The 144,179-nt window shown below is 43.3% G+C and overlaps 2 protein-coding genes across 3 annotated transcripts; both read left to right on the top strand.

Annotated features, from left to right (window-relative positions):
• Positions 1-58,938: 58,938 nt before the first annotated feature.
• LOC115135439 (collagen alpha-1(XXIII) chain-like) lies at positions 58,939-108,461 on the top strand. 2 transcript variants are annotated; one of them, XM_029670125.2, is made up of 23 exons: positions 58,939-59,044; positions 71,781-71,807; positions 71,999-72,025; positions 73,570-73,596; positions 78,143-78,250; positions 89,360-89,386; positions 94,031-94,084; positions 94,165-94,227; positions 94,377-94,421; positions 94,565-94,627; positions 94,842-94,877; positions 95,231-95,275; positions 95,360-95,449; positions 95,570-95,623; positions 95,764-95,829; positions 96,069-96,095; positions 96,337-96,405; positions 100,043-100,105; positions 100,228-100,254; positions 100,343-100,396; positions 100,699-100,785; positions 105,617-105,655; positions 107,073-108,461. In XM_029670125.2, exons 2-23 carry the CDS (start codon positions 71,793-71,795, stop codon positions 107,073-107,075), a joined length of 1,089 nt encoding a protein of 362 aa, XP_029525985.2. In that variant the 5' UTR covers positions 58,939-59,044; positions 71,781-71,792; the 3' UTR covers positions 107,076-108,461. The 2 variants fall into 2 exon arrangements, with proteins under 2 accessions (XP_029525985.2, XP_029525986.2); XM_029670126.2 differs by lacking the exon at positions 73,570-73,596.
• A 9,051-nt stretch (positions 108,462-117,512) lies between these two features.
• Positions 117,513-140,223, top strand: LOC115135438 (RAC-beta serine/threonine-protein kinase-like). The gene is made up of 14 exons (XM_029670124.2): positions 117,513-117,843; positions 120,375-120,539; positions 120,739-120,867; positions 121,114-121,225; positions 121,439-121,586; positions 129,659-129,790; positions 130,291-130,356; positions 130,486-130,554; positions 131,756-131,878; positions 132,248-132,376; positions 135,329-135,543; positions 135,750-135,837; positions 137,582-137,684; positions 138,463-140,223. Exons 2-14 carry the CDS (start codon positions 120,494-120,496, stop codon positions 138,540-138,542), a joined length of 1,440 nt encoding a protein of 479 aa, XP_029525984.1. The 5' UTR covers positions 117,513-117,843; positions 120,375-120,493; the 3' UTR covers positions 138,543-140,223.
• The last annotated feature ends 3,956 nt before the right edge of the window (positions 140,224-144,179 follow it).

Here is a 144,179-nt window from a genome sequence, read left to right as displayed (position 1 = left end):
TGGATAAGTTACAGAGGCCAGAGCTAACCGTACGAATGTCACCATGCCACACATGAGTGATGCATGTTTTCCTGAGCTAGATTCCTCCCAAGTGATACAGAGTCCTGAAGAAACAGGTGGCAGTAGTGAGAGAGGGGATGGTACAATTAGAAATAAACACTAGCTGGGTCATATGTTTATGATTGTGTTATTGGAAAGAAAGTTCTTTATTAGGGCTGACCCCATTTAGTCGACTGGTCGATTGTTTGGTCAATAGGCTGTTGGTCAACTGACTTTTTTTTAGTCAAGCAGTGGCAAATATATTGAAAAAAAAAATGTATGGCACACGAGACACTTGTCTGATTCATGCCTGTTTGAGTGGACTAATCCATTGCAGAGGTGCGGGTATTGCACACCAGTATCACTAGCAGAACCTTTACCGTTAATTACCATCATTTCTATTCTATAATGTTTGTTTGGTTATGATCATTTATATTAAATGCATTCAATATATTATCATTACAGTCTTACCTGCCATAGTACAGGTGTCTTCAAGAGTGGACCCATTGTTTGCAGAGCGCACAACCTAGGCTACATTTCATTCCATTTACGAGTTGTCAATTTATTAATTGTTGTCAATTTATTCATCATTTGGGGCTCTGCTGTCAATCTTGAGTAAAGAAACGCACATGATTACGCCCCAAAAGTGCCCATTTGGGGGATCTGATCATTTTTCTGATGGTCTTAATTCCCCATCACTGTGGAGCTTCTCAAAATAGTTTTTTCTTCACCTCATCAAGCAAGAAGAACAAAGTCTGTTTTTACAGCCATTGAGAAGGACAATAGTTCGCAACGTAGCCTATTTGAAAAATCTTTCTAGCTCTCTCCTTTTTGATAACCACTCAGCATGAAAGGGAAAACAAATCTCATTATTGGATCCAGTGGAAATGTCATAAAAAAGGCCTACCTGATTACTTCTTATCCCTTCCACAAATAGCCTACAGCTGTGTCTGTCTGTACGGAGCTCACTGGCATGGGAAACTCTGAGGGCCCAGAATATTTTATACAATGTTTGCTAGCACAAGCTTCAGGCAAGACCCAAATTAATAGTTGATAATACAATGTTTCAAGTTCCTTGCAGACATGCCATGCAGAGACAATGTAATGTATAGGATATTTATTTTTATCAGGATAGTTTCTATCTGCGGGCTGCTATGTTTTTCTTTTTTGGCTTTATGACAGCTATTTTTACATATTGGCGATAGCAATAGAAGTTACTTTTAGATTTGAATCATTTTCATTTAGATATACTTTTTTATTAACCACATGACATTGATTTTGAGATATGAATACTTAATTATAAATTAAATTAAATTGTTCCACGAAAATGTGCATATTAAAATCCTAACTGGCAAACAGATCAATAGAAATGGTACGATAACTTGGCATTCCAAATGGAAAAGGTTGCCGACCGCTGATGTAGCCTAATACTGGCATCTTCAGGGGTGTAATGGTAGAATATGCAGCAGCAGGCAGTGGGAGGAGGAGGGTCTGGTTGTGAACAGGTTTTTTCCTTCTGGTTAGGCTATATGGATCTCTGGCTCCCTCTAGTAATGTGTGTGTCTTGATTTTTAATTGCAGTGCTTAAAGCATCAGGAAAAGTAGACTACATATAGTTGATTTTATTCAAACATAGGGTTATGTCTATATATGGAAAAAATACACGTTTAAAAATTTAGGGGTAGGCCAGGGTTGGCCATCATTGTAAATAAGAATTTGTTCTTAACTGTCTTGCCTAGTTAAATGAAGGTTAAATAAATAAAAAGGGGTTAAGGATAGGTAACATGCTAGCTAAGGGTTAAGGTTAGGGTTAGGAAACCTGCTAGCTAAGGGTTATGGAACATGCTAGCTAAGGGTTAGGGTTAGCTACAGTGGAGGCTGCTGAGGGTTGAACGGCTCATAATAATGGCTGGAATGGCATCAAACACCTGGAAGTCTAGCTAAATCTGGTGCAATGGTATGTTGTACATGGTCCTTGACAAATAAATACATTCTTAAACACTTTAATATCTGAGGAGAACTTAACTGTCCCAATTCAGCAAACGGAAAATGCTATTTAGGAGCAGTTATGGCTTAAAATACACCTTTAAACACAACTCTGCCATTATAAGTGATTTTTAAAGGTTATTTGTTTATTATTTCCTGACAATGAACGTTGGTGTGTTTTTTCAGAGGTGCACATTGTCACGTTGGTATGAATGATTCGGGAGACAGGCGCAGGAATGTGTAATAGTTTATTTTATTACACCCAATGTCACGATCGTCGACAGGAACGGAACAAGGCGCAGCGTGAGTTGAATTCCACATACTTTATTACACAGTGAAACTACCAAAAAACAATAAACATAACACGAACGTTAAAGCCGTAGTGCTCAAAACACTAACAAAAACAATATCCCACAGAACAAAGGACAACTTAAGTATGATCCCCAATTAGAGACAATGATAATCAGCTGCCTCTAATTGGGAACCATACTAAAACACTAACATAGAAAAATAACGACTAGAACACCCCCGAGTCACGCCCTGACCTAAAGCACCATAGAGAACCCCGAGGGCTCTCTGTGGTCAGGGCGTGACACCCAAATTATGGCGTGCCGTGCAAAGGCACGGGGTCGAAGACCAAACAAACATAATACTAAACACAGAGTAGAAACCCAAACAAAAGAGTGAGTAGTACCTCGAATAAATAACACAAGCTCACAATGATTAACACACGGGACGAGACCCGTAATCATCTGTGCAATCCACAATGCCACGAAAGCCAAAACACACAGCACAGGTACTCACACGCACTAACGGACATTGTAACAATAATGGACAGCCCAATGGAAACCAAAGGGCACATATATACAAATATCTATATTTTTTTTGCAGTTTGTCTGGGAATTAGGAACGATAGTACTGCATACAAAGTTGCGGTTTTTAATGCTTTTGGAGCAAGAATTTTATGGAACCCCATACATGTATTTGATTTGATTATTGAATGTGTTTAAGTGTTATGAATAGCCTTTGAAACATTTATGTTCTTACAATTGGTACATTGGTTGATCCACTTTGGATGTAGAATGGTGGTTACATGTTCTTTATGAGAAAGAATTTGGGTTTTTGAATGGCTAGTTTAAGTGTACCATGCCACAGCCTCAGGTATCATCACTAGTAGAGAATTTCAGACTTACAGGAGAAGTTTACCCAAAATACAGAAACTCCCAAGTGATTCCGTACATTGAAAATAGTTCAGTGGAGTTTTCCCTCTCCCCCAAACTCTCCCCTGTAGTGCTGTATTGTAACAGCTGCAAAAACAGGTCATGTGACTTGTGACATTGCTGGATGCAGGCCTCACTCTGCTCCATTGCAAGTCAATTCATGATTCAGAAATCTGCAAAGTGTGGACAAATTCATTGTTTTATTGAATGCGTACGGCCAAATGAGATATTTTTGTCGAAAGTACTATTAGTTTTGAGTAAGGAAATGTGTACAGTGCCCAACAGGCGGGGGAGTAAGGACACTGTCTACTGTTGTTGCCCTCACTTCTTCTCCTTCTGTGGGATTTATCAGCGGTTGGCATTCAACGTTATGGTACCTACTGTACTGGAGAGCCCCCACCTGTCGCCTGTCCTAGCTTAACAATTGCCCAATAGAAATATAAAGAGGGGTTCCTGCAGATGCAGGAATGCCCACATGCAGGAACGCCCCAATCTGCGGGCCGCATTTGCACCCTTGTCGTAGTCTCCCAGCTCCGCTAAAACCATTGACAACTACGTGCCATTTTCAAGGGATTGTTAAGTAAATGTTATAACTATTTGGTTTAAATAGCATAGTCAGAACTACACATTTTTGATTATTACACATTTAGCTCTATCATCAGAGATTTGCAGCGAGTAACTGCATGCTTTTCATGACCAGTAAACATCCAATTGATCATGTATTTTCAGATAAATGAGAGTAGCCTATCCATTTGGCATGTAGCTAGCTAGCTGGCCTGCTAAGCAAACAACATGTAATTTATCTTATTTCATGAGACGCTAGGCTTTTGGGAAGAGCTTGACATCGGCAAGTCCTCATTCTGGTAAAGTTCTCAGTTGGAGTACTGTCATCACCACTATATATTGCAAGCAAATCAAACAATATTTGGATATAGCCATATAGTTTATCCCCTGAAATGTAGCCTCTTAACTAGCTAACCATAATGACTTGATCTGTTATTAGCTAGCTAGCCAATATATGTGGTCCATCAATCAATGTAGCTTATCTTTTCTGTCAGCAGCAATTGTGATTCAACACATAAAAACAATGTTGATAAGTGGATGTTAGCTAACTTCACTAGGTAGGCCTACGTTGGTTGGAGAAAAAGTACATTAGGTCTAGTTACCACTATGTGTCGCCAATTGTACTGAATTTCTACCGGTAGCTTGCAAAGTGAACATTATCAACTAACAGTACATCAGCAAATGCGCCATTCTGTTGCTTAACAGGCAGAGCCCAGAAAGGATGGGAAATTAACCTAAACTTGTCATGTATAGTTCAATTTTATATCACTCAAATATCCAATTAAGGGTGGCCAATATTGAGAGAGATTGTGAGGCTACCCTCACATATCTGAAATTACATTGATGTTGATGTCAATTGATGTTTACTGATCATGAAAAGCATGCATGTATTACTCTAACGATAGAGCTAAATGTGTGCAGTTATTTTGCATGGAACAATCAAAAATGTGTATTTTTTACTATGCTCTTCTGTTGATACTGTAATACAACCAAATAGTCCAATTTCATTTGTCATAAAAAAATTGACATTGTAAAAAAATATGTTCACATGACCCTCCCCTTGTACTGTAAAAAAGTTATGTTTACAACCACAAATAATAATAACTGTAGGGACTCTGGGTTTATAAATGTGGATATCGACTTTGCCACTTGCGTATGCTTTTGTGACACAGTCGACGCCACGTAGGGCTACGGGCCAGAAGTTTGAGGGTTCGCAAAGCTTTGGCGGTATCCAGATTGTCATACCGACCTTTTGCCATACCGGGATATTCGGTAATACCGGCACTGAACCCAAGGGGCGCTATTTTCAAACCCCACTGAGCCTCAGTAATCTGAAGGTTAGCAATGCTAACAAGTATATATCATTTCCTATATGGAATGCTAACGAAATGCTAACAAGCACATAGTGGACATTTTATACAGTCTCTGGCCTAAAGTATTTGCAGGACAGACATCCCAGCTATACAAGTAACTATATTAAAAATATTAGACAGCAAGGCTCTTAATCCAGGAGGGGGTTATCTGCTTTTGGAAGAAGCTAACCACTTAGCTAGATAGCTAACTAGATACTAAATTACACTGAACAAAAATATAAACGCAAGTGTTGGTCCAATGTTTCATGAGCTGAAATAAACGATCCCAGAAATGTTCCATAAGTGCAAAAAGCTTATTTCTCTGAAATGTTGTTTACATCCCTGTTAGTGAGCACTTCTTATTTGCCAAGAGAATCCATCCACGTGACAGGTGTTGTCAAGGTTGTGCGCTACTGGTAAGAAATCAGGTGCAGGAGAGCAAAGAGTTGTGACGCTACTGCGTCAAAAAACTTCCAGCCAATGGCAAAAGTGAATAAGCAATAAACACTCACAATAATGCAAATGTATGACAATAAACATACTACGGGTCAAAACACGTTACCTGGGGAAAACCAGTCTGACGCGTAACACTAAACACGTAACAAAACAATTCCACAAAAAGACATGGGGGGGAACAGAGGAATATATATATGCAGTGTGATTAGGGAATGTAAACCAAGTGTGCGGGGAACAAGACAAAACAAATGGAACAATGAAAAATGGAGCGGCGATGGCTAGAAAGCCAGCGACGTCGACCGCCGAGCAACGCCCGAACAGGGAGGGGAGCCGACTTTGCAGAAGTCTTGACAGGTGTGGCATATCAAGAAGCTGATTAAACAGCAGGATCATTATACAGGTGCACCTTGTGCTGGGGACAATAAAAGGCCACTCAAAATATGCAGTTTTGTCATACAACACAATCCCACAGATGTCTCAAGTTTTGAGGGAGTGTGCAATTGGCATGCTGACTGCAGGAATGTCCACGAGAGCTGTTGCAAGAGAACTGAATGTTTATTTGTCTACCATAAGCTTTCTCCAATGTTGTTTTAGAGAATTTGGCAGTATGTCCAACCGGCCTCAAAACCGCAGACCATGTGTAACGACGGGAGCCCTTTTGTGGGGAAAAACTCATTCTGATTGGTTGAGTGGGCCTATGTCCTCCAAAGCCCACTCATGGCTGCACTCCTGCATGTTGCGTTTACATTTTTGTTCAGCATTGCAAACCAAATGTGAGTTACTCACAAGGCTCTGGTCTCTCAAACACCATGTTTTTGAGAGACCGGACTACCGGTAAGCTTCATAATAAAAAATTATGAGTAAACGAGGTAGAAGGGCCTTGGTCAAGGAGGTGACCAAGAACCCGATGGTCACTCGGACAGAGCTCCAGAGTTCCTCTGTGGAGATGGGAGAACCTTTCAAAAGAACAGCCATCTCTACAGCACTACCTTTGTGGTAGATTAGCCAGACGGAACCACTCAGTAAAATGCACATGACAGCCCGCTTGGAGTTTGCCAAAAGGCACCTAAAGGACTCTCAGACCATGAGAAACAAGATTCTCTGGTCTGATGAAACCAAGATTGAACTCTTTAGCCTGAATGCAAAGTGTCAGGAAACCTGGCACCATCCCTACGGTGAAGCACGGTGGTGGCAGCATCATGCTGCGGGGATGTTTTTCAGCGGCAGGGACTGGAAGAGTAGTCAGGGTCGAGGGAAAGATGAACGGAGCAAAGTACAGAGAGATCCTTGATGAAAACCTGCTCCATAGCACTCAGGACCTCAGGCTGGGGTGAAGGTTCACTTTCCAACAGGACAATGACCCTAAGCGCAATTTAATCCATTTCAAAATAAGGCTGAAATGTAACAAAATGTGGAAAAAATCAAGGGGTCTGAATACTTTCCGAATGCACTGTATGCAAATAAGGTATTTCTGTATTTTATTTGCAATAAGCTTGTAAAATGGTGAATGTAAACCCGGGAAAAAACACACTGCCCTCCCCTGTTCCCAATAAAAAAACAACACACAACACCCCAAATCAACAAAAAAAAGTTAGACAACCGTCCCCTATTTTGGACCCGCCCACATCCACCCCAGTACATTTCTAACTGAAGTGCTTATTTTATTTTAGAATATCCTCATACATTGGCCTTAAGCACAATGTCCCATTCCCAATAAGTAATGATGAAGCCAAAGACAATCATTCTCAGGGACCAGTCATTTTTCAACATGGATGGAGCAGTCCCTGTTTGGATCTTGTCATAAGTTTTCTTGAATGCAGTGGTACAGCACAGTACAATACCTCTGTGCCATATTCCTGTGCAGTATCTTTGTGGTCCCTCACTACCATCAACTCTCTCAGGTCTCTTTAGGTCAACCATGTTAAGAGTTGGCCCCACCACAGCCCAGAGGCACACCGCAGTAGGAAAATTATGCAAGGAGGCTTTCTCTTATAGTATGTGGAGGGAGGGAGATGGGGGGGGAGACAGTCTCTGGCAAGGTCACCTTGCTGAGTTGTATTTGGATCCCAGGCCACAATGTAAGAGAAGGAGAGAGAGTGCAGGACTCCTTCATGCCTGGGGTCCAATAATCTCCTTCACAATCCCAACAAACAAGGTTTCACCACCACTGTTCTGCACACTCTCTCCCTGATCACCAGGCTGATTACTGCGTTTAGGATACTGTCTCAGATGATTTATGAGAGTTTACGTATGCAGTACTTCACTTTAAAAAATGTTTTTTTTAAATGAAATGATACATTAAATGTTGTATCATTATGTTCTATGATAATTGCAATACCGCAAAGTGGGTCTGTAGAGAGAGCAGAATTAGCCAAAGGATTTCCTCCGTGTCCAATAGGGTTTCACTGGTTGGGGATCGCAGCGGAGTGGATTGTGTTATTGGTGTTGCGAGGTCTCGAAAAGTGGTCTGATGGTTTGGTTTGGCTGTGTAGCTGGAGTGTGGTCCCACTGTTGTCGTTACCTCGTGATGTGGTTTATTTGGCTCGCTGCATGAGATTGTGGCGAGTTAGTGCCACCACACCACTTCATCATGTTGGTGGATGTCCAGAATGGAGCAACTCAAAATAAACTCAATACAATATTGGTACCATTCTGATCACAACGCTGATGCTCAGGGTGGACCCATGGCCTTCCATCTCTTCTCCTGCAGTGCTTACATATAACTACTATGCTTTATTAGTCAATTGGGGCGACAGGGTAGCCTCGTGGTTAGAGTGTTGGACTAGTAACCGAAAGGTTGCAAGTTCGAATCCCCGAGCTGACAAGGTACAAATCTGTCGTTCTGCCCCTGAACAGGCAGTTAACCCACTGTTCCTAGGCCGTCATTGAAAATAAGAATTTGTTCCTTTCGGGTTAATTCAGGAGCCCTAATCTCTCTCTGTTTCTTTCTCTGTGTCTCTCTCTTTCCCAAACTCACCATCTGTCTGCATCCCATTAGCACTGTGCTCAACCACAGCCACCACAGAGGAACTGCTGGCGTGCAGTTAAGAGACCTGAGGCAGAATGAACATTAACACCAACCATGGTTTCTCTGCCGTCCAAGAGAAAAGGAACAAACAACCAGCGCCATATGGCCTTCCCTGTTCCCCTCCACTAGTCCTGCTGCTGTAGCTGATTTATGTAGTCACATGGCACTAAAACGCAGCTGCATATTAAGAGACACAAACAAAAAAACATCCCATAATCCGCATGTCTGATGGGCTGTGTTTGTCTTGTGATTTCAGGTGAGCAAAGATGTCTTCATGTGCATAAAAGTGTTAGAGAATTGATGAATGGGTGAAAGAAACCAGATAAAAATGCATTATTGTACACAGCACATCAATCTGTATCATCACCAGGTCTCGTCTACTGATGGTCAATAATCTCTGTATCACAAACATGTACATTCTCTTAAAGGATATAAACTTCTACAAAACACTTCTCTCACACAAAGATAGCGAAATACCGATAATATGAACACATTCACATTTGCACTCGTATTCGAGGTCCCAGATGGCCTATTTCCTATCTCACAATGACTCAATACCTAGCATGGCACTTGGTTAGTATTAAACACTGCAGTATTTCTGCACAGTATATCTGCTGAACTTTTACATCAGCATCACTTATTTCCCTGATACCCTTACTTGTGTAAGTAAGTTTTTATCTGGTTTCTATCGCCCATTCATCAATTCTCTCATTCTCATTCAGTGAGGAGAGAGACATTAGCGCCTGTGGACCAACGCTTTACACCGAGCCCAAAAGCATAATCAGCATTCTAACTCCCCCCTTGCAATGTACCATACGATATCCCAATCTACCTCAATGTGCTGTGGCATAAACTCAAAACTTTGAATTGAGGAACAACTGTACATCTTGTGATTTCAGAAAATGAAAGTAAACGTTCTAAACTTCTACACGCTTCAAAAGTCGTCGTCACAGCAGCACGACCAGGTGGACTGGGGACAGCAAGGAGTCATCATGCCAGGTAGTCCTGAGGCATGGTCCTAGGGCTCAGGTCCTCCGAGAGAGAGAGAAAAAGAAAGAGAGAAATAGAGAGAGCATACTTAAATTCACACAGGACACCGGATAAGATAGGAGAAGTACTCCAGATATAACAAACTGACCCTACACATAAAACTACTAGCCCCCCGACACATAAAATACTGCAGCATAAATACTGGAGGCTGAGACAGGAGGGGACAGGAGACACTGTGGCCCCATCCGATGATACCCCCGGACAGGGCCAAACCGGAAGGATATAACCCCACCCACTTTGCCAATACAGCCCCCACACCACTAGAGGGATATCTTCAACTACCAACTTACTATCCTGAGACAAGTATAGCCCACAAAGATCTCCGCCATGGCCCAAGGGGGGGGCGCCAACCCAGACAGTTAGATCACATCAGTGACTCAACCCACTCAAGTGATGCACCCCTCCTAGGGACGGCACGAAAGAGCACCAGTAAGCCAGTGACTCAGCCCCTTTAATAGGGATAGAGGCAGAGAAACCCAGTGGAGAGAGGGGAACCGGCCAGGCAGAGACAGCAAGGGCGGTTCGTTGCTCCAGAGCCTTTCCGTTCACCTTCACACTCCTGGGCCAGACTACACTCAATCATATGACCCACTGAAGAGATGAGTCTTCAGTAAAGACTTAAAGGTTGAGACCGAGTTTGCGTCTCTCACATGGGTAGGCAGACCATTCCATAAAAATGGAGCTCTATAGGAGAAAGCTATGCCTCCAGCTGTTTGCTTAGAAATTCTAGGGACAATTAGGAGGCCTGCGTCTTGTGACAGTAGCGTACGTGTAGGTATGTACGGCAGGGCCAAATCAGAGAGATGGGTAGGAGCAAGCCCATGTAATGCTTTGTAGGTTAGCAGTAAAACCTTCAAATCAGCTCTTGCCTTGACAGGAAGCCAGTGTAGGGAGGCTAGCACTGGAGTAATTTGATCAAATTTTTAGGTTCTAGTCAGGATTCTAGCAGCCGTATTTAGCACTAACTGAAGTTTATTTAGTGCTTTATCCGGGTAGCCGGAAAGTAGAGCATTGCAGTAGTCTAACCTAGAAGTAACAAAAGCATATATTCATTTTTCTGCATCATTTTTGGACAGAAAGTTTCTGATTTTTGCAATGTTACATATATGGAAAAAAGCTGTCCTTGAAACAGTCTTGATATGTTCGTCAAAAGAGAGATCAGGGTCCAGTGTAACGCCGAGGTCCTTCACAGTTTTATTTCAGACGACTGTACAACCATTAAGATTAATTGTCAGATTCAACAGAATATATCTTTGTTTCTTGGGACCTAGAACAAGCATCTCTGTTTTGTCCGAGTTTAAAAGTAGAAAGTTTGCAGCCAGTAATTTCTGTGTTGTCTTCACACTTAACTTCTCTTTTAACGACTGTCGGCCTCACACAATAGCTGAAAGGTAAACTTCTTGAATATGAAAAAGACATGTGTCACACATGTGAAACACATGCTTCTAGCGAGGGAAATTTTGGGGCTTCACCATGTTTCATTGAAATGTACAGCTTTGTGTCATCCGCATAGCAGTGAAAGTTAACATTATGTTTTCGAATGACATCCCCAAGAGGTAAAATATATAGCGAAAACAATAGTGGTCCTAAAACGGAACCTTGAGGAACACCGAAATGTACAGTTGATTTGTCAGAGGACAAACCATTCACAGAGACAAACTGATATCTTTCCGACAGATAAGATCTAAACCAGGCCAGAACTTGTCCGTGTAGACCAATTTGGGTTTCCAATCTCTCCAAAAGAATGTGGTGATCGATGGTATCAAAAGCAGCACTAAGGTCTAGGAGCACGAGGACAGATTCAGAGCCTCGGTCTGATGCCCTTAAAAGGTAATTTACCACCTTCACAAGTGCAGTCTCAGTTCTATGATGGGGTCTAAAACCAGACAAGCATTTCGTATACATTGTTTGTCTTCAGGAAGGCAGTGAGTTGCTGCGCAACAGCCTTTTCTAAAAATTTTGAGAGGAATGGAAGATTCGATATTGGCCGATTTAGTTTTTTAATATTTTCTGGGTCAAGGTTTGGCTCTTTCAAGAGAGGCTTTATTACTGCCACTTTTAGTGAGTTTGGTACACATCCGGTGGATAGAGAGACGTTTATTATGTTCAACATAGGCGGGCCAAGCACAGGAAGCAGCTCTTTCAGTAGTTTAGTTGGAATAGGGTCCAGTATGCAGCTTTAATGTTTAGAGGCCATGATTATTTTCATCATTGTGTCAAGGGATATAGTACTAAAACACTTGAGTGTCTCTCTTGATCCAAGGTCCAGGCAGAGTTGTGCAGACTCAGGACAATTGAGCTTTGAAGGAATACACAGATTTAAAGAGGAGTCCGTAATTTGCTTTCTAATAATCATGATCTTTTCCTCAAAGAAGTTCATGAATTTATTACTGCTGAAGTGAAAGCCATCCTCACTTGGGGAATGCTGCTTTTTAGTTAGCTTTGCGACAGTATTAAAAGGAATTTCGGATTGTTCTTATTTTCCTCAATTAAATTGGAAAAATAGGATGATCGAGCAGCAGTAAGGGCTCTTCGATACTACACGGTACTGTCTTTCCAAGCTAGTCGGAAGACTTCCAGTTTGGTGTGGTGCCATTTCCGTTCCAATTTTCTGGAAGCTTGCTTCAGAGCTCGGGTATTTTCTGTATACCAGGGAGCTAGTTTCTTATGAGAAATGTTTTTCGTTTTTAGGGTTGCAACTGAATCTAGGGTATTGCGCAAGGTTAAATTGAGTTCCGCAGTTAGTGGTTAACTGATTTTTGTCCTCTGACATCCTTGGGTAGGCAGAGGGAGTCTGGAAGGGCATCAAGGAATCTTTGTGTTGTCTGTGAATTTATAGCACGACTTTTGATGCTCCTTGGTTGGGGTCTGAGCAGATTATTTGTTGCAATTGCAAACGTAATAAAATGGTGGTCCGATAGTCCAGGATTATGAGGAAAAACATTAAGATCCACAACATTTATTCCATGGGACAAAACTAGGTCCAGAGTATGACTGTGACAGTGAGTAGGTCCAGAGACATGTGGGACAAAACCCACTGAGTCGATGATGGCTCCGAAAGCCTTTTGGAGTGGGTCTGTGGACTTTTCCATGTGAATATTAAAGTCACCAAAAATTTGAATATTATCTGCTATGACTACAAGGTCCGATAGGAATTCAGGGAACTCAATGAGGAATGCTGTATATGGCCCAGGAGGCCTGTAAACAGTAGCTATAAAAAGTGATTGAGTAGGCTGCATAGATTTCATGACTAGAAGTTCAAAAGACGAAAACATCTTTTTTTTTGTAAACTGAAATTTGCTATCGTAAATGTTAGCAAAACCTCCGACTTTGCGGGATGCACGGGGGATATGGTCACTAGTGTAACCAGGAGGTGAGGCCTCATTTAACACAGTAAATTCATCAGGCTCAAGCCATGTTTCAGTCAGGCCAATCACATCAAGATTATGATCAGTGATTAGTTCATTGACTATAATTGCCTTTGAAGTAAGGGGTCTAACATTAAGTAGCCCTATTTTGAGATGTGAGGTATCACGATCTCTTTCAATAATGACAGGAATGGAGGAGGTCTTTATCCTAGTGAGATTGCTAAGGCGAACACCGCCATGTTTAGTTTTGCCCAACCCAGGTCGAGGCACAGACACAGTCTCAATGGGGATAGCTGAGCTGATGTCACGTTCTGACCTTAGTTCCTTTGTGATGTCTTTGTTTTAGTATGGTCAGGGCGTGAGTTGGGTGGGCAGTCTATGTTCTTTTTTTTCTATGATTTGGTATTTCTGTGTTTGGCCTGGTATGGTTCTCAATCAGAGGCAGCTGTCAATCGTTGTCCCTGATTGAGAACCATACTTAACCATACTTAGGCAGCCTGTTTTCACCCTTGAGTTGTGGGTGATTATATTTGGACCTGATGGACCTGTTTCGGTTGTGTTTTTGTTTCTTTGTTTGATAATGTTCAGTTTGAATAAATAACATGAACAGATACCACGCTGCGCTTTGGTCCTCACCTTCCTCCACCAACGGCCGTTACAGCTGACTACACTGACTGTGCTAGTGGCAGACTCCAAGAAGCTGGCAGGCTGGCTAACAGCCTGCTGCCTGGCCTGCACCCTATTTCATTGTGGAGCTAGAGGAGTTCGAGCCCTGTCTATGTTGGTAGATAAGATGAGAGCACCCCTCCAGCTAGGATGGAGTCCGTCACTCCTTAGCAGGCCAGGCTTGGTCCTGTTTGTGTGTGAGTCCCAGAAAGAGGGCCAATTATCTACAAATTCTATCTTTTGAGAGGGGCAAGAAACAGTTTTCAACCAGACTCTGCTGTAGAGCTCATCACTCCCCCTAACTGGGAGGGGGCCAAAGACAATTACTCGATGACGACACATCTATCTAGCTGATTTACACACCGAAGCTATGTTGCACTTTGTGACCTCTGACTGTTTCATCCTAACATCGTTGGTGCCGACGTGGATAACAATATCTCTATACTCTCTACACTCGCCAGAATGCTGAAATGAAATAGTCCTATTGGCAAGTTTCTCTCCTGGCAAACAACATTATGTGACATATTAAAGAAAATATGAGCACAATAAATTATTTGCTGTGATTTTTGTTACTTATGTCTTATGTTAGAGGAAAACAATAGATGACTCACGAGGGAATAAAATAGTGAAAAAAACATTTTTTTCTCTTCAAGTAAAAATAGTATTTGAACTATTTTTGTCATATATATTTAGTTGAGTAGTAAGATGATATTATATGTATTATGTTTGACTCACGTCTAAGCAGGATATGTCTCATCAGGTCAGCCCTGCTCAGAAATTGACACTTTCTTAGCGCCATAATCTCTGCCCTATAATTGCATGTTTTATTGTAAAAAATGTATTGTAAAAATAAACATTTTTTTATTCGGAACATAGGACACAAGACCTCGAGAAAGTTTCCATTACCAGTCATTCTAATAGTCCCCGGTAGTCTTAATTTGAGTCTAAATCTCAATCTTAATCTAGTCCCTGCACACCTGCCAGTGTTAGGTAGGAGACTGAGAGGTGAGAAAGTTCTTCACAGAAGCGACTATGTCTCACAGCGGTTCCAAATGAGCACATCTCCAGGTGCCTGACTCATATACTGTATGTAGTGTAAACCATGGTTTAGCTCAGCTCCAAGTGTGGATAAAATAGTAACGATACATACCACTTTTTTCTCTGTACAGTATCAAAAAGGGAGCAGCTAGTGCCTAAAACGGCTAAATCTCTCCTTAAATGCACGCCCCTTGTTTGCATTCTATACCAAACTGTATATGATTTGACCTGAGTGGAATAGAACCATAGGGAGGATTGGAGCAGAACAGAAATGAGTGCTGCTGCTGCTGACATGTGTATGCAACATCTGTTTTGTGACTCACTGCTTACTTTTATTTTCTCGAGCACACACAGTAGCCTACGCCATTAAAATGTCTCTGCTTTTTCAGTTAGGTTCAGGAGGGAAGCTCTATTCGGAGGGCTTGTGGTTATGGTTTTTGTAAATTCACCGTAAACGTTGCTCCGTTGCCAAGTAAAGGTGCAGGAAGGAATTCCCCAGGCCAGGTATAGAAGGTAGATGCAGGGTGGCCCCCAGGGGGCTGGGGAGGCCTGCTGTGTCAGTATGTGTGGTGTGTGAGACCCCAGTCTGGCTCCCCTCTGGCCTCAGTACTAGGCCATGCAGTGGGCCAGACTCCTGGGACTGAAGCTGGGACTGAGGCTGAGTTGGAATCAATCTCTCTCTAAACATTACATTTTGCACTTGGGATAAGCTATGTCTTCACTTCTCTCCTCGTGATTCTGTACAGGTTTGGTGAGTAAATAGTTACACTGTTCAGGGAAATTTGGAGAAAGAGTACAAACGTTCAAGAAAGCAAAGTTTTGATGTCCATTAGCTGTCGTCTAGACCCTTTGGTAAGAATAGATGAGTAGGCATGAGAAGGATTATACAGAAGTTGATTCAGTGATGAGATGTTGTTGCCTGCCAAAGCTACACTGAACACCTTCCTAAAATTGAGTTGCACCCCCCCTTTTTCCCTCAGACCATCCTTAATTTGTTGGGGCTTGGACTCTACAAGGTGTCGAAAGCGTTCCACAGAGATGCTGGCCCATGTTGACTCCAATGCTTCCCACAGTTGTGTCAAGTTGGCTAGATGTCATTTGGGTGGTGCACCATTCTAGACAAACCTGTGTAACTGTTGAGCGTGCAAAACCCAGCAGCGTTGCAGTTCTTGACACACTCAAACCGGTGTGCCTAGCACCTACTACCATTCACCCTCTGAATGGCACACGAACACAATCCATGTCTCAATTGTCCCAAGGCTTAAAAATCCTTCTTTAACCTGTCTCCTTCCCTTCACCTATACTGATTGAAGTGGATTTAACAAGTGCCATCAATAAGGGATCATAGCTTTCACCTGGATTCACCTGGTCAGTCTATGTCAGTGTTTCCCAAACTTTTTATAGTCCCGTACCCCTTCAAACATTCAACCTCCAGCTGCGTACCCCCTCTAGCACCAGGGTCAGCGCACTCACAAATGTTGTTTTTTGCCATCATTGTAGGCCTGACACACACACACTATAAGATACATTTATTAAACATAAGAATGAATGTGAGTTTTTGTCACAACCCGGCTCATGGGAAGTGACAAAGAGCTCTTATAGGACCAGGGCACAAATAATAATAATAATAATAATAATAATTTTGATTATAATGAGAACATAACCCTGCAATGTTGGGTTGTATTGGAGAGAGTCTCAGTCTTAAATAATTTCCCACACACAGTCTGACTGTATTTAGTTTTCATGCTATTGAGGACTGAGAATCCACTCTCACATAGGTATGTGGTTGCAAAGGGCATCAGTCTTAATAGCTTTTGCGCCATCAGTACAGATACCAACATGAGCAGCAGCTACGTCTGGCTACATACAGACCGTTAGTGGAATTCCTGCGAGAGAGTAACGGTTATTGTGATTGGATGTTCGTTAATTGACTAGGCTACCTGTATTTGACAAACTGGATGGTTTAATTTTGTTTTTGGTAGTGGAACGAGGCTACTCAGGCGATAAAAAAGCCGCACCCAAATGTATAGCCCCGTTGGAAAATGCAAATGGACTGTTTGAAAATGTGAAGGAGAAAAAAATATTTAAAAAATATAAACTGTATATATGTATATATATAAAAAACATTTTTATTTTGCATACCCCGGACCTGGTCTCTGTCATGGAAAGAGCAGGTGTTCCTAATGTTTTGTACACTCAGTGTACCTCCCTTAGTTAGATTTATGGTGCTGATATAATTGCTAACATATTGTGAACAGCCTGCATGGTGACCTTCATTGCTTGCTCTGACACTTGTCTGCCCTTGGTTTCGCGGTCACAGGAAATGAGCGCTCAGTGATTCCCATGGAGTCTGTCTGTGTTGTCGGGGGCAGGCGTCACTCCCTCGCTCCTGTCCCTGGCTCTAATGGGAACCAGGGCTGTGATACTGTTCTCTCTCCTATGCGCTGTCTGTATATGTTTCTGTGGGACTTGTCCTGTGGTCAGACCTGTCACCAGTGAGAGACAGCAGTTGGTTGTGACTGGCTAACTGGTTTGTTATTTTCTATTTATTCCCCATTAGGTTAAGATTACTAGCCTGGAGACGCAGGGAACTGAGACGCAGGGAACTGAACCCCAGAGGTATAGAGATGGAGATGAGGTCTTGGTGTTTTTTTTGGGAAGGATGTGCAATTAAGTCCAAGCTTAATTATCATTTAACGTTTTAGTCATTTAGCAGACAATCTTATTCAGAGAAAGACTTACAGTTAGTGCATTCATCTTAAGAAAGCTAGGGGGGACATCCACATATCACAGTCATAGAAAGTACATTTTACCTCAATAAAGTACAGTAGCTATCGCAAAAGTCTGGGGGGGGGGGGTGATGGGCAGGGACTCTGCAGTCCTAGCTTTAGGGGGAAGCTGGTTTCACCATTGGGGTGCCAGGACAGAGATGGGACTAGGCTGAGCGGGGGCTGCCCTCTCGTAGGGGTGCTCGGGTTGGGGTTTAGGGTTTGAGCATAGCTTAAAGGTAGGGCAGGGCAGTTCCTCTTGCTGCTCTGTAGGCAAGTACCATGATCATGTAGTGGATGCGAGCTTCGACTGGAAGCCAGTGGAGCGTGTGGAGAAGCGTGGTGACATGGGAGAACTTGGGAAGTTTGAACACCAGTTGGGCTGCAGCGTTCTGGATAAGTGGCAGGGGTTTGATGACACAAGCGGGAGCACAGCAAAGAGTGAGTTGCAGTAATCCAGGTGGGAGATGACAAGTGCCTGGATTAGGACCTGCGCCGCTTCCTGTGTGAGGTAGGGTCGTACTCTACTGATGTTTTAGAGCATGAACCTGCAGGAGCGAGTCACTGCTTTGATGTTTGCAGAGAATGACATCAACTCTTCAATAATCAACATGAAATGCAAGTGTTGGTTGGCTTAGTATGAGTTTGATCTTTCCCCTGGGATCGTCGGCGGATGATATGATATTTTGAATTGTATCTGTTGGACTAGGCCTACATTCTGCATTCCCATGATACTGTGAGCCTGTATCCATTCTCTCCAAGCTTCAGCCCTCCAGTTCAGTTCCTTGACCTTTTATTTGGAATGCTCATGACACAGAATAATAAATAAGGATGCATCTATAATGGCTACTCCAAAATGTTTTACTGCCTTACCCCCGAGCTCTGAGTGTGTGAAGTTGATCTAACTTCACAGGATGCTCCAAGATAAATATGTGGTTTATTATGGAGCGAAGCAGGTAACTTTGCTTGGACTTTGGTTCCAGATTAGTGTTTGCCTGATCAAAAGCCACTGAGAACCATCCAGCCTACCTTAGGACCTCATGTTGCTATTGGGTTTGACACATTGCCATGAGATCCTATTATCCAGAAGATCTGACTATGTTCCCGTTAACTGTCTCAGGGAACATCAAGAGATGTATGACATTTTTGTCCAAGCAATGAAATGGATTCTGCCTTTCAATAGAAATGTCTCATATCCTTGGCCATTCTTATTGTTCGACCCAACCTAGCGTTTTTATTTTTGTTCTGGACGGTTGTGTTCCTTCATCCTGTTGTGTCTTACTTTTCTTTTACGAGCCATTTCCCAACAATGCAGAGTTAAAAAGTATGAACATTTGCAAAAAAATTAAAAGGAAATAGTAGCACAATAAAATAACAATAACGAGCCTACATACAATGAGTACCGGTACCGAGTCAATGTGCAGGGGTACGAGGTAGTTTAGGTAATAAAATGTACATATAGGCTACCCTTGGGGCGGCAGGGTAGCCTATTGGTTAGAGTGTTGGATTATTAACTGAAAGGTTGCAAGATTGAATCCCCGAGCTGACAAGGTAAAGATCTGTCGCTCTGCCCCTGAACAAGGTCGTTAACCCACTTGTTCATTGGCCGTCATTGAAAATAAGAATTTGTTCTTAACTGACCTGCCTAGTTAAATAAAGGTAAAATATAAAATAAAATATAGGTAGGGGTTAAATTGACTAGGCAATCGGGATAGATAATGCGTGTGTCAGTGTAGTATGTGTGAGTGTCTGGGGGGGGGTCCAGTTAGTGTGCATAGAGCCGGTGCAAGAGAGTCAGTGCAAATATACTGAAGACAAATATATAAAAGCAACATGTAAAGTGTTGGTCCCATGTTTCATGAGCTGAAATAAAAGATCCCAGAAATGTTCTTAACACACCAAAAGCGTATTTCTCTCACATTTTGTGCACACATTTGTTTACATCCCTGTTATAGAGCAACTCTCCTTTGCCAAGACAATCCATCCCCCTGACAGGTGTGGATATCAATAAGCTGCTTAAAAGGCCTGGTCATTACACAGGTGCACCTTGTGCTGTGGACTAAAAATGGCCACTCTAAAATGTGCACTTTTGTCACACAACACAATGCAACAGATGTCTCAAGTTTTGAGGGAGCATGCAATTGGCATGCTGACTGCAGGAATGTCCACCAGAGCTGTTGCCATAGAATTGAATGTTCATTTCTCTACCATAAGCCAGCTCCAATGTTGTTTTAGAGAATTTGGCAGTAAGTGCAACCGACCGCGCCAGCTCAGGACCTCCACATCCATCTTCTTCACCTGCAAGATCGTCTGAGACCAGCCACTCAGACAGCTGATGAAGGGGATGAATATTTCTGCCTGTAATACAGCCCTTTTGTAGGGAAAAGCTCCTTCTGATTGGCTGTGCCTGGCTCCACAGTGGGTGGGCCTATACCCTCCCAGGCGCTCCTGCCCAGTCATGTGAAATCCACAGATAAGAGCCTAATGAATATATTTCAATATACTGATTTCCTTAAATGAGCTGTAACTCAGTAAAATCTTTGAAATTGTTGCATTTATGTTGCATTTATAATTTTGTTCAGTATAAAACGGGTCAATGCAAATAGTCAGGTTAGTCATTTGAACTGTTCAGCAGTCTTATGGCTTGGGGGTAGAAGCTGTTCAGAGACCTTTTGACCCAGATCAGGTTGTATCCAAGCTAGGAGTGTGGTGATTCTTCTGACAGTGGACTGTGGGTGGCCATAGGTGGCCATACCACAGTGTCCTTTGAATTAATCTTACTATAGTATAAAGATTCAAACTATATGGCACAGGCTGGCAGTCTTGTCAAATAAATGAAAGATGTTTTAAACTATATTTATTTTACTATGGTAGAATAGCATTATACAAGCATTAGTGTCAACATAATTATGCCATTGTCTGTAAGGATATACCTGTGGGATTCATGTTTCCACACACAATCATCCTATTTTCTGGAAGGCTAATTGCAGTCTCCTTTCTGTAGGTCAAATGTACATCAATGTTGCTACCTCAGTGGTACAATGTGACCTGTAGGCTAAACAAACGGTTACCTGTCTGCCTGTGTTTAATAGCAGAGTGAGGGGGTATATCTGACTGTCAGTAAGGACAGTCCCGTGTTGGGTGTTCACTCTAGGTGAAGACAGGACCTGTGTTGGGTGTTCCCTCTAGGTGAAGACAGGACCTGTGTTGGGTGTTCACTCTAGGTGAAGACAGGACCTGTGTTGGGTGTTCTCTCTAGGTGAAGACAGGACCTGTGTTGGGTGTTCACTCTAGGTGAAGACAGGACCTGTGTTGGGTGTTCACTCTAGGTGAAGACAGGACCTGTGTTGGGTGTTCACTCTAGGTGAAGACAGGACCTGTGTTGGGTGTTCACTCTAGGTGAAACAAAATCAAAGTCTAATTGTATTCGTTACATGCGTCGTAAACAACAGGTGTGAACTAACAGTGAAATTGTCAGACTAACAGTGAGTCTGACTATTTTTAGGGACTTCCTCTGACACCGCCTGGTATTGAGGTCCTGGATGGCAGGGAGCTCTGCACCAGTGATGTACTGGGACGTACGCATTACCATCTGTAGCGCCTTGCGGTTGGATGCCAAGCAGGTGCCATACCAAGCGCTGATGCAGCCAGTCAAGATGCTCTCAATGGTGATGCTGTATAACTTTTTGAGGATCTGAGGGACTAGGCAAAATCTTTCAGCCTCCTGAGGGGGAAGAAGAGTTGTTGTGCATTCTTCATGACTGTGTTAGTGTGTTTGAACCATAATAGATCCTTAGTGATATGGACACCAAGGAACTTGAAGCTCTCGACCTGCTCCACAACAGCCCCATTGTGAATGGAGGTGTGGTCAGCCCTCCGTTCCCTGTAGTCCACGATCAGTAATTTGTTTTGCTGACATTGAGGGAGACGTTGTTGTCCTGGTACAACACTGCCAGGTCTCTGACCTCCTCCCTGTAGGCTGTCTCATTGTCATCGGTGATCAGGCCTACAGCACCACCAAATGCAAACTTAATGGTGGTGTTGGGGTCGTGCGCAGCCACGCAGTCCTGGGTGAACAGGGAGTAGAGGAGGGAACTAAGCACGCACCAGTGAGTGGCCTCCGCGTTGAAGGTCAGTGTGGTGGATGTGTTGTTGCCTACCTGGGGTCGTCCTGTCAGGAAGTCCAGGATCCAGTTGCAGAGGGAGGTGTTTAGTCCCAGGGTCCTTAGCTTATTGATGAGCTTTGAGGGCACTATGGTGTGGAACGCTGAGCTGTAGTCAATGACTAGTATTCTCACATAGGTGTTACTTTTGTCCACGTGGGAAAGGGCAGTGTGGAGTGCAATAGAGACTGTGTCATCTGTGGATCTGTTGGGGCGGTATGCAAATAGGAGTGGGTCTAGGGTTTCTGGGATGATGGTGTTGATGTGAGCCATGACCAGCTTTTGAAAGCATTTAATGGGTACAGATATATGTGCTACAGGGCGATAGTCATTTAGACAGGTTACCTTAGCGTTCTTGGGCACAGGAACTATGGTGGTTTGCTTAAAACATGTAGGTATTACAGGCTGATTAAGGGAGAGGTTGAATATGTCAGTGAAGACTCTTTGCCAGCTGGTCAGCGCATGGTCTGAGTTCGCATCCTGGTAATCCGTCTGGCCCTGCAGCCTTTTGAATGTTAACCTGTCTTACTCACATCGCCTATGGAGAACAGGATCACACAGTCATCCAGAACAGCTGGTGCTCTCACACATGGTTCAGTGTTGCTTGTCTCGAAGTGAGCATAGAAGGCATTTAGCTTGTCTGGAAGGCTCACGTCACTGGGCAGCTCACGGCTGGATTTCCCTTTGTAATCCATGATAGTTTGCAAGCCGGTGTAGTAGGATTCGATCTTAGTCCTTTGTTGACGCTGTGCCTGTTTGATGGTTCGTCGGAGGGCGTAGCAGGATTTCTTATACGCATCCAGGTTAGTGTCCCGCTCCTTGAAAGCAGCAGCTTTTAGCTCAGTGCGGATGTTGCCTGTAATCCATGCCTTCTGGTTGGGATATGTACGTATGGTCACTGGGGGAACGACTTCGTTGATACACTTATTAATGGATGAGTCCCGAAACATATTCTAGTCTGTGGTAGCGAAACAGTGCTATAGCTTAGCATCTGCTTCATCGGATCACTTTGGTATTGAGCGTGTCACTGGTACTTCCTGTATGAGTTTTTGAAGACAGAACCTGTGTTGACGGTTCCGTCTGGGTGAAGACAGGACCTGTGTTGGGTATTCCCTCTGCGTGAAGACAGCAGGACCTGTGTTGGTTCTTCCCTCTGGGTGGAGACAGAACCCATGTGGTGATAGTATGGCTGATAACTCCTTCATGGGGTTTCCCCAGGGCAAATGTAATGTACTTGTCAGGCAGCTGAAAAGCTTGAGTTTCAGTCTCTATACAGTACATGACTGGGTGCCGGGTGGATTCTGGTCTTTTTCAAGTGTGGAGATCAGAGGTCAGCCAGGAGAGTGAAAAGCTGAAAACTACATGAGAAGTCCTCTTTAAATACGCAGTTTATGGAGTCCAGTGTATGTAGTTTGAGCACGGAAACACTCAAATGTCCACCATTTTTTTATTACATATATTTTCATTTCAGCTTATTTTATTACATGCAAATGTCCACATTTAGAACAACAGTCTCTGTGAGTGCCATGCAGTACAGAGTAGCTGGCCAGTGTCTGTTGCCTTGGCTTGAACAGAGTGAAGGCTCCCTCTTGTGTTGAAAGTTATGGATGTTCAAATGCATGCCTCAAAACACAGTACGCTGGCCACTGATACAGGTATCCCAATTTGTGCCTTATGTAATCACTACACATAAACATATCATTTTTACTTGAGTTAGATACTATACTCTATGAATAGTTAAAGGTTGCCAGAACAATTCACACAAGGGTATTTCAGACACATTTCTTAACTGTTCCTCCAGGGTGGGTGGATGACTGACATTACATACTATGTGTGGTCTCTTCTCTTCTCTGATTGTGATCCAAATCTCTCCTGGTATTAGGCATCCTTGTGGTCCCGGAATCAGTGGTGGAAAAAGTACCTAATTGTCTTAATTGAGTAAAAGTAAAGATGTTTTAAAAGAAAATGACTCAAGTAAGAGCTAAAGTCACACAGTAAAATACTACTTGAGTAAAAGTCTAAAAGTATTTGGCTTAAAATGTACTTAACTATCAAAAGTAAATGTAATTGCTCAAATATGTTATATGTTGATCCTGTGAGGAAAATGCATTCATTGTCTCTGTCTTTGTGTGTTATCTTTACTGAACGCTGCTTTTGTTTTCAAAAAACAAATCTCCTCAGTATGAACACTGACCTGAAGTCCTCTGTTGAATATGACCCATAGGCAGTTCCATTTCTTGGACATGTGGATAGAGGTTGCTAACCACTCTGTATCAGAAAGAGAGACACACTTTCCTTCTAGCAAGTAGCGCTCATCCTAGTGCCCTTAAAATAGGCATACCCAAGAGCCAGTTCTATAAGCTCAGACGTGTGTGTCATTCAACAGAGGACTATTGATAAAGCTGTGAACATGAAACAATGTTTTCTGGACAGGGGGTACTCCAGCCTGGTATGGAAGTGGCATACCAAATTGCGCGCTCTAAACCTCGCTAAAAAAACTGTTAAAACCTCTAAGGAGTTCTGTTACTTGCATCACTACATTCAAGCCCCAAAAGCCTTTCCACTGAGCTCAGATGTCAGTTCAAAGTCTAGTTTTGATTTACATTTGGTTGAATTGTCATATAATGTGAATTCAACGTGAAATCAACAAAACATGTCACCATGTTATTGGATTTAGGTTGGGTGGAAAGGTGGTTCCACCATTGGGGTGCCAGGACAGGGAAGCTTTGACTAGGCTGTGCGGGAGCTGCCCTCCCGTAGGGGTGGGATGGCCAAGATCAAATCAAATCAAATGTATTTATATAGCCCTTCGTACATCAGCTGATATCTCAAAGTGCTGTACAGAAACCCAGCCTAAAACCCCAAACAGCAAACAATGCAGGTGTAAAAGCACGGTGGCTAGGAAAAACTCCCTAGAAAGGCCAAAACCTAGGAAGAAACCTAGAGAGGAACCAGGCTATGTGGGGTGGCCAGTCCTCTTCTGGCTGTGCCGGGTAGAGATTATAACAGAACATGACCAAGATGTTCAAATGTTCATAAATGACCAGCATGGTCGAATAATAATAAGGCAGAACAGTTGAAACTGGAGCAGCAGCACAGTCAGGTGGACTGGGGACAGCAAGGAGTCATCATGTCAGGTAGTCCTGGGGCACGGTCCTAGGGCTCAGGTCCTCCGAGAGAGAGAAAGAAAGAGAGAATTAGAGAGAGCATATGTGGGGTGGCCAGTCCTCTTCTGGCTGTGCCGGGTGGAGATTATAACAGAACGTGGCCAAGATGTTCAAAGGTTCATAAATGACCAGCATGGTTGAATAAGAGAGACCAGAGGTGGCAGAACGGAGTCCTTAGGTTGAGGTATAAGGTTTGAGCATAGCCTGAAGGTAGGGAGGGGCAGTTCTTATTGCTGCTACGTAGGCAAGTGCCATGGTCACTGGTTTGATGTTTGCAGAGAATGACAGTGTGTTCTCCAGGGTCGCACCAAGGTTCTTTGCACTCTGGGAGGGTTACGCTGTGGAGTTGTGATGGAGAGGTCTTGGACCGGGCAGGCCTTCCCCGGGAGGAAGAGCAGCTCCGTCTTGTCGAGCTTGAGGTGGTGGGCCGACATCCAAGCTGAGATATCTGCTAGGCATGCAGAGATGCGTGTCGCCACCTGGGTGTCAGAATGGGGGAAGGTGAAAAGTAGTCGAGTATCATCCGAATTGCAATGATAGGAGAGACCATGTGAGGACATGACGGAGCTGAGTGACTTGGTGTATTAAGAGAAGAGGAGAAGGCCTAGAACCGAGCCCTGGAGGACACCAGTAGTAAAAGTTAATGGTGCAGACACAGATCATCTCCCTGTCACCTGGTAGGAGCGGCTTGCCAGGTAGGATGCGATCCAAGAGAGTGCAGAGCCTGAGACGGTTTCACAACATTTTCACGACTCTGACGAGCCAGAGGCAGAGGATATATGACTCCCTTGGGAACAGGCCCCAACCCCAGTGATCTGCGTGAAGAGGAGGCGGAGAAAGAGAGGCCGGAGAGCGGGCTGCCTTCTGAGAAGTCGGAGGCGATCGAATAAACCCCCACTTCCCTCAATTCTTCTGGCAAACATGTAATCTTTGGACAATAAAATGCAAATTAGTTATTGGGAAGATTAAACTACCAATGGGACATTAATAACTGTATCTCAACTAACTGGTGCCCCCACACATTGACTCTGTACCGGCACCCCCCTGTATGTATTGTTCATTTGTCATTTAATCACTCGTTACTTATATCTCTTATTCTTATCCATATTTTTTGAAACGGCAATGTTGGTTAGGGGCTCGAATGTAAGCATTTCACTGTAAGGTCTACACCGGTTGTATTCGGTGCATGTGACTAATAAAATTTGATTTGAATCTGCCAAAAAACGCATTTTGATTAAAAAAATACATGTTTACGTTGAAATACCTCTCCTGTGAGGTAGTGATGTGCAACATATGCCTAGTTTCCTCTTTTTGAGTCAGATTGAGGGAGAAAATAGAAAATCTCCTACTTTGGAGAAATGAGAAGCCCTGTGCCACCACCGCGACGACCAGATGCTCTCGGACTATGAGAGAGCACTCAATCAGATGAAGAGAGAGCAGCTGGAGTAGCAGTGTTCTCCAGGGTGATCCATGTCTCTGTCAGGGCCAAAAAGTATTGGGCAGAGATGGGAAACTTGCGGCCCAGGGCCCTTAGATCAATTCCCCACCCACCCCAGTCACTGATCGTCAGTCAATTAATCCCTGACAGCTAAAATAGTTTAGATTGCTAAATTAGTTTAGCAGCCAGCTTCTTAAGCTTGTTATCATGGTCAAATTACCGCAGAAATTTAAAACAACCCTCTGGCGAAATGTCACGCCCTAGCCATAGAGAGGATTTTATTCTCTATTTTGGTTAGGCCAGGGTGTGACTAGGGTGGGCATTCTAGTTTATTTCTATGTTTTCTATTTCTTTGTTTTTGGCCAAGTGTGGTTCTCTATCAGAGGCAGCTGTCGTTGTCTCTGATTGGGAATCATACTTAGGCAGCCTTTACCCACCTGTGTTTTGTGGGTAGTTGTTTTCTGTACAGTTTATTTGCCTTACAGAACTGTTTGTGTTTTTCTTTGATATTTTGTTAGTGTTTTGATAAATAAAAATCATGAACACTTACCACGCTGTGCTTTGGTCCGATCCTCATTCTGATGAGAGACGTTACACGAAAAAGTCAACCATTTGTGGGCTACAGATCATTCTGTGACTTTTGTGTGTTGATTTGAGCCAGAACACTGCCTGCTAATAGCATGATTTTCAAGGTCAAGCATAAAGCTAAGGGAACTTGTCATCACTGACCTCGGTTGGGTTTAACAGTGGATAAAGAGGATCAAAATCAAATCAAATCAAATGTATTTATATAGCCCAGCAGCACGGTCAGGTGGACTGGGGACAGCAAGGAGTCATCATGTCAGGTAGTCCTGGGGCATGGTCCTAGGGCTCAGGTCCTCCGAGAGAGAGAAAGAAAGAGAGAAGGAGAGAATTAGAGAACGCACACTTAGATTCACACAGGACACCGAATAGGACAGGAGAAGTACTCCAGATATAACAAACTGACCCTAGCCCCCCGACACATAAACTACTCCAGCATAAATACTGGAGGCTGAGACAGGAGGGGTCAGGAGACACTGTGGCCCCATCCGAGGACACCCCCCGGACAGGGCCAAACAGGAAGGATATAACCCCACCCACTTTGCCAAAGCACAGCCTCCACACCACTAGAGGGATATCTTCAACCACCAACTTACCATCCTGAGACAAGGCTGAGTATAGCCCACAAAGATCTCCGCCATGGCACAACCCAAGGGGGGGTGCCAACCCAGACAGGATGGCCACATCAGTGAATCAACCCACTCAGGTGACGCACGCCTTCCAGGGACAGTATGAGAGAGCCCCAGTAAGCCAGTGACTCAGCCCCTGTAATAGGGTTAGAGGCAGAGAATCCCAGTGGAAAGAGGGGAACCGGCCAGGCAGAGACAGCAAGGGCGGTTCGTTGCTACACTGTACTTTTGTTTAAAGTGAGTTTTTCCCCTAGCTTGTGGTTAGAAGTATATTAAACAATACTCTGTGATACTGGGTTGGTCAATCAAAACTCAAAATGCGATTTCACCTCCTTTCATTTTACCTGTTGGCAATAGACCTATTATTAAGAACATTTGTATGATGCCTGTTACCAATTAGCATGAAGGAAGTCCACTATATGCTCTATGAAAGTTCACCCAACTCACAAACTCAAACCAGGGTGGGAAAGACCTCCTCTGGTCAGCCCCTCTACTTTAGGAGCTGACACCGATATTTCCTCTCAGTATCAGACCCATAGCAGTCATTCATGTGAACTGTAAATCACACTGCCAGAGTAATCTCACCTTGAGTTCAGTACATTCGTCACTAGTCTGAGGGAGTACCACTGAGACCACTGTGGGTTTAACCTCACTTCTGAATGTTATAACAAGACCACTGATAAGAATGGACATTGATGTACATTTAGGTATTGAGCTAGCTTCTGAATCAGCTAAACACTGTTGAAGTAAATGGTCTTGAGAAGGTTAAGGCAATAGCCTTTACCGGCACCCTGAAAACGGCCTGAATCTGAGAGGCCTCTGAGAATCCATTTTGTTCTAGCATAATGGAATTTAGGGGCATCAGCAAACTATATCCTGTTCACAAATATTTTATCTTAGATCACTATTTGAATGTTTATTCTGGCTCATTCAGTATATACACTGTGAAAGAAAACAGATCAGGAATGAATATGGGCAAATGCAAGTCACGCACACATACGCAGGCACACTGACACAGTCATAGCTTTCACAGTCTTCTGTGGAAGTCTATTTCAGTGCAACCATGTTCCTGTAATGAGGTTGTTACAACCCAGTCAATGAATGAAAGCTTCCAGTAATCAAGGTGACAGACATTGACACATTCAATACCGCCTTGCACAATCTTGCCTGCATCTAGCTGATCTGATCTAGGGTAATCATTCGTCTAGCAGTTGCAAACAAGAGTTTCTATTAGACAAATTAAAGTATGTTTATCCCCATTTCATTCCGTTTACTTCCGTTTAAGAAATGTTTTTCAACAGAATCACTGGAATGAATACACCCCTGATCACACGCAAACACATTTCACTTTCATTGCAGCTACATACAAACAGCATGATCCCTTAGATCATTGGATAATTCAATTTCTCACATCTACGTGCTCTACTCCTCTTATATTTTCCCTTCGCTTGTAGACTTTAGTGCACAACACATCGGCTGTCTGTGCCAAGGTGAAAAAATATTTCCAAGCCAAACCTTAATATCATAACCACTAAACGCTACACACAGCCTACATCGTTGTCACCATATTAGCTAATGTCAAGTCAACATACTGTAGCTACTAGAACTAACATGTTAGTAAACCCACTACAATCATGTAGTACAGTGTACAGTTATCAGTTTAGCAGTTACACCGACGGGCCCGGTGGTAGTAAATGTATAAAACCAAAAGCTTGCCTTGACTATGAGGAGTTCCAGTGTTGGATAACCATAGCCAGCTAGGTAACATAGCATCCTTCTCTGCTTGAGCCGGGTGTTTGAGTAGGCGAGTAGTAGCTAGCTGCATTCCCTAGCTAAATAACTGAAAGTGAAGAAAATACAAAATAAACAGTTGAAGTCGGAAGTTTACATACACCTTAGCTAAATACATTTAAACTCAGTTTTTCACCATTTCTGACATTTAAAGTAAAAATTCCCTGTCTTAGGTCAGTTAGGATAACCACTTTATTTTAAGAATGTGAAATGTCAGAATAATGGTAAAGAGAATGATTTATTTCAGCTTTTATTTCTTTCATCACATTCCCAGTGGGTCACAAGTTTACATACACTCAATTAGTATTTGGTAGCATTGCCTTTAAATTGTTTAACTTGGGTCAAGCCTTTCGGGTAGCCTTCCACAAGCTTCCCACAATAAGTTGGGTGAATTTTGACCCATTCCTCCTGACAGAGCTGGTGTAACTGAGTCAGGTTTGTAGGTCTCCTTGCTCGCACACGCTTTGTCAGTTCTACCCACAAATTTTCTATGGGATTGAGGTCAGGGCTTTGTGATGGCCACTCCAATACCTTGACTTTGATGTCCTTAAGCCATTTTGCCACAACTTTGTAAGTATGCTTGGGGTCATTGTCCATTTGGAAGACCCATTTGCGATCAAGCTTTAACTTCCTGACTGATGTCTTGACATGTTGCTTCAATATATCCACATCATTTTTCTCCCTCATGATTCCATATATTTTGTGAAGTGCACCAGGCCCTCCTGCAGCAAAGCACCCCCACAACATGATGCTGCCACCCTCGTGCTTGACGGTTGGGATGGTGATCTTCGGCTTCCTCCAAACATAACAATGGTCATTTTGGCCAAACAGTTCTATTTTTGTTTCATCAGACCAGAGGACATTTCTCCAAAAAGTACGATCTTTGTCCCCATGTGCAGTTGCAAACCGTAGTCTGGCTTTTTTATGGCAGTTTTGGAGTAGTGGTTTCTTCCTTGCTGAGCGGCCTTTCAGGTTATGTCGATATAGGACTCGTTTTACTGTGGATATAGATACTTTTGTACCCGTTTCCTCCAGCATCTTCACAAGGTCCTTTGCTGTTGTTCTGGGATTGATTTGCACTTTTCGCTCCAAAGTACGTTCATCTCTAGGAGACAGAACGCGTCTCCTTCCTGAGCGGTATGACAGCTGCGTGGTCCCATGGTGTTTATACTTGCTCACTATTTTTTGTACAGATCAACATGGTACCCTCAGGCATTTGTAAATTGCTTCCAATGATGAACTAGACTTATGGAGATCTACAATTTGTTTTCTGAGGTCTTGGCTGATTTCTTTGGATTTTCCCATGATGTCAAGCAAAGAGGCACTGAAATTATTATGTAAATTATTCTATCAGAAGCTTCTAAAGCCATGACATAATTTTCTGGAATTTTCCTAGCTGTTTAAAGTCACAGTCAACTTAGTGCATGTAAACTTCTGACCCACTAGAATTGTGATACAGTGAATTATAAGTGAAATAATCTGTCTGTAAACAATTGTTGGAAAAATTACTTGTGTCATGCACAAAGTAGATGTCTTAACCGACTTGTCAAAACTATAGTTTGTTAATTCTTGACGCACCCATCCCGGTAGCGGGATCATTTTCATCAATACCCGCTGAAGTGCAGCGCGCCAAATTCAAATTAAATTACTAAACATATTTAATTTTCATGATATCACAAGTGCAATATAGAAAAACACAGCTTAGCTTGTTGTTAATCCACCTGGTGTGTCAGATTTCAATAAAGCTTTTCGGCGAAAGCATAACAAGCTTTTATGTAAGAACATCTCTCTCAGTAGACAAAATATTACAAACACCTAGCAGCCAAGTAGATTGGTCACGAAAGTCAGAAAAGCAATAGATTAAATCGCTTACCTTTGATGATCTTCGGATGTTTTCACTCACGAGACTCCTGGTTACACAATAAATGTTCCTCTTGTTCCATAAAGATTATTTTTATATCCAAAATACCTCCATTTGTATGGCGCGTTATGTTCAGTAATCCACAGGCTCGAGCAGTCACGACATCGCAGACGAAAATTGCAAATAGTATCCGTAATGTCCACAGAAACATGTCAAATGTTTTTTATAATAAATTCTCAGGTTGTTTTTAAAATATATAATCGATAATATATCAACCGGTACTGTCGCTTTTTCAATAGGAGAGGGAGAGACAATGGCTGCCCCACTCTGTTGCGCAAGCAAAACTCATGCGAACACCCAGCTATCCACTGACGCAAAGTTATCTTTCTCCCTCATTTTTCAAAATAAAAGCCTGAAACTATGTCTAAAGACTGTTGATACCTTGAGGAAGAGATCAGAAAAGGAATCTGGTTAATATCCCTTTAAATGGAGCAACGGCAGGCTATGGAACATAGAGCTTTCAAAATAGAAGCCACTTCCTGGTTTGATTTTCCTCAGGGTTTTGCCTGCAATATCAGTTCTGTTATACTCACAGACAATATTTTGACAGTTTTGGAAACTTTCTTTCCTAATCTAATTATATGCATATTCTAGTTTCTGGGCATGAGAAATAGGCAGTTTCAAATGGGTACGTTTTTTAGCCAAAAACGAAAATCCTGCCCCCTACACTCAAGAAGTTTTAATGAGAAATTTGTGGCGTGGTTGAAAAATGTGTTTTAATTACTCCAGCCTAAGTGTTTGTAAACTTCCTACTTCAACTGTAACTAGCTGTCTCTCACTCTCTCTCCCTCGCTTCTCCTTAATTTTGTAAGAAACATTTGCTGTACTGGTCCACATGAATGAGGTCAAGATGCATTCCAGGTTTCTTTACAGAGCCCATCTGGTGCAGAGTGGGGGGCAGGCAACTGGCTCTGGGGGCCCCCTTCCCCCTCCCCAGATAGAATCTGAACATGTCATAAGCCACGACAAAGGTGTTTCGAATTACAAGAAATTAGCTGTAAAACTGCAACATTTCCTCTCATGGCAAAATGTGTAGAATAGCCGGAAATGAGCTTTAAAGATGTAAAATTCGCTCAGCATCATTGCAAAATGTGTATAATAGCATGAGCTTAGCTATGAAATGGCACATTTTTCTCTCAGCCTCATGGCAATACAGCATGTATACGCGTCCTGATGTGTGACTTCTGAATCTTCAATCTTGAAAAAGATGCAACTTTTTGAGAAAAGAATGCCTCACATTTATAGTCTCTCCCAAATATGTTTCAGGGAACAGAACATGTTGTAAAGAAAGATAAACATACCTCTAAAGCTTCATTATGCCTAGGCATTTGAGTTGGGTTCGAGTCAAAAACACAAATACATCAGCTGAATGGATAAAACTGCCATCGCCCATGGCTTCAATTATGGCCAAGGTTTAGTGTTTGATTCTGCTGACTGGTTTTATTCAACAGACACACAAATCTTCATCTTTGGTTTGATGTCAAATGTAATATGCAGTGGTGAATGATGGAGACCGTCATCTCTCACTATGTGGGAATAGTTTTTGGTTCTGGATGCTGTTGTCTCTCATCTGTACACCATCCAGATGTAGTCTGCTAATAATACCATAGGTCTTTTGGTCCTTCTAATGTGTTAGGCATCACATACCCCCCAATCTAACAGACTGTACATATACTATAATCCTATTATTACCTTTATGTCCTTTTCTTAACTGTAACAAAAATAAATTCACTCTTTGCAGACCTCATAAAGTATGCCTTGAAAAACATAGTAATGTAAAGTGATCATTATCTTAAAATCTGAATTGTAGTCTCTTTTGGTGTCTGTGCTTGCCAGGTAGAAGACCCCTGCTGTATTCCTGCCTCATGCTTGTGATTCATTTTTAAACCTTTATGTCTGATCATGCCAGAGAATACACTCCAGCCATCACTCTGCCATTCATGGAGCTAAGGAGCTGAGTGAATGTAGACCACTCTTGTCGGTGGGTAGAACGGTTTTAAACCTTAAACCTTCAAGTTGTTGATGAAGGGTGAAATATCAAAGTCCTTTTTCATTTGTGTGAGAAGTACAGAATGGACTTACATTGGCACTCAAAAGGAATATTTGCCTGTGAAGCTAGCAGGGAAATGTTACTGATTAAAAAGCCACAGATCAAATATGAAAGGAAATCTATTTAGGAATATCTTTCCCCTGGTAAATAATCCAAAACACATTTTGAGGGGCGGTTGAGGAGGGTGTGGGGGTAATTCGCCTTATAGTACAGTGCAGGTTTTAAAACCTAGATGACCAGAGGTTTAGCCAAGTTCTGAAACCCATTAAGTGATGGAGCATGTTACAACTGCCTTGAAAGCATGGCAGACCAGCTGTACAGAACAGCAGATACCAGATGCACCTTCAACACATGGATCCTGACAGACGACAGCAAGGCCTTTGATCTTGTGGATGACACCATTGCAGTGAAACATCTTTTTTTTCAGTTATCTGTCCAACCAGAGTTCACGCCATGGATTTGCAACTTTCATTCCGGCCATACCCAGGTGACAAGATACCATGAGACTCTATCCCATGCCCAAGAACTCTCCTGTGGCCTCCCCCAGGGCACACGGCTTGGTCCAATTGTATTCGTGGCTCACGTCAATGGTGAATCAGAAGGAACCCTATCCAACTCCTGGGCCTTGGTGGATGACCTGAACCTAATTGAATCAAGACATATATGCGACACTTCCACCATACAGCAGGACCTCAACCAACTAGCCGACTAGTCAGAACAAAACCAGATTAAGCTCAACCCAGCAAAGTGCAAAGTCATGTGCACCTGTTTCAGCCACAATCCTGACCCACCTCTGACATTATCTGTCTCCAGCCACACATTTGAGGTGCTGTCCAGTGCCAAAGCACTCTGTGTGACATTTCAAGCCAACATAAAATGGGACACAAACATCTCCGACATTACCACCACAGGGGAACCGAAGGCTCTTTATGAGGAACTATTTTTGCCACTTAAAACTTCCCCCGTAAGACCAGTCTACACCTGCTTTATCTGTCCAGTGCTCGAGTATGCCGCTCTAGTATGGCACTCAGGTCTCACAGCCCACCAACACAAACAGCTTGAGAAGATCCAACAATGTGCAACCAAAATCATCATGGGCCTCACCTACACCTCCTATGACTCTGCATGCAATGACCTGGGCTTGCAGTCCTTGGAGGCCCTCCGTGCCCACGTCTGCAGATCCTTTGCCCAGAAGCTCACATAATCCCAGGATAACAACAAACGGCTGCCTCAGACGAGAAACGAAGTCAGTGGCAGATCTACCCGGTTCAGTCACAAACTGAACCTTGCTCGGACTGACAGATACTACAACAAACATATGCCTTACTTTGTGAGACTACTTAATGCTGCTCAACTGTAATATTGTAAACTACATCTCATATGTTTCATTACATTTTATTGAATTACTTACAGTGCATTCAGATAGGATTCAGACCCCTTTAACTTTATCCACATTTTGTTATGTTACAGCCTTCTTCTAAAATTGATTAAATTGTTTTCCCCCCTCATCAATCTACACACAATAACCCATAACGACAAAGCAAAAACAGGTTTATAGACATTTTTGCAAAAATAAATATGAAATATCACATTTACATAAGTATTCAGACCCATTACTCAGTTGTCGAAGCACCTTTAAGTCTTCTTGGGTATGATGCTTCAAGCTTGGCACACCTGTATTTGGGGAGTTTCTCCCATTCTTCTCTGCAGATACTCTCAAGATCTGAGAGGATCTGGTTGGATGGGGAGTGTCACTGCACTGCTATTTTCAGGTCTCTCCAGAGATGTTAGTTCGGGTTCAAATCCGGTCTCTGGCTGGGCCACTCAAAGCCATTCGGAGACTTGTCCCGAAGTCACTCCTGCATTGTCTTGGTTGTGTGCTTAGGGTCATTTTCAAGTTGGAAGGTGAACATTCGCCCCAGCCTGAGGTCCTGAGTGCTCCAGAGAATGATTTCATCAAGGATCTCTCTGTACTTTGCTCCTATCATCTTTTCCTCGATCCTGACTAGTCTCCCAGTCCCTGCCGCTGAAAACATCCCCACAGCATGATGCCGCCACCAACATGATTAACCATAGGGATGGTGCCAGGTTTCCTCCAGATGTGACACTTGGCATTCAGGCAAAAGAGTTCAAATTTGGTTTCATCAGACCAGAGAATCTTGTTTCTCATGGTCTGAGAGTCCTTTATGTGCCCTTTGGCAAACTCCAAGTTGGATGTGCTGCGCATTTTACTGAGAAGTGTCTTCCGTCTGGCCACTCTAAAGGCCTGATTGTTGGAGTGCTGCAGAGATTGTTGTTCACCTGGAAGGAAGAAACTCTGGAGATCTGTCATAGTGACCATCGGGTTCCTGGTCACCTTCCTGGCCAAGGCCCTTCTCCCCCAGTTGCTCAGTTTGGCCAGGCAGCCAGCTCTAAGAACAGTGTTGGTGGTTCCAAACTTCTTCATTTAAGAATTATGGAATCCACTGTGTTTTTGGGGGCGTTCACTGCTGCAGAAATGTTTTGGTATGGGTATTGGTACCCTTCCCCAGATCTGTGACTCAACACAATCCTGTCTCGGAGCTCTACGGATAATTCATTTGACCTCATGGCTTAATTTTGCTCTGAAATGCACTGTCAACTGTGGGACCTATTATAGACAGATGTGTGCCTTTCCAAATCATGTCCAATCAATTTAATTTACCACAGGTGGACTCCAGTCAAGTTGTAGAAACTTCTCAAGGATGATCAATGGAAACAGGATGCAACTGAGCTCAATTTTGATTCTCATAGCAAAGGGTCTGAATACTTATGTAAAAAAGGGATTTCTGTTTTTGCTAAAATTTCTATTAAAAAAAAAGTTTTTATTTCATCATTATGGGGTATTGTGTGTAGATTGATGAGGGAAAAAAATATTTAATACATTTTAGAATAAGGTTGCAACGTAACAGAATGTGAAAAACAGAGAGGGGTCAGAATACTTTCCGAATGCACTGTATGGTGTAATTTGGCTGTTAGCTGCAAATGTCTACAATTCCAAATAAACCTTAATATACAGTTAAAGGCAGTGCTCCTAGTGGCTAGTGACATTGATGTAGGAAAACTAATATCCATCTTTCCTCATGTGTACCAGCATGTCACCTCTGTAACTAGAGGCAAATAAACTCTAGATCACCTTTACTCCACACACAGAGATGCATACAAAGCTCTCCCTCGCCTTCCATTTTGCATATCTGACCATAACTATATCCTGTGATGGCATTGAGGAGTTTACCACATCAGTCACCGGCTTCATTAATAAGTGCATCAATGACGTCGTCCCCACAGTGAGCGTACGTATCATATCCCAACCAGAAGCATGGTTTACAAGCAACATCCACACTGATCTAAAGGCTAGAGCTGCCGCTTTCAAGGAGCGGGACACTAATCCGGACACATAAGAAATCCCGCCACGCCCTCTAACGAACCATTAAACAGGCAAAGTATCAATACAGGATTTGGCAGGGCTTGCAAACTATCATTGATTATAAAGGGAAACCTAGTCGCGAGCTATCCAGTGACGTGAGCCTACCAGATGAGCCAAAAGACAAATGCCTTTTATGCTCGCTTCGAGGCTAGCAACACTGAACCACACATGAGAGCACCAGCTGTTCCAGATAACTGTGTGATCACTACGTAGCCGATGTGAGCAAGACCTTCAAACATGTCAACCTTCCTAAGGTCGCAGGGCCAGATGGATTACCCGGACGCGTACTCAGAGCATATGCTGACCAGCTGACAAGTGTCTTCACTGGTATGTTCAACCTCTCCCTGACCCAGTCTGTAATACCTACATGTTTCAAGCAGACCACCATAGTCCCTGTGCCCCAAGAACGCCAAGGTAACCTGTCTAAATTACTATCGCACCGTAGTACTCACATACACTACCATTCAAAAGTTTGGGGTCACTTAGAAAAACACATTTCTTTGTCCATTAAAATAACATCAAATTGATCAGAAATACAGTGTAGACATCGTTAATGTTGTAAATGACTATTGTAGATGGAAACGGCTGATTTTTTTATGGAATATCTTAATAGGCGTACAGAGGCCCATTATCAGCAACCATCACTCCTGTGTTCCAATGGCACATTGTGTTAGCTAATCCAAGTTTATCATTTTAAAAGGTGGCACGGATTTCATCTGAGATTACTGGACTTTGTTGTTGTTGTCGTCGTCCTCGTCCTCATCCTCTGTAGTCTTGCAACTTCGGCATTGTTAGGATCCATTGTCCCAAAGCACATGGACATGCCTCTAGACCCTATTTATTGATCTTGCCATTCTGATTGGTGTGTTAATAATTTTGAGGCTTAGTGTTTTCACCTGGAGGAAGGTGTGCTCTTTGAGTTTAGGTTGTGATGACTTAAGTTAATTACATTGAAAGAATGTGTTTCCTGAATGAATGATTTATTTGGCCACTTTTGTGTAAGGTTTAGCAGAAAGATTTTTGAATAATGAAACGTGTGGAAACAGGTGAATAGTGTTTATGGTTATGGGAAATGTGTGTGAGTTTTTGGGAATGACAAAAAGGTGCTACTGGAATCAGTTTCTATGTTTAAGCAATTGAGAAAAACTGTAAGCAGAGCTTTTGCTGGGAATAGGCTGTTGTTGACATTACAATAGTGTCGGATGCTGCTCAGTAGCATGTGTTTGGTAGTGTCTATAGCATTATGCGCTTTTTATGATTGAGTGGTCCTCCTCATCAGACCTACAGTACCAGTCAAAAGTTTGGACACACCTACTCATTCCAGGGTTTTTCTTTATTTTGACTATTTTCTACAGTGTAGAATAATAGTGAAGACATCACTATTATGAAATAACACATACGGAATCATGTGGTAGCAAAAAAAGTGTTAAACAAATCAAAATATATGTTATATTTGAGATTCTACAAAGTAGCCACCCTTTGCCTTAATGACAGCTTTGCACACTCTTGGCATTCTCTCAATCAGCTTCATGAGGTAGTCACCTGGAATGTATTTCAATTAACAGGTATGCCTTGTTAAAAGTTCATTTGTGGAATTTATTTCCTTCCTTGTGTTTGAGCCAATCAGTTGTGTTGTGACAAGGTACGGGTGGTACACAAAAGATATCCCTATTTGGTAAAAGACAAAGTCCATATTATGGCGCATCATTACTGTAAGACAATGTATCAATGTGGAAAATTTCAAGAACTTTGAAAGTTTCTTCAAGTGCAGTCGCATCAACCATCAAGCGCTATGATGAAACTGGATCTCACGAGGACCGCCACAGGAAAGGAAGACCCAGAGTTACCTCTGCTGCAGAGGATACTACTGAAGGACACCAGTAATACGAGGAGACTTGCTTGGGCCAAGAAACATGAGCAATGGACATTAGATCAGTGGAAATCTGATTTTTGGTACCAACAGCCGTGTCTTTGTGAGATGTAGAATAGGTGAACAGATGATCTCTGCATGTGTGGTTCCCACTGTGAAGCATGGAAGAGGAGGTGTGATGGTGCATTGCTGGTGACACTGTCTTTGATTTATTTAGAATCCAACACTAACTGATGGTGCTGCATCAGATAACCTGGCCTCCACAATCACCCGACCTCAACCCAATTGAGATGGTTTGGGATGAGTTAGACCGCAGATGGAAGGAAAAGCAGCCAACAAGTGCTCAGAATATGTGGGAACTCCTTCAAGACTGTTGGAAAAGCATTCCTCATGAAACTGGGTGAGAGTATGCCAAGAGTGTGCAAAGCTGTCATCAGGGAAAAGGGTGGCTACTTTGAAGAATCAAAAATCTTAAATATATTTTGATTTGTTTAACACTTTTTTGGTTACCACATGAATACATATGTGCTATTTCATAGTTTTGATGTCTTCACTATTATTCTACAATGTAGAAAAATAGTAATGATAAAGAAAAGCCTTTGAATGAGTAGGTGTGCCCAAACATTTGACTGGTACTGTGTGTCATCACTAGATTAGTATCATTTGGGCAAGGATCTGTTCATTCCACCCATGGTTCCATACTTTATGCTAGCTACCTGGAGAGCTTTGCTTTGAAGTGCTGTGAGCTATTTGTAACAATACAGAGGCGGATGCAAGATGCAAGCAACAATGGTTTAATGAATACAGGTTACAGCAGCAACAGGACAGACAGACTGTACTCAGACGGAATCCGACCCAGGGACTAGGGCGCATCCTCCTATGTGAGCGTGCTGAGAAACCCAGGGGAGAGTGTCCGGATGGGTAGGAAGGAGCACAGCAGATAATCCACACAAGGGCGGCGAGAGATGAGCACGGACACACGACACAACCTCAGGGAAGTAACAACGATCTGACAACAAGAAACACTGGTTACAGAACATATAAAGGGAAGATAAGTGATTCCAGCTGGCGCAGACAATCAGGCCGAGATTGGGAACCACGCCCACACAAACACGGGAGAGAAAAGGAAAAGGAAGCAGTGGATTCATGAACCGTGACAATACCCCCCCCCCTAGGAACGCCTCTTGGTGTTCCCAGGCGAATTTACCTGTCGATTGAAATCATCGATAAGGGAGTGATCCAGAATGTCCCTAGCAGGTACCCAACTTCTCTCCTCCGGGCCGTAACCCTCCCAGTCCACCAGGTACTGGAATCCGCGTCCCCTCCTTCTAGAGTCCAAAATACGATTGACAGAAAAGGTGGGTTCCCCATCAACAAGTCGTGGCGGCGGGGGAACCGGGACCGGTGGGTTAATGCGTGCCTGAAACACAGGTTTTTATTTTAGACACATGAAAGGTAGGATGAATTCTCCTATACGCCGGAGGAAGCTGGAGCCGGACCGCCACCGGACTAATGATCCTGGTGACTTTGAACGGGCCGATAAATTTGGGGGCAAGCTTGTTCGAAACGGATCGGAGTGGAATGTTCTTAGTAGAAAGCCACACTCTTTGGCCAACGACGTATACCGGAGGCTTCGACCGGTGGCGATCGGCCTTAGTCTTGGTGCGCGCCCCCACCCGCAGAGAGGAGTCTCACGGGCTCTGCTCCATGCGCGACGGCACCTCTGGATGAAAGCGTGAGCGGAGGGAACAGACACCTCGGACTCCGTACTGGGAAAGATAGGTGGCTGGTAACCTAAACTACACTCAAACGGAGAGAGACCCGTGGCTGCCACTGGCAACGTGGCGTACTCAACCATAGAGAGTTGTTGACTCCAGGAAGAGGGATTCTTAGAAACCAAACATCGCAACACTCTCCAAATCTTGGTTGGCCCTCCGCTTGATCGTTGCTCTGGGGATGAAACCCTGAAGACAGGCTGACACTCGCTCCCAGTAACCTACAAAACTCTTGCCAAAACTTGGACACAAATTGGGGCCCCCTGTCAGAAACTACGTCCATCGGCAGACCATGTAAGCGAAGACGTGATCCACGACAGTTACCGCTGTCTCCTTGGCAGATGGTAATTTAGGCAAGGGAATAAAATGAGCCGCCTTCGAGAACCGGTCCACCACGGTCAAAACAACAGTCTTGCCCTGGGAGGGCGGTAACAAAATCTAGCGCGATGTGGGACCAGGGTCTCGAAGGGACCGACAGCGGTTGGAGTAACCCATCTGGGGGTCGATTAGAAGTCTTCCCAGTGGCACAAACCGAGCAAGCCAAGACAAAACTGTGAATGTCACGAGCCATCAGTGGCCACCAAAAGCGTTGCAACCAAAAGCTAGTGCGACTGACTCCTGGATGACACGCTACGTTGGAGCAATGCCCCCACCGAATAACATCGGACCGACACCCCTCCGGCACAAACAACCGATTAGGCGGGCAACCGGGTGGAGGCGTTACCCCTTCTATGGCCGTTTTGACCCTCGATTCAACCTCCCATGTGAGTGTGGAGACCACTAGGGTCCCGGGTAGGATGCACTCGGGAGTGGATGGGCGTTCGGAATGGTCAAAAATGCGAGAAAGGGAATCGGGTTTGACATTCTTGGAACCCGGGCGATACGAGAGAGAGAGAAGTCAAAACGTCCGAAAAAGAGTGCCCACCGCGCCTGCCTGGAGTTGAGTCGCTTGGCGGTTCTGATATATTCCAAATTTTTGTGATCGGTCCAAACTATAAAAGGTACCCCCGAACCCTCTAACCAATGGCGCCACTCCTCCAGTGCTAACTTCACTGCCAACAACTCTCTGTTGCCAATGTAGTAGTTGCGTTCCGCAGGTGATAACCGATGGGAAAGGAACGCGCAGGGTGCATCTTGTCGTCAGAAGAGGAACGTTGGGAAAGTACCGCACCTACCCCCACCTCTGAAGCGTCCACCTCCACCACGAACTGGCGAGGATCGGGAGCTATGAGGATGGGAGCCGAAACAAAAGCGGCTCTTGAGTTTGACGAATGCAGCCTCGGCTGTATCGGACCACCTGAACGTCAGTCTGGGGGAGGTTAAGGCGGTAAGAGGAGCGACTATCTGGCTAAAGTTGCGAACGAAACGCCGGTAGAAATTGGCGAATCCCAGAAACCTCTGTAGGGCCTTACGGGAATCTGGGCTTGGCCAATCCACCACAGCCTTAACCTTGTCAGGATCCATGTGAATACCTTCAGTCGAGACGATGTAACCTAGGAATGGAACGGATTGTGCATGAAAATGCATTTCTCCGCCTTGACAAAAGTCCATTCTCCAACAACCTCTGAAGCACTCGTCTGACGTGCTGAACGTGTTCCTGGAGAGAAGAAGAAAAAATCAGTATGTCATCCAGGTAAACATATATGAACTGATCAATCATATCTCTCAGCACGTCATTTACGAGTGCCTGGAAAACCGCTGGGGAGTTGGATAGCCCAAAAGGCATGACCAAATATTCGAAGTGCCCTCTGGGGGTGTTAAACGCGGTCTTCCATTCCTTCCCCCCCCCTTATGCGAACCAAATGATATGCATTACGTAAATCCAACTTAGTGAACACGGATGCTCCTGTAACCTTTCAAAGGCTGAGGACATCAACGGTAAGGGATAGGTATTCTTCACTGTGATGTTATTCAACCCATGGTAATCAATGCAAGGACGCAGAGATCCGTCCTTCTTCTCCACAAAGAAGAACCCCGCCCCCGCTGGAGAAGAGGAAGGACGAATTAATCCAGATGCCAGAGAACCAGAGATGTATCTCTCCATAGCCTCCCTCTCAGGAACAGAGAGTGAATATAACTTGCCTTTAGGCGGAGACTCACCTGGCAATAATTCTATTGCACAGTCATAGGGACGATGCGGAGGAAGAGAAGCAGCACGGGACTTACTGAACACCTCCTTCAGGTCGAGGTATTCAACGGGCACGTTAGACAAATCCACTGCCTCCTCTAGAAACACAGAATCAGACACAGACGAACAAGCAGACACTAAACAGGACTCAAGACATTTGTTACTCCACATGGATATAGAGTTATGACCCCAGTCAACTCTGGGGTTGTGTTGGGTGAGCCAAGGGTGGCCGAGAACTAATGGTGCAAGGGGTGAGTCCATGAGTAGAAATGATAGTGTCTCAGTGTGATTGCCAGAAGTGATGAGTGTGATAGGTTCAGTGGTGTGAGAAATGTTGGGTAGTTCTTGACCATTGAGAGCGTTGACGGATATCTTGTGCGTGAGTGAGGTGATAGGAATCTGGAGTTTGTGAGCGAGCTTGAAGTCCATGAAATTACCCTCTGCTCCTGAGTCCAGTAAGGCTTGGGTGTCGTGCGTGTGGTTGGCCCATCTTAGTCTTACCGGGAGGAGAGTAGATGATGAGGTCTTCTCTGTGGTGACACCACCCGATAGTAGCCTCATTCTTACTACCGGGCCTAATCTTTTACCGGGCAGGAGTGGATAAAGTGGCCGCTCTACCACAGTAGAGACAGAGCCCTTGGGATCTCCGCCTCTCCCTCTCTCCCGGGAGAGGCGAGCTCTCCCAGCTGCATGGGTTCGTGAGCGGAGGCTGAACTGGCCGTGTTCCCGCCGCTGGCATGCCAGCCCTCCGTGTCGTTATACGGTCTGTTAGGGCATGCTCGGCGGCCAACACGACTCAGACGAGCGTCGACCCTCAAGGCTAGTTCCACTAGTCCATTTAAACTCCTGGGAAGGTCCAGAACATAAATCTCCTTCTGGATCCGGTCCTCCAGCCCATGCAGGAACATGTCCCACTGCGCCTCCTCGTTCCACTGACACTCTGCGGCCAGAGTGCGGAATTGGATGGAGTATTCCGATACTGAACGGTCTCCTTGGCGAAGGTCAGCGAGTAGTCTGGCCGCCTCCCTACCCGCCACGGCCCGATCGAAGACCCTTCTCATCTCCTCGGAGAGTGTCTGGAAAGAGGTGCAGCATGGGTCCTGGTTCGCCCACACCGCCGTTCCCCAAAGAGCCGCTTTGCCTGATAGCAGTGTGAGTACGAATGCTACCTTAGACTGTTCACGGTTGAAGGTCCGTGGCTGCAACGAGAAATGCATGGAACATCTCGTAAGAAAAGCTCTGCAATAGTCAGGATCACCTGAATAACCCTCTGGTGTCGGTAGCCGTGGCTCTAGCTGGGAATCCGGCTCTGGCGGGCGGGTTGAACTGCCGGTGTAGGTGGCGCAGCGAGACCCCTCAGATGTTGTAATTGTTGGGTCAGCTGGGATACCTGCGTCGCAATGGCTTGTACTGCCCGACCTGTGCTGGAGATGTTCTCCTCTTGTTGATCCATTCTCGTGATACTGCGGGAAATGACCGGTCAGACTCGTTGAACTCGCTGCATCCATGGTCTGGTCAGATCGTTCTGTAACAATACAGAGGCGGATGCAAGATGCAAGCAACGATGGTTTAATGAATACAGGTTACAGCAGCAACAGGACAGACAGACTGTACTCAGACGGAATCCGACCCAGGGACTAGGGCGCATCCTCCTATGTGAGCGTGCTGAGAAACCCAGGGGAGAGTGTCCGGATGGGTAGGAAGGAGCACAGCAGATAATCCACACAAGGGCGGCGAGAGATGAGCACGGACACACGACACAACCTCAGGGAAGTAACAACGATCTGACAACAAGAAACACTGGTTACAGAACATATAAAGGGAAGATAAGTGATTCCAGCTGGCGCAGACAATCAGGCCGAGATTGGGAACCACGTCCACACAAACACGGGAGAGAGAGAGAGAGAGAGAGAGAGAGAGAGAGAGAGAGAGAGAGAAAAGGAAAAGGAGGCAGTGGATTCATGAACCGTGACACTATTAGTCTTACTATTGGTAGAGACTGCCTGTAGTGTGTAGACTTCAACTTCCATCACATTGTAGAAGGAAAATGTGTAGCCTAATGCATAAAATTAGCATAGAACATTTTAGATTTTTTTCCAGTAGTGAATAATGACCAAACGTATGACACTGATGTCTTCATATGAAACTTTCTGAGCATTAGGGCTGGCAGGGAGTGTAATACATTTTCTGGTGACATCAGCTAAAGATCATAATCACAAGATGGATTTGCAATTTAAAACAGTTTTTGCACCATAGGGAGCTGCTCAACAATATCGTCTTCTGCTGTATTAAGGATGAAAGAAAAGTGATATTGAGGAAGTAAATAATTTCGGTCCACCATTCACCCCAAAAGAAAGATTGTAACGAGCATAGAATTATAGGTTTTGTCTCAATTCCACTCTTGAAAGTGAAAATATGCAGTTCAAACAACAACAGAAAACAGTAACCTCTGCACTGTTTTTCAGCTCTGAGATGGGGTTGGTTAAATGTAACCACTCTCAAATGTATAGTTGGAGTGTAACAGTTTTTGTCGTCTGAAGAATTGTACCAAAGCGCAGCGTGGTAAGTGTTTCATGCTTTTTTATTGAAACTGAACACTATAACAAAATAACAAAGAGAATAAATGAAACCGAAACAGTCCTGTCAGGTGCAGAAAACACTAAACAGAAAATAACTACCCACAAAAACCATTTGGGAAAAAGCTACCCACGTGGTTCCTATGGTTCCTAATCAGAGACAATGATAGACAGCTGTCCCTGATTGAGAACCATACCTGGCCAAAACAAAGAAATACAAAACACATATGAAAAAGAACATAGAATGCCCACCCAAATCACACCATGACCAAACCAAAATAGAGACATAAAAAGCTCTCTAAGGTCAGGGCGTGACATAGAGCTATGACTCACAATTATAATTTTAACCATATTTTGAGGTTATACAGTGTTTGTTTACAATTACATTGTTACCAAATAATGGATTATAAAAAGCTATATTTTCGGTTCTGATAGGGTAAGACACTTGAACTACGCTCACGAAGTTATATCCCTTAATAGTCAATGGGCATCATGCATATTAAATTTTTTAAAGAGTAACGACTAGTATGAGCAAGAATCGCTTCTCAGAACAAGCCCAGCGTGAAAACAATGGTCTGTCGAGATCTAAAGTCTATTTCTAAGCAGAAATTGGACGTGTTGTTCGTGTTTCTCTCACTGTAATAGAGAATGTGATGATTTTGGACAACGGGATATTTTTTCTTCCATTTAATGGTGTTTTATTATGCCTCCTATAACTAAGCCAGCACTCTACTGCTGCCTCTCTATCACGTGGGCCAGTTGTAATACATTTAAATCAAACCTTTTCCTGGTTTTAGATGTTCCCCTATCTGTCATCGTCAAACTTAATAATAATAGAAATCATAATGCCATTTAGCAAGCGCTTTTATCCAAAGCAACTTACATTTATGCGTGCGTACATTTTCATGTACGGGTGGTCCCAGGAACAAGGTCCTCTATCTTGCCGTCGCTTGAACCAACTGAGCTACAGAGGACCAATCATTAGACGTAGGTTTATATAGCAACAACATCAGATTGCTCGTCTTGGAGGAATAAGTTCAATCTTCAAGTGACTAAGATTTTCACTTGTTCCTAAACACACTTTCAACTTTAACTGTAATACCAATCACTGTTGTCAATGTCAACTGTCATCCATTTGTCCAATGAGGAGTGCATATCCTCATTTAAGGCAGGGAGAGGACACAAATGTGTCTTCGATTTGTATCCCAGCCACAATAGAAGAGGCTGTAGTTGTGATTTACTGTTTACTATCAGTTTCAGGTAAGACCCAAGTGCAGACTGTGTTGAAGTAACTATGTTTATTGCAACGACAGGGGCGGGCAAATGACAGGTCAAGGCAGGCAGGGGTCGATAATCCAGAATAGTGGGGCCAAGGTACAGGACGGCAGGCAGGCCCAGGTCAGTAATCCAGAGTAGGTGCAAAGGCACAGGACAGCAGTCAGGCTGAGCATCAGGACAGGCAAGGGTAAATACCAGGAGGACGAGAAAAAGAGAGACTGGGGGAAAGCAGGGGCTGAGACAAACTGCTGGTTGACTTGAACAAACAAGACAAACTGGCACAGACAGAAAGAAAACACAGGTATAAATACCCAGGGGATAAGTGGGGAAAATGGGCGACACCTGGAGGGGGTGGAGACAAGCACAAGGACATGTGAAACAGATCAGGGCGTGACAGTTTAGCGTTGTTTTTATAGGTAGGACTAGGATCAGAGACACAGAACTGGAAACGGATGCTCACTCGCTGTCTCTACAGACCCAAGAGATTGTCTAAGATAAAACATATCCCTTGCCATAACTAACAACAACTCTAGTATTCTCTGTAGATAATATTGCACTATGACAGCATTTTTGTATCATACATGCTCTGTAACGGTATTCCTGTGGTGAAGTAGAGGCGGACCAAAACGCAGCGTGGTTATATTGATTCATGTTTAATAAAAAAAGATAAACACGAACACTACAAAACAATAAACGTGGAAAACCAAAAACAGCCCTTTCTGGTACAAAACACAGAGACAGGAACAATCACCCACAAACACACAGTGAAACCCAGGCTACCTAAGTATGATTCTCAATCAGAGACAACTAATGACACCTGCCTCTGATTGAGAGCCATACTAGGCTGAAACATAGAAATACCCCAAAACATAGAAAAACAAACATAGACTGCCCACCCAACTCACGCCCTGACCATACTAAAATAAATACAAAACAAAGGAAATAAAGGTCAGACCGTGACATGCTCCCTAAAAATGTACTCTTATCAATTGCTTTTTGTTTTTGTATCAGACTCGTTCTTAATATATTTACCTCTAGGTCTATCTAGCAATATAGAATTAAGCTTCAAAAGATACTGTTTTGTTTGCATGTTCTGCCAGGTTGATTCTTCTGCCAAAGTTAATGTGCATGTGGATTTACCCAGATCCATACAACACTCAATCTTGGCCCAGAAAAAAAAGCTCCTTCCTGTGTTGGCCATTTCTGCTATAGGTTTACTTTGGGTCCATCCTGCAGCTACATTGTGGTATCTTAAGATGTGGATAAGCACCGATAATCCACGTCTGGTATGAATTTGATGCCAAGTGAATGGGGGTGTCGACCCCAGTTATTTCTCCTTCCTCCTCCTTTCACACCCTCAGCACAGTATAAGGTCTTTTGTGGTGTAAAACAAATTAAAGAAATTATCACGTACAACCTGCTAAATGAATGTCCATGGAATTCATTATGAATTCCCTCTATTCATGTGAGCATTCCAGTACTGCTAAGGCTTTTAATCCAACACTGGTAGAGGTGTGGGTCTTTGGCACAATTTATGGTACCTGGCGATTGAAGTTCCCTATTAAGATAGTGTTTGTGCCTTCCTTTCCACTGGAACTCTTCCATACCTACTAAAGATCATGAGAGAGTCAGCTACCAAAACAAATTTTAAAAATGACATTCTTTGTGTTCACCACAATTATAGCCATACCAGTCTCATGATCTTACTGTAAATAGAGAGAGAATAGTATAGGTATACAATGTATTTTTTCAAAATCTTCATTAGCCTGTGAAATGATGTACACATTCTACTGTTATTTTCTATAGGTCAAAAAATATTAATCACACTATCTTTTTTTGTTGACTATCAGGATTTGCATGGTATTCTGTGATAACACTAGCTTATTTCTGATTAAAGTGTACTTAAATATACAGCTCTCTAATTTTGTGGAATCAGGGGAAAGTGCTTTATGATGTTTTTTTGTGTGACAATGGGTCGAGTTAAATCACGTGGGGTCCTGCCGTGCGCTCTTTTCTTCGACATTTTCTAAAATGTATATCTCTTGCTGGATGTTGATCGTGATTCGTTTTGAAGAGGGGCAATATCACGCACACAAAGTTTTAGTGTACAAACCGCATATTCTCTCTTTAATAGGGTTTACATGGGATTTGGTGTCGTGATTTTTCAGCAGACAGACCGAGGGCGGGGTAGAAGGGTTTACTCACCATAGATCTGCCACAGGACTCTAGTTTTAAAAGATGTAGGCCTGTCCTCTCGCAAATTGGCAATAATAGTTTGGAAACACTGTTCCCTTTTTTCCTGGAACGCTGATATATTTGTCTAACGCTCAAATAGGCATGCAAATTGCACATGTTGAATTTGTTGAATAAAACAAAGAGAACATTCACATTCATATTTTAATGTTAATTCAAACTGTTTTTGTTCAAGTTCTAAGTTGTGCATTGTGTCCAAGGAATCGTCCCATTGGTAAAAAACTATACTGCGCTCACGTCATCTGAGAGTAGCCATCCTCCCCCTGCATGTGAGCTGCAGCAATTGGTCAAATAATATGATCTCAGCACAGTATGCTCTTATTAATACCATACTTGTTGTTTGTTCTTGAGCCCTCATACGTTGCATCATGTGTTTGACTATGACTCTTGGGCCAGTGTGTCAGGGTGAAAGCATGTTGAACATATCTGTGGAGAGTGTGGGTCAGTTGGTCTTGTTTGATCTGGGTGGACTGTGTGATGGCTTCTGTCCCTGATCCATGTGGCGGTTAACGATACGGCTTGCATGTGATGTCACTGTCGGTTGGCCTGGGGCCTTCCTGAAGATGCAGCCAGGGGAAAGCTGAGGGGACACGTGCGTGTGTGTGTTCCACGGTCGCCGCTGTCAGAAATAGCCCTTTTCTAATCTCCCTTAACTTCAGGGTTAACACGCCAGGGGAAGCTTCCACACTCATTCCCGAGCCTGTCTTCAGGAATGGGAAAGAGAAAGGCCATTTTTTTCTCACACTGAGTCTCTGATATTGACCAAGTCTATCAGCCTCCTAGACTCTCTCCCTCATCAGTTAAGTGATCTGTTGACCCATTGTCATAGCACCAGTTTTGTCAGGTCATGTTCGCCATCTCCTCCTGTCTCTACGCACAAATGATGCTCTGTAATGGAAGAACCTTATCGGACTTGTACAAACACGGTCACTTCCTGAGTAGTTCAGATATCTGAGAAGTCAACAGATCATTCCCCACTGGAAGCTGTATACTGGAAGTTGCACACTATGAAATAGGTTTGTTTTATTGAAGCTGTAATCCCAAACTGTGGCGACAACAAAAGACAGGGGATGTGTTCAAATGAAAGTGAAATCATTTTAATGCAATTCAGCTGTTGCACTCGGAAAAAAACCAAATCATTTATTGAATGGGAAATATAAGCAACCTGTATGTTAAATTAGTAAGCTAATAAACGGACAAATAAATGATCTCTGCTCCTCTCTCTTTGTCATCCTTCTAGGGCCTCCAGGAAAACGAGGAAGGCTGGGAAGACAAGGCGACCCTGGTGATATTCTTTATTTTTTCTATGCTCCTTCAATGTTTTCAATGCTTATCTTCCTCAGCAGTGTGTGTTAATGGGTATGTTGATGTGTGCCATGGGGTAAACCAGGGATCATCGATTAGATTCAGCCGCGGGACGATTTTTTCTTGAGTGGATGGCCAGGGAGCTGGAACATAATTACAGATCATTTGTAGACTGCAGACTGACAGCAAGAAGCCCCAAACAGATATAATATTTGACTAAAACATAATAATTTCAAACCTTGCTTATATTTACAGTATATACAATCACATATATCTCTCTATTATGTGTGGGAATACTTTGGAGCAGATTTCTGAAATTAAAATCACTTGAAGCTGACTTAGTCTTTTATGTCCAACAATAATATATATATATATATATACTGTAATATTATATTTATTTTTTTCTCAGAAAACTTGGGGGGCCAAATAAAATCACCCACGGGCCAGTTGGGAAACCCTGGGGTAGAGTGTATAAAAAAGACCAACAGATCTGAGTGAACTGTACAGTACCTCCCAACAGTCCCTAGTTGCAGCCAGCCAGGGGAGTTTTGACAGTGTGCAGCTGCAGGCTCCTTTGGGTGAATGACTTTTCACCCTGCCAGTATCGCCTGCCTGGCTAGCCTCACTTCTCTCTGTTTCATCTGAGGAAATCCATCCATTCTCAGGAATAATTATACACAGACTTACGTATACTCAGAACCCTTTCAGACATGCCTACGGACGGGAATGTATGCTTTTTGGTTTCACATTGTTTGTGGGAATGAAGCCATTACGTCTCCTGACTGGTAGAACTTAACATTTTTTCAACGTTCTGAGAACAGAAGTGAAAATGTCTCCTGTTCTGAGAAAGTTTATTTGTAGGTTGCAGGTAGGTTCTGAGAACATTTTACTCTGGTTCCTTGAAAGTTTTCCTAGGAGGTTTTATTAACGCTCTGAGAATGGAAATTATAAATTGCTTTGAGGTGTTTTTTTTGTTGTTGACTTCCTTAAAACTTTCACTGAATGTTTCAATAAGAAATTACAAGCACAGATAGGACACATGAAATTAATTTCCTTTTGCATGAATCATGCATATTTCTTTTTGTGACACAGCATCAGTGAGATTCAAACCTATAATCTTCATTTATTTATTCTTGGAATTAGTCCAATGCGCCTAAAGGATGCAGCCAGCATGCCGTGTTTTTTTTAGGCATACAAAGTTGTTTATTTTAGTCTATTCAAACAGATCCCATTTCAAAGGAAACAAGCACTCATTATTGGCCAATTAGTGTGCACGGCCAACACACCTGAACACACTTAGCAAAATAGATAGAGTTTTGTTTATGCTGAGAACGAATGTAAACTCAGCATAAAAAGAAACGTCTCTTTTTCAGGACCCTGTCTTTCAAAGATAATTCGTAAAAATCCAAATAATGTCACAGATCTTCATTGTAAAGGGTTGAAACACTGTTACCCATGCATGTTCAATGAACCATAAACAATTAATGAGCATGCACCCGTGGAACGGTCGTTAAGACACTAACAGCTTATAGACGGTAGGCAATTAAGGTCACAGTTATGAAAACTTAGAACACTAAAGAGGCTTTTCTACTGACTCTGAAAAACACCAAAAGAAAGATGTCCAGGGTCCATGCTCATCGGAATCGCGGTCGGAATCACGTTTATCGTCGAAGGAATGAGCATTACACCGAGGCCTGTACTCTGTACTCTAAACGTTACAAAAGTTTTCTTGTAGTTCTTATGGAACGTTTTCTTCACGTTCTGAGAGTGGAATATGTTTTTAAACAACATTCTTAGAACGTTACTGAACCTTACCAACCGTTTTCATGGAAAGCGGTCTTAATGTTCTTAGAACAGTATGAGAACATGACTTTAAATAGAACCATGAGGAAACCTTTAGGTAACATTATGCTAAACTCCTGAAATTCCCACAGAAGAACATTGTTTATTAACGTTCGTGGAACAACTTGTGAACATGACTTTTAATAGAAACATGAGGAAACATGCAGGAAACATAATGCTAAAGTACTGAAATTCCCACTGAAGAACGTTGATTCTGAACGTTCTCTGAACTATTTGAGAACATTCCAGATTGTTTGAGAACATACTATTACTGCTGGCAGGCAGCACTGCCGCAAAAACGATGTTGGCTCTTAGATGGCAATCACCTCACTCCCCAGTGGATACAGTTACTATACGAACTGAGTATGAAATTCAATGAAAATGTACATTAAATGTAACCAACGTTCTGTTGAAGTAATGAAATTCCAAGTAAATAACGTTTCTTAAATGTGCTGAGAATGTCCCAAAATCAAGCAACTATCCCGCAGAAAGTTGTGGAAAGTTGTATGCAAAAGGACCTCAGGACGGACACCCAAGCTCTCACCAAGCTGTAAGAAACATATGGTTATCAGAACGTTATGTTAGCTGGGGGCGGGGGCGGACTGGCTGGGGGCGGACTGCAAAGAGCTGTTGTGGAAGTATGCCATTAAAAAAGGGATATCCACTACTATTATTGGGTTATTTCTTATCACATCCTTTGTTAATAGTGTGTAGTTCAATTTTCTTGGAATGTTCTTTGACATTTACCATATGTGGATATGTTTTGTCTGTGGATATGATGGTGGACCCATATAATCCTAATCACAATGACCGAGGCCAGAATTCACAGGTAATTTATTAGCCGGCAGTGTATCATCAGGCTGTTAAGGGAGGCTCACTAATTACTCCCCTGGGCTCCAGCAATGTGACCGGAAGTTCAAATATTAGAAAAGCATGGAAAGGAGTTCCACTATGATGTCACCTTTCTGTTGATAATAGATCAGGCCATTTCCATGTAAAAAAAAAAAAGACCCATGAAAACCAACATATGAAGTTCATGGGAGCACATCACATTTGGTGTCAAATGAAAGCTAATAGTTTATATATTTGAGAAATGTAATCATATTTTTGAAACATTATCCAAGATAGTACCTTTCTATCTTTAGCAGAGGGAGCATTGATGGTAGAGCCAGGCAGAGGTAGAGACATCTGACATACAGGCCTCAGAGCCCTTCGTAAGGCGCCTTTTCGTCTTCGATGTTCACAGCTTCTCCTCCGTAGATCAGGCTAGATCGTCCACTACTGAAATGTAGCACCCACGTGGTGATGCTTCAGCGACTGTAAAAGCGGCAGTAAGAACACCACTCCTCAGCAGTAGACCTGAAAATCCCCCTACGAGGTGAGACTCTGCATCACCTCACACCGCAGTCCACTTCCATCTAGGAACTGGAGCTGGAAGCCAAAAGGCCAATGCTGTTGATCAGGTGTTGCCTCATTCAATTTGAGCTAGCTAACTAGCTAGTGAAGCAAAATATAAACTGACTTGCTATAATCAGTCCTGCAATTTCGTGGGTCACCACCAGATATTACAGTTTCTCTCTCAACAAGTTGACTTTAAAAACAATATATATAAAAAAATGCAATGAAAAACACTTTAAAACAATGGAATATGTACAATATTTACAGAGCTCTCTGTCTAGGCTACCTCACTGCGACATGGCAACCACGGAACCAAGTATAGTTTTGTACAGTACAGTACAGTAGAGCACACTAGAGTAGAGTATAATATACTATATTGGACAGTACTATACTGAACTCTACTGCGCTGTTCTGTGCTGTGCTATAGTGTACTGTGCTCTACTGGGATGTCCAAACTTGTGAAACATCGACGTCTATGATTGGTTCAGACCAAATCTGGTCTCGCTTGAGGTGGGGGAGTTCATTAGAATAATAACCTATGTTTAGAATAATGCCAAAACATGCAAAGGAGGTAATTGCATTTTTCTACCTTTGTGTATCTATTGAGAATACAACACAATGATTACATCACATATCCATAATTATGCATTTCTGTGTAGTATAGGTCAGGAACCCATGATATCATTCTGTTACCGTCATTCTGTTATCAGGTGTTAATCCACTTCACTTGCTGTAGTTGTAATGTCGGCTTCCAACTCACACTCTCAAACACATAGATCCCCTGAACGCAGCTCACTCTCCAGATCCCAATCACCTGAATTCTGATCACCTGTTCACACACCTGTATGTCATTTACACACACTATTTACTTCAGTTCTTTGCAACCCATCATTGTGGGGTATTGTTTGTTTTGATACACATTTCTATTCGCACCGCTGTTTAGTTCCGTGTAAGTCCTTCCGTGTATCGTAGTTTTTGGCCATCCTCACTAACGACGCCTTTTTGCCTATTCCCTGCCTGTACTTTTGCTTAACAGATTTCCTGTCATCAACCTCTTGTCTGATCTCCCGGACTACGTTATTAGCCTTTTCCCTGCCTGTACCGTGACCTTTTTGGAGTCCCTGTGTATGACCTTCTGCCTGCCCCTGGACCCAGCCACCTGCTTCCTCCTGTGGTCCTTTACAATTAAACACCTGCTGTGCCCTGCGCTTGAAACCAGCACTCTGTCTCCCATCGTATTCATTACAGTAGTTTAATTAACCCACTTTTTTTTTCAAACTCAAGGTGTCATATAGCTCACACCCGATTGTTTCTGCAGACATCTTTTAATATTCGTTCAGAGTAGATATGAGGTTTTGGAAAACTGTTACAAAACTTAATTCTGTTGCAAAACTTTACATTTGCACTGCTCTTGGAATGTTCATTGGACATTTTTGAAAGTAGTCCTTCTGCATGGATTTTTAAATCTTTGCAATCAATTGTTTTTGTTTGGCATACATTTTCTGGTGAAAATTAGAAGTCACAGTGTCGTTCTGTTACCATGGAATTTCCCACCATAGACCTGAGCGAGGGAGGGGGGTTAGTCAGCATGTAGATAAGGGAGGGTGGTTAGTCAGCATGTAGATAAGGGAGGGGTGGTTAGTCAGCATGTAGACAAGGGAGCGGGAGTTAGTCAGCATGTAGACAAGGGAGGGGGAGTTAGTCAGCATGTAGACAAGGGAGGGGGAGTTAGTCAGCACGTAGACAAGGGAGGGGGAGTTAGTCAGCACGTAGACTAGGGGGAGTTAGTCAGCACTTAGACAAGGGAGGGGAGTTAGTCAGCACGTAGACAAGGGAGGGGAGTTAGTCAGCAGGTAGACAAGGGAGCGAGAGTTAGTCAGCAGGTAGACAAGGGAGCGAGAGTTAGTCAGCACTTAGACAAGGGAGGGGAGTTAGTCAGCACGTAGACAAGGGAGGGGAGTTAGTCAGCACGTAGACAAGGGAGGGGGAGTTAGTCAGCACGTAGACAAGGGGGGAGTTAGTCAGCACTTAGACAAGGGAGGGGAGTTAGTCAGCAGGTAGACAAGGGAGCGAGAGTTAGTCAGCACGTAGACAAGGGAGCAAGAGTTAGTCAGCACGTAGACAAGGGAGGGGGAGTTAGTCAGCGCGTAGGCAAGGGAGCGGGAGTTAGTCAGCACGTAGGCAAGGGAGGGGAGTTAGTCGGCATGTAGACAAGGGAGCGGGAGTTAGTCAGCATGTAGACAAGGGAGGGGAGTTAGTCAGCACGTAGACAAGGGAGGGAGAGTTAGTCAGCACGTAGACAAGGGAGGGGGAGTTAGTCAGCACGTAGACAAGGGAGGGGGAGTTAGTCAGCACGTAGACAAGGGAGGGGAGTTAGTCAGCGCGTAGACAAGGGAGGGGAGTTAGTCAGCACGTAGACAAGGGAGGGGAGTTAGTCAGCACGTAGACAAGGGAGGGTGAGTTAGTCAGCACGTAGGCAAGGGAGGGAGAGTTAGTCAGCACGTAGACAAGGGAGGGGAGTTAGTCAGCACGTAGACAAGGGAGGGGGAGTTAGTCAGCACATAGACAATGGAGGGGGAGTTAGTCAGCACGTAGACAAGGGAGGGGAGTTAGCATGTAGACAAGGGAGGGGAGTTAGTCAGCACGTAGATAAGGGAGGGGGAGTTATTCAGCACATAGACAAGGGAGGGGGAGTTAGTCAGCACATAGACAAGGGAGGTGGAGTTAGCATGTAGACAAGGGAGGGGAGTTAGTCAGCACGTAGACAAGGGAGGGGAGTTAGTCAGCACATAGACAAGGGAGGGGGAGTTAGTCAGCACGTAGACAAGGGAGGGGAGTTAGCATGTAGACAAGGGAGGGGAGTTAGTCAGCACGTAGACAAGGGAGGGGAGTTAGTCAGCACGTAGACAAGGGAGGGGAGTTAACATGTAGACAAGGGAGGGGAGTTAGTCAGCACGTAGACAAGGGAGGGGAGTTAGTCAGCACGTAGACAAGGGAGGGGAGTTAGTCAGCACGTAGACAAGGGAGGGGGAGTTAGTCAGCACGTAGGCAAGGGAGGGAGAGTTAGTCAGCACGTAGACAAGGGAGGGGGAGTTAGTCAGCACGTAGACAAGGGAGGGGGAGTTAGCATGTAGACAAGGGAGGGGGAGTTAGTCAGCACATAGACAAGGGAGGGGGAGTTAGTCAGCACGTAGACAAGGGAGGGGGAGTTAGTCAGCACGTAGACAAGGGAGGGGGAGTTAGTCAGCACGTAGACAAGGTGACTTCAGTGTTAAAGACAGAGCCTTTATAAAGCTTGCCTATTTTTTATTTTGGTTAATTCACCATTTCCAACTATTTACTTGACCATGTGATCAGAAAAAGATGCACACTAACTTTATCCTATGATTATCAAAAATTCCCAAATAATCAAAAACACTTTGCCCGTGATACAAAATGCCCTCGATGACTAAGCAAGGTTTTAGTGCAAATGGCTGAACTTTCCCCTACAGCGTACTCATCTTCTCAGCTACGATATGGAAAATGAATGTGTCCCAGAGAGAAGGTAGTAGAAATCTAGACTACACCACATCAGATACATACAGAGATCCGTAATCCGGACAGTAGCCTGAAATCCATGTCTGGTGCCCAAATGTGGACCACAGATAAAGCTCATCCATGATGTATAGTGGCTGGTGGCGTTGGAGGTAAATCACCTGGCCCATATAGCTTTGGAGGGCCTCTGCCTAGGCGGTCTGCAGAGAAGCAGCATATAACATGTCTCTCCATAAAAAGCAGCCTTCTGTCTAGTGACCTGACTCCACTCGACTTCAGTCCTTGACCCAGCAGGGTTCCTCCTGGCCCGGCCGGGATCCTCATCCTCTGTTCTGGAACCCTTTCTCTCTTGAACCCTTTCTCTCTGGATCCATTTCCCTCTCACCGTGACAGCGAGAGGACTGGCATCCTAACTATGACAGGGTCTGTAACAGAAGACCCTGAGATGTCTGTCTTCAGTCACTCCTTAGATGTACTATTTGTTTACCTGTTGGAGTAATGCTGTGCTGGACTCTCCTTGAGGTGCCTGTATCTCAGTGTCACATTCCATTAACGATACCAAATCTCGTAAAAGCATCATTATACAGATTTGATTTTGATTTGATTTATTAGGATCCCCATTAGCTGACGCCAATGGGAACAATTAGTCTTACTTACAGCTGTGACTAAAGTACTCATGTCCTATTCAGCAAAAAAAAATACAGGTAAAGCATACTTATTTATGCCATGATGATGTCATGTTAAGAAAATAATATATCAATAGTTTAACCACAAGCAAAATATGCTTTTTTTGTTGCTCTTGCTAATATTATTTCCATATCATGTGTGCTTTGCATTTGACTTGTTTTGATGTAGGCTTAGTGTTATTGTTGTTTGACATGTCATTATTCTGTCTCTTATGCAGCAGAAACGTATGCCAATGTTTAAACACACAGTCATTAAAGACCAGTTAAAAAACACACTTGTGGAAGGTGGGTTGGGTTGCCCCCATTGAGATAGAGGACTGTACACTGAGTGTACAAAAACTGCTCTTTCCATGACAGACCAGGGGTGTCAATCTCATTACACAGAGGGCCTAGTGTCTGAGGATTTTTAGTTTTTTTCCTTTCAATTAAAACCTATACAACTAGGTGAGGGGAGTTCCTTACTAATTAGTGACCGTAATTCGTCAATCCACACTCAGTCCTCCGTAGAATTCGTTTGACATGTGACATAGACTAACCGGGTGAATCCAAATGTAAGATATGATCCCTTATTGATGTTACTTGTTAAATCCACTTCAATCACTGTAGATGAATGGGAGGAGACCGGTTAAATAAGGATTTTTAAGCCTTGAGAAAATTGAGAAATGGATTGTGTATGTGTGCCATTCAGAGGGTGAATGGGCAAGTCAAAATATTTAAGTGCCTTTGAAAAGGGTATGGTAGTAGGTGCCAGGCGCACTGATTTGAGTGTGTAAAGAACTGCAACACTACTGGGTTTTTCCACACTCAACAATTTTCCGTATGAATCAAGAATGGTCCAACATCCAAAGGACATCCAGCCAACTTGACACAACTGTGGGAAGCATTGGCATCGACATGGGCCAGCATCCATGTGGAACAATTGACACCTTGTAGAGTCCATGCCCCCAATGAATTGAGTCTGCTCTGAAGGCAAAAAGGCTTGGAACTCAATAATAGGAAGGTGTTCATAATGGTTTGTACACTCAGTGTATCTGTGCCATTATGGCAATATCCATGTTAAAACAGGGTATTCATCTAGAAATCCTCTCTCTCTATGGTTGCCCCCCCTCCAGCCCCAAGATAGCTGTAACAGCAGACTCGCTCTAGTGGTCCTGACTGCTGGCAGGCTGGAACACACACAACACTGCTGAAAACATAGGGATTTGCGTTGCCCAACCAGTATCTGTGATTAATCATGTCAGTAGGGGAACATTGCTATTACACAGGCCTAGATATCCTCATTGTGGTGTGTGTAAGAGTGCGTGCAAGTCTGATGCAGGACAGATACACACACACAGGGGAAAAGAACAAAGTCAGGAGGGCAGAGCCTTCTGTAATCAAACTCATTATGCAATCATCATGTCTCGTGATTGCAATGACAGCCGAACAAACAAGGCACCATGGGAACTGAGTTTTTGTTATGACAACGACTGGTAAAGGTTTGTCTAAAATGGAAGAGTAGATGTAAACCATACAGTATCAACCGGTTGGGGCTATTATGGTCAAACAATCAACCTCCCACTGAGTTAGTCACAACTCCAAGGTAGAACATGAAAGTTACCAGGATAAAACTGTTCAGAGGTCATCATCACTAACTGCATTTTTCTATCCTTGTTTTTTTTCTGTTTCAGGATCTCCAGTAAGTACCATTTTCACCACGGTCATTGGGTTTTAGTCGATGTGTATGAGGATAAAGTATGTTTGGTCTGCAGTAACTTGGTGAGCCGTGCTTCAGAAAAGGTAAGTGATTGAACACCTACAGTAGCACATGGGAGGTAACAGTAGGTAAATCGTCAGTTTTTGTTTAGCTTAAAAGTATAGTTCACCCAAATTACAAAATTACATTACACATTGGTTTCCTTAACCTGTAAGCAGTCTATGAACAAGGTGTGTGTAATGAACACGAGGGGAGACAGAGAGCTGGTTTCAAGCGCAGGGCGCAGTAGGTGTTTATTGCAAAGGACCACAGGAGGAGGCAGGTAGCTGGGTCCAGTGCAGGGGAGACAGAGAGCTGGTTTCAAGCGCAGGGCGCAGTAGGTGTTTATTGCAAAGGACCACAGGAGGAGGCAGGTAGCTGGGTCCAGTGGCAGGCAGAAGGTCATACACAGGGGGTCCAAAAGGCAACAGTACAGGCAGGGAAAAGGCTAGTGACATCGTCCGGGTGATCAGGCAATAGGTAGATAACAGGAAATCTGATAGGCTACAGTACAGGCAGAAAGGCGTCGTTAGTGAGACAGGCAAAAACTATAATTCACAGGAAAACCCAGAGCTCTGAAAGACATGTCACAAAACAAACAATACCTCACAGTGATGGGGTGCAAAGAACTGAACTAAATAGTGTGTGATAATGACATGCAGGTGTGTGTACTTGTCATTAGAATTCAGGAGATTGGGATCTGGAGAGTGAGCTGCGTTCAGGGGATCTACGTGTTTGAGGGTGTGAGTTGGAAGCAGACGTTAGAGTATGACAGCAATCCAGGCATTTTATTTTATTTCCCTGGCAGTTTCCATATGCTAACATTTTAGTATTTGTGGCACAAATGTTATTTAATACAACCACTTGCATATAAAAAAAAAACATTTTTACGCAATGTGGCTGACGCAACAGATCAGAACGTTTAGCTTAAAATGTTGATAAACTATTAGGCTATTTCTTCACATTATAAGCTCAGCAATGCGCATGTGGTAGTAGGCTATAAGCGCAAATGTTAGCGGAAAACACCATCATCAAAATTGACTGGAAAATGCAATTATGCATGTAATAAATGTGTGAAATTTGTTTTGATTTAGAATGGACCATTATCAGGCACCTGTATCAAAACAGGGGCAGCGGGAAAAAATAAATGTAATCTATTCACTTAAATAGCGAATGGAGGACACTTTTTTTGGTTCATTTTCATGCCATCCAGGTAGGCTATACTCCTGTTGTAAATATAAGCAATGTACTTAATATTAGGAAAGTTGAGAAATAAATATAGTAGACCTAGCCTATAGAAAGCTGATGAGATCCTCCTCTATTTAGTAGAGGGCATCACTCTGTTTTCTCGCTCAATTGTATAACCTATAGAAATGTTGCGCAACATGAGCTCTCATGAAGTGTTTGATTAGATTTTTGATCACATTTGCATTGATGTCAGAGTGATTAGAGGGACAATAGAGTGCTGAGTACCAGGCAGTTAGCAGGTTTGGTAGGCTACTAATGGAGGACACCATTGTGAATAGGTGCTGGGGGCAATACTGAACCATGCTCACTGATTAACATACATGACCTGAACCAGTTGAGCCGGTCAACAAGGGTGTTATGATCAATAGTAGCAAACAAGGCATTGATCCAAAATAACTAGAATAGGGCATTCAACGGCAGCAAACAGGACATTACTGACTTGCAATAAAGCAGATTTCATACTCATTTTTCAAATAAGTTTTTCATACTCAAATAAATTGCTTGAAAACTTGCTTGAAAACAACTTTTTCAAACATCTTGGATAAAAAAAAGGAAGTTTAAAAAGAGGTCTATAATTACTCAGTGGAGAGGGGTCTAGATTGGGCTTTTTAAGGAGAGGTTGGATCAGAGCATTTGAAATGAGTCTGGTAAAAAAGGCAGAGGTCAGGGAGACAGAATTTTGGGGCCAACAGTAGGCATAACCTATTTTAGTAGTCTAGTAGAGATTTCATCCAAGGGGCAGGAGGAGGTCTTCATGTGAGCTACAGTAAGGAGGGACTCAAATGATATTTGCTCAAAGGAGCAAAAGGAAGAAGCCAACTGGGCACAGATGTCAATTCAAAATCTATTCCACGTTGGTTCAAAGTAATTTCATGGAAACAACGTTGATTCAACAAGTGCTTGCCTAGTGGAAGTAGACAGTCTCAGAGTAGTTGCCTCAAGTGCCACCTGACCAGAAATGCTGGCATAGGGCTGTAGAGAATCATAGAAACTGTTTGCAGAGATCAGGGGATGCGAGCATGTCACCAACAACACACTCAAATGTCTCCATTCTTAAAAGTCCAATCCTAAAATGACATATGGAATTGTTGTAAGAAGGTCATACCATGTATCATTTAGATTTTTTTATTTTTAATTTAGGACCCCTTTAAGTATTTAAAAAATACAGTGGGGCAAAAAAGTATTTAGTCAGCCACCAATTGTGCAAGTTCTTCCACTTAAAAAGATGAGAGAGGCCTGTAATTTTCATCATAGGTACATTATTTCTCGCACATAATAGAATCGGTCGACTTTTGTACTATGGGGGGCAGTAGATTTACATAGGCTAGTGCTTTTGCTGTTCGTTAGTCCTCCTCATCTTGTTGGCCGATGAAAAGTAGATGTGGACAGTTCTTCCAATATATTCAATATGCACCTTGGAATTGGATAAGGACACGCACAGTTACATCCCCGATGACTATTTTCTCTGGCTCAATGATAAGAAATCAGAGGTTGTTTTATTTGGCCCCCACCTTGCTAGAAACCAGATTGTAAATAACCTTGATCATTTGTCCACCAATGTAAAGCCTATGGCCAGAAACCTTGGTGACTTCTTTGACACTGACCTAAACCTTGAGCTGCATGTAAAGGAGGGTGCCCTGTCCTGCAATTATCATCTAAGAAATATAGCTAAAGTCAAGTCTTTTATTTCAGTCACTGATCTGGAGAAAGTTATATATGCTTTTATTTATAGATTACATGTCTCAGAAATCACGCGATCGTGTGCAGTTAGTTGAAAATGCTGCAGGCAAGAAAATGTAACCATATCACAACTATTTATTATATTTTAGCTTCTCTACACTGGCTGGCTGCCAGTCACATTTAGAATATATTTTACAATTGTATGAATCATGTTTAAGGCTAAACTTGGTTTAGCCACGTCCTATATCTCTGATCTTTTATCTCGCTACGAGCCAGGATGCAGCCTGAGATCCTCTGGCAGGGCTACTGTTGACCACTCCAAAGTCTAGGTTGAAAACGGAAGGAGACCAGGCATTTGCCATTAGGGCCCCTAGACTTTTGGAATGGTCTGCCAGAGATGATCAGGCTTGCAAATTCAGTCCATTTTTTAAAACTCTCTGCTGAAGACACACTTTTATAAAGATGCTTTTAATATATGCTTTCAATGCATAATCTGAATAAGCTATCTTTTTAAAAATCTCATTCCTCCTGTCTCTTTCTTTGTTAGTATTTTCATTTTCTTATTTTATGATGTGAAGCACTTCCTTACTTGTATCATAAACCGCTATACAAATAGAGTTATTATTATGATTATTATTAAGGGCCCAGCATTAAAATGAAAAGTCTGCCATAGTGAGATTGTTTAAAAGCATCCTCATTTTAATCCTAATTCTGACCTTCAGTTCAATTCTCTTATGTAGTGTTCTGTATAATCCTAACAGGGCTCGCCTGGACGGGATGGTTACCCGGTAAATGTCACTCTAATTCTCTTTTCTGAGCAAGTGTTCTATTATTAAAAAATGTGAAACCCACATAAAATGTTACTCATTGTGTTACTCATTGTGTATCTATTATTAATTGTATTATTACGTGTTTTACTTTTCTATTATTTCTTTATTATCATTCACTCTGCATTGTTGGGAAGGGCCCGTAAATAAGCATTTCACTGTTAAGTCTACACCCGTTGTTTACGAAGCTTGTCACAAATAAGATTTGATATGACCTAGAATATGATCTTCCCTAACCTAGAGTCCTAGACCAGGGCTCTCCAACCCTGTTCCTGGAGAGCTACCGTCCTGTAGGTTTTCGCTCCAACACCAGTTGGAACTAAACCTGATTCAGTTTATCAACCAGCTAATTATTAGAATTAGAATCAGGTGTGCTAGATTAGGGTTGGAGAGAGAACCTACAGGACAATAGCTTTCCAGGAACAGAATTGGAGAGCCCTGTGCTAGACTATTGTTATCTTCCCTCTTGGCTCCAGTTGAGTTGTTATAACTCGTTTTTCAACGGGTAGGACATCTACTTTGTGCATGACACAAGTCATTTGTCCAACAATTGTTTACAGACAGATTATTTCACTTAGAATTCACTGTATCACAATTCCAGTGGGTCAGAGGTTTACATACACTAAGTTGACTGTGCCTTTAAACAGCTTGGAAAATTCCAGCAAATTATGTCATGGCTTTAGAAGCTTCTGATAGGCTAATTGACATCATTTGAGTCAATTGGAGGTGAACCTGTGTATGTATTTCAAGGCCTACCTTCAAACTCAGTACCTCTGCTTGACATCATGGGAAAATCAAAAGAAATCAGCCAATGCCAAAAGTGTAGACCTTCACAAGTCTGGTTCATCCTTGGGAGCAATTTCCAAACGCCTGAAGGTACAACGTTCATCTGTACAAATAGTACGCAAGTATAAACATCATGGGACCACGCAGCTGTCATACCGCTCAGGAAGGAGATGCATTCTGTCTCCTAGAGATCATTGTACTTTGGTGTGAAAAGTGCAAAGAACAACAGCAAAGGACCTTGTGAAGATGCTGGAGGAAACAGGTACAAAAGTATGTGTATCCACAGTAAAACGAGTCCTATATCGACATAACCTGAAATGCCGCTCAGCAAGGAAGAAGCCACTGCCCCAAAACCGCCATAAAAAGCTAGACTACAGTTTGCAACTGCACATGGGGACAATGATCATCATCCTCTGGTCTGATGAAACAAAAATATAACTGTTTGGCCATAATGACCATCGTTATGTTTGGAGGAAAAAGGGGGAAGCTTGCAAGCCGAAGAACACCATCCAAACCGTGAAGCACGGGGGTGGCAGCATCATGTCGTGGGTGTGCTTTGCTGGAGGAGGGACTGGTGCACTTCACAACATAGATGGCATCATAAGGGAGGAAAATTATGTGGATATATTGAAGCAACATCTCAAGAAATCAGTCAGGAAGTTAAAACTTGGTCGCAAATGGGTCTTCCAAATGGACAATGAATGACCCCAAGCATACTTCCAAAGTTGTGGCAAAATGGCTTAAGGACAACAAAGTCAAGGTATTGGAGTGGCCATCACAAAGCCCTGACCTCAATCCTATAGAAACTTAAAAAGTGTTTGAGCAAGGAGGCCTAGAAACCTGACTCAGTTACACCAGCTCTGTCAGGAGGAATGGGCCAATATTCACCCAACTTATTGTGGGAAGCTTGTAATAGGCTTCCCAAAACGTTTGACCCAATTAAACAATTTAAATGCAATGCTACCAAATACTAATTGAGTATATTTAAACGTCTGACCCACTGGGAATGTGATGAAAGAAATAAAAGCTGAAATAAATCATTCTCTCTACTATTATTCTGACATTTCACATTCTTAAAATAAAGTGGTGATCCTAACTGACCTAAGACATGGGAATGTCAGAACGGCATAGACTAAGATACAGTGGATAGTATAGAATACAGTATATACTGTCGTGGAATTATTGTAATAATTCATCAACTTCCGCCTACATTCCTAGGGTTCATAATAAGAAATCTATTTATCTCTTCCAAACCTACTCCACGTCCCTCGGGAATAGTTTAAGACAATGAAGACCCTTTTCCCCTAACTGCCCACTTACTTCCTCGGCAAATAAGAGACTATACTCTCTTTTCCAACCTAGGATAAGGATAACATGTCTTTCAAGAAAAAGAAATCTTTAGCTACGTGACATTTTTTTTCCTTGGCCACTCAACACTTTCGCCTAAACTTCCCACTCTGACATCAACAAATGCTCAATTAATGTCTAACATGTTTGCTCAAGCGACATTTCTTTAGCCTCCTGAGGTTAAATGTTGTGCCTTCTTCACCGCGTTGTCTGTGTGGGTGGACCATTTCAGTTTGTCAGTGATGTGTACACCGAGAAACTTGAAGCTTTCCACCTTTTCCACTGCAATCCAGTTGATGTGGGTAAGGGGTGCTCCCTCTACTGTTTCCTGAAGTCCACGATCATCTCCTTTTATTTTGTTAAACGTTGAGTGAGAGGTTTCTTTTCCTGGCACCACATTCCCAGGGCCCTCACATCCTCCCTGTAGGCTGTCTCATCATTGTTGGTAATCAGGCGTACTACTGTTGTGTCGTCTGCGAACTTGAGTTGGAGGCGTGCGTGTCCACCCAGGCTGTGTCGATGGCACTGTGTTATCCTCAAAGCAGACAAAGAAGGTGTTTAGCTTGTCCAGAAGCAAGATGTCTGTGTCCACGACATGGCTTGTTTTCCTTTTGTAGTCCGTGATTGTCTGTAGGCCCTGAAACATTTGTCTCGTGTCTGAGCCGTTGAATTGCGACTCCACTTTGTTTCTATACTGATGTTTTGCAGAATACCTACACTGTTTGTATTCAGCCATATTCCCAGTCACCTTGCCATGGTTAAATGCCATGTCATGGACATGGTTAATCTTGCCATGGTTAATTTTGCGCGAATGCTGCCATCTATCCATGGTTTCTGGTTAGGGTAGGTTTTAATAGTTACAGTGGGTACAACATCTCCTATACACTTCCTGATAAACTCAGTCACCGTATCAGTGTAATGGTCGTTGTTATTGTCAGAGCCTACCCGGAACATATTCCAGTCCACGTGATCAAAACAATCTTGAAGTGTGGACTCCGATTGGTCAGACCAGCATTGAATAGTCCTTAGCCCAAGTTCTTCCTGTTTGAGTTTCTGCCTATGGGAATGGAGGAGCAAAATGTTTTATTTTATTTTTTTATTTCACCTTTATTTAATCAGGTAGGCTAGTTGAGAACAAGTTCTCATTTTCAACTGCGACCTGGCCAAGATAAAGCATAGCAGTGTGAGCAGACAACACAGAGTTACACATGGAGTAAACAATTAACAAGAAAATAACACAAAAGGAAGAAAAAAAAGGGGAGTCTATATACATTGTGTGCAAAAGGCATGAGGTAGGCGAATAATTACAATTTTGCAGATTAACACTGGAGTGATAAATGATCAGATGGTCATGTACAGGTAGAGATATTGGTGTGCAAAAGAGCAGAAAAGTAAATAAATAAAAACAGTATGGGGATGAGGTAGGTAAAAATGGGTGGGCTATTTGCCGATAGACTATGTACAGCTGCAGCGATCGGTTAGCTGCTCAGATAGCAGATGTTTGAAGTTGGTGAGGGAGATGAAAGTCTCCAACTTCAGCGATTTTTGCAATTCGTTCCAGTCACAGGCAGCAGAGAACTGGAAAGAAAGGCGGCCAAATGAGGTATTGGCTTTAGGGATGATCAGTGAGATACACCTGCTGGAGCGCGTGCTACGGATGGGTGTTGCCATCGTGACCAGTGAACTGAGATAAGGCGGAGCTTTACCTAGCATGGACTTGTAGATGACCTGGAGCCAGTGGGTCTGGCGACGAATATGTAGCGAGGGCCAGCCGACTAGAGCGTACAAGTCGCAGTGGTGGGTGGTATAAGGTGCTTTAGTGACAAAACAGATGGCACTGTGATAAACTGCATCCAGTTTGCTGAGTAGAGTGTTGGAAGCAATTTTGTACATGACATCGCCGAAGTCGAGGATCGGTAGGATAGTCAGTTTTACTAGCGTAAGTTTGGCGGCGTGAGTGAAGGAGGCTTTGATGCGGAATACAAAGCCGACTCTTGATTTGATTTTCGATTGGAGATGTTTGATATGAGTCTGGAAGGAGAGTTTACAGTCTAGCCAGACACCTAGGTACTTATAGATGTCCACATATTCAAGGTTGGAACCATCCAGGGTGGTGATGCTGGTCAGGCAGGCAGCGAACGGTTGAAAAGCATGCATTTGGTTTTACTAGCGTTTAAGAGCAGTTGGAGGCCACGGAAGGATTGTTGTATGGCATTGAAGCTCGTTTGGAGGTTAGATAGCACAGTGTACAGTGGCCGGAAGTATATAGAATGGTGTCGTCTGCGTAGAGGTGGATCAGGGAATCGCCCGCAGCAAGAGCAACATCATTGATATATACAGAAAAAAGAGTCGGCCCGAGGATTGAAACCTGTGGCACCCCCATAGAGACTTCCAGGGGACCGGACAGCATGCCCTCCGATTTGACACTCTGAACTCTGTCTGCAAAGTAATTGGTGAACCAGGCAAGGCAGTCATCAGAAAAACCGAGGCTACTGAGTCTGCCGATAAGAATATGGTGATTGACCGAGTCGAAAGCCTTGGCAAGGTCGATGAAGACGGCTGCACAGTACTGTCTTTTATCGATGGCGGTTATGATATCGTTTAGTACCTTGAGCGTGGCTGAGGTGCACCCGTGACCGGCTCGGAAACCAGATTGCACAGCGGAGAAGATACGGTGGGATTTGAGATGGTCAGTGACCTGTTTGTTGACTTGGCTTTCGAAGACCTTAGATAGGCAGGGCAGGATGGATATAGGTCTGTAACAGTTTGGGTCCAGGGTGTCTCCCCCTTTGAAGAGGGGAATGACTGCGGCAGCTTTCCAGTCCTTGGGGATCTCAGACGATATGAAAGAGAGGTTGAACAGGCTGGTAATAGGGGTTGCGACAATGGCGGCGGATAGTTTCAGAAATAGAGGGTCCAGATTGTCAAGCCCAGCTGATTTGTACGGGTCCAGGTTTTGCAGCTCTTTCAGAACATCTGCTATCTGGATTTGGGTAAAGGAGAACCTGGAGAGGCTTGGGCGAGTAGCTGCGGGGGGAGCTGTTGGCCGAGGTTGGAGTAGCCAGGCGGAAGGCATGGCCAGCCGTTGAGAAATGCTTGTTGAAGTTTTCAATAATCATGGATTTATCGGTGGTGACCGTGTTACCTAGCCTCAGTGCAGTGGGCAGCTGGGAGGAGGTGCTCTTGTTCTCCATGGACTTCACAGTGTCCCAGAACTTTTTGGAGTTGGAGCTACAGGATGCAAACTTCTGCCTGAAGAAGCTGGCCTTAGCTTTCCTGACTGACTGCGTGTATTGGTTCCTGACTTCCCTGAACAGTTGCATATCGCGGGGACTGTTCGATGCTATTGCAGTCCGCCACAGGATGTTTTTGTGCTGGTCGAGGGCAGTCAGGTCTGGAGTGAACCAAGGGCTATATCTGTTCTTAGTTCTGCATTTTTTGAACAGAGCATGCTTATCTAAAATGGTGAGGAAGTTACTTTTAAAGAATGACCAGGCATCCTCAACTGACGGGATGAGGTCAATGTCCTTCCAGGATACCCGGGCCAGGTCGATTAGAAAGGCCTGCTCACAGAAGTTTTTTAGGGAGCGTTTGACAGTGATGAGGGGTGGTCGTTTGATTGCGGCTCCGTAGCGGATACAGGCAATGAGGCAGTGATCGCTGAGATCCTGGTTGAAGACAGCAGAGGTGTATTTGGAGGGCCAGTTGGTCAGGATGACGTCTATGAGGGTGCCCTTGTTTACAGATTTAGGGTTGTACCTGGTGGGTTCCTTGATGATTTGTGTGAGATTGAGGGCATCTAGCTTAGATTGTAGGACTGCTGGGGTGTTAAGCATATCCCAGTTTAGGTCACCTAACAGAACAAACTCTGAAGCTAGATGGGGGGCAATCAATTCACAAATGGTGTCCAGGGCACAGCTGGGTGCTGAGGGGGGTCGGTAAGCAGGCGGCAACAGTGAGAGACTTATTTCTGGAGAGAGTAATTTTCAAGATTAGTAGTTCGAACTGTTTGGGTATGGACCTGAAAAGTATGACATTACTTTGCAGGCTATCTCTGCAGTAGACTGCAACTCCTCCCCCTTTGGCAGTTCTATCTTGACGGAAGATGTTATAGTTGGGTATGGAAATCTCAGAATTTTTGGTGGCCTTCCTGAGCCAGGATTCAGACACGGCAATGACATCAGGGTTAGCAGAGTGTGCTAAAGCAGTGAGTAAAACAAACTTAGGGAGAAGGCTTCTGATGTTGACATGCATGAAACCAAGGCTTTTTCGATCACAGAAGTCAACATATGAGGGTGCCTGGGGACATGCAGGGCCTGGGTTTACCTCCACATCACCCGCAGAACAGAGGAGGAGTAGTATGAGGGTGCGGCTAAAGGCTATCAAACCTGGTCGCCTAGAGCGTTGGGGACAGAGAATGAAAGGAGCAGATTTCTGGGCATGGTAGAATATATTCAGGGCATAATGCGCAGACAGGGTTATGATGGGGTGCGGGTACAGCAGAGGTAAGCCCAGGCACTGGGTGATGATGAGAGAGGTTGTATCTCTGGACATGCTGGTTGTAATGGGTGAGGTCACCGCATGTGTGGGAGGTGGGACAAATGAGGTATCAGGGGTATGAAGAGTGGAACTAGGGGCTCCATTGTAAACTAAAACAATGATAACTAACCTGAACAACAGTATACAAGGCATATTGACATTTGAGAGAGACATACAGTAATCACAGGTGTTGAATTGGGAGAGCTAGCTAAAACAGTAGCTAGAACAGTAGGTGAGACAACAACAGCTAATCAGCTAGCACAACAACAGCAGGTAAAATGGCGTAGGCTAGGCAGGGGGTCGGATTAACTACACACAGAGCCTGAGTGCGGCTGGGGCCGACAGATAAAACATAAACAAGCAGAATGGAGTACCGTGATTAATGGACAGTCTAGCATGCATCAGCTATGTAGCCAAGTGATCAGTGTCCAGGGGGGCAGCGGTGGATGAGGCAGGGATGCTGGACTGGCGAGTGTTATCCAGGTTAAAAAACAGTTAGCAGCGGCTAACAATGACTAAATAGCTTGTAGCTAGTTAGCTGGTTAGCTTCTGGAGGTTCTTGAGTGTGTTCTAAAAATCAAAAATAATGGCGATTCCGTATCACATTGGGTGAGGCAGGTTACCGGAAGGTATAAACAAATTAAAAATCGAAAAGAGAAAGTAAATATGGGTCCAGTGAGTGTTTGGGACGCGGCGATTCAGACGGTTAGCAGGCCTGTGCTAACAAGCTAACAGTTAGTAGGCCAGGGCTAAACAAGGTAGCAGTTAGCGGACCGGGGATAAACAAGCTAGCAGTTAGCAGGCCGGATTAGCAAGCAAGGAGATAGCAAGGGCTAGAAAGTTAGCCTTTGGGGGACGTCGCGATGGGGTGAGTCTGTTTATTCCTCTTCATGCGGTGACATCGATGGACCGGTCGTGGGTCCGGATATTGTAGCCCAGGAGTATGCTTCGGTGGTAGCACAGGAGCTCTGGCCGGGCTAGCTTCAAGCTAAGTGGGTGGAAACGCTAGCCAGGAGTAATCATCCGGGGATTGCAGTTAGCTAGATAGCTAGTTGTGAAGAATCCAGCTGAAAAATGTTCCGTTTGCGGTGGGAATCCGGTGGGAATCCGGGGATAAAAATAATAGGTCCGTTATGCTCTGGTTAGAGTCGCGTTGTTCGAACTGGCGAGAGCTTTCCGAGCTAAAGGTTAGCTGATGACCGGATAGCTGAAGACCGCTAGCAATGGTTTGCTGACTGGTAGCTAGCTGGTAGTTAGCTGGCTAGCTTCAGTTGAGGGGTTCTGGATCCAAAGTAGATATAAGTACTTTAGAAGAAAATAGCTACATTGGGTGAGGCGGGTTGCAGGAGAGTATTTAGAAGTTGAGGTTTAACAAAATGTTTTAAAAGATATGCGAAGAAAAATATGTTAAAAATATTTTTTTAAACGATATATACAAGGGACACGACACGACAAGACGTTCGACTGCTACGCCATCTTGGGACATTCACTCAATGGAGTTGTGATCAGATTTGCCGAAGGGAGGGCAGTGTTCGAGTTTTTTTCGAATGGTTAATTTGCCTGGGGAGCAGTTGTTGTTTGGGGTTAACTGCTTTGCTCAAGTGCAGAATTGAATATTTTGGGTTAATTGCGGAAGACACATTTTGGTTGAATGCATTCAGTTGTGCAGCTGACTAGGTATCCCCTTGCCCTTACCTGTCCCTTCTATTCAGACAAAGGTTTGAGACAGTTGTTCTGACAGTAGGTCCAGAAGGATTACTTAAGATCAACAGGGAAATGCACAAACCTGTGAAGTTCTTCCACTAATAAGAGGAATGTGAGTCCAAACTCTGTGTTCACGACCGAACCACATGTGGGCCCAGTTGGACTCACAGTTCCCCTACACAGTATTCACAGAATAGTTGATGTACCTCTTTTGCTTAGAATCCTTGCATCTTCATCCTTCTTTTTCACGCCACTGGCTGTGGAATATTATAATAGTTAATTGAATTGACTTCAAGAGCATTTCAGCACCTGTGCCACACTGGACAGCGACCTACATAATGGCTTTGTGATACAGTGAACGTGGACTCTAGACTGACTGGATTCTTACCCATGTTTGTCTATAGCCTGCTTAATCGTTGGCCAGCAGTGTGCTCAATTGAGCTGATAGTTTTGCTACCAAAACGTGCATACGGGCTCAGGAGAGGTGTACATAAGCATGTTTTTCTTTAACATAATATGTATTCTTCATACATTGTTCTGTATTCTAGGGCCCACTTGGGATGGATGGGAAGCCTGTAAGTACCCATTTTCATCATCTTAATGTTTTGATATGGTGTTGATATTTAGCTCACAGTACACTTTATACAATACAGCTCTATTCAATGATGTGTTCAATTACCATAAACATTTTATGTGTTCTACTCTTGCCATGAATGACTTGTGATGTAATCATTCTGTGATTTAAACCTTGTCTTCCCATATACAGGGTGCTCCTGGTCCCATGGGAAGCCAGGTATGTATGATAATCATCTTATCTGTTAAACTCCCAGTTTTTGATGACCAAACACCAACGTGTCTAGTTATAAGCAGATGTGATGTTGCATAGCTGAACATTTGCCCCAAAAAAATACCATACCGGGCGTCCCGAGTGGCGCAGTGGTCTAAGGCACAATTACACAAAAACAATACACTGTAATACATGCAATTTGGAAAATACAACATTTTTACATTGACAAGAATAAATGGGGTGTGTCTTGACTGAAGTGAGCCTCTGTAAAAAGTACCCCTTTCTTATAAGATTATCTGATTTATTACCTTGTTCTGAAGGCACTTATACACGATCTTAAACACTTTCCCTGCACCTCATTAAGAATTTGCAATTACTTTTGATGGACTAAATGTAACACAGAAGTGCACCGTAATCTTAAGAATTATAGTGCATTCGGAAAGTATTCAGACCCCTTGACTTTTTCCACATTTTGTTAAGTTACAGCCTTATTCTAAAATGAAAAAAAAAAAAAGTACCCTCATCAATCTACACAAAACAGGCCATAATGACAAAGCAAAAACAGGTTTTTAGAAATGTTGGCAAATGTATCACATTTACATAACTATTCAGACCCTTTACTCAGTACTTTGTTGAAGCACCTTTGGCAGCAATTACAGCCTCAAGTCTTCTTGGGTATGACGCTACAAGCTTGGCACACCTGTATTTGGGGAGCTTCTCCCATTCTTCTTTGCAGATCCTCTCAAGCTCTGTCAAGTTGGGTGGGGAGCGTCGCTGTACAGCTATTTTCAGGTTTCTCCAGAGATCAAGGACATCAGAGACTTGTCCCGAAGCCACTCCTGGGGTATTGTGTTTGGATCGATGAGGAAAAACATGAATTTAATCCATTTTGGAATAAGGCTGTGACGTAACAAAATGTGGGAAAAGCAATGGGGTCTGAATACTTTCCGAATGCACTGTATATGGCATGCATCCCCAGATGTAATTATTAAATGGTGTGTACTATATGCAGAGCAAAAAAGGTTGCAAGACTTGTGTAAAGATGTACTGCGTGTGGAGAGTGAGTGGGTGTTGAGGCTCCTGTTATCTGACAGTACAGTGAAAAACAGCAGCCCAACCCTCCAACCACAGTTACATCACTCTGACACTGACGTCTATTTACTCCATCTGTGTGAGGATTAAAAATCGCCTGTGTCCGTTCATTCACAAAGCTCATATTAGCAGATACCTTTCATCTCAATCTAAACACACTCTAAGAAGGCCTCATGCGGATACCTCATCGCAGAATGAATTGCAATCATGAGATTCTGTAGAGCGTAACCCTTTGAGGCCTAAGCTTATATGTCCTCCACCCGTTGTAAGAGAGGGAGAGTTAATCAGTGAACAAAATCTGTGTACCTCATACCACCACACAACCCTGAACCCTTCATGAGGTAGAAGGTATGGCTTTCATTTGAGTCTTTAAAGTGAAAGTTTACATATCTTGGAAGGAATGAGTTTTGTCAGCGATCATCACAGTCCATTATTTCCTTTTTCTCCTCTATTGTCAGGGACTGCCTGGGCCAAAAGGAGACAAGGTATGACAAAATATACCTTTTCTATAGTGCAATTAGTCCTATAGAAAAGCTAATTTTTTACATGAATTTTCGTATTTTACCTACATTTTCTACCCAATTTCAATCTTGTCTCATCGCTGCAACTCCCCAGCGCGCTCGAGAGGCGAAGGTCGAGTCATTCATCCTCCAAAACATGACCCGCCAAACCACGCTTTAAGGATCGGACCCTTTAAAAAAAAAAATCCCCTAAAATGACATACGCAAATATAACGGCCTGTAGGTCAGGACCTGAAGCAAGGATATGCATGAAAACACTATGACGTTTGTGGAAATGTGAAATTAATTTAGGAGAATATAACACATTAAATCTGGTAAAAGATAATATAAAGAAAAAAACGTGTTTTCCCACAAAAAATGTTTTCATCATCTTTGAAGAGCAAGAGAAAGGCCATTATATCGCTTAGGAGTCTAGGTGCAATTTATATTTTGGCTACTAGATGGCAGCAGTGTATGTGCAACGTTTTAGGCTGATCCAATGAACCATTGAATTACTGTTCAAAATGTCAGTTGTATCAATTGGTCAATTGATACATTTTCAAGTACATAACTATAGAGGACATACAAATTTACATGGTAATAAAACATTTAAGTTTACACACTCTCAGCAATGTCATCAATTATGGATAATTAGATTCCCTACAGAAAAGACACCTTATACTTCTAGAAGGGGGGGCAGACACACCCAGTCCCTACATTTTTATCAAACAAAACTATGCTACATTTTATCTCTGGGACCCTCAGAATGACAAATCAGTGAAAATGACTGAATGTAAGTACATTATTTACCTTCAGAGGTGAATGTGTCAAACCAGTTGCCTTGATAAAAGTGTTTTGTTCTTGTGCACTCTCTTCAAAAAATAGCATGGTATTTTTTCACTGTAATAGCTACTGTAAATTGGACCGTGCAGTTAGATTAACAAGAATTTAAGTTTTCTGCCCATATAAGACATGTCTATGTCCTGGGAAATGTTCTTGTTACTTACAACGTCATGCTAATCACATTAGCGTACGTTAGCTCAACCGTCCCACGGGGGGACACCAATCCCGTAGAGGATTATTATTAACCTGTTTCTTCCCCTTCATCTACACTGATTGAAGTGGATTTAACAGGTGACATCAATAAGGGATCGTAGCTTTCACCTGGTCAGTTTATGTCAAGGAAAGAGCAATAGTTCCTAATGGTTTGTACACTCAGTGTATGACATATTTAATTCTCTCACCCTGGGCCCCATATCTCCTTGGTCTCCCTAGAGAATACAGGAAAATTAGAGAATGCTATAGATGATCAAAGTACACGACAGTACACAAAGGTACGAAGCAAATTACTATCATACTTCCAGAATTTCATTCCATTTCAAGTTGAAAATTGTATTATAACTTTATTATTTGTACTAGACTTGAAAGGTAATTTTACATGAATCCAGAAAATTGTGTGAATTGCTTCCGCTGTGTAAAAGTGTTTTTATGGTAGTTGGTGAGATGTAGGTGAGACCTTTTCTGAGACATAGAACTTAACATTTTGACTTGGTGGTCAAGGGAAATCTAAGTGTTACTTCTTTGAGTTGCTGAGGCAGAGGCATTAAGCCTTGTGGGATATTAATTAATGTGAACTCAGCAATCCACCTCAGTGCTGCTCTGACCACAGTGTTGTTTGGAAGCACAATTTTTAAGTTCACTCAAAACTTGACAATATTTATAGTGTGACTTTTGCTGTCGCAAGTCACATTAAAAAGTACCTTTTCAGGGCCTCCCGAGTGGCACAGCTGTCTAAGGCACTGCGTTGCAGTGCTAGAGGCGTCACTACAGATCCGGGTTTAATCCCGGGCTGTATCACAACTGGCCGTGAATGGTATTTCCATAGGGCGGCGCACAATTGGCCCAGCATTGTCCGGGTTAGGGGAGGGTTTGGCCGGAGGGGCTTTAGTTGGCTCATCGTGCTCTAGCGACTCCTTGTGTCGGGCCAGGCACCTGCAGGCTGACCTGGGTTGTCAGTTGAACAGTGTTTCCTCCGACACATTGGTGTGGCTGGATTCTGGGTTAAGTAGGCGGGTGTTAAGAAGGATTTTTAAGCCTTGAGACAACTGAGACATGGATTATGTATGTGTCCCATTCAGAGGGTGAATGGGCAAGACAAAATATTTAAGTGCCATTGAACAGGGTATGGAAGTAAGTGCCAGGCACACCGGTTTGAGTGTGTCAAGAACTGCAACGCTGCTGGGTTTTTCACACTTAACAGTTTGCCGTGTGTAACAACAATGGTCCACCACCCAAAGAACATCCAGCCAACTTGACACAACTGTGAGAAGCATTGGCGTAAACATGGGCCAGCATCCCTGTGGAACACTTTCAACACCTTGTAGAGCCCATGACATGACAAATTGAGTCTGTTCTGAGGACAAAGGGGGTGTAACTCAATATTTGGAAAGTGTTCCTAATGTTTTGTATACTCAGTGTATCTTTTATCATTCACCAACACACCAGCAGTTTACCAGCTCCACTCTCTCAGGTCAAGTACAATGCTTGTTTTCCCCAGCCACACACCCGCTTCCTTTGTTTTAACCCACAGTTTATTCTGTCTACCACATTATAGGGAGAAATATGGATCAGGAATCCAGAAAAAATATATATTTTATACAACATCTGAACCTATCGTAAACCGATAAGTCAACCCTACTGACTCCCCTGTAACCCCCACCCTAACACACGTCTGTTAGAAAAAGGTGCCCTGGGTCGGCCTATTAAATGATTATTGCCTAGTTATTGTATTTAAGCCCCAACTGAACGGCATTCTGGGGCACTGCTGTTCACATGAGTCTAGTTCTGAAAAGAAAGACCCGGTTACCAGGTCTCCGTGATAAGACAGAAACACATTTTATCTTGCACTGATCCATCGGGCACTAGACTCCATACTGTTGTCCTCTCTACCGAGGTCAAGGGAAGTAGCACTGCTTCCCAGCCATGTTCAAATATCAAGAAGCAATTGGTTCACCACCAGTCACTCTTTGCTAATAAGGTATTTTACAACGAGTTGTTGGGGCAGATGCATTCCTGTCATTCTGAACCCTCTTATTCTGCCTCAAAGTTGATTATGGCCTGGTTTCTATTGGAGTTCATTGTTTCCTAGTCTGCACTCCAAACTCTTATTCGTGGATACGTACTTTGTAGGTCATAATATCTAAGATATGAGGGCACTTGCATGCCCTTTTAGCACTTCAAGGTGTATGTGAATTCGTAGGAGGGTGTCAATACTGATGAGCGTACAGTCTACCATGGTCGTAGTGTCTGTGTAGAGATTGAGAAAGCAGAGGACATAAATGACACCAGGAAGAATGTGGAATGTGGTTTTAGCCTCTAAACCCAATGCAATTCATATTGACCACAATTCATATTGACCACAATTCATATTGACCACAGCTCTAAAACAAACATGGACAAGACTGCCAGAATCTCTCCGTGGACGGTTGATATTCATATGAAGGCAATCAGCCACAAGACAACGAGGCCGCTATTGTTTGAGGATTGAAACCAGATGGGATGACTATTGTCTTTGTATGCTCTAGTCAGTTATGGCTGAGTGGCTTTACACATACTAGAACTATGCCAAGACATGATTGTTGTGCTTACTAACAGATGGATCAATAACCTCAATTCCATCCCTTCACCCCCTCTGTTGTCTCTCACCCTACTCACGCTTGTCTTTCATTATCCCCCTCTTAACCTCTCCTCTTTCCTTCATCCTAATGCTCCTTTCCAACACTGTCCGAACCTCACGTCAGGGACACCCTGCACTCATGGGCTCTGCAGGTGTGCTCAGTAATCAGATTCTCACAGTCAAGGTTTGTCCTACCCCCCTTCCCCAACACTAATTCTCTATCTATCTCTCTCTCTCTCTCTCTCTCTCTCTCTCTCTCTCTCTCTCTCTCTCGACCAGGTCCTCCGAGTCTCCATCCAGCCTTGCCACTCCCTTCCTTTTTTCTCCTTCTCCCTCTCTTCTGTCAAGCCTATAGAGAATAGTAGAATGTTTCCCATGCCAATAAAGCCCCTTGAATTGAATTGAATTGAAATTGAATAGTCATTTCTGACATCCTCACAACTCTCTGTTTAACCTCTCTCGTACATTCTTTCTTTCTTTCTGTTTGTTTTTCTTTCACTCTGTGTCTCTGGTGGCTTCCCTCTCTCCCTTTCTCTCTGCAGTCAGAAATGCCTCCTGAAGCTAGTCTCGGGTGCGTCTCAGCCCTCTAGCAGTAGTTTAAGCCTCACTGTAAGACTTTGACATTGGCAACGATAGTTGGCGGCAAATGCCGGACACCTTGTAAAAAGAGGCTACTGTCAGAAAAGTTTTGAATTAACTGTACAGCACATTGATCAAAGTTAAGATATTGAAAGTGGTTCAAGAACTTGTCTGGGGTGTGACAATACAATTATTCTGCAACTTTTTTTGATTGATAATACTGTGGGAATTGGGATTATTACCTCATCTCATACTTCTCCTTCCATGCCTATACAGGGTGATCAGGGTCAGGCTGGCCCTCCCGGCCCCCCTGGCTCACCAGGCCTCAGAGGACCATCTGGGAACACAGGGAAGGATGGGCCCAGAGGTCACCTTGGGGAGCAGGTAAGGCAGCCCTCTCTCCTCCGCTCATCCATGTCGCTACAGTCATCAGTCAGAAGAGGACAGGCCACCTCTCGGAGCCTGGTTCCTCTCTAGGTTTCTTCCTAGTTTCCTGCCTTCTAAGGTTGTTTTTACAGCCACTGTGCTTCTGCCTTTGCATTGCTTGCGCTTTGTTGTTTTTTTGGCTGAGTATCTGTAAAGCACATTGTAACAGAAACGGATGTCAAAAGGGCTTTAAAAAATTTATTTGATTGATTGATTTATCTCACTCCCTGCTGAACAAAACAGCATAGACTTGCATGGTCTGGAGACCATAATTTGTTGTGTTTTCTCTGGAGACCACCCTTTGTTCATTTTTTCACTAGAGACCAGCCTCGACAAATGGAATGAGGGGTATCCACCTACTATTACACCTATTACAATTCGAATCATTGTAGCTTATATAAGGGAGCTTTAACGGTGGGAAATTGCCTCGCTATATAGCCCATTGTGCATTGACATTCATATCTCATTGTACAGCCTTACCTATGGATCTTGGTCCATGAATATTAGCTACGATGCTAATCTTTGTGTAAACTCTTCAGAACTGTAATCGGTGTGTTTCCCTAAGCTGATACCTATGGATCTTGGGGGTCCATGAAATGGGGTAAGGCTATGCATTGCAAGATGAATGTTCTGTACAAAGTAGGTTGACTGGTAAGCTTAATGTTTTATTTATTTTACCTTTATTTAACTAGGCAAGTCAGTTAAGAACAAATTCTTATTTTCAATGACGGCCTAGGAACAGTGGGTTAACTGCCTGTTCAGGGGCAGAACGACACATTTGTACCTTGTCAGCTCAGGGGTTTGAACTTGCAACCTTCCGGTTACTAGTCCAAAGCTCTAACCACTAGGCTACGCTGTGGCTCATTTCACACAGGTTTAAGGGTCCCGCAATAAGTGCTACGGCGCTAATCATTTTGATAGAGCTTAACAGTACAAGTCAAATCAAATATATTTATAAAGCCCTTCGTACATCAGCTGATATCTCAAAGTGCTGTACAGAAACCCCGCCTAAAACCCCAAACAGCAAGCAATGCAGGTGTAGAAGCACAGTGGCTAAAAAACTCCCTAGACAGGCCAGAACCTAGGAAGAAACCTAGAGAGGAACCAGGCTATGAGGGGTGGCCAGTCCACTTCTGGCTGTGCCGGGTGCGGATTATAACAGAACATGGCCAAGATGTTCAAAAGTTCATAAATGACCAGCATTGTCAAATAATAATAATCACAGTAGTTGTCGAGGGTGCAGCAAGTCAGCACCTCAGGAGTAAATGTCAGTTGGCTTTTCATAGCCGATCATTAAGAGTATCTCTACCACTCCTGCTGTCTCTAGAGAGTTGAAAACAGCAGGTCTGGGACAGGTAGCATGTCCGGTGAACAGGTCAGGATTCCATAGCCGCAGGCAGAACAGTTGAAACTGGAGCAGCAGCACGACCAGGTGGACTGGGGACAGCAATGAGGCATCATGCCAGGTAGTCCTGAGGCATGGTCCTAGGGCTCAGGTCCTCCGAGAGAAAGAGAGAATTAGAGAGAGCATACTTAAATTCACACAGGACACCGGATAGAACAGGAGAAGTACTCCAGATATAACAAACTGAACCTAGCCCCCCGACACATGAACTACTGCAGCATAAATACTGGAGGCTGAGACAGGAGGGGTCAGGAGACACTGTGGCCCCATCCGATGATACCTCGGACAGGGCCAAACAGGAAGGATATAACCCCACCCACTCTGCCAAAGCACAGCCCCCACACCACTAGAGGGATATCTTCAACCACCAACTTACCATCCTGAGACAAGGCCGAGTATAACCCACAAAGATCTCCGCCACGGCACAACCCAAGGGGGAGCGCCAACCCAGACAGGAAGATCACGTCAGTGACTCAACCCACTCAAGTGACGCACCCCTCCTAGGGACGGCATGAAAGAGCACCAGTAAGCCAGTGACTCAGCCCCTGTAATAGGGTTAGAGGCACAGAATCCCAGTGGAGTGAGGGGAACCGGCCAGGCAGAGACAGCAAGGCCGGTTCGTTGCTCCAGAACCTTTCCATTCACCTTCACACTCCTGGGCCAGACTACACTCAATCATATGACCCACTGAAGAGATGAGTCTTCAGTAAAGACTTAAAGGTTGAGACTGAGTCTGCGTCTCTCACATGGGTAGGCAGACCATTCCATAAAAATGTAGCTCTATAGGAGAAAGCCCTGCATCCAGCTGTTTGCTTAGAAATTCTAGGGACAATTAGGAGGCCTGCGTCTTGTGACCGTAGCGTATGCGTAGGTATGTACGGCAGGACCAAATCAGAAAGATAGGTAGGAGCAAGCCTGTGTAATGCTTTGTAGGTTAGCAGTAAAACCTTGAAATCAGCCCTTGCCTTAACAGGAAGCCAGTGTAGGGAGGCTGGCACTGGAGTAATATGATCACATTTTTTGGTTCTAGTCAGGATTCTAGCAGCCGTATTTAGCACTAACTGAAGTTTATTTAGTGCTTTATCCGGGTAGCCAGAAAGTAGAGCATTGCAGTAGTCTAACCTAGAAGTAACAAAAGCATGGATACATTTTTCTGCATCATTTTTGGCGTGTTACGTAGATGGAAAAAGCTGTCCTTGAAACAGTCTTGATATGTTCGTCAAAAGAGAGATCAGGGTCCAGAGTAACGCCGAGGTCCTTCACAGTTTTATTTGAGAAGACTGTACAACCATCAAGATTAATTGTCAGATTTAACAGAAGATCTCTTTGTTTCTTGGGACCTAGAACAAGCATCTCTGTTTTGTCCGAGTTTAAAAGTAGAAAGATTGCAGTCAGTTGTGTTCTGTGGGTGTCACTGGGTAGGCTGATACCCAATTTCACAGACCCAAGATCCATAGGTAAGGCTGTACATTGCAATATGATTGTAAATATGCACAATAGGCTTTACAGTGAGGTGATTTCCCACAGTTAAAGTTCCATAATATGAGCTTCGACTGATATTTGTGTAAACTCTTTAGAATTGTAATCTGTGGGTGTCACTGATTAGGCTGATACCCCAATTCATGGACCCAAGATCCATAGATAAGGCTGTGAAGTGTATATAATCAAATCCAATGTATTTGTCACATGTGCCGAATACAACAGGTGTAGACCTTACAGTGAAATGCTTACTTACAAGCCTTTAACCAACAACGCAGTTGAGAAAAAATAAGTGTTAAGTAACAAATAATTAAAGAGCAGCAGTAAAATAACAATAGCGAGGCTATATACAGGGTGTACCGGTGCAGAGTCAATGTGCGGGGGCACCGGTTAGTCGAGGTATTCGAGGTAATATGTACATGTAGGTAGAGTTAAAGTGACTATGCATAGATAATAACAGAGAGTAGCAGCGGTGTTAAAGGTGGGGGGGGGAGCAATGCAAATAGTAGCCATTTGATTAGCTGTTCAGGAGTCTTATGACTTGGGGGTAGAAGCTGTTAAGAAGTCTTTTGAAACTAGACTTGGCGCTCCGGTACCGCTTGCCGTGTGGTAGCAGAGAGAACAGTCTATGACTAGGGTGGCTGGAGTCTTTGACAATTTTTAGGGCCTTCCTCTGACACCGCCTGGTATAGAGGTCCTGGATTGCAGGAAGCTTGGCCCCAGTGATGTACTGGGCCGTACGCACTACCCTCTGGTAGTGCCTTGCAGTCGAAGGCCGAGCAGTTGCCATACCATGCAGTGATGCAACCAGTCAGGATGATCTCGATGGTGCAGCTGTAGAACTTTTTGAGGATCTGAGGACCCATGCCAAATCTTTTCAGTCTCCTGAGGAGGAATAGGCTTTGTCGTTCCCTCTTCACGACTGTCTTGGTGTGTTTTGGACCATGATAGTTTGTTGGTGATGTGGACACCAAGGAACTTGAAGCTCTCAACCTGTTCCACTGCAGCCCCATCATATAAGTCTCCCCCAATACAATTCTAGTCTAATACATCCACAGTGCAATTTCAACATAGATGTACTTTTTTTGTGACAAATTAACTAATTATTGTCTTTTGTTGAATTTATATAACAACATTCTGACCTTGTTCAGCATTATCTAATGCAAATATGGCATAATTCTTGAATCACTTTCAACTTTTATTTTGAAGGCGAGATGCAAATTCCAATCCTTATTGTGGCTAGCTTCACAAAGGTAGCATATAGCTAGTGCTAAACTATCGCTTAGCATGAGGCTAGCTAGCGAGATTTCTTACCATTAATTACGGTAAACTAAAACATCTAACTACAAGGATTCAATAGTACAACATATAAGTATACACATTCTTCTTACCAAACCACATGGCCTTTGTTTTTGAGGTGTTCAGAACAGGGTTAAGGGCAGAGAAAACTTGTTGGACTCTAAGAAAGCTTTTTTGTAGAGCTTTTAGCATAAAATCTGTCGAGGGGCCAGCTGAGTATAAGACTGTATCATCTGCATATACAGTGCATTAGAAAAGTATTCAGACCCCTTCTTTTTCCACATTTTGTCATCAATCTACACACAATACCGCATAATGACAAAGCAAAAACAGGTTTTTAGAAAGTTTTGCAAATATTTAAATAAGAATTCAGACACTTTACTCAGTACTTTGTTAAAGCAACTTTGCCAGAGATTACAGCCTCGAAACTTCTTGGGTATGACGCTACAAACTTGGCACATCTGTATTTAGGGAGTTTCGCCCATTATTTTCTGCAGATACTCTCAAGCTCTGTCAGGTTGGATGGGGAGCGTCGCTGCACAGCTATTTTCAGGTCTCTCCAGAGATGTTTGATCGGGTTGTGTTGTGTGTTTAGGGTCATTGTCCTATTGGAAGGTGAACCTTTGCACCAGTCTGTGGTCCTGAGAGCTCTGGAGCAGGTTTTCATCAAGGATCTCTGTGTACATTGCTCAGTTAATCTTTCCCTCGGTACTGACTAGTCTCCCAGTCCCTGCCACTGAAATAATTCCCCACAGCATGATGGTGCCACCATGCTTCACCGTAGGGATGGTACCAGATTTCCTCCAGATGTGACGCTTGGCATTCAGGCCAAAGAGTTCAATCTTGGTTTCATCAGACCAGAGATTCTTGTTTCTCATGGTCTGAGAGTCCTTTAGGTGCCTTTTGAAAGCTTCAAGCGGGCTGTCATGGGCCTTTTGCTGAGGGGTGGCTTCCGTCTGGCCACTCTACCATAAAGGCCTGATTGGTGGAGTACTGCAGAGATGAGAAGAGAGTGGGACCTAGTATCAAGTCTTGGGGTACTCCCTTGGTGACAGGCAGTGGCTGCTGACACAGTAGATGTTCTGACTTTACACATTGCACTCTTTGAGATAGTTAGCAAACCAGGTCAAAGACCCCTCAGAGACACTTATACTCCTTAGCCGACCCACAAGAATGGAATGGTCTGCTGTATCAAAAGCTTTGGCCAAGTCAATAAAAAAGCAGCACAACATTGCTTAGAATTAAGGGCAGTGGTGACATCATTTAGTGACACCTCCATATCCTGAGCAGAAACCAGAATGCATTTCAGAGAGAATGCTATTAGACATCAAGAAAGCCAGTCAGTTGATTATTGACACGTTTTTCCAGCTCTTTTGATTAACATGGCAAGATAGAAATTGGCCTTTAACAGTCAGGATCAGCTTGATTTCCCCTTGTAAATAAAATACGCACCGTGGCTGCCTTCCAAGCACTGGGAACCTCCCCAGAGAGGAGAGACAGGTTAAAAAGGTGAGAGATAGGCTCGGCGATGATAGGGGCTGCAACTTTAAAGAAGAAAGGATCTATACCATCTGACCTAGATGGTTTTTGGGGTTCATGTTGAAGGAGCTCCTTTAATACCTTAGACTCAGTGACCGCCTGCAGGGAGAAGCTGTGTAATGGGGCAGGGGAAAAAGCGGGTGGAGCATCAGGGCTAGTTGCATTACATGCTGACTAGGCTGGGCACGCGCTGGGAGATAAGGAAGTGTTGGACAGCCAAGGAGGCGTAGCTGTGTCAAATAGGAATTCCTGACTTAATGAAGTGGTGGTTAAAGAGCCCAGCCATACGCTGCCTGTCAGTAGCCACCACATCATCAACATTAAGGGCAGCTGTGAGGAGGCTGGTTTATTCTACAGGTCTTTCACAGTTTTCCAGAACTTCTTGGTGTTAGACCCACAGAGAGAGAACTGATCCTTAAAGTAACTAACTTTGGCCTTCTGGATAGCCTGAGTGCACTTATTTCTCATTTGCCTGAACGACAAATAGTCAGAGTATTTGTGTCCCAAGCTTTTCGCCAAATGGCGTTCTTGAGGTGGCGTAACTCTGCCAGATCACGGTCGAACCAGGGGCTGAACCAGTTTTTAATTCTAATTTTCTTTATGCGGGCGTGCTTGCTAACAATACCACTGCAAATATACAAAAATAAGTTCCAAGCATCTTCGACAGAAGGGATCAAGCTGATTTAATCCCAATTTGATTATATTCTATGTTAAATCCTATAATAGGGAGATTTAGCATTTTCTATCTTGGACAAAACAAACTAAATGTCACACGACCAATTAAATAGTTAGCTAAACATGTTACTTTACTGTTTCAAGGTATATTTTATATAGTTACACATTACAAACCTGTAAAAGATGATAAATTATGAGAAAAGAGAAAATTGACTGGTCCAGAAAAAAGTTCTGTAAATAGAATGAGGAAGTGAGGTCATGGGCACCAGTGTAAAGGCCACCAACCAACAGATCTGCTGGTTCCACCTAGTGGTACCAAAACCTTTCAGGGAATGTTAATGCATAAACCTGGAGGACTCCAATAAAGTAACAAACGTTATGGCTCACATATAAAAACATTTCTTTAAAATCTAAAACACATCAAATCAAGATAAAAATGTGACCATACATTATGTGTGTGGGGGGAGGGGGCTGTGGGAGTGTAGAAAATAGTGAAAATAAAGAAAAACCCTTCAATGAGTAGGTGTGTCCAAACTTTTGACTGGTACTGTATGTTATTTATCTTTGCATAGCATAACATAACAATTCGGATTATTTGGGAGTCCACCTCAATTGGGATTTGAACTCACAACCTCTCGATCACTGGCATAGCATACATTGTAGAATAATAGTGAAGACATCAAAACTATGAAATAAAAAATATGGAATCATGTAGTCACCAAAAAAAAGTGTTTAACAAATCAAAATATGTTTTAGATTTTAGATTCTTCAAAGTAGCCACCCTTTGCCTTGATGACTGTTTTGCAAACCCTTGGTATTCTCTCAACCAGCTTCATGAGGAATGCATGAGGAAAACCATCTTGAAGGAGTTCCCACATATGCTGAGCACTTGTTGGCTGCTTTTCCTTCACTCTGCGGTCCAATTGGGATGAGGTTGGGTGATTGCGGAGGCCAGGTCATCTGATGCAGCACTCCAACATTCTCCTTCTTGGTCAAATAGCCCTTATACAGCCTGGAGGTGTTGGGTCATTGTCCTGTTGAAAACAAATGACAGGCCCACTAAACCTAAACCAGATGGGATGGTGTATCACTGCAGAATGCTGTGGTAGCCATGCTGGTTAAGTGTGCCTTGAATTCTAAATAAATCACAGACAGTGTACCCAGCAAAGCTCCCCCACACCTCCTCCTCCATGCTTCATGGTGGAAACCACACATGCAGAGATCATCAGTTCACCTACTTACAAAGACATGGTGGTTGGATCCAAAAATCTCAAATTTACACTCATCAGACCAAAGGACAGATTTCCACCGGTCTAATGTCCATTACTTGTATTCCTTGGCCCAAGCAAGTCTCTCCTTCTTATTGGTGTCCTTTAATAGTGGTTCTTTGCAGCAATTCAACCATGAAGGCCTGATTTATTTGAGCTACAATTTCTGAGGCTGGTAACTCAAATTAACTTATCCTCTGCAGCAGAGGTAACTCTGGGTCGTCCTTTCCTGTGGCGGTCCTCATGAGAGCCAGTTTCATCATAGTGCTTGATGGTATTTGCGACTGCACTTGAAGAAACTTTCAAAGTTCTTGACATTTTCCGTATTGACTGACCTTCATGTCTTAAAGTAATGATGGACTTATTTGAACTGTTCTTGCCATAATATGAACTTGGTCTTTTGCCAAATAGGGCTATCTTCTGTATACCACCCCTACCTTGTCACAACACAACTGATTTGCTCAAACGCATGAAGAAGGAAAGATATTCCACAAGTTAACTTTTAACAAGGCACACCTGTTAATTGAAATGTGTTCCAGGTGACTACCAGTGGTGTAAAGTACATTAAGTAGAAATACTTTAAAGTACTACTTAAGTAGTTTTTTTGGGGTAACTGAACTTTACTTTCCTATTTATATTTTTGCCTACTTTTACTTCACCACATTCCTAAAGGAAAAAATGTACTTTTTCTATTACGGTATCTTTACCTTTACTCAAGTATAACAGTTGAGTACTTTCTTCCACCACTGGTGACTACCTCATGACGCTAGTTGAGAGAATGCCAAGAATGTGCAAAGCTGTCATCAAGGCAAAGGGTGGCTACTTTGAAGAATCTTAAATCTAAAATATATTTTGATTTGTTTAACACTTTTTTGTCATGCCCTGATCTGTTTCACCTGTTTTTGTGCTTGTCTCCAGCCCCCTCCAGGTGTCGCCCATCTTCCCCATTATTCCCCTGCGTACTTATACCTGTGTTTTCTGGTTGTCTGTTGCCAGTTCGTCAAGCTTACGAGCGGTCGTCCTGTCAGCGCCTGTCATTTCCCAACATCTCTTTTTCCCCCTCATCCTCTTGGGTTTTCACCCTTGCCTGTCCTGACCCTGTACCTGACCACTCTGCCTGAGCCTGCCTGCCGTCCTGTACCTTGGCCTCTACTCTGGATTATCGACCCCTGCCTTCCTCGACCTGTCGTTTGCTTGCCCCTGTGGTTACAATGAACATTGTTACTTCACACAGTCTGCACTTGGGTCTTACCTTGATTCCTGATCTTTTTTTGGTTACTACGTGATTCCATATCTGTTATTTCATAATGTTGAAGTCTTCACTAATTCTACGATGTAGAAAATAGTAAAGCAAAAGGAGTAGGTGTGTCCAAACTTTTGACTGGTACGGTCAATTTTTCTTAACTAATCCAATCTGCTAGTTGGATTTATTGCACCCACTCATTCATGAATGAGACTTTCTAACCCTCGCAGTGATTCTGAATACCGATTGTGGGTATCCACTCTGGTTGGATTCGAAATAGGATTTAAACATCACTTTGCAATATGGCGTAATGTGACTTGATGCTGGTTTTGCTTTAGCTTATGCTGTCACCAGTGTCCAAAACACAGTGACTGCTGTTCACCAGTGAACACACAACAAAGCCTGGTATGCCAGCATAACCAGCTAGACCATGCTGGTCAGACCAGCTTGACCAGCATCAGACTAGCACTGACCAGCATAGACCAGCATATGGTGGTAGGAGAGATAATGAAAGGATCCTCAGCTCAGTGAAATGCAGAGTAGTTCAGTACACAAAGCCAACCATTAATTTCCTTTCACGCTCTTCATCTAGCTTTCCTACTGAATGAAAGATAATCTGATTCATTCCAGCCAGGACAGCTCTGAGATGAGGTCAATAACACCGCTCTCCATATTGCCAGCAGATGTTTCAAGGTCAACAAGCAGCGAGGCCATTTCCTGTTGTTGTCTCTCTAATTATGATTATCTTAGCGTACTGAACCCACCTCGTTAGGTGCTAGAGGAGAGGAGCGCAACCGGTGGTGGGTCTGCCTTGTCTTGTCATCTTCTCCGCACATGTGTTGGTGAGAGCAGACAGTCATCCTGGTAACTAGTTTTGCATTGACTCCAGTGATTACCAGGGATTCATTCTCAGACTGCCGTTTTGCCCTCAGAACAGTCTCAATTAGTTGGAGCATGAACTCTACAAGGTGTCTTGATACACATGGGAAATGGTTGAGTGTGAAAGGCCCAGCAGCGTTGCAGTTCTTGACACAAACCAGTGTGCCTGGCACCTACTACCATACCCCATTCAAAGGAGCTTAAAACTTGTGTCCATGTCTTGTCTCAAGGCTTAGAAATCCTTCTTTGACCTGTCTCCTCCCATTCATTTAAATGGATTGAAGTGGGTTTAACAAGTGACATCAATAAGGGATCATGGCTTTCACCTGGATTCACCTGGTCAGTCTATGTCATAGAAAGAGCAGGTTTCCTTAATGTTTTGTACATTCAGTGTATATTTTACCTTCAGACCTCCTTGTTGATAGACGAGTGATTAACAGGGGTGCAACTTTCACTGGGGTCAGGGGGGGAATTTCACATTTTGAAATTGCATTTTTGTCCACCCCAGTATTATCGTTGGAATATGATACAAAAAGAGGCAACGGTGTGCATTAGAACGATGCGGACGCCTCTGAACAGTGGGATAGGCTGTTTGGAGTGTTTATCCGACTGGATAATAAATAAATAGCAATACTTATGTCCCCCCCACTTCTGAAACCAAAGGTGTGCCTCTGGTGATTAATAATAGTTTACTAGAGCTGGACAAGAATTGCTATTATTGTTTTGCTTTGCATTATGTTGTGTTGTTTTGCTCTATAAATGTAAATGGTTATGATTAGCAAAAAATACCATCTTAGTAGATGCAACAGAAAAGCTTCACTAATTCACAAGAGGACTTTTGTTGTATTTGTCTAAATAATGCCATCTAGTGGATGATCAATTGAATTGCCCCGCTCTTCACTTTGGTCCATCTTTACTTGTTGTTTTAATAAAGCTTGAGATTTCCTTCAAAGGGTCCACCTGGTCGAGATGGAAGTGATGGATTAGAGGTAGCCTATGTTACAAAGATGATTTTGTATGTCTGATATAATAAGGTGCACAAACACCAACACTCTCTCCCACACACACACACACACACACACACACACCACGTCACAGTATTCCCTTTCCTTGAGCTCTACTCCCTACACTTTGTTTCATGTTTCTTATTCCTTCTGTTTAGTCTGGTATTGTTTTAGATGTTTGTGTTTCTTCTTTTTCTTTTATATAATTGTAAAGCAACTTGGGTCCGTGAAAAGTGCTGGCCCACATCATTCTGATACTGTCTCCTCTTTACACAGGGACAAATGGGTCCTCCTGGACGACAGGTAATATATCTGCATTTCTCACTTCCACACGTACCGTTGTACATGTGCACTACCGTTCAAACGTTTTTGGAGAGTCACTTAGAAATGTCCTTGTTTTTGAAAGAAAAGCACATTTTCTGTCCATTTAAAATAACATCAAATTGATCAGAAATACAGTGTGGGCATTGTTAACGTTGTAAATGACTATCAAAGCTGGAAACGGATGATTTTTTATTTTTTTTGTGGAAGATCTACATAGGCGTACAGAGGCCCGTTATCAGCGACCATCACCTCCTGTGTTCCAATGGCACGTTGTGTTAGCTAATCCAAGTTTATCATTTTAAAAGGCTAATTGATCACTAGAAAACCCTTTTGCAATTATGTTAGCACACCTGAAAACTGTTGTTCTGATTAAAGAAGCAATAAAACTGTCCTTCTTTAAACTAGTTAAAGTATCTGGAGCAGCAGCATTTGTGGGTTCGATTACAGGCTCAAATTGCCAGAAACAAAGGACTTTCTTCTGAAACTCGTTAGTCTATTCTTGTTCTGAGAAATGAAGGCTATTCCATGCGAGAAATTGCCAAGAAACTGAAGATCTCGTACAACGCTGTGTACTACTCCTGTCACAGAACAGCGAAAACGGACTCTAACCAGAATAGAAAGAGGACTGGCAGGCCCTGGTGCACAACTGAGCAAGAGGACAAGTACATTAGAGTTTCTAGTTTGAGAAACGGGTGCCTCACAAGTCCTCAACTGGCAGCTTCATTAAATAGGAACCGCAAAAACACCAGTCTATATGTCAACAGTGAAGAGGCGACTCCAGGATGCTGACCTTCTAGGCAGAGTTCCTCTGTCCAGTGTCTGTGTTCTTTAGCCCATCTTCATCTTTTATTTTTATTTGCCAGTCTGAGATGTGGCTTTTTCTTTGCAACTCTGCCTAGAAGGCCAGCATCCCGGAGTCGCCTCTTCACAATTGACGTTGAGACTGGTGTTTTGCGGGTACTATTTAATGAAGCTGCAAGTTGAGGACTGTTTTGCTAACACAGACTGGAATATCTTCCGGGATTCCTCCGATGGCATTGAGGAGTACACCAATTCAGTTGTTGGCTTCATCAATAGTGACCGTACGTACATACCCCAACCAGAAGCCATGGACTACAGGCAGCATCCGCACTGAGCTAAAAGCTAGAGCTGACGGTTTCAAGGAGCGGGACTCTAACCCGGAAGCTTATAAGAAATCCATCGTCAGATGTGGCAGGGCTTGCAATCCATTACAGACTTCAAGAGAGCTGCCCAGTGACACAAGCCTACCAGATGAGCTAAACTACTTCTATGCTCGCTTCGAGGCAAATAACACTGAAACATGCATGAGAGCACCGGCTGTTCCGAAAGACTGTGTGATCACGCTCTCCGCAGCCGATGTGAGTAAGACCTTTAAACAGGTCAACATTCACAAGGCCGCAGGGCCAGATGGATTACCAGGACGTGTACTACGAGAATGCACTGACCAACTGGCATGTGTCTTCACTGACATGTTCAACCTCTCCCTGTCCGAGTCTGTAATACCAACATGTTTTAAGAACACTAAGGTAACTTGCCTAAATGTCTACCGACCCGTAGCACTCACGTCTGTAGCCATGACGTGCTTTGAAAGGCTGGTCATGGCTCACATCATCCCAGAAACCCTAGACCCACTCCAATTTGCATACCATCCCAACAGATCCACATATGATGCAATCTCTATTGCACTCCACACTGCCCTTTCCCACCTGGACAAAAGGAACACCTATGTGAGAATGCTATTCATTGACAACAGCTCAGCTTTCAACACAATAGTGCCCTCAAAGCTCATCAATAAGCTAAGGACCCTGGGACTAAACACCTCCCTCTGCAACTGAATCCTGGACTTCCTGACGGGCCGCCCCCAGGTGGTAAGGGTAGGTAACAATACATCTGCCACGCTGATCCTCAACACAGGGGCCCCTCAGGGGTGCGTGCTCAGCCCCCTCTTGTACTCCCTGTTCACTCATGACTGCACGACCAGGCACGACTCCAACACCATCATTAAATTTGCCGATGACACAACAGTGTTAGGCCTGATCACCAACAATGATGAGACAGCCTATAGGGAGGAGGTCAGAGACCTGGCTGTGTGGTGCCAGGACAACAACCTCTCCCTCAACGTGATCAAGACAAAGATGATTGTGGACTACAGGAAAAAGAGGACCTAGCATGCCCCCATTCTCATCGACGGGGCTGCAGTGGAACAGGTTGAGAGCTTCAAGTTCCTTGATGTTCACATCACCAACAAACTAACATGGTCCAAGCGCACCAAGACAGTCGTGAAGATGGCACGACAAAACCTATTCCCCCTCAGGAGACTGAAAAGATTTGGCATGGGTTCTCAGATCCTCAAAACGTTCTGCAGCTGTACCATCGAGAGCCTGACTGGTTGCATCACTGCCTGGCATGGCAACTGCTCGGCCACCGACCGCATGGCACTACAGAGGGTAGTGTGAACGGCCCAGTACATCACTGGGGCCAAGCTTCCTACCATCCAGGACCTGTATACTAGGCGGTGTCAGAGGAAGGCCCTAAAAGTTGTCAAAAACTCCAGCCACCCTAGTCATAGACTCTTCTCTGCTACCGCACAGCAAGCTGTCCAAGAGGCTTCTAAACAGCTTCTACCCCCAAGTCATAAGACTTCTGAACGTCTAGTCAAATGGCTACTCAGACTATTTGCAGTGCCACCCCCCCACTCTTTACACCACTGCTACTCTCTGTTGTCGTCTATTCATAGTCACTTTAATAACTCTACCTACATGTACGTACTATCTCAACTAGCCGGTGCCACAACACATTGACTCTGTATCGGTACCCCCTTGTATATAGTCTCTCTATTGTTATTTTACTGCTGCTCTTTAATTTCTTGTTATTTTTATCTCTTATTCTTATCCGTATTTTTTTGAAACTGCATTGTTGGTTAGGGGCTCGTAAGTAAGCATTTCACTGTAAAGTCTACACATGTTGTATTCGGCACATGTGACTAATAAAATTTGATTTAATTTGATTTCACTTGTGAGGCGTCTGTTTCTCAAACTACATTAAAATACACATATTGTACCTTCAGAGGTACACACTATGATCTTACATGGTACTGTTCGGTACCTTTTTAGGGTACATTTAGCAGATAAAGATCAAATATTTTGAATATAAAGGTACAATCATCACACTCATACCTTTCTGTTTCCTAGAGTACAAACACATTTTGTGTACCCTCAATACCCTCTCACTCTCAAAAAAAGGGGTATGGTGTGAAGGTACATTTCTGTTTCCCAGAGTACAAACATATTTTGTGTGCCTTCAATAACCTCAATACCCACCATAAGATACAATGATGCATTTTTGCCACCTAAAAGGAACTAATGGCTTTGTCACTGGGGTGGCACCCTAAAAAGGCACATTTGTACCATAATCATGAACATATTTTTACAAGTGTTTTTAATATATGGGTTTTTGCATGTACATTGATTGATTGAATAATCTTATGCTGCACAAAGATAAATAACATACATTTTCCTAACTAATCCAATCAGTTTGACTTATTACACCGGTTAATGAAATGGTTGCCCCAGTTTAAATGGCTTAGATAGTCTCCTCACAATGTATCTAATCCTGGCAGTTATTATGAATGTGGGTGAATAAAAATGGTGGGTGAATTAAAAAGGCCAACTCTAGGATATCCTCACTCTGGCTGGATTCCAATAGGAATTATGCATCACTTTTCAAGCCAGCTTAATGTGACTTGCAGGTAGGGTTGGTAAATTCTGTTAACTTTCCCACATTTCCCAGGTTTTCCAGAAATCCTGGTTTGAAAATTCCTTGAAACTGGAGGGAATATAGGCAGGGCATCTGGAATCCTTCAACCAGAACATTTGGGGAAATGTATTGGAATGCTGCAGTGCTACTTGCAGGCATGATTTGGCTTGTAAACCATGCGTGTCAGGCCACTGTATTAGGGTAAAACTACTGTAGGTCTCAAAATAAGGCCTGATGAGATATGTAATGTATTGCCATAATGAGTTGAATTTTAATGGTAACATTCACGAAGGAACTCAGTTGGTTGAGGTCACAGGAATGAAAATTCAACAACCATGTCTCTGTCACTAACAAATACAGTCATGGGTGGTAACTCTACAATTTACTCGAAAGGGGCAAGACACAGTGCAAAATAATATTTGTGGCGTGTCTTAGTCTGTGGGTGTGGCTTTCAGCTAGTTATTTTTTGGCTACCTGTGAGTGGAAGTGTTGTACCAGTTTAAGTGATCTATTGTAAAGCTACGTTTTTGTCATTTACAATGAACAAATGGCTTTGTCACTGTAGTGGTAACCGATAAAGGCAAAAAAAAATGTTTTTGTTCCTGTGGACTATATGTAATGATGGTACTATCTGAGGTATGAACTGGGGTACAAATACATGTATGTACCTATAACTAAAAGTACAAAGGATGACCATACAGGGTACCATGTCAGGGACAAGCGGTTGTACCCTTTTAAGAACATATCTTAACCTTTTTCTAAGAGTGTATAAAACCTGTGGTTAATTAATAATAATCTAATGTCTCGCAGTTCATTAATATGTTCCAATAATCTGATGCCTTGCAGGGTGAGGATGGACAGCATGGCATGCTTGGACCACAGGGGCCTCCAGGGCTAAAGGTGTGAAGTATTATTATTCATTCCTGTTCCTCCTCTCCCTTCTCTTTACCAATCTCACTCTTTCTCCATGTCTGTGACAGGGGGAACCGGGGCATGCTGGCGACCAGGGCAGGAGTGGCCTTGATGGACTACCAGGGATGAAGGTAAAGAGGAAGAATCATAAATGGAGATCTTGAAATATGAATATACAGCCAGGTATCAACTCACAGGTCATGATCCTATGCATTGATGCACTGGAATGACAGGCATGCTGAGGTTCCACTGTGTGTATTCACTCTATGTTCACGTTCAGGGGGAGAAGGGGGACACAGGAGACACAGGGCCTCAGGGGGACACGGTGAGTGGCTCCTCATATCACACTCTTTGACCTAAAGTCATCTACTGTGGGTCTATATCTGCATTAGACACGTCTTCCAAGATGATACGTTTATTTTTCTTCATTCATTCTACCTGTGTGTTTCACTCTGTCTCCCTCTGCAGGGCTTACCCGGAGAGAAGGCTGTTCTTGACTCCTATGACATCGGCCTTGGCCATGTCTTTCAGGTGAGTTCTTAATTGGGTTCTTTAAAAGATGATCTGAAACAACATTCTGCAGTGTACTGCGACCCCACAAATTCAGATTGTGCTATCTTATTAACGATTAATAGTATCACACACCATAATATTATTATACGTATGTATTATGTATAACAGTCTCCTGTGCAGTACAAAGTCTCACTTTCCTTTTCTACTTTTCTACGTTTTATTATTCCCGCAGGGCCCCCCAGGGCCACCAGGAGGACAAGGGCCAAAGGTGAGAGTTGTGTTTGAGAGGTGGCTGAGTGGTTAAGGCGATGGACTGCCAATCCATTGTGCTGTGCATGCATGGGTTTGAATCCCATCCTCATCTGTGGAAGAGATTTTGTTCTGGAGAGATTTGTCATTGTAGCCAATATATTGTATCTATTATACACAATGCACAGTGTGTCGTTTATATTATCTGACTTGTAAGTTGTTCTAGATAAGAGTGTCAGTTAAATGACCAAAATGTCAATGTATCAAATATGTTGGCATATCCAGCATTGGTGCAGTCATCTACAGTATGGCTTTGGTTTCTGGATTGACAATAGGCACACACATGTTTTCCTGTTTCCTTCATGCCAACAGGGAGAATCAGGCTCACATGGTGCACCTGGAGCTGATGGGGATAGGGTAAATGACATGACTCTGTAATAATGAATTATTATTGTACTAGACATCATTGTATCCACCTCATGTTGTGCCTCCTCTCTGTAGGGAGCCAAAGGGGAGAGAGGTGATGACGGGATGCCTGGAGTGGCAGGGGAAAAGGGAGAGAGAGGTCTGACGGGCCTAACTGGGCTTGTGGTAAGTGGGATATGGGCTATGTCCTGATGGATACCCAACGGGCTATGGGCATGGCATGGCAGTCTAGTATCCCACTGCTTTGTAGATTTTGTCCATATAATGTATTTTTTTCTCTCTTAGGGAGCTGACAGCAAAAAAGGAGTGAGAGGAGATTCAAGGTTTGAGGACAATCTGGTCAGTAATGTTTTAGATACCAAACTTGTATCTATACCAAACTGTTAACTGTCTACACCAAACTGTGTGATATCTCATCATGGTCGAGTAGTGTTATATGATTGTGTGACCTCTGGTTATCCTAATTCTCTCTGCTTCAGGCCCAGATCATCTCTATCGCAGGCCCTCCAGGGCCCCCCGGACCTCCTGGGCTCCAAGGATTCATGGTGGGTATAACTGGTCCCTCTGTCTTCTTAATAATAGGGGGGTATCAAAAGCTTAAACTCTCTAGATACCAATGTTCTGTCTGCATAGAGATGACTGTCAAACACTCCATACTCAACCTGTTCTCAGAGGAACCTAGTAAATTGTTGTAAAATGTTTTAAAATAATTTATGTGCTTTAATATGCTCTTGTGATGAACAATGTTTACAAAGAGAATGAGATAACACATTGTGTTTTTCAGGGACATCATGGAATGCCTGGCCCCAAGGTGTGTTGTCAGGGCTCTGATCTCTTCCTGCCCCTAGAATGACCCAGGATTCTTTAGGCTACTAAAGCTGCACTGGAATGCCCTGTCATTCAAAATGTTGCATTAACAGATAATGAAAAAGCTGGATGTTAGAATAGGGAATGAAAATTGTACTTGCGGTAAATCAGAGAGAAGATGGATTGTAATTCGCAAGGAAATGAAAGCACCAGCTTGAAATTGTGCTTTTGTCAATGTCTCACAGGGGGAACCAGGCGACATAGTGAGCGGAGAAAAGGGAGATGCAGGTGACAGAGGACCTCCTGGGTTAAGGGTAATTATATCCTATTCTGTCTCACTCATACTGCATGTATTCAACCCATGAATTGAAATTTGAATTTGAATTGAGCACCCCCCACCCAGTCTCATTCCTTCGACTCGTCTTTTACCAAAAGCATCTGTCATTTATTGCTGCAAAGAACACCGATGTCATTTCAAATATTAGCTTGATGACAACTCAAATATGTCACACAGAATTTCGAATCATTATAAACCTACAAGAGAATCTTCGAACATGTCCAGACTACTATAATTATTTAAATTCATTTACAGAGAATGAGTCTTTAAAAATCTAATGTTTCAACCATGTTTTTTAAAATATATTTTGTTTACATATTATTGATCACTGTATGTCAAAATAAACATGAGCATAGTTTTCCGGGCTCAGATCCCAGTTCAGATCCTGGTTTCGTTTTAATTGTTCTTAGGGACTCTTTGTTAGTTTCCCCTTCTGTTTGAGTGCCAATTTTGGGTGTCTTGCTAGGGAACGTAACAAAATGGGGTCTCGTTGCACATGCCGATTCAAAAGCAGTATTCAAAGAGTTAGTCTATACTGCTTTGTTGGAGGAAGAAATCCTCCCAGAGAGAGAGGCTGATGAAAAGTCTGCTACGGGTAGCGCGGTGAGTCCCGTAGACGTGCTGCTGAGGGAGTTAGAACTAAAGACAAAGTTGGAGCCAGACAACAAGAACAAGAACGTGAGCATGCCATTCGATTACAAGAGAGATCTGGAAGTACCACGAATCAGACTTTGATCTTGGTCGGAAGAGCCGGCTTGTACCGCCTTTCAACAAAAAGGAGTTGGATGTATATTTTACTCTGTTTGAAGGGATTGCCACATCCCTAAAATGGTCACGAGATATCCTCCAAAGTGTTCTTGTGGGAAAAGTTCTTGACCAGAGCTCAGATTATGACACTGTTAAAGCTGCTATCCTTACAAGTTGGTCCCAGAGGCATACAGACAACATTTCTGTCAATTATGAAAGACAGAATCACAAAGTCATGTTGAATTTGCACGGGAACAAGCATTACTTTTTGATCGGTGGTGTGGTTCTCAAGAGGTCACGCTTTGTGCATGGGGGCATTATGATGCTGAAACAGGAAAAGGCCTTCCCCAAACTGTTGCCACAAAGTTGGAAGCACAGAATCGTCTAGAATGTCATTGTATGGTGTAGCGTTAATATTTCCATAGCCCGAACCATGAAAAACAGCCCCAGACCATTATTCCTCCTCCACCAAACTTTACAGTTGGCACTACGCATTGGGGCAGGTAGCGTTCTCCTGGCATCCGCCAAACCCAGTTTTATCCTTTGGGCTGCCAGATTGTGAAGCATGATTCATCAATCCAGAGAACGCATTTCCGCTGCTCCAGTGTCCAAAGGCGACGACCTTTACACCAGTCCAGCCAAAGCTTGGCATTAAGCATGGTGATCTTAGGCTTGTGTGTGGCTGCTCAGCCATCGAAACCCATTTCATGAAGTGCCCGACGAACAGTTCTTGTGCTGACATTGCTTCCAGAGGCAGGCTGGAACTCTGTAGTGAGTGTTGCAACCGAGGACAGACGATTTTTACGCGGTACATGCTTCAGCACTCAGTGGTCCCATTCTGTGAGCTTGTGTGGCCTACCAATTCCTCGCTGAGCCGTTGTTGCTCCTAGACTTTTCCATTTCACAATAACAGCACTTACAGATGACTGGGACAGCTCTAGCAGGGCAGAAATTTGACTAACTGACTCTTTGAAAGACACTGAGCTCTTCAGCAAGGCCATTCTTCTGCAAGTGTTTGTCTATGGAGATTGCATGGCTGTGTGTGCAATTTTATAGATTTGCCAACAACGGGTGTGGCTGAAATAGACGAATCCAGTTATTTGAATGGGTGTCCACATACTTTTGTATATATAGTGTACCTACATTTATGAGCACACTCTTGAGAAAGCTGCAGTCCGTGCAGATGAGTTTGTGTTGACACATAAAACTACCTTCACAAACAAAGCTCCCAGCCCTGTGAGGTTTCAGTCTTTTTCCCCAGTGCCCAAAGACAAAGATCGTCAGAAAACTGGTTCTTTGTGTCCTCCAGTTTGTCATTACTACCGTGAGAAAGGACAGTCTCTCAGTGTCCTAAGTTGAAACAGAAAAATGAGAGATAAAAAGCTCTTTCTTCTTGTGGGAGCACTCCAGCCCGATAAGTCTCTGGTTGGAACTGGTTTATCTCCTAAACAAGATTTTGGATCAGATGTATATGAACCCTTTGTTTCAAACATGTTTGTGTCTCTGGAGAGTGATGATGCTGTTAAGCAGCCCTTGAACATACTGCGAGACACTGGGGCAGCCCAATCCCTCATTTTGGAGGGTGTTTTGCCTTTGTCTGACACTTTAGCAACTGGGTACAGTGTGTTAGTACAGGGCATGGAGATAGGTTGCATGGAAGTTCCTTTGTTTAATGTGGACCTACCAGTGAAGAGGGTCTCATCCATTTGACTGGAGGGAAGGTCGTGCCAAATCCTGCCGTTTGTAAGGAACCCAGGCTGGAGGAACCTGATGGGTTATCAGAAAAGTACCCTCCAGTGTTCCCAGCGTGTGCCGTTACAAGTGCTATGTCTAAGAAAGTTGCCGGGAGCAAGTCTAGTGTTGAGGAGGATGTCAGTGATCCCACCATGTTTGATCTGTCTGAGACGTTTATGTGTGATCCTGATTTCGGTAAACCTCCTGAGTTGACCTTTCCTTTGAAAACACCAAAGATGAGCAAGTTTGTAGGACCACTAAAGGAAGAGAGGGTCCCTACAGTTGACACTTCAATTTCTAGGAAGTAGCTGATTGCTGAACAAAGTAAAGATGTTTCCCTCTCTCCTCTTTTTGCCGAGATACGTCCAGAGGAGGAGTTTGATGAAGAGGGGCGGCAGGGTAGCCTAGTGGTTAGAGTGTTGGACTCGTAACCGGAAGGTTGCAAGTTCAAACCCCCGAGGTGACAAGGTACAAATCTGTCGTTCTGCCCCTGAACAGGCAGTTAATATATATATATATTTTTTTAAAGAGCGTGTGGGTTACTTTGATAGAGATGTTCTGATGAGGAAATGGCATTCTCGCGCCACTTCTGGGCAAGACTATTGGCAAAGGGTATGTCGAATTGTGGTTCCAGTTACTCTTTGACAAGAGATACTGAGGTTGGCTCGCGATGGTAGTATAGCAGGCCATCTTGGGGTTAACAAGACGTATGACCGTATCTTGCGTAACTAATTCTGGCCTGGTCTGAAACAGTATGTTGTGGCTTACTGTAAATCCTGTTATGTTTGCCAGTGGACGGTTAACCGAACCAAGCTGTACCAGTCGCAGCTTTGCAGCCTTGGTTGTTGTTAGTGATTCTGTTAGTTCCCCTTTCTGTTTTAGCTACAGTTTTTGGTTTCTTGCTAGGGAAAGTAATAATAGTGATGTGTAGAATAAATTAACCATTTGAATGTCGTTGAATTACATAATTCTACTTTAATTCTGCTTCCTGTGTGTCCAATTTAAATTATATTCAAATTCAGTAATTACATTAGAATAAATGACGAATTAGCAACTCAATTCAGAATTGTCCCCAACCCTGCTGTATATAACCTCACAACCCACATAACAGATGACACTATTTCTGCACACAGGGTATTCAGGGTCTTCCAGGTTCTACAGGATTGGTTGGTCTCCCTGGCACCATAGGGAGAAAGGTTTGCCGCATTTTTCATATGCCCTGTTTGTAGAGGATATGGACACGGCATCAGAGTCCCTTGCAGTATTTTTCAAAGTAAGCTGCTTCAGAATTAACTTCCATCATATTTCATTTCAACAGGGAGAGCAAGGATTGCCGGGATTGGATGTAAGTGTGTCTAAATCGGTCATATCCCCCCTGATACCAGTCTGGTTGATAAAGAGCCTTCATTAACCACTACCTCTCTCCATGTCAGGGTTTCCCCGGGCTGATGGGAGAAAAGGGGGACAGAGGGGACCGAGGAGATAAGGTGTGCATCAGCCACAGCAGTGGCTACTGTGGCTACGTTTATTCATCTTCTGTTACCTAGCATGTTATAGTCAAATCTGGAGAAGACATTGATGCTCGACGAGAGACTTGTCTCCTCTGTGGTCCTCTCTGGCAGTTGGTAGAGCATGGCGGGTGCAACGCTTGGATAGCGGGTTTGATTCCTGGAACAACCCATACCTACAAAGTTTTTATGCAGGCCTGACTAAGTCCCTTTGGATAAAAGCATCCGCTAAATATATTGTTATATATTATTGTTTTGTCACTCTTCTCTCTCTCTCTCAGGGTGACAGGGGGATGCTGGGAAAGAAGGGACTGAAGGGACAGAAGGGCGAGGAGGGCCCCCCTGGACTGGACCAGCCCTGTCCTGTGGTATGTCACTTCTTCCTGTCGCCTCTCCGCTCACACTTCCTCAAACACTGTCTTTCCATTCAAGGGCAAACCCCTATTTATTAGGTTATATTTGGTAGAGCAGAGTTTTATGTAAGGGATAATCAATGAGGGGCAATGCATTCTATGTAAAATAATGAATGGAGTGTAAAGTGTGTTCCATGACGTGCAAGCGGAGTGGAACTGACCTACTTCCATGGAGTACCGTTATTTTCCAGAGAACGCATAGAGCCCTGAGTTGATTATCCCTTTCATACCATGGCTATACTTTAACACATTTGCTGGTATAAGCGTGTTCATTTTCCTGTAGAAATGTGTTCAACATCCCCTGAAGTAGCTAGAAAGTTTACTAGATATCTACAGTAGTTGCCATCGTAACCAAACAAATACACTTGCTAGTTTAGCTAACCAAACCATCAGTTCTAGCTTGCTATTATGAACATCGAATTCAACAACAGCAATACTGTTTTCAATTTCACTTTTGCTTTCAAAAGCAGCTCAAACAAAACATGTATAAATTATCTATAGTCATCATATTATTATACTGTGCAAATATACAACACGCGTTATAGGGAAAGAATACACACTCTAGAATGCCCTTTAAGACAATTAGAAACGCCTATTAAAAAATGCCAATGGTATAAATAAACTATAAACTGTGTGGTTTGAGTCCTGAATGCTGATTATATTGACATTGACTTCAGAAGAGACCAACCTACCATCCCAGTGGTGAAGATTAACGGACAGATCATTGAGCAAGTAGAGGACTTTAAATACCTAGGAACCATCCTTGAACCACAAAGCTCTCCTTCAAAAGGAACACCAAACATATTTACTCTAAATGTCAACATTCTTGTTCTTGAGGATGTTTAATGTACACCAATCCATCCACCGAGCATTTTATAAATGCTTTATAGAATCCATGCTATCGTTTGATATTGTGGGGTAGTTTGGTGCTCTAGGAAACACTAGGAAACACTGAACAGGGTAACATAAATCAGTGGGAATGTCATTGGAGAAAACCAGGAACGCACACACTCCATGACGGGGCACAGATATAGATATCTGGCATACAAGTCCAAGAGGGCAGCTTCTAGTTTTATGCCATCATCCATCAAACTCCTCAATTCTTGAAGTTCTTACATTTATTGGGATATATACTGAACAAAAATATAAACACAACATGTAAAGTGTTCGTCCCATGTTTCATGAGCTGAAATAAAAGATCTCAGAAATGTTCCATAGGCACAACAATCTTATTTCTCTAAAATGTTGTGGACAAATGCTTTTACATCCCTGTTAGTGAGTATTCCGCCTTTGCCAAGATAATCCATCCACCTGAAAGGTGTGGCATATCAAGAAGCTGATTAAACAGAATGATAATTACACAGGTGCACCTTGTGCTGGGGACAATAAAAGGCCACTCTAAAATGTGCCGTTTTGTCACACAACAAAATGCCACAGATGTCTCAAGTTTTTAGGGAGCGTGCAATTGGCATGCTGACTGCAGGAATGTCCACCAGAGCTGTTGCAGTGAATTTAATGTTCATTTCACTACCATAAGCCACCACCAACATCTTTTTAGAGGAGTTGGCAGTAACATTAAACAGTATGTCCAATAGGCCTCACAACCGCAGACCACGTGTAACCACGCCAACCCAGGACTTCTGATCTACGGGATCGTCTGAGACCAGCCACCCAGACAGCTAATAAAACTGGATTTGTACAACCAAAGAAGGGTCTTGACCTGACTGCAGTTCGGCATCGTAACTGACTTCAGTGGGCAAATGCTAACCTTCGATGGCCACTGGCACGCTGGAGAGGTGTACTCTTCACGGATTAATCCCGGTATCAATTGTGCCGGGCAGATGGCAGCGTGTATGGCGTAATTTGGGAGAGTAGTTTGCTGATGTCAACGTTGTGTACAGAGTGCCCCATGGTGGCAGTGTGGTTATGGTATGGGCAGGCATACGCTACAGGCAATGAACACACAACTGCATTGTGTCGATGGCAATTTGAATGCACAGAGATACCGTGATGAGGTATTGAAGCCCATTGTTGTGCCATGGAAGCTGAAAATGGCCCAGTTCTTCCATCTCCTGCATACCAGACATGTCACCCATTGAGAATATTTGGGATGCTCTGGATCGACCTGTACGACAGTGATTTCCAGTTCCCGTCAATATCCAGAAATAGCCATTGAAGAGGAGTGGGACAACATTCAACAGGCCACAATCAACAGCCTGATCAACTCTATGCGAAGGAGATGTGTCTCGCTGCATGAGGCAAATGGTGGTCACACCAGATACTGACTGATTTCTGATCCATTGCCCTACCTTTTTTTAAAGGTATCTGTGACCAACAGATGCATATCTGTATTCCCAGTCATGTGAAATCCATAGATTAGGGTCTAATTAATTTATTTCAATTGACTGATTTCCTTATATGACCTGTAACTCAGTAAATGTTTGAAATGAATATACCACACCTCTTATTTAGCCTTTGTCCCTGCCTGTCTTCCTGCTCTCTGTGATGCAGTGGTAGCCACACTTTGCCAGCAACAAACCAGCAAGACTCTCCATCTTTGGTCACTGTAATATGGCATTAGTTAATGGATGGTTTGATGGCATGATTGTGGTATTAGATATTTATCCTCAGAGTGTGAATTATACAGTGACATGTGGGGGTCTGTTTTCCTCTCACTGAACTTCCTGTTATTTTCTGGGCCTAATAGTGAAGGCTTGCTTCATCCTGGAACGAGCCATAGTTTTCATAGCCTGGGATCCTTGATCAACCTAATCTAAACTGTATCTCTAGGGACAATACTTAGAATTCGTCAGGTTGAATGTGTCCTTCACTATCAAATATGCATTTAAAACACGCTTTTATCCAGGGTCCCCTTTTCTTCCGCTTGTAGAAGTGGAAGATTACGTGGTAGCTTATTCAGTCTCATGTGACTGTGTGGTCTAGAATGGGCTTCAATGGCTGCCTATGGGAGACCCTGGATAAAAACATGTTTTAAATGCTTATTTGATAGCGAAAGACACATTCAACCCGACAAATAGTAATTATTGTTCCCAGGGGTTGGAACTTTTTCAATAATTTCATTCTGAACATAACCAACGTTCCACTGTTCTGACCAGCAAAATAAAGTTTGGAACCAGTTTGAAACAAAAAAAAGTTATGGTTTATATCGTTCCTTTCTTTTCCTTTTTTAAACCTCTGTAATATTGTATACTTTTACATTTAGCTCGACATTAAATTTCTTCAACAATCAGTGTGGATAGAGCAGCTTGCTATGGTGTGGGTAAGCTATTTACATGCATTGGACACGAGTGTAGGGCGTGAGATGCGACTGAAATTTTGCAGGTGGGGATAGAATGAGAGAGGGTGAAGGAGGAGGCTTGGCTTGAAGCCCTGGGCATCTTGTTGTTGTGACATGCATTATCTAAATTAGGCCCTCAGAATTATACCTACCGGGAGAGCAGCTTCTATGAAGGAACTTTGAATGTCTTTGAGATTTAGAGAGTTGGCCAGCTACTGTAGCTAGCTAGCTAGCTAACAAGCTTGTGTTCAAATAAAAACACATTTGACCTTTTGTTGTTAACAAATCCAAACGTGATAACTATAGTATCCTTAACTAGCATTGAAAAGGTTAATCCATTCTCCTCTAATAACAAATCTCTCTCCTTAATTTCTGAATCATGCTTTGGTCAGTAGGATACTAGACTATGCTTGGAGGGGAGGGGCAGATAGCCTACTCACATACTGGCAAAGATTTTTAGCAGTCAGGCAGGCATGGAGGGAGGGAGGCAGGCAGGCATAGGAATAAGCTTCTGAGTGACAGTGAAGTCTTTGCATATGTGCTTTGTTGCGTTTTTTTGTGGGACTGGAAAAAGATACCTGGAACTTTAAAATAACATTATTAACCAGTTCCCATGCTTCTAAAATAACGGTTCTGTTCTGGAACAGTATAAATCACTTTCGTTCTCGGTTCTGATTCTGTTCCTCGAAAAATAGTTATTTTCCAGTTTTCGGTTCTGTTCCCTGAACCATGTCCAACCCCTGATTGTTTTAATATAGATATTGGATGTGCCTCTGACTGGAAACATTATTTTGGTGAAACTTAATATTTTAGATTTGGTTGATCAAGGACACCAGGCTACGGAAGCTTCCGCAAAGAGCCATCTGTCTGTAAACAATGTCTCTTTGTGTGATGAAGCAAAGTAAATACAAGTATTTTAACAGTAAACATGTATTACCTCGATGTTTTAATCTGATTGTCAAACAAATCACTTAAAAAAGCAGGCTACCTGCGCACGTTTGTCCACTCCAAAATAACTCCACAGCCACAGTGCACTGTGAGCACGCCATTTGATGAATGGAAAGACACTGTTACAAAATACCAAAAAGTGTAATGACATTCGACGATTGTCATTAGGCCTACGCTCTGGTAGCCTGAATTAAGTGATTTGTCTTGCTGACAAATGTACAATTTCTGTAAAAAAAAAAGTGGAGACACTTGAAATACGGGACACAAATTCAGCTGTCTGTCCCCGAGCTCATTAGGCGGGAGACTGTAAGGGCCCAGTTGATACAATGTTGCAAGTTTGCTAGCGAAAGTTCAGGACAGACAGAGAGAGAAGCAGACAGGCAGAGTAGAGCGATGAATATGACTGAAAGAACCTGAAACAACTGCATTTTAAACAAATAGGAGATGGGGGGGGTTGTTGTTACAAGACATCCGTATTTATCTGTGGGCAATGCAATACTGCATGTTTGTTTAATGAAGGTGTTTCTTTTCTATCACCAGGGTCGGGATGGATTGCCCATACCAGGGTGTTCGCAAAAGGTTTGTACAGCAATAGTACTTCTGAGGCTCTGTTTGTTTGGCCTGCTCTGGCCCAAGTAGGCATTTGGCTCTCTTGGGGGAGTTTAAGAAGTTATATACAAAGGGTGGGTATAATCCTGAATGTTGATTGGTTAAAACCACATTTCAGCCGGTGTCTATTCCACAAGATACTACCAAGTTACCACCGTCTAAATCTATGACGTTAAAATGCCTATTTACTCTGATCCATCTGACTGCGCAATCCACTTTTTCATCAGCCCAGCCAAGCAATTTATCAACTTGTATTCTCCACTATAAAAAGCATCTAGACATTATCTCACATTTCTTTTAGGCTAACATTTAGTTTCAACAGGGGACATTTGTATAAATCTTGCAGTCTGGCTCTCCGAAATTTGCAACATTGCTTCAGTATTCAAATTCGATCTCCAGCTGTCCCATAGTAATGAACGTGTCTGGAGTCGGGACGAGACAGACAGACAGCGCTTCTCAGCCAGTTGAAATCATGAATCATCTGGCATAATTTTTATGGATATATACAAAGAAATGTAAATTGAAAAAAAGGTAAAACAAAGTGTAGCTAGTTTGCAGTCTTTACAGCTTCAGTTTGTTAGCTGTGTTGTTGGCTAGCTCCTGCTTTGAACAACAGTGTCCTGACAAGTGAGCACATATGCTATGCCAGGCAAAATTGCACCTCGTTAGCTCGTTGTTATGGATGTATCCAAATAAATGTCACTAGAAAACAGCTTAAACAAATGCAAATGGGGCTACTTTGCTGTTATTCTGGCTGCACTTTTTGACTTGACTGTAAATTAGCCGCAGTTGTCTAGCTAGGAAGCAAGGGATAAGGATGTTGCCAGCCAGTATGACAATGGAACATTTAGAACAAACAACTGGATACAGAACAAAAAGCAACCGAACCGATAAAACGAACATCCAGCCAGCTTGGGTAGCAACCCTAGATTTGTGTCGGGACTATATCTTGTATGGATGAAATAGTATGAATAAATTAATCAAAATAATGTTTTTAATTCAAATATGTAAATCATTATTTGAATATGTTGTTAACCTGTTGTATAAAAGTGGTAATGCCCTCGAAGCCAGTGTTTGGAGGATATATCGTCTCGGACCGAACAACAATCGTGCCAATATATCCACCAAACACCGGCTTCGAGGGCATTATCACTTAAATATTTAATCTTATATAGTGTACAGCAGTGGTTCCCAACCAGGGGTATGTGGACCAGTGGGTGTACTTGGCCTACCCACAGGGGGTACTTGAGAAGACATGAGTCCATAAGAAAAATTCAGCTGGTGGTACAGTAACCGAAAAGGTTGGGAACCACTGGTGTATTGTATGATTTGTGCAGTATAATTGACCTGCTATTGAATGTGTGTCTCTGCTCTTGCTCTCTTTCAGTGATTAGTTACCTGGTACATGGGATCTGTACATATCGATATATATTTTTCAACTAAAATTCAAGTGTAGTTTTTTTGTCGTTGCCAATTCCTATTTAATATGTTGAGGTTTTCATATTGGAATTTGGATTGTGCGTCTATCACAATCAATATTTTTTACTTTTTGCATATGAAAAGAAAACATGTTTTTTTAAAGGTTTAGAGATTAGGTAGAGGAAAGATCTAGTGCACACAAAGAAGGAGACTGGTTACAAATGGAAAGGAGCAGCAAATGCACTCAGCTCCAGATGGAAAAATGTTGCTGCTTACAGTGTATCTAATCGGGGAACCTGAAATACAGTATTAACCTGAAATACAGTATGATTGACTGTCTAACAGACTCACTAGTGTTCCCACATGGAGATCCAGCATTGGAGTGTGCAACTCAGCCTCCACCTTGCAAATGTTTCTACCCCATCACTCCTGTGATTGTTGTTTGCTTTGAAAGGACCAACCGTCACGGCATGGACCCAATGCCATGCGCCTATCCCAACCTTAGGAAAGGTACAGATGTAGGGTCTTAATTTGATCCAGTTTGCTACAGCAGGAAAATAATCCTGCAGCAACAGGACATGTGAATTATTATGTGGATTATAATTACTTGACATTTTTTGTAGGGGTTGATAAACATTTTGTTATGGCAAATCAAGTTTGACATGTTTAAGTGGAAATTACAAACTTTAGGAGCCTTTTTAAACCTCAAATACATTAAAAGTTTGCGTGTCCTGCCGTGCAGGAAAATTCTCAGCCACAAAAGAGTGATCAAATTAAGATCCTCCATCTGTATGGGGAAGCACAGATGATGGACCTCACCATGGAATCTTTGTTTGCAATAATGTTCCTAAATGTGCTTAATGTTTAGATCATTTTTGGTCTAAAACGTTTTAGGATGTTTATGATGGTTTCAAAGTTTTTACCTATTGTTGCATCAAATGCTTTTTTTCATTCCTCTGAGTGATCTAACCATGCTATGTGGAATTAATTGACACAGAACACTGTACAACTTTTTGAATTAGGCCTAACATGGAAAATGTATGATAACAATCCTAAAAATGTTTTGAAGACTTTTTACATCTGACATCAAGGTAAACAAAAACATCTACCTATCAAACCTACCTGTTTGGCTGATTGGGTTAAATGTTTGTTCTAGGAACATGCCGTTTTTAATTAAGTTGTCTGTCATATTAAATACTATTTCAAATGCAAATTGTTGTATTCTTAATTACGAAGTTCAAGTTGCATTGTACTTTATAATGTTCGTGGACTACTTTTTTCATTTTTCTTCATTTTGTAAATGCTGTCGGTTGGTGTCGGTTCTGTCCATTGAGGTATAAAACAACTGTAGACTGCTGCCAAGATGGACGCCTGTTGTTTTCAACGTAATCTACGTAATCATGTTTGCATACGCCGTTTTGTGGTCACTGCCATCTGCTTTACAGAGCCGATAACGCCTGCGCACTCGCACTCAGTGCGCACTGGAGCAAGTGCAAGCAGCGACAATGTCATCAGGTCAGCCAGATGATTGGCAGGCAATGGATGAATATTAAATGTTCATATTTCCGGCTGTGAGGGATGAAGAAAAAAACGGCCTCGAAGACAATTACTGGAAAAATCATTGGAGGTTGCTGAGGGGAGGACGACTCATAATAATGGCCGGAACAGAGCAAATACCATTCCACTCATTCCGCTCCAGCCATTGCCACGAGCCCATCCTCCCCAGTTAAGGTGCCACCAACCTCATGTGAATTCAATGGATATGTTAGCCACAAAGGTGATAACAAAAGTGTCATTTTAGGAATAGGGTCGTCTATGGGAATTGTCCTTTTGGTTTAGGCTTTAGCTAAACTGCAGTACCAAAAGTGCCCTCTGAGCACAGTGTTCCAAACAAGAACCGTGGCCCCCAGACTCGCCGCCGCCCGCAATGATGGCAGTAGTCCAACTTGTAGATCAAGTCTTTCCCAAACTTGGTCCTGTGCCAAGTTTGGGAAAGACTTGATCTACACAATATAAATGCTACTGGTGTGAACCAGATGGACTACTGCCATCATTGCGGGCGGCGGCGAGTCTGATCATCAGACCAATCAACGATTCAGAACTTTCTGAGATCAACCAGCTCGGGGACCTGCTGCTCTATTATTGCACATGAGTTTTTAACTACAATGTTTTGTCCTATCTGTTATTTGTGTAACTTTGTCCAAAGGCTGGCATGTCCGATGAATTTATGATTTGTGCCTTAGTAGGTTACTGCCTAGCCTGCGTTGTGTAGCATTCAACTGAAATGTGTCTTCCGCATTTAACCCAACCCCTCGATTAAGGCAACGGGGGGCTGCCTTCATCGACATCCATGTCATGGGCGCCTGGGGAACAGTGTATGTTGTTGTTGTTTTGTTTTATGAGGACCACAATGGAAATACGTTTTAACTTTTTATTTAAATGCATTAATCCACATGCATGGTTGTATTGTGTTTTTAAATTGTCAAATAACAAAACAATTAAAAGTTAATTGATGTTATAAGAAGCTAGCTAATCTGTTGTAAGAATCTTTAGCGATAGCTCTATCTACATATCAGGAACTTTGTCATTCCTCATCTGACCTCACCGCTCCCCATGTCAAATATCAAACTTGCACTAGTCAAGCATCACCCCTCCTCCTCACTTGTGAAGTGTCACCCTCAGCCCTGCATTGGTCAGTTATCACCCCTGATCTGGTCAAGCCTAACTTCTTCTCACCCCTTACCCTTCCAAAATTTTATTCACAATGATAAGCTTTTCCATTAGCTGAAATACATGCAAAGCGCCAATAACCACAATAACATGTGGAAGTATAAAATTGGGAAATTGTATCTGCCAATTCTGATTTATCATAACTAGCTACGATTAAATTCATTTCAATGAAAGTGTTGTTAATATGGATATCGACATTGTACATTGGCACTTAATCTCATCCACCAGCCGGCTCTTTCTCTTTCAGACCGTCTGGTTTCACAGCGCCTCTGAAAGGGACTTGAATTGGGCCTATGGCAGGAGCGAGAAAAACTCCCATTGGATGTTCATTTGCTGATCTCTTAGTACATCACCATCTAGCGTAACCCATAGCCTCCCATCTACATTGTGGATTTCAAAGTGCGAGCAATGCAAGTGATTTGAACACCAGCCGCAGCCCGTCTGGTGTTCAACCTTCCCAAGTTCTCTCACGTCACCCCGCTCCTCCGCTCTCTCCACTGGCTTCCAGTTGAAGCTCGCATCCGCTACAAGACCATGGTGCTTGCCTACGGAGCTGTGAGGGGAACGGCACCTCAGTACCTCCAGGCTCTGATCAGGCCCTACACCCAAACAAGGGCACTGCGTTCATCCACCTCTGGCCTGCTCGCCTCCCTACCACTGAGGAAGTACAGTTCCCGCGCAGCCCAGTCAAAACTGTTCGCTGCTCTGGCTCCCCAATGGTGGAACAAACTCCCTCACGACGCCAGGACAGCGGAGTCAATCACCACCTTCCGGAGACACCTGAAACCCCACCTCTTTCAGGAATTTCCTAGGAATACCTAGGATAGGATAAAGTAATCCTTCTCACCCCCCCCCCTTAAAAGATTTAGATGCACTATTGTAAAGTGGCTGTTCCACTGGATGTCTTAAGGTGAACGCACCAATTTGTAAGTCGCTCTGGATAAGAGCGTCTGCTAAATGACTTAAATGTAAATGTAAATGTAAATTTAGGCTAAACAAGGAAGTGAGTTTGGGAAATCTGAGAGTTTGCTCTGCCGTTAACGTTTGCTAATCCTCAACACAGGGCCCGTCAAGGGTGCGTGCTCAGTCCCCTCCTATACCCCCTGTTTATCCATGACTGCATGGCTAAGCATGACTCCAAACCAATCTATAAGTTTGCCGACAATGATGAGACAGCATATAGGGAGGAGGTCAGAGACCTGACAGTGTGGTGCCAGGATAACAACCTCCCCCTCAACATGATCAAGACAAAGGAGATGATTGTGGACTGCAGGAAAAGGAGGACCGAGCACGCCCCCATTCTCATCGACGGGGCTGTAGTGAAGCAAGTTGAGAGCTTCAAGTTCCTTGGTGTTCACATCACCAATGAACTATCATGGTCCAAACACACCAAGATAGTCGTGAAGAGTGCACGACAAGGCCTATCCCCCCCAAGGGGACTGAAAAGATTTGGCATGGGTCCTCAGATCCTCAAAAGTTCTACAGCTGCACCATCGAAAGCATGACTGGTTGCATCACCACCTGGTATGGCAACTGCTTAGCCTCGGACCGCAAGGCACTACAGAGGGTAGTGCGTACAGCCTGGTACATCACTAGGGCCAAGCTTCCTACCATCCAGGACCTCTATTCCAGGGTGAGTCAGAGGAAGGCCATAAAAGTTCCAAAATACTTCTTAACAGCTTCTAACCCCAAGCCATAAGACTCCTGAACAGCTAACCGAATGGCTACCCTGACTATTTGTATTGACCCCCCCCCCCCCCCTCCATTTTTATACTCCTGCTACTCTCTGTTTATTATCTATGTATAGTCAGTTGACCTCAACCAACATGTACATATTACCTCAATTACATCAACTAACATGTGCCCCCACACATCGACTCTGTACCAGTACCCCCTGTATGTAGTTGTTGTATTCGGCGCATGTGACAAATAACAGTTTATTTTATTTGATCTATATGGGTACCAAATTAGTTATTTCTCATGTAAGATGCTATCTTACGTGAAATATAATCCTGGGAGGGGAAAAAATGTGTCAGGTTACTAGCTTCCGCCAGCGACACAGTGATACAGATGCCCAGTGGAAAGCACCTCAGGTCGGCAAACATCTCTATACAACATCCGTGCACTGGTCGCTAAGTTACGTATCATTACTGCTTGATACAACTACATAGCTGTTACCCATTACTCAATTGAAGTCATGAAAGAGAAGCCCCGGTTGCAACGACACGGTTGGATTTCTATTTCCACAAGGGGGCCAGTTCGAAAAAGTATGAAAATGTACTAGCAATCTAACCAATGTTAGCCAGTTAGCTTACGTGCTTGATTGCCGTTGTGAGGTCAGAAACGCTCAGATCAACCCTACTCATCGGCCAGATCGTCCAGTGTGCGCTCTGAACACTCAGAGAGTGAAACAAGATGGATGGGGCTAAAGCTTAAGAGGGTGTGAACGATTCTGAATGTGTGTAGACAAAGAAGAGCTCTCCAGTAGGTACCAAACATTCAAGGCCATTTTCTCAATAGTGAGGTTACAAGTTTATCAACTTTCAAAGCAGAATAACTTTCCCATTGTTCCTCAAATGCAGTGTATGATACAGAGCTACAAAAACTACACCAACCGTAGCATTTCCACTGCCACAGAAACAAACCAATGAGGTATAAAAGAACTAGACACTGCCGTTCACATACGCCGATTCATGGACGGCCCAACTTCAAATGCGCACTAGCTCAGTACGTCATCCAAAAACATGGTAGACATTGGATGAATATAAATGGTAATATCTTCGGCTGTGAGTGGTGGAAAAATAATCAGCTTCAGCTAATAATTCAATGGATCTTTTGTGCACAAAGGTGATGACTAAAGTGTCTTATTAAGAATTTTCAAATATGACTTATTTATATGGCAGTTAATGGAAATGGTCTTTCTGGGCCGAACATCAGTTAAACTGCAGTATGAAAGCAAGACTGTAGGAGCAGTCGAAACCGTGCTTCTAGACCGGAACTCTGGCCCCAGACAGCACTGCTGTATGGGATGAATAGTTTGTTTGCATAACTCTGGTCTGTATACAGTTTTGTACCCCTTGACTTTTCTTTCATATATCACAGATTTCTAATATTTTGAATGAATGATTCACCCTGCAGATTTTTGTATCTATTCAACATTTTCGAACCAGACAACCAGCATGTTGTTGAAATTTGTATGCTTAAAATGAGTGGGTGTGTCAGTTCTGTAACCATAAACTCGGAGGGAGGGCCACGGCCAATCGGAGCCCTACTCCTTTCGACACACCCACTCCTTTCGACATGCCCACTACTTTACTTTCGACACCGGTTGGAACCGGTTCAAGAACAGAATCAGAACCGAGAACCAAAGTGATATAATACTGTTCCGGAACAGAACCGTTATTTTAAAAGCATGGGATTGGTTATTAACATTCTTTTACATTTCAGGCATTTTTTTCAGTCCCACAAAAAAAATGCAACAAAGCACCTACATATGCAAAGTCCTCACTCAGTCACTCATTTCAGAAACGTATTTCAGTTTCTGCATGCCTGCCAGCTGAAGATCTTTGCAAGTGTGTCAGTAGCCTATCTGCCCCAACTCCTCCCCCTCCGAAGCATAGTATTCTAGTAGCCTACTGATGTTACAAGCGTGATTCAGAAATTAGGGAGAGAGATTTGAAATGAAAGAAGAATGGATTAAACTTTTCAATGCTAGGTAAGGATACTATAGGTATAACGTTTCACATTGGATTTATTAACTACTCTGAACAAAAAATAAACGCAACACAACAATTTCAAAGATTTTACTGAGTTACAGTTCATATAAGGAAATCAGTTAAATGAAATAACATCCATGGATTTCACATGACTAGGAATACAGATATGCATCTGTTACCTGTTTACCCTTGTGTAGTCTTAACATTCTGTATACTCCCCTTGTCCTAAGGGTAAAAAGTGATCCACCTTCACTAAACCCCTAAAATAAAGTTGCTTAATTTAATTTTAAACCCCAAATCTATTTTGCATGAAGAAACAACCTGTCATTCAACACAAACGTTGTGAATATCTGGGTTTCCCCTCTTCACAATGCAGAAAGACTACATTTAATCAGTGGACACCACTCATTTTTATTACAACACACCTGTCATAATTATTTTCTTTACTAAAGTAGAGGTTTATTATTATTATTATTATTGGTAAAGGTACTACATAGGTGTAAACATAATTGTTTTAGCAAGACATAGCACTTGTATAGCCTAAGAAAGTAGCAGAAATGTGCAGAAAGTAGTTTTGAATGCATTTTATTGAAGGGAAACAATAACAGTCTTGAACTTTTTTGGCAACATAGTGATATATTCTTATATACTGTACAATAAGGAATTAAACTACAAAACACTAGTCTTCTCCAATTTTTTTAACCATTGCCCCCACCCACAAGATGTATAAACAACAACATTAAATAAGAATAAAATAAGATAATAGCTATTAAACAAAAATGTGAAGAACATAAATCAATCAACTGTAATTAGCACATGTAGGACAGAATACAAGTGTGTGTGTGCATGGACTTTGCAGATGTATTTCTCACATGTGCAGCACATAGTATTTGTTTTACAGTCCTTCTATGGGAGGCAGAATTGGCATCTCCTCCTCTTGCCTGCCCCAGCTGCAGTCTCAGGTGGATCAGGACAAGATTCAGCCCCCTGAACAGCTTTCACAAGCACGGCAGAGGCTGCTGTGCGGGGGAGGCGCAGCTCCAGGAACAACACCCTCTTGTTTCCGCTTATCAGGCATCCAGGTGGGGTTGATCTTATTCCATATCACGAAGGCATTGTATGAAGACACATCAATGATGCTATGGAAGATGACCAGGGGCCAGAGGGCAGTCATCCTCCTGCAGCTGTAAGTTCCAATCACCTTGTCCAGGTTGTCCACGCCTCCTTTGTTGTGGTTGTAGTCTAGGATGATGGCTTCCTGTCCTCATGATCACTGATCTCAGCCGTTTTGTGCAGTGTGCTCAGGAGGACCACATTCTCGTTCCACTTTGGGAGGTAAGAAACTAGAGTGGTGAGCCTACCAGACGAGCTAAATCACTTCTATGCTCGCTTCGAGGCAAGCAACACTGAGGCATGCATGAGATAAACAGCTGTTCCGGACAACTGTGTGATCACGCTCTCCGCAGCCGATGTGAGTAAGACCTTTAAACAGGTCAACATACACAAGGCTGCTATCATCCAGAAGGCGAGGTCAGTACAGGTGCATCAAAGCTGGGACCGAGAGACTGAAAAACAGCTTCCATCTCAAGGCCAGACTGTTAAACAGCCATCATTAACATTGAGTGGCTGCTGCCAACATACTGACTCAAATCTCTAGCCACTTTAATAATTAAAAATTGGATGTTTCACTAGTCACTTTAAACAATGCCACTTTATATAATGTTACATACCCTACATTACTAATCTCATACTCTATACCATCTAAATCAAATCAAATGTATTTATAAAGCCCTTCTTACATCAGCTGATATCTCAAAGTGCTGTACAGAAACCCAGCCTAAAACCCCAAACAGCAAGCAATGCAGGTGTAGAAGCACGGTGGGTAGGAAAATCTCCCTAGAAAGCACCTAGGAAGAAACCTAGAGAGGAACCCGGCTCTGAGGGGTGGCCAGTCCTCTTCTGGCTGTGCCGGGTGGAGATGATAACAGAACATGGCCAAGATGTTCAAATGTTCATAGATGACCAGCAGGGTCAAATAATAATAATCACAGTGGTTGTAGAGGGTGCAACAGGTCAGCACCTCAGGAATAAATGTCAGTTGGCTTTTCATAGCCGATCATTCAGAGTATCTCTACCGGTCCTGCTGTCTCTAGAGAGTTGAAAACAGCAGGTCTGGGACAGGTAGCACATCTGGTGAACATGTCAGGGTTCCATAGCTGCAGGCAGAACAGTTCAAACTGGAGCAGCAGCACGGCCAGGTGGACTGGGGACAGCAAGGAGTCTACTGCATCTTGCCTATACCGCACGGCCATCGCTCATCCATATGTAAATATTCTTATTCATTCCTTTAAACTTGTGTGTGTATAAGGTAGTTGTTGCGAAATTGTTAGATTACTTGTTAGATATTACTGCACAGTCGGAACTAGAAGCACAAGCATTTTGCTACACTCACAACATCTGCTAACCATGTGTATGTAACCAATACAATTTTGATTTTATAACACATTAGAAAAATCAATGTACAGTGTTTGCAAATGTAGAAGAGTAGATTGAGTTAAGGCAATAAATAGGCCATAGAGGTGAAATAATTTCAATTTAGCATTAACACTGGAGTGGTAGATGGGCAGATGATGATGTGCAAGTAGAGGTACTGGGGTGCAAAAGAGCAAGAGGGTAAGTAATAATATGGGGATGAGGTAGTTGGGTGTGCTATTTACAGATTGGCTGTGTACAGGTACAGTGATCGGTAAGCTACTCTGACAGCTGATGCTTAAAGTTAGAGAGGGAGATATAAGACTCCAGCTTCAGTGATTTTTGCAATTCGTTCCAGTCATTGTAGGGATACCCATGGTGCTGGAGATCAGAAGTGTCCGGTGAGAGAAAGGCAGGTTGAGGTTGCCAGGATCAGAGTAGTTCAAAAGGTATCGTATGATGAGGCAGTGAAGAGAGTAGTAGAGGAAGATGGGTTCAGGGCGAGGGATCCTAAGAGGCTGCCTGTGAATAGGCCGAGGCCAATAGAGTGATAGCAATAACATGTGCTTCAGTAAGGTAGCCATGGTTATCAACTGTGCCGCAGAAATGGAACATAAATCACAGTAAATAGATGTTGTGGTGGCAGCTGCAGAGAAGTACTTGTGTGTACGAGATTTTACTGCAGAAGAGTTACAAGATGTGTTGAACAATAGTGTCCCGTCCTCCCAGGGTGCCAGCCTAGTGTAGAATCAGATAGGGACAAGTAGTGGAATAATGGTGAGGTGTTAATGGGTGTAGGGTCTGTTGGTATGGCAATTTTTCTTCCCTTTTCCCTATCTTTTGTCACTTCCCTTTTTGTGTCACAAAGTGTAAAGAATTCACACTCCAGAACAGTAGGCGGAAACACAGGGCAAGAGAAGAGAAATAGATGAACACTCCAGTCCAGTAGGTGGCGATTTCAGTTGGTTGCGATCTGCCAATACAAATTTAAAGAAGAATATGTCCACAGCTATAACAATGGCCAGATATTTCGCCGGATATATAAATGTGAAGCATCCGTTTGGCGTTTCCACTCACTACCAAATTTGGTGAAGAGAGGAAGCTTGCAGTGGGAGAAGACGGTGCGGGATTAATTTTGACCGACTTTCTGCACATTTTCTCCTCGATTTAAACATGAGATCTCAATAGAGTTTTCTGTTTCCGAAACTAAAATCTGTAACAAACAGAGTGTACTAAGCTATGTGAACTTTACCCTTTGCAACTTTTTCAAAAAATGCCGTTGTTTAGAAGGAGTGCAAGGGCGAATATAGTTATTGCACAAGCGCACTTCACAGAGTAGGTGGACATATGCAAATAATGCTAGAACGCGCCAATAGGACCTGGCTATCTCGTGCTTTTCTCTGACCACCCCCTTGCTTGTTTTTACCTCCTTGCTTGTTCTGATTAATTTCTTCCCATAGGAAATGACAGGCTCTGGTATATCTTGGGTTGGTTAAAACAATGTTTGATATGCCTTCTTGCTCAGGCTGACGCCCGTAAATACGTACCCCGTCTGCGTCATTTCCGTTTGTACACTTTTTTTGGGGGGGGTATTCCTTCTCGGATGTCCTGTAAATTACTGGATTGAGCCTAAAAATAAACGGACCTAAACAAGAACAACGTGGAGAGAAAACAGCTTAGAAATACGCATTTATACTTTTTACAGTTTTGGTCATTTTAATTCAAAGAGCGAATAGCTTGATACTGCTCTGCTGCTTACATACTAGAAGACTAGTGCACCCTGACTCAAACACGCCACCGCAGAAAACGGTCGAAACTCAGGTAACGTTACGCGTTAGCTAGCTACACTGCAGAGAAAAAAAGGGCAACACTACGTTAGCTGAGATAGCCTTGTTTGTAACGTTGCAGGGTTGACAGGGGGAACATGTAGACACCGATGAACCCTAATACCAGCCCATGGTGGGGAGTATTAATGGAAGTTAGCTACTATAACTGTTAGCTAGTTTAAGCTAGCTAACGTAAAAGGTTACATTAACAGTTAAATTTGAGTTTTCTGATGTTTGTTTCTTCAATATTGGCTCAAGAGTCGCTAAATCGCCAAGTTGTTGCCAAAGAAGGTCAATTTGTACGTTACGTTTTAGTTTTGGTTGCGGGTGGGAAAGTGACAGGTGTTGTTGTCAGTCCTCGTCCAAACATAGTTGAAGCTGGGCTTGTCAGCTAACGCTAACTAGCTGCTATGATGAGAGACTTAATAGCTAGTGTCGTGTGTGCTTCTTACCAAAAACAGAAATAGCCTATCTAACTTTATAGATAGAAGTGTCAATACAACATTTAGACAGTTTATGCCATGCCGTTTCAATTTACTATTTAAATTTAGCAAGCTACAGATCAACCATCCGTTGATTGCCAACAAAACCGAGAAGTTATTGATTGGAGCCATTGCGCTACAGTTAGCTAGCTAACGTTAACTGTTTAGCTGTAGCACGTTAACGTTAGTTACATCAAGTTTCAGCCTGATTTTTCCAGCATGTCTTGACTCTCAGCGTCTCAAGTCAGCCTGAAACTTGATGTAGCCTAGCTAACTAATTTGCCATCTTAATTAGTGTCGGACAGTGTTTATTTTAGCTATATGTTAAACAGCTGATTTGACGGTGTCTGCTAGCCAAGCTAACTGACCAATTCGAACTCTAATGCTCTCTGTACACCCATTGCAACACTTTCTCCCTCCCAGCCATGCTCGTGTGCTTACTGGTAACCTCTGACACATTTCTTTGATATATCTGTTTTTGCAGCACCAATAAAGTCTTGCCCCAGCGTCAAATTTACATTTACATTTAAGTCATTTAGCAGACGCTCTTATCCAGAGCGACTTACAAATTGGTGCGTTCACCTTAAGACATCCAGTGGAACAGCCACTTTACAATAGTGCATCTAAATCTTTTAAGGGGGTGAGAAGGATTACTTTATCCTATCCTAGGTATTCCTGAAAGAGGTGGGGTTTCAGGTGTCTCCGGAAGGTGGTGATTGACTCCGCTGTCCTGGCGTCGTGAGGGAGTTTGTTCCACCATTGGGGGCCAGAGCAGCGAACAGTTTTGACTGGGCTGCGCGGAACTGTACTTCCTCAGTGGTAGGGAGGCGAGCAGGCCAGAGGTGGATGAACGCAGTGCCCTTGTTTGGGTGTAGGGCCTGATCAGAGCCTGGAGGTACTGAGGTGCCGTTCCCCTCACAGCTCCGTAGGCAAGCACCATGGTCTTGTAGCGGATGCGAGCTTCAACTGGAAGCCAGTGGAGAGAGCGGAGGAGCGGGGTGACGTGAGAGAACTTGGGAAGGTTGAACACCAGACGGGCTGCGGCGTTCTGGATGAGTTGTAGGGTTTAATGGCACAGGCAGGGAGCCCAGCCAACAGCGAGTTGCAGTAATCCAGACGGGAGATGACAAGTGCCTGGATTAGGACCTGCGCCGCTTCCTGTGTGAGGCAGGGTCGTACTCTGCGGATGTTGTAGAGCATGAACCTACAAGAACGGGCCACCGCCTTGATGTTAGTTGAGAACGACAGGGTGTTGTCCAGGATCACGCCAAGGTTCTTAGCGCTCTGGGAGGAGGACACAATGGAGTTGTCAACCGTGATGGCGAGATCATGGAACGGGCAGTCCTTCCCCGGGAGGAAGAGCAGCTCCGTCTTGCCGAGGTTCAGCTTGAGGTGGTGATCCGTCATCCACACTGATATGTCTGCCAGACATGCAGAGATGCGATTCGCCACCTGGTCATCAGAAGGGGAAAGGAGAAGATTAATTGTGTGTCGTCTGCATAGCAATGATAGGAGAGACCATGTGAGGTTATGACAGAGCCAAGTGACTTGGTGTATAGCGAGAATAGGAGAGGGCCTAGAACAGAGCCCTGGGGGACGCCAGTGGTGAGAGCGCGTGGTGAGGAGACAGATTCTCGCCACGCCACCTGGTAGGAGCGACCTGTCAGGTAGGACGCAATCCAAGCGTGGGCCGCGCCGGAGATGCCCAACTCGGAGAGGGTGGAGAGGAGGATCTGATGGTTCACAGTATCGAAGGCAGCCGATAGGTCTAGAAGGATGAGAGCAGAGGAGAGAGAGTTAGCTTTAGCAGTGCGGAGGGCCTCCGTGATACAGAGAAGAGCAAATATAAGCTATACTTAATAAAAGTTGTAGTTTTTTGTCATTCATCCAGAAAGGTTAGGTGCCAATAATAATTTTGTCTGGAAAATCATATTGGATGCAAAATGCAGTTCATCTCTGCTCATCTCTTCATACTCTGTGTAGGCTAGCCTATGTCGGCTAGCTGTCATTAATATTCCTCTCATGTTGTGGTTTGTTTGTCTAGGTGCTGGGTTATTGTAAACACTGACACCCTCCTGACAGTCCAAGTCACCCAGGCCCCCCTCCCTTAACCCCACCCGTTCCCCTCCCCTACCCCCTTCCACGACCATCCCACCCTTGACTATGAATGAGGTCAGCGTAGTCCGAGAAGGATGGCTCCACAAGAGAGGTGAGGACACACAATGTATTATTATTCACAGCTAATATAATCACTTTCAAAACACAATTTCTGACACAGCCAGGCAGAGAAACAACCATTCCAGGCTGTATGTAGTTGCCACTGAATGTACATTGTGGCTGACCTCAGACTAGGCTATATGAGAGTTTTCAGGGGGTGTATACTCAATCCCACTTGTCTCTCTGTGCAGGTGAGTACATTAAGACTTGGAGGCCGCGCTACTTCATCCTAAAGAGTGACGGCTCCTTCATCGGCTACAAAGAGAAGCCTGAGCTGTCCATCCAGAGCTTGCATCCGCTCAACAACTTCTCAGTGGGAGGTGAGGGTCCTTCAAAGGGAAAACTTTATTGTTGATGTCCTGTGCTCTTGCCTCCAGCAGTGTTTTGTTATTTTGCTGGGTGTTTAGTGCCACCTCTGTACATAACATTTAAATGAAATGTTTGTGTTTTCAAGGCTAGATGTTGCTTTGGGGGTCTTCACACACTTCACAAATTAAATGAGGTAAAAACACGGGATTGCGGCATTAAAACATTTGTAATGCCGTAATCCCCCCCTTTTGTCCCAGAATGCCAGCTGATGAAAACAGAGCGGCCCAAACCTAACACATTCGTTATCCGCTGCCTGCAGTGGACAACAGTCATCGAGAGGACCTTCCATGTAGAAAGCAATGCAGAGAGGTAAGGAGGGGATAGGGGACAACTATGAGGTGTAAGAATGGGCCAATGGAAGGGGTAGATAAGAGTGGGGAGGAGGGATAACATTCAACATAGAGGTGGAGGTAGGGATGGATATGTTTCTGTGTAAGTCATCGGCAAAAGTGATTCGAAGGAATTCTACAAGCTCACTATGGTGTAGTAATTGCACATTATTTGGGTATGTGTGTGTGTCAGAGAGGAGTGGATGCGTGCCATCCAGGCGGTGGCCAATGGGTTGAAGGTGCGAGAGGAGGAAGAGCCCATGGACCTGTTTGGCTCTCCCAGCGACAACAGCAGCATGGAGGAGATGGAGGTGGCTATGTCCAAGACCCGCTCCAAAGTGGTGAGTGTGTTTCTATGACATGATAGACAACATGTTCACTCAGATTATTCTTCCAATATGGTTGGGTGCTAAATCCTGGTTTGTTCCTACCAGTGGCGGTCGGTGACATTTTTAAGATGAGGGAGGATGATCCATTTTTTATGAGCAGGGCCTTATTTCTATTACAGCATATTGGATGATTCCATTCACCCAGCATATTCCATTCACCCAGCTCAATGTAACATCGATAGGTTTAGGCTACTACATGATACTAGAATGTTCCATATACATATCATGAGGTTGCTACAACCTAGCTTATGGCTGAATGTTTACAACGCATGTGCACAAGTTGAGAGAAAATATGTCGTCAAGGTGAGACAGTAACACATTCAATACCGCCTTCCACACTCTTGCCTGCCTCTAGCTGATCTAGGGTGTAATCATTAGTCCCAACAGTTGCAAACAAGAGTTTCTATTGGACAAATGTAGGTATGTTTATCTCTTTCGTTCCATTTGCTTCTGTTTACTAAACGTTTTTTAATAGCATCTGTGGAATGAATACACCCCTGATCACACACAAACAGTTAACTTTCATAGCAGCTACATACAGACCGCAGGATCATTTTGGTTGTAGAATTCCTTAAACCTTAATATCATAACTGCTACACAATAGCCTACATCGTTTTCATCATATCATATTACATTTTATTTGTCACCGAATACAACAGGTGTAGATCTTACAGTGAAATGCTTACTTACAAGCCCTTAATCAACAATGCTTTAAGAAGTTAAAAAATAAGTGTTAAGTAAAAAATAGATAAGTAGAAAATAAGTAACAAATAATTTGACACAGCAGCAGTGAAATAACAAATGAGGCTATATACAGGGGGTACCGGTACAGAGTCAATGTGCGGGGGTACCGGTTAGTCGGGGTAATTTAGGTAATATGTACATGTAGGTAGAGAGAAAGTGACTATGCATAGATTATAACAGAGAGCAGCAGCATAAGAGGGGTCTGGGTAGCCCTTTAATTAGCTGTTCAGGAGTCTTATGGCTTGGGGGTAGAATCTGTTAAGAATAATTTTGGACCTGGACTTGGCGCTCTGGTACCGCTTGCTTGTGCGGTAGCAGAGAGAACCGTCTTTGACTAGGGTGGCTGGAGTGTTTGACAATTTTTAGGGCCTTCCTCTGACACAGCCTGGTATAGAGGTCCTGGATGGCAGAAGCTTGGCCCCAGTGATTTACTGGGCCGTACGCACTACCCTCTGTAGTGCCTTGCGGTCGGAGGCCGAGCAGTTGCCGTACCAGGCAGTGATGCAACATGGTCTCGATGGTGCAGCTGTCGACCTTTTGAGGATCTGAGGACACATGGCATGCCTTGTCTCCTGAGGGGGAATAGGCTTTGTCGTGCTCTCTTCATGACTGTCTTGGTGTGTTTGGACCATGATAGTTTGTTGGTGTTGTGGACACGAAGGAACTTGAAGCTCTCAACCTGTTCCACTACAGCCCGTCGATGAGAATTGGGGTGTGCTCGGTCCTCCTATTCCAGTCCACAATCATCTCCTTAGTCTTGATCACATTGAGGGAGAGATGTTGTCCTGGCACCACACGGCCAGGTCTTTGACCTCCTCCCTATATGCTGTCTCATCGTTGTCCGTGATCAGGCCTACCGCTGTTGTCATCGGCAAACTTAATGATGGTGCTGGAGTTGTGCCTGACCATTATGAGTGATGAGTGAGCGGGGACTGAGCACACACCCCTGAGGGGCCCCCGTGTTGAGGCTCAGCGTGGCGGATGTGTTGTTAACTACCCTTACCACCTGGGGGCGGCCTGTCAGGACATCCTGGATCCTGTTGCAGAGGGAGGTGTTTAGTCCCAGGGTCCTTAGCTTATTGATGAGCTTATTGATGAGTTTTTTAGGCACTATGGAGTTTTATTTCTTTCCTCACATTCCTAATGGGTCAGAAGTTTACATACACTCAATTAGTATTTGTTAGCATTGCCTTTAAATTGTTTAACTTGGGACAAATGTTTCGGGTAGCCTTCCACAAGCTTCCCACAATAGGTTGGGGGAATTTTGGTCCGTTCCTCCTGATAGAGCTGGTGTAACTGAGTTAGGTTTGTAGGCCTCCTTGCTCGCACACGCTTTTTCAGTTATGCCCACACATTTTCTATGGGATTGAGGTCAGGGCTTTGTGATGGCCACTCCAATACCTTGACTTTGATGTCCTTAAGCCATTTTGCCACAACTTTGGAAGTATGCTTAGGGTCATGACCCATTTGCGACCAAGCTTTAACTTCCTGACTGATATTTTGAGATGTTGCTTCAATATATCCACATAATTATCCTCCCTCATGAAGCCATCTATTTTGTGAAGTGCACCAGTCCCTCTTGCAGCAAATGGTACGATCGTTGTCCCCATGTGCAGTTGCAAATTGAGTCAGACTTTTTTATGATGGTTTTGGAGCAGTGGCTTCTTCCTTGCTGAGCGGCCTTTCAGGTTATGTCGATATAGGACTTGCTTTACTGTGGATATCGATACTTTTATACCGTTTCCTCCAGCATATTTACAAGGTCCTCTGCTGCTGTTCTGGGATTGATTTGTACTTTTCTCACCAAAGTATGTTCATCTCTAGGAGACAGAACGCGTCACCTTCCTGAGCGGTGTGACGGCTTTGTGGTCCCATATTGTTTATACTTGCGTACTATTGTTTGTGCAGATGAACGTGGTACCTTCAAGGAGGATCCAGACTTGTGGAGGTCTACAATTGTTTTCTGAGATCTTGGCTGATGTCTTTAGATTTTCCCATGATGTCAAGCAAAGAGGCACTGAGTTTGAAGGTAGGCCTTGAAATACATTCACAGGTACACCTCCAATTGACTCAAATGATGTCAATTAGCCTATCAGAAGCTTCTAAAGCCATGACATAATTTTCTGGAATTTTCTACGCTGTTTAAAGGCACAGTCTTTGGCACAGTGTATGTAAACTTCTGACCCACTGGAACCCATTGTGATACAGTGAAATAATCTGTCTGTAAACAATTGTTGGAAAAATTACTTGTCATGCACGCAGATGTCCTAACCGACTTGCCAAAACTATAGTTTGTTCACAAGAAATTTGTGGAGTGGTTGGAAAATGAGTTTTAATGACTCCAACCTAAGTGTATGTAAACTTCCCATCAACTGTAGGTGTTCCTTTTGTCCAGGTTGTATAGGGCAGTGTTGAGTGCAATAGAGAATGCATCATCTGTGGATCTGTTGGGGCGGTATGCAAACTTGAGAGGTTCTAGGGTTTCTGGGGTGATGGTGTTGATGTGAGCATTGACCAGCCTTCCAAAGCACTTCATGGCTACAGACGTGAGTGCTACAGGTCGGTAGTCATTTAGTCAGGTTACCTTAGTGTTCTTGGGCACAGTGAATTTGGTGGTCTGCTTGAAACATGTTGGTATTACAGACTCAATCAGGGACTGGTTGAAAATGTCAGTGAATACATGCTTGGAGTACACGTCCTGGTAATTCCGTCAGGCCCTGCGGCCTTGTGAATGATTAAGTCATCCGGAACAGCTGGTGCTCTCATGCATGTTTGTGTTACTTGCTTTGAAGCGAGCATAGAAGCAATTTAGCTTGTCTGGTCGGTTTGTGTCACTGGGTGGCTCGCGGCTGTGCTTCCCTTTGTAGTCTAATAGTTCACAAGGCCTGCGTCATCCAACAAGTACCGGAGCCGGTGTAGTACAATTCAATCTTAGTCCTGTATTGATGCTTTGCGTGTTTGATGGTTCGTTGGAGGGTATAGCGTGATTTCTTAAAAGCTAGAGTCCCGCTCCTTGAAAGCGGCAGCTCTAACCTTTAGCTCAGTGTGGATGTTGCCTGTAATCCATGGCTTCTGGTCGGGGTATGTACGTACGGTCACTGTGGGGACGACGTCATTGATGCACTTATCGATGAAGCCAGTGACTGATGTGGTTTGCTCCTCAATGCCATCGGAAGAATCTCAGAACATTTCCCAGTCTGTGCTAGCAAAACAGTCCTGTAGCTTAGCGTCTGCTACATCTGACCGCTTTCTTATTGACCAAGTTACTGGTGCGCCCTGCTTTAGTTTTTGCTTATAAACAGGAATCGGGAGGATATAATTATGGTCAGATTTGCCAAGTGGAGGGCGAGGAAGAGCTTAGTACGCGTCTCTCTGTGTGTGTGGAGTAAAGGTGGTCTAGACTTTTTTTCCCTTCTGGTTGCACATTTAACATGTTTGTAGAGATTAGGTAGAACGGAAGTTTCCCTGCATTATAGTCCCCGGCCACTAGGAGCGCCGCCTCTGGATGAGAATTTTCCTGTTTGCTAATGGACGTATACAGCTCATTGAGTGCGGTCTTAGTGCCAGCATCTCTTTGCGGTGGTATATAGACATGTATCAAAAATATAGGTGTAAACTCTCTTGGTAAATTGTGTGGTCTACGGCTTATCATGAGATACTCTACCTCAGGGTAGCAAAACCTTGAGACTTCCTTAGATTTTGTGCACCAGCTTTTGTTTACAAATATACATAGGCCGCTGCAGAAGACGCTGTACTATCCTGCTGAAAAAGCTTAACCTGCCAGCTTTATGTTAATCATGTTGTCGTTCAGCCACGACTCTGTGAAACATAAGATATTACAGTTTTTAATGTCCTGTTGGTAGGATATACATGCTCGTAGTTCGTCCATTTTATTATCGATCGATTGTACGTTGGCTAATAGGACCGACGGTTAAGGTAGATTACCCTCTCTGCGACGAATCCTTACAAGGCACCCGGACCGTCGTCCACGATATGTCTTTTCCTCCTTCGAATGATGATGAGGGCCCTGTCGAGCGTCCGAGGTAAATCCTTCCCGTCCGACACTTTGAATAATTCCTCCAGTATGAGGTGAGTAATCGCTGCCCTGATATCAAGAAGCTCTTTTCGGTCATAAGACACTGTGGCAGAAACATTATGTACAAAATAAGTTACAAATAACTAAAAACAAAACATACACAATAGCACAATTGGTTATGGGATCGTAAAACAGCAGCCATCTCCTTCGGTGCCATTTATTATCCGTATTATATTAGCTTACGTCATAGTTAGTCAACATAGCTACTAGAACTAACGCGTTAGTAAACTTGCTACAATCATGCAGTACAGTCATCAAGCAGTTTAGCAGTTACATCAGCAGGCCCCGGTGGCAATAAATTCATTAAAAAAAGCTTACCTTGACTTGAAAGAGTTCCAGTGTTGGATAGCCAGCTAGCTAACATATCATGCTTCTGTTTGATCCTGGTGTTTGAGTAGGCTAAAATGGCTAGCTGCATTTGCTAGCTAAGTCAGTGACAAAAACATATCTCCTTTGTGTCAACTACTCACCACATTTTATGAACTGCAGGGCTAGCTAGCAGTAGCTTCTGCTTTTAGTACTGGATCCATTCTCTGATTTTTTGATTGGGTGGACATGTCAGTTCATGCTGCAAGAGCTCTTATAGACTTCTAAACTTGAAATATGAATATCCTTGTTCATGGTATGGAGGGAGAGAGGGGAATGCAGAACGTTTATGTTCTGTCTGAACATGTTATTGTTAGACATCAGGTATCCTATGGAAAGGAGAAGGCCCACAGTCTGGTTTCTACCCCAAAAGTGAATGGTTATCTGTAGGAGGAATGTGTATGGTGGAGTCAATTAAGTTTGGATATGAGCCAGGGGCTTGGAATGTTACCGAGTAAGGGAAAGGCCATCACATGGTTGCGGTCACGGATAAGGGTGGAGGGCTGTGGATTAGTGAGGAATGGGTGCCGAGGTCAGGTCACATTAAGGGAGAAGGAACCGTTTATTACCAACATTATTTTCCTGCCTAGCAATAAAGGTGTAATGTTTAGCGAAGAGGAAGAGACTTTACCTAAAGTGTGGTGTGTGTGTATATATACACAATTGTGCTGGTGGGAACATGTATTTGTCTCTTCAGCTGTCTGACCCATTGGGTGAGTAAACTTTTTATAGTTGTCTGTTAGGTTTTTAATTGTTTATTTAGAACCTAACAACCTCCTAGGTTTTAGGATTGAAGCAAATGTACCCCGAGGAGGATGGAAACTAGCTGTCCTCCGGCTACACCATGGTCCTACCCTACAGAGTGCTGTTGAGGCTACTGTAGACCTTCATTGCAAAACAATAATTATTTGGTGACCTGTGGATATACACTGCTCAAATAAATAAAGGGAACACTTAAACAACACAATGTAACTCCAAGTCAATCACACTTCTCTGAAATCAAACTGTCCACTTAGGAAGCAACACTGATTGACAATAAATTTCACATGCTGTTGTGCAAATGGAATAGAAAACAGGTGGAAATTATAGGCAATTAGCAAGACACCCCCAATAAAGGAGTGGTTCTGCAGGTGGTGACCACAGACCACTTCTCAGTTCCTATGCTTCCTGGCTGATGTTTTGGTCACTTTTGAATGCTGGCGGTGCATTCACTCTAGTGGTAGCATGAGACGGAGTCTACAACCCACACAAGTGGCTCAGGTAGTGCAGCTCATCCAGGATGGCACATCAATGCGAGCTGTGGCAAGAAGGTTTGCTGTGTCTGTCAGCGTAGTGTCCAGAGCATGGAGGCGCTATCAGGAGACAGGCCAGCACATCAGGAGACGTGGAGGAAGTTGTAGGAGGGCAACATCCCAGCAGCAGGACCGCTACCTCCGCCTTTGTGCAAGGAGGAGCAGGAGGAGCACTGCCAGAGCCCTGCAAAATTACATTTACATTTAAGTCATTTAACAGACGCTCTTATCCAGAGCGACTTACAAATTGGTGCGTTCACCTTAAGACATCCAGTGGAACAGCCACTTTACAATAGTGCATCTAAATCTTTTAAGGGGGGGGGTGAGAAGGATTACTTTATCCTATCCTAAAAATGGCCTCCAGCAGGCCACAAATGTGCATGTGTCTGCTCAAATGGTCAGAAACAGACTCCATGAGGGCCCGACGTCCACAGGTGGGGGTTGTGCTTACAGCCCAACACCGTGCAGGACGTTTGGCATTTGCCAGAGAACACCAAGATTGGCAAATTCGCCACTGGCGCCCTGTGCTCTTCACAGATGAAAGCAGGTTCACACTGAGCACATGTGACAGTCTGGAGACGCCGTGGAGAACGTTCTGCTGCCTGCAACATCCTCCAGCATGACCGGTTTGGCGGTGGGTCAGTCATGGTGTGGCGTGGCATTTCTTTGGGGGACCGCACAGCCTTCCATGTGCTCGCCAGAGGTAGCCTGACTGCCATTAGGTACCGAGATGAGATCCCCTTGTGAAACCATATGCTGGTGCGGTTGGCCCTGGGTTCCTCCTAATGCAAGACCATGCTAGACCTCATGTGGCTGGAGTGTGTCAGCAGTTCCTGCAAGAGGAAGACATTGATGCTATGGACTGGCCTGCCCGTTTCCCAGACCTGAATCCAATTGAGCACATCTGGGACATCATATCTCGCTCCATCCACCAACGCCACGTTGCACCACAGACTGTCCAGGAGTTGGCGGATGCTTTAGTCCAGGTCTGGGAGGAGATCCCTCAGGAGACCATCCGCCACCTCATCAGGAGCATGCCCAGGCGTTGTAGGGAGGTCATACAGGCACGTGGAGACCACACACACTACTGAGCCTCATTTTGACTTATTTTAAGGACATTACATCAAAGTTGGATCAGCCTGTAGTGTGGTTTTCCACTTTAATTTTGAGTGTGACTCCAAATCCAGATCTCCATGGGTTGATAAATTTGATTTCCATTGATCATTTTTGTGTGATTTTGTTGAGCAGTGTATTTAGTATAGTTGGTGTTCATATGCTAGCTGGGGGCCCCCCGACCTCCATGACCTCCATGGGGGCCCCCCGACCTCCATAGTTTTTAAATAAACTATTGCGGGGGATGAATCGATCTGTTCTGAATATTGGGTAAGGACATGCCCCCCATCCCCTGTGGCAATTTTGTCTATGGTGTGAATGATCTGTTGTAAAGTATCATAGTTCATCATCAATGTGTTTGGCTGGGCTGGGTTACATAAGATTAGATGGTTGAATTTTCAACCCTGTTTCAGACGATGAGTGACTTTGACTACCTGAAGCTGCTGGGGAAAGGCACATTTGGCAAGGTTATCCTGGTGAAGGAGAAAGCCACGGGGATGCACTACGCCATGAAGATCCTGCGCAAGGAGGTCATCATCGCTAAGGTAAAGAAATAGGCCTAACCTATACCACTTTACAGTGGTGAAGACTACTGGCCATCAATTTATTGGGAAATTACGATCTTTTAGTATTAGGCCTAATCTAGTTAGTCCGATTGTCCTGTATATGGCATTTTTAGGTGGTGAGTGGTATATTTAAGCAATAAGGCCCGAGGGGGTGTGGTATGTGGCCAATATACCACAGCTAAGGGCTGTTCTTATGTGCAATGTAGAGTGCTAGGACACAGCCCTTAACTGTGGTATATTGGCCATATACCACAAACCCCCTAGGTGCCTTACTGCTATCATAAACTGGTTACCAATGTAATTAGAGCACTAAAAATACATGTTATGGTATACGGTTTGATGTGCCAGTGAGCATTCAGGGCTCGAACCACCCAGTTTATAATTAGTTATAAGCTAAGGGTCTAAGTACTGTGTTTTGGTGTTTATTGTTGCTGTGAAAGGCTGGCCCTCTGATCTGATTTGTGTAAATGTGTGTCCAGGATGAGGTTGCGCACACGGTTACAGAGAGCAGAGTGTTACAGAACACCCGTCATCCCTTCCTCACAGTGAGTGTTCTGTGTTACTGTCAACCTATTACGTGTGCTGGTCAAAACAGAACACCCACACATGCTGTTTATTTATAGGAGGGCTTGCGGGATGGGAAATTAATCAATTGTCTCATTCCACTCTTCCAGACACTGAAATACGCTTTCCAGACTCATGACCGATTATGTTTTGTGATGGAATACGCCAACGGAGGAGAGGTGGGCGTCCCAATGACACACACACACACACACACACAAACATGAATGTGTAATTACAGTTTTATCAATTGTTTGAACACTGATTGAAACGTATCCATATGGCCAAAATATATATATTTTTTTAATTATTATTTTATATTTTTCTACATAAGTTTGTCATTTCACATTGTTTTCATGCTAAAATGCTAAACACTTTTTTTGCAAAACATTTGACACAAATCTCCATTACACGAGAGAAAAAAATACATGTGCACCCCAGGACCAGAATTAACAAACACTGATCTGGTGAAATTACCATTTGATGACGAATGATACCATTCTGATGGATTCAGATAGAACACCTGCTCACCAAACAAAGGTCTAAGGGTGTTAGTTTGTTTTATAAAATACATTTTCTCATTGACAATTTACATGTTCATCTAGGGAGGATGGTAGCTGACTCTATAGCCACTCCTATCTGTCATGTCTTTAATATGAGCATAGTGGAAAGTGCTTGCCTAGAGGGAAGCAGAAGTCATTCCGCTACCCAAGACTGGTAAAGCGGGCTTTACTAGTTATAATAGCAAACCTATCAACTTGCTGACAGCTCTTAGCAAACATTTAGAAAAATGTTGTTTCATCAAATACAATGCTATCTCGCTGTAAACAAATTAGCAAGACTACCAGCAAGCTTAGAGAAGGGCACACGTGTACTGGACTGACACAAATGACTGATGATTGGTTGAAAGAAATTGATAAAGAGATTGTGGGAGCTGTACTGTTACATTTCAGTGCAGCATTTGATATCTAACCTATAACATATTGTGGATTCAGAGCTATCTATCTAATAGAACTGTGTTTTCTTTTAATGGAATCCTCTATAATGTCAAACATGTTAAATCTGGTGTATGGCAGGGAAGCTCTCTGGGCCCTCTTTTCTATTTTTACCCATGACCTGTTGCCACTGGAATAAAACGGAATGTGTGTCCATGTATGCTGATGATTCAACCACATGCGTTCACACAGAGAGTGTGAAAGGTATTTTACGTTTTGGTGGTGTTAGTGTATTTAGCAAGAGAAATGTTTTGTTTTGGCAAACACTTGCAGTTTAGTGGCTGTTGCAGAAATCGTGTTCAAGCAATCAAGGACATTTTTTATATTAAAGCATCTCAAATGAATAATTTCACCTTTTTACACTCGCTTGCTGTATTTTTCCCTACAGCTCTTCTTCCACCTGTCTCGGGATCGCGTGTTCACGGAAGACCGGGCCCGTTTCTATGGCGCTGAGATTGTATCTGCATTGGAGTACCTCCACTCTCGTGATGTGGTATACAGGGACCTGAAGGTAAGCACTATCTGTGTTGATTTTGTCCTGCTCTTTGCTCCCTTCATACATCAAAGGATTTTGTTTTTTCAAATTGTAATAATAATCATGCCTTGTGTAAATTCTCAAGACGTTTACAAAAAGTACCATTTGACCATTCTCACAGTTGTTGGTGACATGTGAAGCACAACTTTTTTAAATCAATTGACATCCGAAAATGGGATGACATGGATGGCTGATTCCGTTTGCTAGCTAGCCATCAAGATCATCATATAAGTCGGTGTTCTCTCAGGATGCAGACTGATTTAACTTACTCAACTGTAACCTTTGATAGTGACATCACCAGGCACTCTGTTCTAATGTCTCATCCATCCTGGTGTCTTTTCTCAGCTGGAGAATCTAATGCTGGACAATGACGGACATGTTAAAATCACCGACTTTGGGCTATGTAAGGAAGGTATCACGGATGGCGCCACCATGAAGACCTTCTGTGGCACCCCAGAGTACCTTGCACCGGAGGTGAGGGCACGGTGCTGGGCATGGCTAGTGCAACATTGTTATTCTTAAAAATTAAATAACTCCTTATTTACATAAGTATTCATACCCTTTGCTATGAGACTCAAAATTGAGCTCAGGTGCTTCCGGTTTCATTGATCATCCTTGAGATATTTCTAAAACTTGCTTCAACAAAGTGCTGAGTAAAGGGTCTGAATACTTATGTATATGTAATTTTTCAGTTTTTATTTTTAATAAATTAGCTAACATTTCTAAACCAATTTTTGCTTTTTCATTATGGATATAGATTGATGGGAAAAAAAGATTTAATCAGTTTTAGATTAAAACGAAATGTAAAAAACTCAAGGTGTCTTGAGTACTTTCCGAAGGCACTATATATATATATATATATATATATACACACACACCATTTGACGCACAAAACAATTTAGGCAACCGGGATCTTGATTTGTCTATTTATTTAACTTGGCAAGTCAGTTAAGAACAAATTATTATTTAAAATGACGGCCTAGGAACAGTGGGTTAACTGCCTTGTTCAGGGGCAGAAGGACAGTTGTTTTTTTACCTTGTTAGCTTTGGGATTTGATCTAGCAACCTTTCGGTTACTGGCCCAATGCGCTAACCTCTAGGCTACCTGCCGCCCCTATACAGTATATCGCCCAAGCCTAACTGGGTGTGTAGCCTAACTGGGTGTGTAGACTTATGTTCCAGCCCTACTCTAAATCAACTGCTCAACAGGACCTTGTTATGCTGACTCTGTTGTGTTTGAGCAGTGCTGGATCAAAAGACTGCACACCCAGTGACCTAGCTCTCCAGATGGAGAGTTGATCACGTGTTTTATACAGTAACAGTGCTGTATATTTGACTTAAGGAATTTTTTCACAGTTATGGTATTGAGTATAATTATACAAAGCTGGTATTGGTATCGAAGCTACATTCCTGAACACTTTGTCATCTAGCTAGTTTGTAATGAATTGTCTCGTAGGGGTATCCTAAACAAATGCACATGGACAAACTCATTCTTCATCGATCTATAGCCTAGCCACTATGCTACTAAACTCAGCAAAAAAAGAAACGTCACTTTTTCAGAACCCTGTCTTTTAAAGATAATTTTGTAAAAATCCAAATAACTTCATAGATCTTCATTGTACAGGGTTTAAACACTGTTTCCCATGCTTGTTCAATGAGCCATAAACAATTAATGAACATGCACTTGTGGAACGGTCGTGAAAAGACACGAACCGCTTACAGACGTAAGGCAATTAAGGTCACAGTTATGAAAATTTAGGACACTAAAGAGGCCTTTCTACCGACTCTGAAAAACACCAAAAGACAGATGCCCAGGGTCCCTGCTCATCTGCGTGAACGTGCCTCAGGCATGCTGCAAGGAGGCATGAGGACTGCAGATGTGGCCAGGGCAATAAATAGCAATGTCTGTACTGTGAGACGCCTAAGACAGCGTTACAGGGAGACAGGACGGACAGCTGATCGTCCTCGCAGTGGCAGACCACGTGTAACAACACCTGTACAGGATCGGTACATCTGAACATCACACCTGCGGGCAGGTACAGGAGGCCATCAACAACTGCCCGAGTTACACCAGGAACGCACAATCCCTCCATCAGTGCTCAGACTGTCCACAATAGGCTGAGAGGCTGGACTGAGGGCTTGTAGGCCTGTTGTAAGGCAGGTCCTCACCAGACATCACCGGCAACAACGTCGCCTATGGGCACAAACCCACCGTCGCTGGACCAGACAGGACTGGCAAAAGTGCTCTTCACTGACGAGTCGCGGTTTTGTCTCACCAGCTCACCAGGGGTGATGGTCGGATTCGCGTTTATCGTCGAAGGAATGAGCGTTACACTGAGGCCTGTACTCTGGAGCGGGATCGTGGTGGTGTGTCCGTCATGGTCTGGCACAGCATCATCGGACTGAGCTTGTTGTCATTGCAGGCAATCTCAACACTGTGCGTTACAGGGAAGACGTCCTCCCTCATGTGGTGCTCATCCTGACATGACTCTCCAACATGACAATGCCACCAGCCATACTGCTCGTTCTGTGCGTGATTTCTTGCAAGACAGGAATGTCAAGTGTTCTGCCATGGCCAGCGAAGAGCCCGGATCTCATCCCATTGAGCACGTCTGGGACCTGTTGGATCGGAGGGTGAGTGCTAGGGCCATTCCCCCCAGAAATGTCCGGGAACTTGCAGGTGCCTTGATGGAAGAGTGGAGTAACATCTCACAGCAAGAACTGGTAAATCTGGTGCAGTCCATGAGGAGTGGAATGCACTGTAGTACTTAATGCAGTTGGTGGCCACACCAGATACTGACTGTTACTTTTGATTTTGGCCCCCCGTTTGTTCAGGGACACATTATTCAATTGATGTTAGTCACATGTCTGTGGAACTTGTTCAGTTTGTCTCAGTCGTTTAATCTTATGTTCATACAAATAGTTACACATGTTAAGTTTGCTGAAAATAATCGCAGTTGACAAGAGGACGTTTCTTTTTTTTGTGTAGTTTCCATCCTTTAGCCTACAGGAGAATGCTCATTGCTACACCTGCCTGATAATATGAACCCTGTAGTCTATAGCCTTTTTAGAGCCAGCCCTAAACTTATTTTTGCTAACATGGGCTCATTTCTGGAAAGGAATATTAGCAATTGTGTGGTGTGCAGACCTCAAAATTGGTATTAAATTGTATTCCAAGTGGCATTAAAAAGGTCTTAAAGTTTAAAATTCTACTTTATGGAACCTGCAGATATCCTGCTTAAGATTGGTTCTCTTATCTACTGATTCTCCATTGTTTAAAAAAAAGTTAATCTTAACGCAGTGAGTATTTAGATTGGAGGTATCCCACTCTATGCTAATGTCATCAATCGCCTATGGAACATTTATTTTGGAAGGCCCCCATAAAGTGACTAAGACCGTTTTTTTTTCTTCTCCCTGCACGTCAAGGTGCTGGAGGACAATGACTACGGTCGCGCTGTGGATTGGTGGGGATTGGGCGTGGTCATGTACGAGATGATGTGCGGTCGGCTGCCCTTCTACAACCAGGACCATGAGCGGCTGTTTGAGCTCATCCTCATGGAGGAGATCCGCTTCCCCCGGAACCTGGCCCCCGAGGGCAAGGCGCTGCTCGCAGGCCTGCTCAAAAAGGACCCCAAGCAGAGGTACGTCGTGGTGGGGTTGGAATACGGTTCTGTGTGTAACTGTTTGACTGGCCTGCTCAGGGAGGACACCATTTGTGTTAGGCTGGGTGTCTGCTCAAAGGTGTGTGTGCTCATGATTGCAGGCCTGCCCACACAGCCCCTAATGTAGTAGAAAATACTGGTGCGAATCGAGCTGGGTTCTCTGATATTCTGTTGTTCATTGACAGGTTAGGGGGAGGACCAGATGATGCCAAAGATGTGATGTCCCACAAGTTCTTCACCTCCATCAACTGGCAGGATGTGGTAGATAGGAAGGTGAGTGAATATAGGCTGATAGATTAGTGGTACTGAATCAGTCAAATGGTGGCATTCCAGGTCATTTTGTTTGTTCCCAAATGACCTTGCATCATCAATAAGTAAATTAATTATCCTTGTCTGAGCTAGAACGCCCCATAGGGCAGGAGACGATCACTTGTTTCTTTAGCGTGAGGCAGCTTGATGTAGAAGTACCCCTCGTGCACCCCCTGGACAGGGTGCTAGTATTTCGCAGGGCCTAAAGCGAATTATTTTCCTTAATGTTGAGTGCTAAGCAGAGAGGATCCCGAGTCCTTTTCCTTGATGATTGGAATATGTTCAGAGAGACTGACGATACCATCAACAAGCTAACCACCTCCGTCACCAGCTTCATAAGGAAATGCATCGGCAATAGTTGTCCCAACAGTAAAGGTTCGCTACGTCCCCCAATCAAAAGCCCTGGATTAACACAGAGGTTGGCGCTGAACTAAAGGACAGGGCTACTGCACACAGGGCCATCACAGACAACCCTGAGGCTACTACTGAGGACAGGAATAAGTACAAGAACTCCTGCTACGACCTCCGCAGAGTCATCAAACGATTAACGGGACCATGTAAGAATAAAGTGGAACTATAATACACAGGCTCCGACCCTGTCGCCTGTGGGAGGGTTACAGTCCATTACGGATTACAAAGGAAGACCCAGCCGTGATCTGCCCAACTATGCCTCGCTACCAGATGAACTCAACCCATTTTATGCACACTTCGACAATAACACCACCATACCATACACGAAGGCCACAACTGGGTGATCTCTGAGGCCGATGTGAGTAAGGTCTTTAATCAGGTAAACACTTGCGGGGCCTGACTATTCCAGGGCATGTTCTCAGAGATCAGATCAGATTGCAGGCATATTCTCTTTATCGGAGTCTGTAATCCACATGTTTTAAGATGACCGTCATTCCTGTTCCCAAGAACTCTTAAGGCTTCATGCCACAATGACTACCACCCTGTAGCACTCACATCTGTAATCATGAAGTGCTTTGAAAGGCTGGTTATGGCACACATCAACTCCATCATCCCAGACACCCTAGACCCAATCTAATTTGCATACTGCCATAACGGACGACGCAATCTCAATTGCATGTCACACTGCCCTCACCCACCTATACTGAACAAAAATATGAACTCAACATGTAAAGTGTTGGTTCCATGTTTTATGAGCTGAAATAAAATATCTCTCTAAAATGTTGCACCCTTTTTTTGACTGTTAGTGAGCATTTCTCCTTTGCCAAGATAATCCATCCACTTGACAGGTGTGGCATATCAATAAGCTGGTAAAGCAACGTGGTAATTACACAGGTGCACCTTGTGCTGGGGACAATAAAAGGCCACTCTAAAATGGGCAGTTTTGTCTCAATGTCACAGATGTCTTGTGAATGTGACGTTAAAACTTGAAATTAGTGCCAAGCAGAGAGGCATGAGGTCCCATTTTCAGAGTCTTTGGTATGACTCAACCTATCAATCTCCAGGCCGACACTTTAACCATAAGGCCACAGAGTTGGTTGCATCATAGATCGTTATTATTTGTAGATGGCAGTCAATCAGAATTTACCCACAACGCATCACACATTTGATGCTCTCGAACTCAGCCAATATCAATATGTTTTACAAGTCTTCTGAGATGGCAGAGGAAAGGTTGGTACTGTGATGGCTGTGATGTCTACTTCTGGATCATTTAGCCAATCTCTGCTCTCTACCTCAGCTGACTCCGCCCTTCAAGCCTCAGGTGACGTCGGAGACCGACACCCGCTACTTTGACGATGAGTTCACGGCACAGACCATCACAGTCACACCTCCAGACAAGTGTGAGTTTGTGTGTGTGTTTATGCGTGCATGTGTGTTTGCAAGTGTTTTTATTAGTGTGTAGCTAGATTTTCATCCAATTGGCGATAGATGTTTACGCGAGTATTCTAAAATGTACATAAAAACAAAAGTGCACAGTGATGAGCTTGATGCTCCTATCACCACCCTGTGAAGTTCAGAACTTATTTTATCTATAGCCTAAAATAGGGCATGCTTTCCCGAGTCGTACTGGGTGGACAACACACCAAATCATTGACTCCCAAGTTTGTTTTGATATGGATATTTGAGCATAAAGCCATTTCTTGCATTATTCATTTTGCTGACACAAAAAGATGCAGGAAATTGTCAGGGACATCACGATACTTAGGTGCCGGTATGTATTGTGATTCTCATGATTCTATACGCATTGCGATTCGATGTTCCAAACATATCGCTCGAATAAAAAAACATTAGCAAGGCGCACGCACATGCGAAAACAAGTTTTTTTTTTTTTTTCATTCAGGTAAATAAGTGCTGAAAACAAAATGTCTTGTTATTTAAAAAGATCGAGAACACGCTATGAATGAAAAATACTTTTTGGTGCAGGTACAGCCAACTAGCGATATTGTCTTTACAATATATCGTCAAAAATAGTATCCCGATATGTAACTATAGATATTTTATTTATCCGACATATACTTTACTCGCATAAAAAGGTTGGATGGAAACCTGATTTGTGCCACTTTATGCCACCAGCAGGGACGACGTTACGGCGCTGACACTGTTTTCTCTGTTTTCCAGATGACAATCTGGACTGTGAGGACCCCAACCAGCCAGCGCACTTCCCCCAGTTCTCTTACTCCGCCAGCATACGAGAGTGACAGTCTCCGCCATACACACACTGGAGAGACCCATACCGCATCAGCTCACACACTCGCGTCCACACTTGTAAAAAAAAAAAAAAAGACTGCAGTCTTGAGACACCACAGGCTGATGGATCTCTGGTTACAGCAGGGATCTAAGTGCCTAGGCTTGCAGCCATCTTGTCTTCTCAAACTTCGCCTACACTATGGTCATGCACAAATGCAGCCTGTGAACCGCACAGGACCTCAGTACCTCACGTCGTCAGCAGCAGTAGCACATCAGCCATGCACAGGGAGGACTAGAACCTATAGGTGGCGCTATAGGACACTACTGCTCCTCAGATTTGAGGCACTGATTTCTCATTTTGTTCTTCTCTCGCTCTTTCTTTCTCCCCTTGCCCCTCTCACACTAACCCAGTAACTCACACAGCTGGGTAGAAGAGGAAAAAAGTCGAACTGATTATTTTCAAAAATGAGAAAAATTACACCACCACCACCCCCAATCCGATTGTTACAGTTGATAAGGAGTCATATTTCTGTGATTTATTCAAGTGGTCTTTTTCTGGAACTAGCTGTTACCAATAGTGTTGAAGTGGTTCTACTGGGAGGGGGGGGGGGGTCAATTTGTGGTGGTGGTAACAATTAAGATGTTTCTCCCTCATTGTGTTTGACTATGCTTGGAGAAAAGCGATACAAAATTGAATGTCTGCATTTCGTGTGTCAGAGTGCGGTCGTGTTTGTGTGTGAGCTAGCTGATTGACGTAAACTTGCCTGGCGAGTATAAGTAGATTAATTTGCCACGTCACACTACACAGATGTGTCCGACACTCAAGAACCTACTCTGGAATATGAGAAGATGCAGGACAGAGTACTACCATTTTAACTGTAATCCAATGAAATGAACTAGTATTACGTTCTTGTTTCTGACTGCTCGTTGTGAATAGAACAGCAAGTGCTACAGAGAAAAAGAATGGGATTTAGGGAATCACTGTACAAGGTGTATATGTACATTTTGTAAAACCCTGTTTTTAATTAAGGACTGGTCTCAACACCTCTGCTCTGAGACACACCAGCCATATGATTTACAAGGGTCGACGAGCACTGGGGCTGCGGTTACACAGGCAGCCCAATTGATATCTTATGACCAATCACAGATATTTTTCAGAGCTGATCTAATTGGTCAAAGGATCAGAATTGTTCTACCTGTGTAAACGCAGCCTTACATACTTAAGCAGACCTCCTTTTACTCTAATTATAAGATTTGTATGTTTTATTGTTATCTTGTTGCTTCGCGCAAGTATTTTATTTTTTCAACTGTCATAAACATCTGCTGTACTATCAGAAATGGCCACACAGGTATTGATGAGTGGATCAGTGAAGAGTTGCCGTTCTGGTCCACAACACCAGGTGTGTGTTGAATGTAATCATGCCTGCTCCTCGTTGCCTGGTCTCACTGCTGACGGTTGCTGGTCGAGAGATTCAGGTTGTTCTCAAATATTCTGTTAGTCATGTGAGCCTTGTGTCCATTGTGTGCCATTTTGAAATCATTTCTGAGAGGAACTTTTCTCTATTCCACCTTGCTGTTTCCCTGACCCCTTTGAAGACATTACTACTCTCGTTTAAGAAAACCATTCATAAATGTCTAAATGAAAGTCTGTTTCCCCTGACTTATTTCAATTAAAGGATCTCATTGTATGTATTTTTTAGTTGTATACCGTGTGTGTGAGACACCTGTATGCATGTCACACCTGTCCAGGCTTGCATGTGTATTGTATAACCCCCCCTCCCACACGTAACATACTCACTTGGTGGGAACTGTAACAAGGCTCAGATAGCGAGGATCACTTCATGGCACAGACTGCTCAGCCCCTCACACGTTCAGACCGTGCATTCCCCATGGTCGCCATCCCACTTCTGATTATTTGAATCAGCTGTGTAGCGCTACTGCAAAAAACAAAACCCCGGAGCGATTTTTGTGACAATGCTCTAGGCCTGCCGTCTCGATGGTCAATTGTGTAAATTGTTGCAACGGGTAAACAATTTATTCTACAATCTTCTACACACAAATGGGCCCACTCACACAACTTCCTACAAACACACAGACAGATTAAATAACACAGACCAATAATCACAAATATAGCTGTGAGGAGCAATGAACAGGGTTCAGTTGGATATGCAACTTTGTTATATAAAAAAGCAAGCACACGATCATGTAGGAACTATGATGATTGCACATAAAGAGTCTAAACCGTGTTCCCTCTAAACCGCGTGTGTGCGGGGCTGTGCACCTCTTCCAGGACTGCCATGCAGAAGAAATGCCAGGCTGCACAGACGCAAGACATTGAACTTCACTGAGTTGGCCACATGCCTTTGCAATACATAGATCAATGTTTTTTTCTGTGATCTAATCAACATGTCAGCCCCTTTTCAATACAACAAAACAAATGTAACTTTGCAAGATTGAGTCTGTGATTTTGTTGTAGGCAGAGCCAGTGTGCAGCGGAGTGGAATTCTGTTGGCGGGTAGCCCACAAGCTGGTCTTTCAATCATCTGCAAGTGAATGCTCTTTTCAGATCAGAGCCACGCGTGTGCACATTTGTGGATATTCTTTGATAGTGAGTTATTAGCCCAGTTATAGATACGTAATATGTCGGCAATGGAGATTTACTGCTTCCCACAAGAGGACAAAACATGCAGGCTACATTTCAAAATGTCTTTGAAAGCCAGTCAGGTAAAAAGCTTATGTCTTAATTAAAGGAGCACTGTTGTATTTTGAGACAGGCTTGAATATTCAAATTAACAAATAGGCAGAGGGTAGCTTACATTGTCTAATTCTCTGTATGGTGTTAATCATTCATTTTATTTTCTACGGTGGTTTCTTGCGTCATACAACAAAATACAATGCAATTGACAGTCACCTATTTGGCCCATAGAGTTAGATCAAGTAAAACATAAATTATTAATGTCAAGCGCTTCATAATGGCAAAACATGCTTAATAGTCTCATGTAATGTAGCCCTGCATTGAACACCACATATAGGCTACTGTAGGCTGTATCTGTGGCCGACCAGCTCAAATTGGTATTATGTAGCAACATTTGACATTTGTGTTTTTTACTTTGGATAAAAGTAGAGACTCGGAGCTAGAAAAAGGTATATCATACACTACAGTTGAGGAACAATGGGAAAGTAATTTTGCTTTGAAAGTTGATAAACTTGTAAACTCACTTTTGAGAAAATGTTTTGGTACTACTACTGGAGAGACCTCCTTTGTCTACACCCATTCAGCATCGTTCACACCCTCTTAAGCATTAGCCCCACACATCTCTTTAAGGGTTGATCCAAGGGTTCTGTACTAACAACAGCAGTCAAGCACACAAGCTAACTTGCTAGCTACTTCCAGACACAAATGAGTGAACAGCTCACTGAACATTACTAGTCCTAGCAGAGCTGGTTAGGCTGTTATGTTATCCAGAGCGTTGGTGACTGCAACTGTGCTGTCAGATTGTCCGTTCGTAAAATCAGGGCGTTTCGCTTTGCGGAGCATTCCGAGCGCACACTGGGCGATGAGTACGGTTGATCCGAACGTTCTGACCTCACAATGACAGTCAAGCATCCAAGCATCCACACTGGCTAGCTTGCTAGCAGCTTCCAGACACAAATGTAAGAACACCCCACTGACCATTTTACTCACCCTAGCAGAGCTGGTTAGGTTGTTTTCATGTTTTCCAGAGCATTGATGACTGTAACTGTGCTGCTGGCAAGAATTTCATTATGCTTTTTTGTCCATCTGTACAAACAATAGTACTCAAGTATAAACAGCATGGGACCAAGCAGCCGTCATACCGCTCAGGAAGGAGACGCATTCTGTCTCCTAGAGATGAATGTACTTTGGTGCGAAAAGTGCAAATCAATCCCAGAACAACAGTAAAGGACCTTGTGAAGATGCTGGAGGAAACAGGTACAAAAGTATGGGTATCCACAGTAAAACGAGTCCTATATCGACATAACCTGAAAGGCCGCTCAGCAAGGAAGAAGCCACTGCTCCAAAACTGCCATAAAAAAAGCCAGACTACGATTTGCAACTGCACATGGGGACAAAGATCATACATTTTGGAGAAGTGTCCTCTGGTCTAATGACACATTAATAGAACTGTTTGGCCATAATGACCATCGTTATGTTTGGAGGGAAAAAAGGAGAGGCTTGCAAGCCGAATAACACCATCCCAACCGTGAAACACGGGGGTGGCAGCATCATGCTGTGGGGGTGCTTTGCTGCAGGAGGGACTGGTGCACTTCACAAAATAGATGGCGTCATGAGGTAGGAAAATTATGTGGATATATTGAAGCAACATCTCAAGGCATCAGTCAGGAAGTTAAAGCTTACTCGCAAATGGATCTTCCAAATGGACAATGACTCCAAGCATACTTCCAAAGTTGTGGCAAAATGGCTTAAGAACAACAAAGTCAAGGTATTGGAGTGGCCATCACAAAGCCCTGACCTCAATTCTATAGAACATTTGTGTACAGAACTGAAAAAGCGTGTGCGAGCAAGGAGGCCTACAAACCTGACTCAGTTACACCAGCTCTGTCAGGAGGAATGGGCCAAAATTCACCCAACTTATTGTGGGAAGCTTGTGGAAGGCTTCCCAAGTTAAACAATTTTAAGGCAATGCTACCAAATACTAATTGAGTGTATGTAAACTTCTGACCCACTGGGAATGTGATGTAAGAAATAAAAGCTGAAATAAATCATTCTCTCTAGTATTATTCTGACATTTCACATTCATAAAATAAAGTTGGGATCCTAACTGACCTAAGACAGGCATTTTTTACTAGGATAGAGTAGGCAAAGACTCTACTCTATCTGCTTTAGCACTCAGAGTACACGGAGGAATGCTTGCTTACAGCAGGCAGATGTGACATTGTCATTCCAGGTGGACAAACTAAATGGATTCGTCCCTGTATCCCAAGAGGGGCCCCTTCAATGATGAAATGGTGTTATTTGGAGTGATCTGGGGCCTGACCTACAAAGTCAGGTTGTGAAAACATCAAAACCCCCATCTCGAAAAGTTGACATTGCAGTAGTGAATACTACCAAACATGACATTACCTTACCAAGACAAACAATGCTAGGGACATTACAAAGGGGGGTAGCGTATAACCCAGTTCCTGTGCCTAGTGGAGAAAAGGTTACTGTAGCACAGGTTCATGACAGATCCCCACCAGAGCCTGGACCTGACACGGGTCACACAGGGTGGGTGGGAGGCACCTGTAGATTTACAGCACTTGAGCCAAGAACAACAAGAACTAGTCAAACAGATGCTCAGAGAGGAATTAGCATTTTTTTTTTGCCAAAGATGACATGTACATCGGGGCATCCCATACCCCCGTATTCACAAAATACTTGATGGTTTGGGAGGAAACTCATGGTTTACAGTTTTAGATCAAGGAAAGGCATACCATCAAGGCTTTGTGTCTCCAGATAACACACTGCCCTTAGCACGCCTTGAGCCTTATACGTATGGAACATAATTCCTTATCAAACAGGCTTATCAAACAGTCCCTCTGCCTTCCAACGACGCAGGGAGGAAAGTTCAGAGGGTATAAGAGAATCTGTATACCATATTTGGATGATGTGCTTTTTTTTTGTCAGT

The sequence above is a fragment of the Oncorhynchus nerka genome, linkage group LG10 (genome assembly GCF_034236695.1).
Source record: "Oncorhynchus nerka isolate Pitt River linkage group LG10, Oner_Uvic_2.0, whole genome shotgun sequence".
Classification (NCBI taxonomy): Eukaryota; Metazoa; Chordata; class Actinopteri; order Salmoniformes; family Salmonidae; genus Oncorhynchus; species Oncorhynchus nerka.
The sequence above is the reverse complement of the archived record's forward strand: the minus strand, read 5'-3'. Positions and strand labels throughout refer to the sequence as shown.

Excerpts from the sequence above, each read along its gene's own strand:
- LOC115135439 (XM_029670125.2), top strand. Across the intron at positions 94,085-94,164 it reads AGGGGCCTCCAGGGCTAAAG|GGGGAACCGGGGCATGCTGG; the intron begins GTGTGAAGTATT and ends TGTCTGTGACAG. Across the intron at positions 95,624-95,763 it reads CAAGGTTTGAGGACAATCTG|GCCCAGATCATCTCTATCGC; the intron begins GTCAGTAATGTT and ends TCTCTGCTTCAG.
- LOC115135438 (XM_029670124.2), top strand. The coding sequence starts at position 120,494 with ATGAATGAGGTCAGCGTAGTCCGAGAAGGATGGCTCCACAAGAGAG. Across the intron at positions 120,868-121,113 it reads CAACAACTTCTCAGTGGGAG|AATGCCAGCTGATGAAAACA; the intron begins GTGAGGGTCCTT and ends CTTTTGTCCCAG. Across the intron at positions 130,555-131,755 it reads AATACGCCAACGGAGGAGAG|CTCTTCTTCCACCTGTCTCG; the intron begins GTGGGCGTCCCA and ends TTTTCCCTACAG.